Source organism: Amyelois transitella, chromosome Z (genome assembly GCF_032362555.1).
Source record: "Amyelois transitella isolate CPQ chromosome Z, ilAmyTran1.1, whole genome shotgun sequence".
Taxonomy (NCBI): Eukaryota; Metazoa; Arthropoda; class Insecta; order Lepidoptera; family Pyralidae; genus Amyelois; species Amyelois transitella.
Genome location: NC_083535.1, coordinates 8,856,175 through 9,000,353, shown reverse-complemented (window position 1 = coordinate 9,000,353; position 144,179 = coordinate 8,856,175). Strand labels below are relative to the sequence as shown.

The 144,179-nt window shown below is 34.4% G+C and overlaps 5 protein-coding genes across 5 annotated transcripts; 4 read left to right on the top strand and 1 right to left on the bottom strand.

Moving 5' to 3' along the window:
* Window positions 1–25,409: 25,409 nt before the first annotated feature.
* LOC106133988 (glycerol kinase) lies at window positions 25,410–38,048 on the bottom strand. Its single transcript, XM_060953526.1, has 8 exons — window positions 37,606–38,048; window positions 37,108–37,281; window positions 35,954–36,101; window positions 35,397–35,548; window positions 34,599–34,847; window positions 30,563–30,732; window positions 29,791–29,926; window positions 25,410–29,013 (listed from the first exon to the last, which is right to left on the bottom strand). The coding sequence occupies exons 1-8, from the start codon at window positions 37,846–37,848 to the stop codon at window positions 28,741–28,743; spliced, it is 1,545 nt and encodes a 514-aa protein (XP_060809509.1). The 5' UTR covers window positions 37,849–38,048; the 3' UTR covers window positions 25,410–28,740.
* Window positions 38,049–43,278: 5,230 nt separating this feature from the next.
* On the top strand, window positions 43,279–65,864 carry LOC106133834 (probable cytochrome P450 305a1). The gene is made up of 8 exons (XM_013333673.2): window positions 43,279–43,427; window positions 46,709–46,963; window positions 47,777–47,995; window positions 53,125–53,306; window positions 53,886–53,982; window positions 54,293–54,470; window positions 62,239–62,498; window positions 65,415–65,864. The coding sequence occupies exons 1-8, from the start codon at window positions 43,340–43,342 to the stop codon at window positions 65,609–65,611; spliced, it is 1,476 nt and encodes a 491-aa protein (XP_013189127.2). The 5' UTR covers window positions 43,279–43,339; the 3' UTR covers window positions 65,612–65,864.
* Window positions 65,865–71,936: 6,072 nt separating this feature from the next.
* Window positions 71,937–95,405, top strand: LOC106133790 (sodium- and chloride-dependent glycine transporter 1). Its single transcript, XM_060953810.1, has 13 exons — window positions 71,937–71,942; window positions 72,687–72,801; window positions 73,338–73,510; window positions 75,014–75,198; window positions 77,555–77,669; window positions 79,260–79,391; window positions 85,930–86,136; window positions 86,583–86,702; window positions 89,979–90,098; window positions 92,855–93,061; window positions 93,203–93,346; window positions 94,116–94,244; window positions 95,213–95,405. The coding sequence occupies exons 1-13, from the start codon at window positions 71,937–71,939 to the stop codon at window positions 95,378–95,380; spliced, it is 1,821 nt and encodes a 606-aa protein (XP_060809793.1). The 3' UTR covers window positions 95,381–95,405.
* Window positions 95,406–98,967: 3,562 nt separating this feature from the next.
* LOC106134003 (gamma-aminobutyric acid receptor subunit beta-like) lies at window positions 98,968–136,827 on the top strand. Its single transcript, XM_013333935.2, has 10 exons — window positions 98,968–99,056; window positions 128,520–128,620; window positions 130,808–130,875; window positions 133,504–133,730; window positions 133,875–133,957; window positions 134,292–134,429; window positions 134,658–134,942; window positions 135,343–135,524; window positions 136,324–136,479; window positions 136,663–136,827. The coding sequence occupies exons 1-10, from the start codon at window positions 98,968–98,970 to the stop codon at window positions 136,825–136,827; spliced, it is 1,494 nt and encodes a 497-aa protein (XP_013189389.1).
* LOC132903959 (uncharacterized) lies at window positions 121,796–125,972 on the top strand. Its single transcript, XM_060953695.1, has 3 exons — window positions 121,796–121,809; window positions 122,762–122,988; window positions 125,128–125,972. Exons 1-3 carry the CDS (start codon window positions 121,796–121,798, stop codon window positions 125,970–125,972), a joined length of 1,086 nt encoding a protein of 361 aa, XP_060809678.1.
* Window positions 136,828–144,179: the final 7,352 nt, after the last annotated feature.

Here is a 144,179-nt window from a genome sequence, read left to right as displayed (position 1 = left end):
ACGACCCGTAAGCTAGTCAGCTAGGAATAACGTAGATCAGTTTAGCGGTTTCAAAGTTAGGTATAAGAGGATATATTGGGGAAGCTTACTAAAATTATTGGAAATCGTAGGAGAATATGCTACAATATTAAATGGCTTCAGCACTTTCAAGATGTTGGGATATATGTATTAATTTGTCGAAAAAAATCGACAAAATATATCCCTACATCTTGAAATTCTGAAGTACGTGATCACTATCCAAATTCTAAGCGGAAATCTCTGCCTACCTCATAATATGCCTATAAAGCACATACATTTTTAAAACGTAATTCCATACAGAATTATATAAAACAATTATTACCTGACCTTATTAGAATTACAAACAATCTCTGTAACATTTGCAACCTAACAGTCGTCTCTCACGAAAACCACACAGTAAACGTTGTACCTACTTATGCTTAATTACGATCAAAATTCCGGCAGTCTTGCCGCTCGCTTATAACTACACCGCATTAATATAATTCCCCGGCCTAAACAATAAGACCTTTATTAAAATGCGTATTAAAACATATCTCGAAATGAAACAACGGTCATTCACACCGGGACCAACAAAATGCGGTGTGCGACCGTGACCATTCTTATTTCAATTTAGAAATTACAATAGTCGCGACTTCCGAGCGGTTCCTTAAATACATTTTAATGTTTATTAAACTTTCGCGTAGTTAGGAAACCTATTCACCGGTATATACTAGAGACATTAAAAAATGTCGCCGTAAGTAGGTAGTTAAGAAGCTGTACCATTTATTTACAAGAGTGAATTCGTCGTAGAAAAACTAGCGTTCAAAATTATTAATGGTTTGTTTGAATGGCGCGTCACAGACTCATTGTTCGCCGCGGCTCCGGATGCGTTGGACCACGGTGACACTAATTATTCCCACTCTCGAATGATAGATTGCTCTGGACAAATCACTTCTACCGAGCAATAAAAAACCGTGTGATTAGTTTTTTAAGGCGATTGTCAAACGTGGGCCGAGTACCGTTTGTCTAAAAGGCAATATTTTTAAGTTTATTCTGATGTTATCTAAAAATTCTGTCGGATTTGGATAATACCATTCAAAATTGAGACTATGTACCCGTTAATACTCAGTGCTACCTATTTGCTGCGATAACAATCAGACAGATATTGGGGTTTTGTACGCCGTACCTCTGGCCTCTGTGATGAGTTAGGTAAACGCTAACTAAGTAGTATTTTTATTCTGCACTTAGCCAAGAAGATGGCTTCTGCTCGAAGCAATGCTCTTGAAGAGGTTTTTTAATACTATCTATGAAATAGTAGGCTGCTTACATCGTTTGTTTGCCACAGAATTTTAATAGTACCGTACTACATTTCTTATTTGTGTAACATTTTATTGATTTAGACTGTTGAAGATTTATTTTATCAGTCACCTTATGAAATGTTTGAAAGTAGGATCATATATGAAAATCTCATATTATTGATTACCCAATTAAAATTAATATTAGTTTTTTTTTCCAAATACTTTAAATATGTGTAAAATTTCCAATACAAAAGAAAAAGTAATTATAACTTGAAATAACTATAGTAAAATCAACATTTATTATGACATGCACAAAACACTTTACTAAATCGCCATTAATAATTCCTAACTCTATATCTAAATAACATAAATTTAAAACGAATGAAAATAAAAAAGCAAATTACATAAATAAATTAAATTTGAATAAAAGAACTAAAAAATAAAATTTACTGCCAAATAAAAAACTTGCAACACTTGCAATAGATACAGAAGTTGAATATAGATTTCAACACAAACACAATGTTAACAATATTGTACTTAGTACAAATCATAGAGTGATATGTGTTGTACTGGAGTACTCAACCGAAGAAACCCAACCTAAACGGAAGGATTTTCTTACTTACTTTAATACTAGCTGCGTTACTAAGCTAGCAAAATGGTAGCAGGTGGTCCCTAATAACAGCTTGCTAACTACTTACTAATTAAGCTGCATGGTACTTGTTCTTACATTGTTTAGATTCTAAATAAAAGCCTGCATTATTTAAATTTACCATATTGCATGTGCGGCGGCCGTGGTTTTCGGTGGCGTATTATTATATGGAAATAAAGTTAAACTTAATGGCAGAAGTATTAACCACGAAAAAGCTCAAAGTTTGTATTCTATATAAAAACTTTTGTAAAACTATATTTTATAAAATTAAGTTCATAGAAAAAATAAATTATACTACTTTTATTTTTTTATACATTTTACAAAACGTAACACTACTTTAATAAAATTTACTTTGCTGACTGTAACAGCTGCACATGTTACTATTTCTGTAAAAACAAAAGTCAATTCGTTTGACATTTTTTTCAGTTGCTTTGAGAGTTCACGACTAATTACATGTGAATGATTGTAAGGAGGTACAGATTTTCTTAAGAAGATACAAAATCTCGCATCAAAGTAAGATAGAACTTACAAGATATTTGATTCATTATTTTTGCCCTGAACATCAATAATACAACTCTTACCACGATTAAAGGAAAATAAGAGAGCAGTCATTTATATCTAACAGCGGTTAAGGAAACGGCACTTAGCCATTGTCTCCGGCCCAGCATTCGAATATAAGTAGATCCTATGAACGATACCTTAAAGTTGACCTATCAACCTCAAACAAAGTGAGTAGATAATATAACAAATCGCTCGGAGCGATACAACGATACAACCGCGGGCGATAGTGCAGCCGCGGCCCGTGGAACATTATCTGTTGTGAGTTATGACCGCTGCCCTACCGTAAGCATAATGACATTTTAGTATTACAACATTTTATCTACACGAGAAAAGTCTCCAGATAAGTTAAACGCCAACTGGTATATTGTTTCAGGCCTGACAGTCGATGTCATTTGTTAACGTCATTGCATATCTTTTCACCGCGCCGCGGCGTCTGACGTAACCTAAAAATATACCAGTATCTTCTGTACCGATTTAAATAACTGATTTATCAAGTTCCCAATCTAAGATCTGTGTATTCATTTGATATGGCTACCGGCGTTGTCCATCTTAAGTCTAAGCATTACTTACCATTTTTACCACAAACCCCTGATGGCGCATTAATAATAGTTTTTGATCGATGTGATGTAACTCCCACGCGGTTTAAGCGAAATACACGTATTTATGAGTAGAAGAAAGATATATTATATTATTATCATCATTTTATACCAAGATAGATATGGAGATAATTTGTTAAATATTATTTGCAGCCAGCTCATTTGCTAGCCTTGTCAGTTTGACTTATTCATACAAGTATACTTTAGAGAAGTCTCAAAATTTTTGTATCAAAAATTACAACTATTAAGTAACATTATTGTATTTAGTGAGGGCGACATAGGTACAAAGAGTTTTACTATTTCACAGATTTAAGTGGTAGCACAATATGATTTTGGCTAATGGATAGAAGGAAAAAAAACAATTTATAAACTATATCCTAATCATATAAGTAGATACATATATCTTTAATAAATAAATTAAACATACACGAAATGTCCTGATTATAGGAAAAAAGCAATAACAATTTCAATTAAGCAATGAAAAGATTAGTAACTCCTAAAAGGAACACCAGGGTTGACATTAAAAAATAAATTCCTGGTGAACCTTTTTAGGTGGATAAAGGGGCCTCTTGTTCATGCTTAACCCCTTTACCTCCAATTTCGTGGGCGGATTTATAAAAAAATTGATCGTAGAAGAAATGATAGATACGAACATTTAATACTCTGAGTTAAAGTTCATGGTTAAATTAATAGTCCTATGCCCATTTAAATATTACACCCGACACTGTAAACAGACACCCAGTTTCTCATCAGATTGCCATTCTATAAATGCCTGAGACATAATTATAATTATATCACTCAATTCACTGTTTAGTACTCAATAAATAATGAAATAAATGCAATTACAATCCTCAATTTTTTTATAATTTATTTATTATGATTTAAATGAATTAATTAGAAATTTGAAATCGACAGCCCTTTTTAACCCTCGCCCCGTCCGTCCCCACCCGTGGTCTGCTAACTACAGGGCTCTCGTTTTCAAACATGTGAATGTGAAATTAAATAAAGTTTTCGCCCTTAGTCGAGATTAGAGCCACGAGATTATCTAAGCCAGTTTAACATTGTAATGGAGGGCGGGTCATTGTTTTAATTATAGATAGTGCGTTAGTCACGGGGTTTCGTTTTCAATTATGTTTGTTTCAAATTGGCGGTTATACGGAATTCATGGGAAGGATAAGTACTAGGTATGGCATTACATTATTACCATGATTTTCACTTAAAGTAAAATGTATGTTATTTAGTGTCATCGTTTGTTAATTTAGGTGTGAAATGCACCAATGACTTCGGAAATAGCTTACTTTAAAAAAAGATAATGCAAAATTTGTTACTGTATAATTTTTATTTAGTTTATTATATTTTATAATTGACACTTTAAGGCACTTTATATTAAACAGTATGCGGAATGAATAACTAATTAAGATTTTTAGTTTCATGTTATTTATTTTAAAAAGGATTAATATAAATAGCATTTATTAACTTCAGTATGAATAATGTTTCGTATGCAAGGAAAATAAATGAACGAAAGATCAGTAGTAAAATAGTCAATAGTCTTTTTTAAATAATTATAAATGTACAAAGAGATCGATTCAATGCGATATCAAACTAATAAACCAAGATCAGGGGAAACGAATCGAATAAACCGCTTCCCATTTTATTTTATTTGTACAAAAGTTTGGACGAAATCGAACTCATTGACTGCCCTCTGCCAAGGCGTGGCGTAAGTTTAGAAAGATTTTTTATTTCTGTGGACGCCTTAGGGTTGAGTCGCATTATATTTATCATCCTAAAACCTTCTTTTATTGTTTGCTTACATTTTTTATTTGTATACTTAAGTATCACAAAAGAAAATTCATGAAAATTGTCACATCCATTAATGAATTTTTTTCTCAAATCGTAGGTTAAAAATTTTGAAAACTTGTGCCCCCTGTCTCCGTGTTTCTAAATGTCGTGCGTCGATTCTCTTTAAAATTACTACTTTGTTCAATAGAATGTCCTGTTTGAATGTGTGTTTGAATCACCTCACTTTCTCTATCATGATCTAATTCCACGTAAAAAGCCAGGTGGCGGTTCTGATAAGAAATCTTGTAACTAAAAACTTATAGTGCCAAGGTATTGATCACATACTCATTTAGTAAATAGATTTCATTTTTTTAAAGCATTATTACACAAAATCATGCCTCTTTACGGAGGGGCAGCCAAAGACATATTGCATCTAGCGGCGACCCCTGTACTATATACTTCGCTTCATCTCCATTCACCAAGTCGCTGGTTTGTTGCCCTGTCGCCAAGAAAACTTTTATTTTAATAAAATTTTGTTTAATCTTCCTGGCAACCCTGACGTCTCAGCCTGGTCGTGTTCAAGTAGGTAGCTATCGTAAGCCGCGTTGAGATCCGCCGATAATTGAGGAAACGTTACGACTTTTGAATCTTAACACCGATTTAAAACTGCGACGGATAAATTAAAAGAATCTTTAGGACGATTGTTTTTCTTTGGCCAGATCTGAGATAGCCGTGTCCTGAGCGCACTTTATGTTCGCAATCTGCGAGTAGGTGGCGCTATGTTCTCTCTTAAAGACATTTAATTAAAAAGAAAAGTGTTAAAACTGTTTAAACGCGTGCTGCGTATGGAAGTTAATGCTTGGTTTGACACGATCTTTTTTTAACCTGATTATCGGACTAATGGATTGTTTGTTTATTTTTTTAAAACATATCGATGCAAACGTATCAAATTGAATATTATTTATTTATATTTTTTTGTCTTAAAAGTATTTACTTAAACTTCATTCTTATGTAAATGTACAGTTTTGGAATAAAAGATTATATCTTAATCATCACTTCGGTATTTATCAATTAATTTCATTTCAAAAGAAAATAATTAGGACCTTTCTCAGAGGTGCAGACATTTATTACCTACACATTTCTTCTTACCAGGTTCTTGCGTTCTTCCTTTGCTTCAATCTTTACATGTATATATACACATTGTCAATGTCAAATAAGTTTAATTGTACACGATGGTATTCCGTCTGATCTCCAGACGATGATAAATCACACGAAAACAAACACTCTGTCCCCACACAAAACGTGACGGTGACCATCATCCCTGTTATTTAGTAAATCGTTACAGCTATTTTGGGGCTGATTTTTAATCTATTATATGTTGTTTATTACTTATTACAAGTAATGTTAAATCCCAAATATCAATTCTTGTGTATGTTTATCATGTAAGTACTAGTTTTGCAATGATGTATTCTGGATATCCAAACAGTCCGTTCCGTCCGTAGTATACGTTTTGTACATTCAGGAAGAAAGTACGGACGATACTTAATGCAAAAAAGAAAAAAATTTGAAAGAAAAACACACTTGACCATATATAATTTGGCCAAAACTAAAAAAATTCACTTCAGACACTTTTTTGTCGGACAATTTTTTATACGACTCGTCAGCAACTGAATCAGCCGACACAAACAGACTAAGTAAGTACTTAAAAAATATCGCATTGAAAATTCCTGTATCATTACTCCTACATTATATCAATCATGTCTTTATTCCTTGCGGGGTAGACTTTTCTTACTGGAATGCCACTTTCAGCTGTATGAGATTCAAATAGTTACACATTGCTAGCTGATCACTTCAAAGAAAAAGCCTATATTTCTTTCCCTTTATTTAATTTTACAATCTAAACAGTAAGAGAAGCAGCCGGCACGGCATATGCTTTTTCTTCGCTATCAGACCAGCCTGGAAGTTCATCTCAAAACCTCACCGAATTCAGCATATATAGATATATTATATATTATATAGTCACGTCTATATCCCTTGCGGGGTAGATAGAGCCAACAAACAGTCTTGAAAAGACGTAGGTCACCTTGAGCTGTTTGGCTTAATGATAAAATTTCCTATCCCAAATTTATAAGCCCTTAGTCGCCTTTTATGAATTCCACGGGAAAGAGATGGGGTGGTCTTATTCTTTTTGTTTTAGTGCTGGGAACCACACGGCACAACATTATATACATGTTGGCTGGATATATATATATCAATAGTATTTGTTTGTGAATCACTGCTTTGTATCTACTACCCGACGCAAACAGACAAGCCCAGGCCAGTAACTGTAGCCTTGTTTGCTTACGTGTCATATATTGGCTTCGTCGGATTTACACTCACGCATTGCACAGGGTATTGCGTTACGCTAAGCTATTAGAGCACCCCCATATTGGATATAAAGAGATTTGGTAATCAAACCCTCGTAAAAACGACTTTATTACATTTAACACGGATGCTTAGATGGCTTACAAATGTTAGGCCATAATTCGGTTTGGAAATTCGCACTGGGGATTAGTGCTTGCACTTGCATAAAATATCATAGCAACGTTTATAATACCACCGCTACGGTGTAATGTATTTTGCGGTAAAGTATAAGAAAACTGAACGGATTCAGGATCCATGGTAAAAAGTAAAAGTAAAAAAAAATTCTTAAAACACTATTATATAAAGGAAAACAAGAATATGTACAAGTTTATAAGTATACAAGGAGAGTGTGGAGGGAAAGGTCGGAGTGGGAAGACCTAGACGAACGATTCTGATCAAATTAAGGACGTCCTGGTAAAGGGTCAGGTCAAAAGTACCCGAAACCCCCGAGCTTGCATGAAGAGAGTTATGAATGTGGATGAAGCGAAGGAAGTATGCAGAGATCGTGGCAAATGGAAAGAGGTAGTCTCTGCCTACCCCTCCGGGAAGGAGGCCTGATTTTTATGTATGTATTATAAGTAGATAGGTAGGATGATGTTCCCGAAAGGATACCCCCTCAGCCTAATGCTGGCTGGTCCAGAGTGGTGAGGATGTTACCGGGACTGTAGCCAGGAAGAAGAAAGAATAGGTACACTCTGTCTTTTTTTACATGAATTTTGTAATAATTATGTTACACGGATAACCTGATGAATTACACGGTTTGAACCAGCCGCTAAGTTAGTTTGAAACTTGTGTTATGGGATACAAACTCAGCGATACTTTATTGTTATAGTAATTATTAGAACAATAATATATTTAATAAAATTAACCCTTGAATGAAACCAAGAGAGCCCAAGCTCTAAACCAACCAGAAAAAACGTATCGAGTACCATCTTTAACTGTCCGGGTGTTAAATAATTCTAGATTACTATTCCAACACCTTAAATTATTTTAAAATTGTAACTTCTCTATTGTTTATTTATTATTGTATATTCTGAGCGGAAAAAGAAGCAGTTTGCGCACAATACACTATTCTCTTGTAAAGTTAAAGTACCTTAATTGTCTAGGTAAGTAGGTACATCATTTATTTTAATTCTCAAGACTATAACTTAGCGGCTTAGTAAGGGCATTAGTACATATTGTAGAATTTTTGACTTCAGCAAAAATTCGCTTACAGTAAAAATAAGTAGACAATCATGGAAATTCTGCAAAAGATAGAAATATATTTTAACAATTTTTTTCTGTATATCTATTAAATCTAATACTGTGTTCAGAATGAAAAATCGGAATATCATACGGGAGCTAAATACTGGTTATACTTATATGTTCAGCAAGTAAATTTTATATCGCGATCGTAGGTACACTCTGTTCCTAATAGGCTTACACTCAGACTTTCAAGATTTTATATGAGTTTTACCGTACTACGTACGAAATCGTGAGAGCGCCTCTAATGTCGACAAGTTTCTGGGACACCAAAGAGGAGGGCCGATGTCATCTGCCTCCTACACAATTAAAATCTGAAATAATGCCACTAAAGCGGCCAAGCAGGGTTTTATTTTAAAAAGTGCTATTACCGTTATGTTTAATTCAGTTTGGACGAGTGTAACTGACAGTAAACTCGATTCTTTCTTCAAGAGGTGATAACGAAAAAAAAGTAGTAGATAGTACATACATACATACATATCGTCACGTCTATATCCCTTGCGGGGTAGACAGAGCCAACAGTCTTGAAGACTGAATGGCCACGTAGATAGTCTTTGCCTATTACTTGACAATTGCAAGTTGGTGCCAAATTTTTAAGCCAATACGTTTTACTCTGCTATACAGATGGTAACAAAAAACACCATGACTTTTAAAGAAGCCAGGGAGAACCCTTATTCCTGTTCATACGACCCGCCTTGGGCGCGGGCCTCATCTCGCGACTGACTCTATCTTCATGTAACTAATAGTCAGAATAGGTTTTGAAACATAAAATATTGTTGCCTAAAGTAAAGGAACAGACAAAGTAAGGGAAAAGTTTTGATGCATGTGTGAAGTCCATTAAGAGAGTAAGATGAGGATGGGAAATAAAATACTAAAACATATATTATCATAGAAAAAAAATTCTCAAAGTATGTAGTTAAAGGACACTGTCAAATTAATTTTATTAATGGAAAGCTTCTCTCTTTTTGTTATACTAGCTAGCAACTACGCTATTATACTCGGCCAGTGTGGACTTTGTCCTAAATTTAGTTTTGGGGATGATTATGTCGCCAGCAGACTAGGGACATTACGTTCACAATTTTTGTGAATTATTATCCGTATTATACCCTCCGCTTTATAATGCACATTCCGATTTTTGTCTTCTTAATTTAAGCGTAATCAGGCCTTTAGGTTAATGTTTGAGTTTGTGTTCAAATACAATTGTTTATATGATTTTCTCAATTTTTTTCAAAAATTAGTATCAGGCTAGTAACCTATTACTACATGAATCTTAATTCGAGTATTTAATTATTGATTTTAGTTGTACTATTTAGTTAGTTGCATTAAACTATGATTCTAGTTTTAATATCATCAGTCTCAGCATACGATGACGGCTAAAACCCTGCCGGAATGTATTAGTAACGCTAATTTTTGATTGCTTCACACATTTCTTCTTTCAAATAATTTGGACTATTTTGGACTAGATAGGTTTTTTACACTATTTTTTTATATTAGGGACAACGATAAAAGTACCTTTTTATCTCTTACTGAGTTAATATTCTAATAAAACAAATTTCACCCAAAAATCCAATGTTCACTTGACCATATCTAGTTCAGAGTATCAGTATCAGATCAGACAGAGCGGCATCAAAGTGCCGCGCGCGTTTAGTGTGAAATATCTTGATACTTGTAAAGAAAAACAAAATCAACTATCAAGACGCATGTTCTACAGATAGAATACCAAACGTCCGCCGAGGTATAAGAGAGACGGTGTTTTTGAAGTATTGACTGGATGTAAAGGTATTAGGTGTCAATAAAATGTTCTATACGGAAATCTTGGCACATCACATTTGTGACTTCTATTCAAACAAAACTTTAATCGATTATCTATACTTTGCGCTAGGTATACTGAGAAAAGAAAAGAGAAAAGAAAATTATCATTTTTTTATTTAGTAACATGATATTACATTTTTTTAGGGGAAAAGTAATGAGTAATAGTTGGAATAATACCTATATCTTACAGCCTTTGTTACATACCAAATAAATTGATTCTGTATAACCTAGTTTATTTTATTGAAAGTGAAATTGAGAGTTTAATTAAGACGATAATAGCGATATAATACGTCCGTGTCTGTACGTAAAAGTTAAATATTACTTACACAAACACTTGATAATAAACAAAAGAAACTATACGAAAGAAATGAAAATAAAAACACAAAAGTCAAAATTCAGTCACTGAAAAGAGAACATTAACTTAGTTAAAATGAAAACGCTCAGTAATTGCTCCATGTATGATTGATATAGAATGCACGAATATGCACAAATGTCCGTTTTCCTGAGCTTAATATGCTGTCTGTGTCACACCAATTATACTGATATGACGGGTTCCGCACATTTAATTTTTACATTTAATTTTATTCTGAATGGATTTTATCTTTAGCTTGTCATACTTGGTAGTGTTAGACTAAATGATTTTTTTAAATACATTAGAGTACGAATGATTGAGTGGGTAATAATAAGACTATATTTTGCTGTTATAAATTAAATTCTTGAAGGTAGGTATGCAAGTAACTTTTTCACTTACTCTTCTCTTAGGCTCCCCGCTGTCACCTCTTAACGCATGTGCAAGAAGAATCGAGTAGCGTTTGTTTTATATCTTTTGTACCTACGAGTATAGGTGTATTTTCTCATAATATTTTATTTTTAGAAAATAAAGAAATTTGATGAAATGAGGTGAAGATTATATCAAATAATTCAATTCATCATGGTTCTTGCCTCCGCACGGAACCCTCCAACCGACGATTTCGGTGGCGTGGTGTCTCTGGTAATAGTTGCTCATTATTGCTCCGACAATGGGGGCGGCGCAGTTAGGCATTAGAAAGCGCACTAATGACGTCCCGACACCACCATTTTTACCGAATAACTCATTGCCAACTCCTCGTCCATTCAATTTACCTCTTTAGAACCGATTTTTATAATGAGTTCGATGGTTCGTGTGCAATTTTAATGCCTTTGTGTCGTTCGTCGATCTGTGGTTGTGAATGAGCAAGAGATAAAATAAAATGAGTTATATATTTTCAATTATACTGGCAAGTAAGGTAATATTAGGGTAACGTTTAGTAGGTATGTATGTGTGCGGGTAGTGAGGACTACTTGTGATTCAGCTGTTTCGAACGCAGTTAATAATTTTTCTTCTTTAACTTTTGTAAGTACTTAAATACTTAAGACTTACATTGTAACCATATTCAAGTAATAAATTATTATGATTACGTTATTAATTTTTCTTCTTTGAATTCTCTACGGTACAACAGAACTGTGATATGATATGGCTAAAAATGTTGCTTCCACTTTTGTTTTCCCTCGTATTCTAAATCAATCCTGAAAATCCGCCTTGCCTTCTGAACTACGTTCTGGTATCATTACTTATCTGTTATATACTGTCAAGTGGTTTTTTAGGTACTAACTTAAAGGTGAATAATCTGGACCCTTTTGTGGAAAAAAGATGCATTATTTAAAAAAATTAAAGCCACGAGAAAAGTAACCATATAAAATAAGAGACAAATGACTAAATTTCCATAAGTATAAATGCTGGAAAAAACATTTGAAATACGCTATCATTGAGCCAACAGCTGAACGTTCCAAGCCTGTCAGGCTAGGCAGGCTGTTGGCTCTGTCTACTCCGCAAGGGATATAGACGCGACTATATGGATGTATGTATGTATGACATGCGCTGTAAGTAAGTTACCTTTGTAATTACACCTGTCCTTTTTTATTCATGCTCTATAATATTCTTGTGTTCAGTTGATGAAAATTAAATTAATAATAAACAAAATCAATATATTTCATCAATTCACCCTAGTTTTCGGCCCATAACTCGGATTCACAGCAAAGCATTACTTTTCATAAAGCCCACTCGAGTAAGGCAGCGCCATCTACAATTTCATACTGGAACTGAACTTGCCAGTGGGACGTGTTAAATGCAACGACCGACAAACCGGGTTTCGTCAATATTTACAGTCCCATAATTTCGACCGCCGTGCACACAATAGATTTATAAGATAAACATAAAGTAAAATGTGTGTAAATACGATTGACAACATTTTAATATATGGCCGACTGTTTGTCTACACTATACCATGCCTACATGCATTAATACTGTAGCGTAAAATCATGGTTTTTGTATACAAAGATTAAATATGGATAAAAGGACAAAGAGAGGAACATTATTGTTTTTTTTTACCCGTTGACTTAGTAAGCCTGTGGGATTTTGGCACCGCGGCTTGCCATGCTCCGTTAAGTATTTTTAATGGGTGGGAATTTAAATAAAAGCTTCTTCATGAGCCATGTAATATACCTATATCATCTTTATTTAGTTTACAGTTATAAAGAACATAAAATATCAGAACAATTGGCTTAGTTACTAACCTGTCATTTTATTGAATGAAAAGGTAACGGTAAGATTATTATCTACTTTCTTCCTTTCTAAAATACCTAAAAGACATTTTTGGCTGATGTTTACACACAACAAAACAAAAAATGCTTAGATAGCTTTAATAATTTCGAGTGTATATCAAACCTAAAGTACCTACTAATATAATACTTTTCTCATTTCATTCTATCAGAAAACTTAATATTAACTTGAAAATATTAGCCGTCGTTCTATTGAACTGGCAGCAGTAATTACACCACAGATTTTTGCATTCCATTCATGCTGTCACATAACAAAATCATATTATAGAAATATTCAAGAGGTTTAACCATTTCATTGTCGGGGTACACCTGAGTAAACCTTCGTGTATGAGCCGTCAAAGAGGATTTTAACAGTTGGTATTTACAGATCACCCTATTGACAAACATTTGAAGCCAGGTAATTTTCTATGGGACATTAATGCGAGTAAACCCGCCGGATGTAGTTGTTTTAAGAGTTTGTGTTTGACAAAAATGATTTAGTATGATCCGTTTGGTACTAAGAATAGTTCCGAAAATTATAACATTATAAAAAGTTTCACTGATTGATTGATAATAATTTAAGGTTTCATAAAAGGGTGGAAATTATCTTGCTCGGGATATTATTCCTCCAGGATTTAAATAGAAATTTGGAATAGTCATTTGTGTATAGTTACTTAGTATAATTTTGTCATTTTATCATATTTTTGTTATTTCAATTTGTTCGTCGACAAACAGCATGAATAAAAATAATTTATAAAAATTATAATGTAATCAAGCAATATGTCAACTTCATTTAAATCTAGCATAGTAAGTGATCTAGGATTAGATCACTTAATTAGAAACATTTGCTGTACAACTTTTACAATGCAAATATTCCTCTTAATTAGAGTTCCATGGCGCGTCATTGTCATAATACTAGTTACCTCTTCATTATGCTAGTTTCAATCAGAATTTAAAATTCAGAGCCGGGGCAAAGACTTTAGTCGCAAAATGAATAATCCAATTTTTTGTCAGTCGCACTCGACAAAGGGTTGAAATTTGCAATATCGTAACGCCTCGGCGCAGATACAAGATCTCTTCTCACATTTTTTCCTAAAGTAGAGATTAATAACTAATGTTGTCCAAGCTTTTGTTGAGAATCATTTCTGTCAACCTTAGTTTGTGTTCTTACATTCAGCTTATAAGGTACCATCAAGGATTCAGGACATAAAAGCATTTCATTATGTGAAAATGGCATCTGTATGGTATATTTGAAAGAGTAATAGAATTTTATATAATTCATAGTGTGCTTTCGGTCATGTGGAAATTGTGACCACTACGTTCTGCTAATAAGTTCCATCCAAATCTGTTTAGTACATTTCACGTAAATAAATAACATACATACGCATTTGTAACATTAGTGTGATGTAAGTACCTACATACATATGTATTGTATCAATCACTCAAAATCAATTGTAAATATTTACTTAAAAAAAAACAACATAAAAGTGAAATTCACGACCGCAACCGTATAACAGTATTAGGACTATTAATCGTTTGATTAATGTTCATACAACAAAAGATGTGACGATAACTCATGTCTGTATGTTTGTACACAGACGTAGTCACTGCATAGCTACGAAAGGGGTAATATTTAACTCAAAATCAATGCCGTACTCCATTGTATGCACACCGCGTCTCGAAGGGGGTGTTTATGTCTTCTGCTTATACTAATATCACCACCCCACAGTTTGCTTTCACATTGGGGCAGTAAAGAAATAAGTCACTTATCGGATATTAAGTATTAAGAATACTTATACGCTTCAATTTTGAAAATCATATATTTTCATGCTTTCAGTTTCAGGGCAAGATTTTTTTAATTTGCGAACAAAGTGATTTTATCTGGACAGAGTAACGTGTTAAAATGATAAAATAATATTAAGATTACCCTTATGACACTTATGCATTTAATTTATTACAAATTTATTATGTTATTCAACCTGCACATTCAGGCAATCAGTCAACTTAATTATCAGGTCTCCTCAATATTTTTTCTCGCTATAATAGTATTCATTAAAAAAACTACCTACATAACTCAGAAAATAATTGGTAATCGAATTGAATTACATATATAATGTATTTTGCAGTACGGTGCGGCGCGGTGAGATTGGAGTTTAACTCACTCGTATTTATTACTACACAAGCTTTTTTCCGTACTCGGCCGATTCACTCGACCAATGTGAGACAGATCCAAGGGTGGTTTCTTCAAAGTTTGTGTGTTAATACAAACACTTGGAGTAGATTCGTACAACGTGATACCAATGTAGGTACTGAAACGGTATTATTACATAACTTGAACCGGGTAGGGTGAAACCCTTTCATTGGTTCATTATTAAACAGCTTATTGAATTCGGTGTAATTGGTGCCGATGTGAATTTTTCCAGTAATATGAATTGTATGTCGTCTTGTTTAGTTGAGATTTAAATGTTAGATGTTTTACAATGGCTTTGATATTTAAATACTCGTTTTCATTGGATGTGTAATATAAATGTGGAAGAAGTGACTGAAAAGAATTATTATTTCGGATATTGAAATTTTTGGTCTCCTTTATCACAAAGCTATAAACAAAAACAGTTTAAATTATCTTTGTTGTAAATATTTTTAAACTTACGGAGGAACAAAAATTTTTTTTACCAAAATGTTAAAAAAAATGTAAAGGACATCATAATTATTTTCCTTTTTTTTTTGTTTTTATACTGAAAGTCGACGGAACCTCTCTATTCCCCGATAGATACCTTTAAAACTTGTGCACTCTCAAGGCAAAAGTGAACAGGCATTACTTGAGTTAGAGCAAGATGTAGCCGTAGGTATCTGAGACTTAAACTCACCTGGGAATGATACCACAAGATAGATTGAGGACCAGGTTCTGAAATTGAAAATATGATTTGTTAACAACAGTCTCAAAGCAATTTTCAATCATATTTCGTTATTTTTCTCTCCACCGTAGAATATACCCCCCTCTAAAACATTTATATCTTTCTAGTACTGGATGGATATGTCATATTTTGTATACCAGTACTCCTCTAAGTTTTAATCCCAGTTATATCCTCCACCTGGTGAGGAACTTGGGTACCTATTGACAATACTCCTGGTTTAGGTAAGTTAGGGTTTTTGCTTACCAACTTATCCCATGTACATAAACTTATTCTGCATATCCATCTAATAATATTCATTTCCAGGTATTGATACAAAATAGAGTTAATTCAGATCTAACGCATGACCCTAGTCCATTTTACTCATAGTAAGCTTAGAGGCAACTTGACTTTAATTTTCAAATTGGAGAATCATTAAAAACTAGTAGGTAGTTTGATTACCCTAAAATTAAGTTAAAATACAGCAGATCATTAGGAAACTTTTGTTTTAATAGACAATATCGTTTGACGCCTGCTCTCAAACTGTAAAACTTGGCCCCAACGGATACGAGGGTTCGTCTACAAACAAAAATCTTTCGTTCCATGTAAATATGGAGTGGAACAAACTACGTGCCGAATTTCGTGAGAGTCTGCCTGTTACATGTGTCAGGGGGAGGGGGTAGTTGGGCGGACACATGTCGTGTGGGTCCTCCTCTTTCTTATTAAAAGGGTTGCCAATCTTGGTCCGAAGTGCCTGAGATAAAAGAAAATTGTGGTAAGAAAATAGTTCGTTGTATCTATGTTTGAAGGCCGGTTCGATTCGCTTTTGTTTCTCTGTTGTTTGAATTGTATTCCGTTCTTAGTTTGTAATCAAATTTTGTTATTGTTATAATACAAATATTAATAGGGTAACTAACACCTTGTGTAATACGTTCAGGTTTCTTCACGTAATCAAGCAAAGTTAAGAAGAGTTAAGAATAATAAGATAATCTATAAGGTAGGTACCTACAATCTCAGTAGGTACCTACCTCTTATATTCAGAAAACGTATATGAATGTATATTTCTTCTTCTTTTTTACGTTAGACTCTTATGCTAAAAATAGGACTGTTATTCCTCAAATGGCCTTAACATTGTTTAAAATAGACACTGATTATATGCAACATGCTATGTCTAAATTACTTTATCAGTAAGCAGGTATTGGCTACGCGCTTAGTCTATTGGATTTGGTTGAATTTAGTCAGAATATCCATTACTGCCCGTATGCCATTAGATAGGTACATAACGTTGGAAAACTATATTAGCCATGCATAACGGGTTTTGGTTAATGAGTGTTGAAAGCACAACATATTGCACTCTGGTCATCGATGGTTGAACCCCTGTGTAAGCTACTGTTGAACTAATTTTTATGAAATATGCCATGGAAACCTTGGAAACGGTGGTTGAGTGAAGTTGGGAGAAGGTTAATGTGTCAGACTTAAATAATATCTATATCTAGATATAGACTCCTTTTTACAATATAAGGTAGGTTAGGTAGCTATAATAATAATTTAATAATAGAGAGCAAGAAAGCTATTGCTTATTTAAATGTGTTCGCAGGGTTTATATAAAAGTAAGTAAGTAAGTTGTTTTTTCCCGCAAGTTTGCTCACGTAGGTACGAATAACCTAGTTATTTTCATCATCATTTTGTATTTCAAACTTTTGTCTGATTTTTTTTGTTTCCTAGCCTATGCAGTATACCTACTACTCCTAACAACGAGAAATATTCAGGAAGTTTCTTTAATTAGTCTATTCTTTCATAAATTAACAAATACTTAAAAAATATTACAAGTACCTATTCTATACTTAAAAAATACACACATACATACTTAAATTCACGCCTCTTTCCCGGCGCCTTCTTTAAATGCCACACATATAATCACTCCATCCCTTACGGGATAAACAGAGCCGACAGTCTTGAAGACAGATAGCGGCCTATTTGACATAAAGATATTCGACATTCAGATTGCCTAAAAAAAATATTATTTTATGATATTCGAGTAAAGAAGCAACCCAGCCCTGGCAACACCGAGCAATCTCCCTCACTCACTCGGTATGCACATTATGCATGAGGAGGCATGTAGGGCGATCATCTTTATATTACTGCCACTTCAGCGGCGACACTAAGCACCCTATATCGTATTCGTTGATAGGTTTGTCTGTTTCAACTCGATAGTTACTTTTTATTAACAATTTGGTACAAGATTTTGTTATAATCTGCACCTTTGCAGTTCTCTTTGTGATATTGAAATATTGAAAAACTGTGGATTTTCTTCAAATATACAAGGATCAAGTACAACTTTGAAAAAAAATTAAGTAGGTATGAATAAATATATTGAAAATAATTATATATTTTCGTGAGCCTGGCTATTCATACGTACAAGATCTGTTTTAAATAAATTATAACTAATATTAAAACTTAAATAAACTATTAATAAATTATGTCTAAAGTATCTAAAATAGGTTAATCTAACCTTACCAAGATAACAAAGGAACTATAAACATACTATAAATACAAACTCTACGACCTATTCCTTCATAGTTACAAGAAAAATGTAGTAAAAAATTAATTCAAACTCAACGTACAAGCCTGGAAATTATTAGCTTAGAACTGGTTGAAATATGAACCGTTAAACGCTGTCTCGTGTTGAGAACCTTTTTTTTTTAGTCTAACATGGATCCCAAATGTTTAAATAAGAAATATTAGAGGTATATTCTAATGAAACATATTTGTTGTGCAATGTGCCTACATGAGCAGTAGTATTCACAATTTTCTTCAATGATTATCTATGATAATCAATGAAGAAAATTGTGAATTAAGCAAGTTAAAGTCATTCAAAACTGTTTGTCGCATAATAATTATCATTACGAAACTTACTTATTAGTTTTATAATTAAGCGGAAATAAAAAAGCCTTTAATGAAAGAAGTATACTTTTATATAACATTATACATGCCTGCATTCATACGTAAATACTAACGTGACTACGCTTATATCCCTTGCGGGGTAGACAGAGCCAACAGTCTTGAGAAAAGACTAAAAGGTCACGATTCTTAATGATGGAATTAAGATTCAAAAAAGTAGTGACAGTTTGAAAAAGTTGAATCCCTAGTTTATAATCCTATCTCTTAGTTGCCTTTTATGACTAAGGGATTGACTTGGGAAAGAGATGGAGAAATCCTATTCTTTTTTATATTGATGCCACACAGCAAACTTATTCAAACCGCGACTACTTTGAGCATTGGGTTGGATCTACTTTATGTTTCAAAAATGTTTAAAATTGCATAAACGTTTATTTTCTACATTCTTAGTAAGAGCAAGCAGACGGTCGTTATATCTTTCACTATTATCTATTCTTAGGTCATAGAGAAGAGGGCCTTAGGTAGAGCGCACACCGCCACAAAAATGCGACAAAATTGTAATGTAATAAGAAATGTACATACATACATAGAATCACGCCTCTTTCCCGGAGGGGTAGGCAGAGACTATCTCTTTCCACTTGCCACGATCTCTGCATACTTCCTTCGCTTCATCCACATTCATAACTCTTTTCATGCAAGCTCGGCGGTTTCGGGTACTTTTGACCTGACCCTTTACCAGGACGTCCTTAATTTGATCAAGATACGTTCGTCTAGGTCTTCCACACTCTCCTTGTATATCTGCTTAGTCAACCTGTTTTCATTCATCCTCTCCACATGACCGAACCATCTCAACATACCCTTTTCTATTCCTGTAACTACATCTTCTTTCACTTCACAACATTCCCTAAGAAATGTAATTCCCTATAAGAAATGTAATTGTTAGCAATGACGCATTCTGAAGGCAAAATCCTGGGTGCAACTGGGAACATGCTGAGATAAGTAAGAGAAAGAGAGCTGTATAATACTGCTATATATAATACAGCTCTCTTTCAGTAATTTTATTTTCTTACACAAATCTCTGACACGAATCGGTCTAACAAAGCAACTGAATAAAAAAGAATCGATGCTTTCACAGAGAGAGAAAACATCGTGAGGAGGAGAATTAATGGGATCCGCTGCTTGTAAAAACCTAACTAACCCACTCCAGGATCTTGGGACCGACTTCTGAAGATATCAAGAAGACAGAACATTTGAATGAAAAATAATCTGTAGGTATTCTTTTTATGATGCGCCAGGAAAATGATTTACAGACGAGACTACAGCCGAATCCATGGACTTAAAGCGCGTTCTACAAACTCTATATATATGCTTTACCCGAGCTCCTGTCGAATAAATAATAAAGAGTTTTTCTGCCAATTAAAATATCACACACGCAAAGTCGTGGTATTAATTCTGTATCCGTGGGAAGGAACTACGGTCACGCGTATAAACAACATACATACATTATTGAATTACATATTTTCCTATATGTATCTATGTATATCAGCTGTACTACAATCTTATAACAATCAAAGAAATTCGGAATAATTTTATTAATCCACTGTACCAATAAGCTTACGTACCCTGCGTTTTATCTAAATACCAATATTTTTCTTTTTCCCATGGGAATTTCCAGAAAAAAGTACTCTTCACTTGACTTCAGCTAAAAAACTGCATTCTTATAAATTACTAAGGTATAGTGGTTAAGCGTGAAGGCGTAACAGACAGACAAGATATAAATATAATAGAAGCAAACTTATTACAGATTTTGTATTACTAAGTCACTGACTGACACACCTGACCGTTGGCTACCTAAAAAAATCGAAGCCCGTGTCTTCAATGAAAAGCTGTGGGGAAGACACACTCTGAGACTTCAAACTGTTTTACACATACAATAACGTTTCGATCCCATTAGGGGTAGACAGAGCCAACAGTCTCAAAAAAACCTCAAGTCCTTATTGACTTTTACAAATGTTCACCAACATGGAGGCTGGCACTAGACGAATGTGCCTATGCGTTTAGTCACCTTTTACACCATCAATAGGAAAGGAGTAGTCCTATTCTACCAACATTAGGTAAGTATATTTTTTCCTTAGCTAATAGAAAAAACACAAGTCACAGAATACGTACCTACCTATTACTTTATTTTTTAATTCTGTTCTTATCGTATAGATCGGCTCGCAATTAATTAAACATTTACATGCACATTAATGTAATATGCGAAAGTATGTCTGTTTTTGCATTTTTCTCACGTCAACCGCGGTGATTCATGATGACCGGAAATAAGCTTGAGGCTTTGGACAAGGTGATTGGCCCAAATGTTTCCGGTATCGGCGTTTACAAATTACGAAAACTAAATAAAATACCTACATAGTTTTATTCGAATATTTTTAAAAGGGACGTTTTTATATATGTATTACGAGTATGTTGCTTGTTTAATTTCCAAGGTATTGGTTATATAAAGAAGCACTTAATAAAAACTAAAAGCCAATCAATCTTTCCAAGACTGTTGGATCTGTCTACCCCGCAAGGGGTACAGACGGGGCTATATGTATGTATGTTTTTATTTATTTATGTACACAAAATTATATACAGGAGCGTTTATTACAATAATTCTAGTACAAAGTTTTTATTGACAAATCAATTTTATTAAGTACTTCTATACCTAGTTCTTACAAACTTATTCAATAAAACTGCTTCCTGTGATGCACATTTAAGGTGCAAAAACTAAATCTTAAACAGAAGTACATATCTACATATTACATCCCACCAAAACGAAGTATTTCAAAGTTTATTTACTCGTAAGTTTATATACGTGTGATTATAAAAGTTATATATCTATACATATATAATTTAATTATATAAATGAGTAAGTCCGTCTTGAAGTTTACTATTACCAATTTGTGGCCCATTGAGCTCAAATTGGGCGCGCCCATAGATTGGACTCCCCTTTTTCCTTTTTCATTTTTACGAGTTCTGCTTTGCCGCCAACCTACTAATGATCTGAGTCTCCCCTAACCTTATACTTATTAACAAGTGCCCTAAACAGAGTTAATTTACAATTTTGAGGCTTACATAAGTAAAATTCTAGTCAAGATGATCCATTGCGCCTTTTGAATTTAAGTCCCAATTTACATAACATACCAAGTTTGGTCCAGGCGGAAAATTGTCTTTCTGAGTTTGTCTTGGGCCCAATTCTGAGTCGCAGCGAAAAAAATGTGTTTTAAGCACTTAACAAAACACTCAAGAGCTCAAAAGACTAACTACATTTTATACCTTATCATTTTTAAATGCACTTACATACAAATTAATAACGAATTTAAAACACCTCTCTCAAATACCTACATCTCTCATCAAACTTCAGTTCCTATTTGTGTTTACATTTCACAGCATAGATTGAACACAAACGCATCGATGGAAATGAACCCGATTTTCCGTAATCCGCTATCATTAATTACGGAAAATAGGGTTAACCTTGGCTTTTTCAATTTATCTCAAACCGATGCATAGTCGATTCCTGGCGTAATGTCGTTAAATTTTGAAGTAAGCGTGCAGAGTGCAAACGATTGTCATACAACGCGCGTGACGAATGGCCCGACTATGTCGCTGACACATTATCAAGGGGAACTTTTAATATTTTGTATAGTCTGTTTCTAATTGCTTTTACAACACTTTTACTTCTTTTAAAAGCCTATGTGCAGCTCACTTTTTAATTTCGAAAGGGTGAATCTAAAGGGTGATGGAGCGCAAAATGTATGCAGCGGCACATTTCGTCCCCCCATCCGGCCCTCTCTTGCGAATTCTCAACTTTTTCGCAACTTGTCACTGAGATGTTTTCTTATTAATGTCAGAAGCATATGGCGACTTCGAAATGAAAAGCCTTAATTTTAAACCTTTTCGTAATTTCCAACAAGCCGAGTAATTTGAACCGTAAGAGGCGTGGTTGGCGTGGTCAACAAATCGGTAGGTAAATACAGAATCTATGCTTATATAATTTAATTAAATTAATTAATGCGAAAGAATGTTTGTTTGTTACCTCCTCAAAGGGTAAAAGCTAGTTTAATATCTATACATATTTATTCATAATAACAAAAATAAATTATGAATATGTGTTATTTCTTGACTTCAGACCCTTAAAATAATAGCCAAATAGGGTTGGTTATTTCTAATATCCAGCACGCAATACTCCAACATTTCGGCGTTAGTTTCCACAACGCAGACCTAATCATGTATCCTCGGGCAAACAATTTGAACAAGCAATCAGCAGCTCCAGGGGCTAATGGAAAATGATAATGCTGCGATCGCGCACTCTCCGCTGTGTACATACGCCTTTAATGTCGCATGATTAAACATGAAGTGAGGTCTTTATCAAGTTTTGGCAGCGTTTGCTCGTCGTATATGTTTGCAGACCGCGCATGCTGCCTCGAGATAGACCTGTCAATATGTCATAGCTACTACCCTGAGTGATCGCTCGGCAAATGTTTTTAGGTCGCAGTAAAAATTACTTGATTACACATTGGATGTTGTCGCTTTTAGGGTTACGTACTTAATTGGAACCGCCGACGTCCGTTCTTTCGTTTGACAAAGGTAGAGCGTGCTGTCATAGTTAATAATTTGATTTTTTTCTTTTTTTTTTCATGTTCTAAAATCAGAAACAAATTTAAATAGGTTTGGAAGAAGAACAGAGATCCAATTAACCAAGCATTTATGCGGAGCATACAATTCGACAATATTAAGTATGCCTTTTTGTCAAAGAAGTTAATATCTTATGATGTTTACTGAACATCGTGGTCGCAATAAGGTGAGCAAGAAAAATAATTTTCTATTCAAGCGATACACCGCTTAGTGGAGTTATAACTCCACTATAAATTAAACAGTAACAAGTCCATGTCATAATCATGTGAACAGCAAACACCATCAAATCTGTCATGATAATTGTCTGGGGTTGTCCATTACTAACAAGTTACCCTAGACACATGTAGTGAAGTTAAGTGCAGAGCCGTGTCGCAGAGCACGGCCGCCACTCTGACGGATGGCGGGGACGCCGCATCTTGCGATGTGGACGAATGCGCAAGAGTCATAATCCGGTGTTAGAGTAGATGTGGCATTTCGCTCTACCTATCGTGTAAAAAGATATCTGAGGGATGGGCAGGAGAGGGTTAAGCTGTTTTCTTTGTCTTTACTTTATTTTTTCTGTTATTTTATGGTTTGCTTATTTTGATTTCACTCTTTTATATCCTTAGCTTTTATCGTGTCAATAGTGCACTTCACAGATCTGTATGTCGTACAGACGATGTACCCAACCTCTTGTCTTGTCAAGAGTACCTTAATGAGGCAAACGATTGCGTGATTGACGTGGGTTCTTTTGGTCAATACGAATTTATAAAATTTGTCATTTACTTTTCGGATAAAGAAGAAGAGATCTGACGAGGAGATCTTCTCAGGGCACTCGTTATTATTATAGTCGACTCCTAATCCCCTGCCTAGGGTGGACATAACCGAAACAAACACAACATCTCGGTATCTAGGTCAACTAGGTCATTAGGTCAACTACCCCACCCCCACCCTTGGTAAAATAAAATCTTCTACTACCTACTACTCGTGCAGTCATGCCATCGCCGAATGCTATTTAGGTAGATCTAATAAAATATCTCCCTTGCCGCATCCAAACTTTCTTAACTTCTTCACAATATCCGTAATATCCTGGCCGCTTTCGGTCCCAAAGTGGCACAACGTGACACGACCTGATGTGCCGGTGCATAACAGGAGACCACTCCTGGGTATTCTGGACCTTATTAAGTTGTTGTTAAAATAGGACAGTCCGAAATGCCAGACTCTGAAAATGACTCTTGAGATCGGAGTTAACGGACAGGTAGGGAAGAGCTAAAATTATCAAATGCTGAATTTAAAAAAAAAATATATTTTATTACTAATATTCTATAATAATATTATTGCTTTTTTAAGAAGATAACCTTAAACGTCTATATGTGATGTCTATTACATTTTTATTCGCTTCGTAAGGTTAAATAAGAAATGTAGTAAATATCATAAAAACCAAAAAAATAAATAAAAATTTATTATTCCTATTTCTGCGTATGGGATAGATATCCCATATATTCCACATATCCACATATTTTCTGCATTAAAGAACTGTCAGCTAAGTAAGAAGAGTAGACAAACTTTATATTTTATTATTATAAGTAATGTATTCTGAGCAAACCTGCTTCTGATGCTTCCTTGTGCTTGTGTGGGTTATTGGACTTTTGATAATAATCCACACAAGTATCAAACCTGTATGTAATGTAATTTACGATTGTAGGTATCTTGTGTTAAATTTAAGATCTATTACAATGGGACTGACATGTCTTTAAGACAAAAGTCCTTTATTTAAATAAAGACTTAAAAAAAATATATAAGTAAACAGAAGGTACTCGTATGAAATTGAATGACTTGCCGATCTTTGGACTGTTGTCATTAGTGACCCCGGATTCCGCCCCAAGAAGAATGCAATTGGGACTAAATCATCGCTAATCAAAAATTATGAGGTATGGGGATGCAATAAAAATTGAACAAAGTATCTCGAGGTAAATATGTATATGAAGTGTATAAACGCAAATAAAACTCAATATAAATCAACATTGTTTATTCAACAGCGAAATTTACATTAAATACAGCATCAGATTACAACAAATACAAATATTTCTAGAGTCCAACGAGAACAAAATTGGAATTTATTTTAATTTTGTAAGTTTAATGGAAAAACTGGTTCCGTGGCCTTGCCTGAATTTTTTTTGGAATATTCTAACCTAACTTTTACGGGCACAAACAAAATTGGATTTTATAATGCATGGTTCAGAAATTATAATAACATATTAAAATTGCGAATCTACTATCGTTGTTACAGCTAAGAAAAATGTTCAGCTATATTAGGTGTTAATTTATATTTAATAACTTTAGCGGGGTTAATTACAATTGTAATTTATTATATTAATTAAAATTAAACTGGATATTGTTTAATATGTACTAACATCTAATGATTGAACAAAGTTACAATAACTTCGCCATTACAAACATTTTGGACTTAACAATCGGGTGGCATGAACTTTGGCTGCATTTGTTTATAATTCTGCAGCAATATAGCAAATTTTTCTAATCAGGATCAAATTACCATACACAATAATTAATTTTATTATTTGGTTTACATGTTCTGCGAAATAGATTAACGTCGGCGGTCTGAGTTAACTAAAATGTCCGCACTCGTTTGCTTTGTCGAATCGAATTAAAATAAAAATTAAGAGAAGATTATGTGGATTTGTAAAGACTGTGTAAGTTTATTGATCATTTATAGAATCTGCATTTAATGTCGGTGAAAACAGGTATTAATATAAAATCTAAGTACAGTACAGTACAGGTAAAATACAGAGACTTACTTTGTTGTAAAAAATGAACGCACAAAAGTGTTAAATCTTGACGTTTTAACTATTACACTTTATTTATCCACTATTGGTATTCCAATAAAACTTTTAAAATAATCTTTGCCATTCGTCCTTATTATAATAAAATAAATTCATGTTAAAAATGTTTTGTCAATTATAAATATAATAATATATTAGAACTTTTTGTCACTATATAGTTTCGTAAAATTCACTTCATAATCGGCTTGAAGTAAATTCGCCATAAAATAATAAAAAAAATATACAACAAGCTCTGAAAGTAAATCACATAAAAAGCGCTATGATATTTTAATATTATTTACATATTTTTCTTTCTTACAAATTTCAAATTTTCTTTTTTCTTAGTACTTACCTACACAAATACATTTACCCGATAAATTCTTTTAAAAAACTATACCTTATTAGGTAACAACCATTATGTGAACAGCATTTCGGTGTCATTTATCATTAAGTCAATACAATCGATTTTGTTCAACATCTTTTTTTTATTTTGAAAGTATGTATCATAACTCTTTATTGCACACTAAAATAATACATTAGTATGGAATATATTAAGAAGTATAATGGGAGGTACTATCGGTTATGGCTACAACCAATGGATGGGGAGGAAATAGAAACAGTTGTTAAGTTACATTTTTTTTTTTGTAATTTTTGACAGTGATGTTTAAAATGAAAATACAATGAGAGAGCAACCTGTCACAATTTCAATTCTCTCATTGTGCCAAACAGCTGAACGTAGGCCTTCGGTTTTTTGAAGACTGTTGGCGCGACGAGACGTGATTATATGCTATGTTTATGTTGTAACATAAACATAGCATAATAGCGTAAGATTTGAAAACCAATGTTAACTCATTGTAATGAGTTAACATTGGTTTTCAAATCTTACACAAACCAAGTACATGGAAGTAAAGAAATGAAATTCTTAACCTTTATAGAGTTTCTACGTATTATATTTCTATCATTATAGTAAATTTACGTATAAGTGATTGACAGACCAGGGGCAGCCGTAACGATTGAGCGTAGAAATGTTCACTATAGTAGCACGGAGGATTTAATTCTAGAACTTAATTCCCACGAGGAGCACACTCGTACGGGAATCTTATTTACTTACAATAGTTCTTTGAATTTATTTTGTCCAGTTAATACTATTTTTTTTATTGTTTTTGCACATTAACTTGTCGTTTCGGCTGTAACATTTAGGCACCTTGTGAAGCCACCATAATTTTGTACAACCACATTTTATACTACAAAATATATATATAGTGCCAACGAGTAAGGCCATGTATTGAAGTAAATTAAATTTGAAGAAAATTTCAGATTAAATGTTACTTTAACTTTACACTACATTTGTTCCTCAAACTCTTCGTCAATCTTAATAAAAATATTCGTAATATAGGTATACCTGTACTTAACCTACGTCAAATGGGTTGTGTTTTTCAATAATTTTATGATGATAAGATTTTCAATAATATAATCTTGGTATGTTTATCAATAAATTAAGTTCTTTTTAACTCTTTATTAAATAATATGCCTCAATTTATGTTAAACACATTAAGATATCTTATAAATATTAGTGTGAGTTGCAGCATATTACTGTTAATTTTTGGTTACCTAAATATAATTTTTGTTGTTAATTATAACAATTCTACGGTGCAATTCACACTTTAGTGGTACGTCGCTAATCTTTTGGCAAATTCTTTACAAAATAAGATAAAATTTGCTTTAAGGCAATTTTGTAGTAGAATAGTCATAATTATTATTATACAATAATATAATTGTTTACATTAAAATTACATAATATTATGTCTTTCATATGTAGTGTTATTAGTTTGTCATTTAAATTTAACTCTTAAATAAACTCACAGGTTAATGTTGGTTAATATAACTATCCTTAGTTTATTACAGGTACATCTTAAAGGTATTTTTAAGATATTAAGGTCAAAAACGTAAAAGGATTTTATGACTCTTATTGTAAAAAATAATTTTTAGGTGCCTTTTATTTATTAACTAAAAGTTAAAAAATTTAATTCAGTTATAAATTAAAATCGTAATATGAATAACAAACGGTATTTTTTTTTTGAAACTTCTGAACGAAAGGAAAATAAATCGGTTTTCTAAAACGATTATCAATTTGTCTTTATATGTTTTTTTTCTATTAAAAACGGACTATTAATTTCTCAATACTTGACATGTCTTTTCAGTTACAACTACACTTAATTAATAAAATATATATCTCTCTTTGTAAAAATAGCGCACTTTGAACTTGAACCGTTACCATAGAAATTAGAGTAATGTAAGACAATAGAAATGGCATCTTGTACTTGAAACTACAGGAATTACGTGTCATTGCACTGATTCACACGCAAGTTGCTGCGCAGTTGTAGAGCTGTAAACTAAATGTCAAAATTGAGATGCAACATGAAATCGTAATGTCTCAGCAATGGCAACGACCTAATTCACTATTTAACAATTCTACAGTCTTATATTATTCCGAAATCTATGACCTTAATTTTGGTCCCACCCCAAAGACCTGTCGACGGCCATTTTCCATTGTTTGTATCTCATATCGCGTTCGTCCTCTGTAATTCTAGGCACATACGTGGTCCCCGAAGCCATTTGTATGGGTGTCACTTGGGCCTCGTCGTCTAAGCCGCGGTAGGCCGCCATGGCTGCCCCCAAGGCGGTACTTTCAGCGAAACCTGCTCGTATAACGTTGATACCGATTAGATCTGCTTGCATTTGCATCACTAGGCCGTTTGATGTCATACCACCGTCGACCTGAAAGTATTAATTTATTTTTTAACGTACACGCCAAATTCCATGCCTGTTCCCCAGAGGTGTAAGCAGAGACTACATGTATCTATTTGCCTTGATCCATGCATACTTCTTGACTAATTAAATGTTGTTTGATTTTATTGCATTTATTTATTGGTTCCCGGCACCAATACAAAACAGAATAGGACCACTCCATCTCTTTCCCATGGATGTCCTAAAAGGCGACTAAGGGATAGGCTTACAAACTTGAGATTCTTTTTTAGGCTATGGGCTAGCAACCTATCACTATTTGAATGTCAATTCTATCACTAAGCCAAATAGCTGAACATGGCCTATCAGTCTTTTCAAGACTGTTGGTTCTGTCTACCCCACAAGGGATATAGACGTGACCATATGTATGTATGATATTGATGATTGATGATTTTATAATAATTCTAATGTAATAATTGGCAAATTCATAGAAAATATACACACTGAGCGGCAAATGTTAAGTACACTTTGAATTGAGCGACAAAGCAATCTACTATCCAACGCACCTCACAATTACCATTTTTATTTTTATCATGGGTGCAGGTTTGGTGCAGGTTTTTAGCATGGGTTAAGTCTGGAATTTTCTCTCCATATCTGTTTACCAATACAAACTACTAAAAGATTTTCGAGGCAAGAGTGAATAGGCATTACTCAGTCATTGCATTTCCCACTTTTGACATCATCTTGCGTACCATCAGGCAATCAAATTCCCAATTAAAAACGAGGCTAATAATACAATGACTTCAATACCTTCAGCAGCTGCAGTGGAATGCCACAGTCCTCGTTCATGGCGTCCAGGATGTCCCTCACTTGGTAGCAGACTGCCTCCAGGGCCGCCTTCACTATGTGGTTTGAGTTTGTGTCCTCGGTCATGCCGCATATCACCCTGTTTATAAAAATAAGTATCGTCAGCTTCTTTAGAATAGTGGTGAGAAATTTATACATCCTATAATAACATTGTAACTGACCGATGCTTTGAAAGGTTTTGGTAAACAAATACTCGTGGTGCTCATGATGAATGACCCACAGAAGCCAATAATGTGATTTTATAATTTCTGTCTGTATGTTTGTATTCGTATCATATGTATGATACGATGTATGTATGTATGTACATAAAATCAAGCCTCTTTCCCAGAGAGGAATCGGAAGCAATAGTGTTTGAATCACGCGAAACTATTGCTACGATTTGGATGCACTTTTCATGATGCATTTGGCTTGATCGAACGTTACAGCTGCAATGTTATTTTTGTTTTTGTTAAGATTATCAGTGAACCATTAGACTCACAGATTTTGTTTCACGTCGAACAAAGTCACGGATAACAGCTAGTAAATAACTAAATGAACATTAAACGGATTTGGAAGGAGTGAAGAAAGGGTGAGCTGTTAGATAACACAAATATGAGAGTCTCTTGCTCTGGCTCGTTTAACCGAAAGGTTGGTACAACCATTAGTTGATGGTAGGAAAGTTAATTTCCTAGCATTTGTTCTATGTACTTAGTACGCAACACTCAAATGAACTAACCCTCTAGCGTCCTGCCTCCAATAAGGTGCGTATAGACCACTGAAAGCCGGTACGAAAACTACGCTGCCGTCCTCCGTGGCTGTTTCAGCTAACGCCTGGGACTCTTTGGCGTCTTCTATCAGACCAAGGTTGTCCCGAAGCCACCCTAGAGCCGCGCCAGCTATGGCCACCTGAAAATTACAAGAAAAAACAGCTGTTTTTAAAAGTGCTATACTATCTAAGTGTTAGGCTAATATTTAAAAGAGTACACTTGACTAAAATATTAAGGCACAGCCCAAACCGCTGGGTCTAGAGACGTGAAATTTGGCGTGTGGGTTCCCAATGTCGTCTGGGGTGCATTACAGAAGAAACATACATGTCTAAGAAGAAGAAGATAATGCTGCAGTGCAGTTTGTTACCGCTTCTTCTGCACTGTCGCCTTGGAAGCGGCAGTAAACTTAGTTTTTAAGTAATTTATTTGACGTCAACCAATGTTGTTAAACCATACGTTTTGACAATTATTAAGCGATACTACTCTGTCAAGAAAGTAGCAGGAAAAGATCAATAATACACAAACTGTTTGTTATTCATCCAAATTTATTTTATCACCTTCAAAATATGCTCCTTTAGAAACGATACACTTACGCCAATGAATAATCCAATCATCAAAACATTTTTTAAACGCTGTTTCCGGAATTGAGGTCAGTTCTCGCCGCGAATTCTCTTTTATGTCTTCTACCGATTGAAAACGGGTGCCACGAAGTGGTAATTTGAGTTTAGGAAAAAGAAAAAGTCGGCTGGAGCCATATCTGGTGAATATGGTGGTTGCTCGATGGTATTTGTTGAGTGTTTGGTTAAAAATTCGTTCACAATGATGGCCTTGTGCGAAGGTGCATTATCATGGTGCAAAATCCAAGAATTTTCTTTCCACAAATCTGGCCTTTTTCGTCGGATTTGCTCTCTTAAACGCCGCATAACACTCAAATAATATTCCTTATTTACCGTTTGACCTTCCGGCAAGAATTCCGAGTGCACAACACCGCGATAGTCAAAGAAAACAGTCAACATGACTTTGACTTTTGAACGACTTTGGCGTGGTTTTTTCGGTTTCGGTTCAGTTGGAAGGCGCCACTCCGAAGCTTGTTGACTAGTTTGCATGTCAAACTCGTAAACCCACGTCTCGTTACCAGTAACAATGCGTTTCATGAATGTTGGGTCGGAATTGACTCGTTCTAGCATGTCCTCAGCGACTCTCATGCGATTGAGTTTTTGAAAAAAATTCAGGTCTTTTGGGACTAGCCGAGCGGCAACATGTTTCATACCCAAATTATTAGTTAAAATGGTACGGATCGACTCGTGAGATACAGAAAGTTCGGTGGCTATCTCTCTCAAAGTTGAATGAGGATTTTCAGTCACTATTTCCTTCACTTTTGCGATGTTAACTTCAGTTGCAGACGTTGATGGCCTACCAGAGCGAGGCAAATCTTCCATCACATCTCGACCGCTTTTGAACGCTTTGTACCACTTATAAGCACGAGTTTTTGATAAAGTCGATTCACCGTAAGCCTTCTGTAACATTTTCAGTGACTCCGAACACGATATTCCATTGGCAATGCAAAATTTAAGACAAACTCTTTGTTCGATGTTTTTATCCATTATGAAATTAGCAATACACACTAGATATGATATAACTAAAAATAGCACTGTATTTAATGTAAACAACAGATGCAACTCAAACTCCGCGCCAAAATGGAAAACAGTTGTGCCAATCTAACAACAACAAAAAAAACAAAAATTTGAATTTGGAACCATAAATAAATAATCCATTCCCGATACTTTTCTGACTGAATGTATATAGTATCCAACCACCAAATAATAGTATCCATCCACACCAAATTTTTACGACATATTTATCCTATAATAATTAATAAAAATTTTGAATTTCAATTTGAATTTGAATCTATATCTCTTCCGAGGTAGGCAGAGTCAACAGTTTTGAAAAGATTGAAAGGCCACGTTCAGATTCAAATAGTCACAGGTTGCTAGCTCATCGCGTTCAAGAGGAATCCCAAGTTTATAAGCCTATCGTTTAGTGGCTCTTTATTACTGCTATGCGAAAGATATACGTATATGTGAATGAAAATGATAAGCATTAGATTAAATATAGGCAGGAAGGAAAATCATCGGGATTTTTCATTCTACGTGGGCGGAGTTGGAGGTCTGTTATAGTCGAACACTATTTCGCAACTTGGTAATATTCCTTTAGGCGATGGGCTGGCAACCTGTCTCTATGTGAATTATTACATGCTTAAAACATTGTCGAAAATAGCTTATTAAAAAAAATATATTTCGAACGAGTAATTCTGACATGGAAAAATGACTATAGTTATAGTTTATTTTTTTCTGACATCATTTTCATGTGACATCATCGTGGCATGCTTATGTAACCAAGGAAATAAAAAATCTGAGATAGTTTCCACGAGTGTTTTTACTCAGAAACTTTACAACACACCAAATTTTTACGACATATTTATCTAATTAATGGAATCATAACTAAATTGTACATTCATATCGCACGTTGTTACGCCATAAATGTATTATCAAGACTGTGCAAAGACTGAGTAGATTAAAGAAAATTAATCTTATCTAAGTGGCACAGTTATGGTCGTTAAATAAAGATAATAATAAAATTAAACTTTTCAACAATTATTCCTTACAACAGGACAATGTAAATGAGTCTTACTTTGTTTTGTGTTCAACAAGTTATATTTCAATACTTCTGTCTTTCCAACCACTGCTCTGGTACTAAAGAAATATAAAACATAGTGTGCGCCAGCTGATTCTCTTTCCATGCAGATTGCCAAAGTCAATCAAGGGAAAGGCTAATAAACTTAGGATTCCTCTTTTAGGCGATATACTAACATCCTGTTACTATTTGAATCTAAGTTCCATGTAATGATGGAACTTAGATTCAAATAGCCATAAAGCTGAGCGACGCCTTTCAGTCTTTTCGAGACTGTAGGCTCTGGCTAACCCTGAGGTAACCCGTAAGGGATGAAAACGTGACTATATGTACATTACATACATATATACCTACCTACATAGGTATGTTGTGTTGTAACACATGAACTTTAATTATCCATAAGTTTTGTCCCGTATATTCCCTTCCCTCATTATTTTAATACAAAAAAGAATTAAATCATCGACAAAGACACGAAAAGATAATGAATAACAATTCTAGGTACCTATAAACGACCAGTGCAATCAATCAACTTTGATGGCTTCAGACGCCTTTCAAAGTGTTTCTATACCGGGTTCCTAAATTGTCAAATGTTCAATGAATTGAGTTAATTTGATAGAGATGGCTTCTAAGTAAATGATATTTTGTTCTCATGTTTAAGTTTAGCACGATAATTCTGATAATATTCAAATAAGATTGAGCTAAGAGTTTTTTCACAAATATGAGTACCTACCTACATGTGAATTGGTTTGGAACCTCAGGTAAATCATTATTATGAAAATTGTTATTTATACAATTATATTTACAGTCAACGGTACAAAAACTGGATTTCCCGTATGGTTAAGGGTATAACCAAAAGGTCTTGTTTGCCTGCAGTTGACTGTACATAGAGTGGAAATGGAAGATTTCGAACTAAGACATTTCCTTTTCTAATTAATACCAAAATAAAAATTCGCAAGCAGAGTTGAAAACAGTTACAAATAACAGGTAACAGGTTCAGACACAAAACTATTTAATTCGTTCGCAAGAAACCAATCATTACGTAACTTGATTGGTTTTAGAGACAAATACTAATAGGTACCTTGATGCAATGTTATGTCTGTATTTTGGATTTTTTTTCTTCTATTTTAATCTTTTAATGTAACGTAGGTATTTCTGCGTCCGTAATTTATGAGTGTCCGTAAAGTCTACATGGGCACCCCCGGAAGATCTGCGCAGGTTATTTACAGTCTTTCTGAAACTCCATTTTATTATTGTACTTATATTTTATATAGTATCAAATAAATACTTTTTATTTAAAATAAAAATAAAACTTACTGAGCCTTCCAAAGCATAACTTGGTGGACTATTGGCGCCCAGCTGATATGCCACTGTAGTTAGCAGGCCCCGTCTTGAGTTCACGCGAATATCGCCCGTATTGTATAGCACAAAGCAACCAGTTCCGTATGTCGCTTTAGCTTGACCCTTTTGAAGGCACATTTGACCGACCAAAGCCGCTTGCTGGTCCCCGAGGCAGCCAGATATAGGAACAGATTTGAGAGGTCCATCGGCTATGTGGCCATAGATCTGAAAGTATATTATTTATTTTATTACATAAAATAAAATACAAACAAAAGACACATTTTATAATGACAATTCAAATATTTTTTACTGTTAATGCAGTCTTATTTTATTTATTAATCATTTATTTATAACACAGAAATTGCATTTTGTTTATTTATAGCAAATAAACTAAAATGGATTGATGATCATGAAAGTAGGACCAGACACAGATAAAAACTTTCGGGACAATGAAGAGAAGAGATTAGAGAGAAGAGAATAACAAAAATGTAATGGAACTAACAAATACATACAATGACGCCTGTTGCCCATTGGGGTAGGCAGAGACATCTTCACTTGCTACAATCCTTTCAGATCTCCCCGCTTCCTCCACACCTCCTTTACATGCATATTAGAAGCTAACGGGTACTCCTAACATCTCTGTTTATTAAGACATTGGAAAAAGTTTGAATCATCTCTTTCTTACAGAATAATTGAATAAAAAATTGTTCAAGTTGATGAACAATTTTTTACTTGTCAAATTTAACAACTGGTTTATGCTTTTCTACAAATTACCTCAGAACTGGATTTGATTTTTGGCAACACTGATTTAGGAACTTCAAAGAATCTTAGCAGCAATGGGTCCCAACTTAGATTTTCTATATTCATCAACATAGTGCGGGAAGCATTGGTGACATCTGTGACATGGACGCCACCTTTTGGACCTCCTGAAACAAAATATGCAACAAACTTCAATGTATACTGCTCTATTTGGTTTCTTCAATCTTTGCTGAATTGCTTTTAAGACTCTTCGAGATTGTCTTCCCTAAAGAGATAAAGACGTGATATACATACATAAAATCACGCGTCTTAAATAGATATATGTATGGTAAATTTGAAATAACAACAAAATCTCAAAAAGGATGCTTGTTTAAAGATGTATAATAGATAAAAGGGTTATAAACTTGGAATCCCTCTTTTAAGTGATCGGCTAGCAACCTGTCACTATTTGAATCTCAAATCTATTATTAACCTAAACAGCTGAATGTGGCCTTTTCAGGACTCTTTAATCTGTCTATGCTGCAAAGGATATAAACGTGGATCATATGTATGTATGATTAACAGAAACATACCTGTTAGATTCCAAATGATCCATGTGTCCACAGTTCCGAAGCAGCATGTGCCGTTCCTCATTGCGACCTTCACAGCCTCTATGTTGTCGCAGAGCCACCTCAACTTGACTGCGCTGAAGTATGGAGACAGGGGGAGACCGCACAAGGGCTGAGAAAAATATTTTCCTTATTCCTTACAATACAGGTAACAACTAAAAACTTGTTTTTTTTTACAAGGCTTTAATAATCTGGTGTCTATACAAGGTTCAAAAGAAACTTAAAATGGAAGAGCTATCTCACAAAGTGCGAGTACTTTTCGACATCACAGCTCTACTGAACAAAGAAATTTTATTCATAATTGATGAATGACTTTGCCTTTTGTGATAATCAATAAAATTCAATAAAATAAAATTACATGAACAAAACCATCTTCTTAGCAAGTTACCATCTTAGAAATATCTGTCCTAGTCAGATCTCATGATATGAAAATAACGGCATAGGAAACTCTTATATTAAGACTTTCCTACATGTAGTACATTATCATTCTCTTTATTGAGAGAGGAAGTGACAAGGTCAAAGTGTCAATGACTTCTCATTGTATTGATTAAGTTTAACTATAAACATGAACAAAGATATAACATCAAAAACTAATAGAGGAAGGGAAATAACTTTCCATGATATATTTTTCATGCAATCAGTAATTAGTAAGTAAAAGTTTGAATGACAAATAGGACTGATAGAATTATAACACTGAAAAAAAAAAAACTATAATAATATGTTTAGAGTAAAAATTTTACACACAGTTAAGACAAATGACCAAATAATTAATAAACAAACAAAATTTTATTCATAGAAGTGTCTCAAGTGCATATTTTGTTGAATAATCTTCATAAAACGGATAAAACAAATGCTATGAAAACCAATCTATGTAATAAAATCAGCATAACAATGGGCACATACTTAGTTTGTATTGAGTAGTACCAGTACTTAGAACTGTGCAGAGCTAGAGTAATGATTCATTTATATTAAAATCTTTTTATTAGATCTATTAGTACATTTGTAGATAATCAAACAAATGTTATGACACATTTAAATGGATTGAGATGCTGAAGTTCATAGTTAGTTGGTCAATCTCCTTTGATATGAAGAATAGTGCATATTGCCTTATTATTTACCTTTAGGTAATTCTTGTTTTTGGTCTTGTTTGGCACTGTATCGAGTAGTTTGTCTACTGTTGAGGAAGTCCGCATGTCAAGCCATACTATGGCATTGTATAGAGGCTTACCAGTCTCCCGGTCCCACACAATAGTTGTTTCCCTTTGGTTTGTCACTCCCACAGCTACAATGTCCTGGCATAAAAAAAATAAAATGATCAGTCATTTTCCCCATAAAAGTAGGCAGAACGTACCTACCTACATTATTCAACTAATTTTTTTCTATCTAGCTTAGAGGCCACACAATGTAATAAATAGGTAAATAATTATCATCATCCTTCTTATGTTAGCCTTAGTAGATTTTTCACATCTCTAGAGAGTAGGCTGAGATGTGCCTAAGTTTACAATCCTGGTTAGGGTAAGTCAGGTATTTACACATGTAAAATAAAGACAAAAAACTATCATGAAAATGTGTTTTATCTAATAATAAAATCAATTTAAAAAAATAAATGAACAAACCTTGACACTGCCTCCTAAATCTATCAACTTTTCGACAGCTTTTTGTATACAGGTCGTAACAACTTCTAAAATCGCATACGGATCTTGTTCCACCCATCCTTCCTGTGGAAACCGCTGTTCCAGCTCTTTCTGATGATAAGCTATAACCTCGGCAGAGTTAGCCTTGAAAATTATAAATCGCGCACTGGAAGTCCCTTCATCTATAGCCCCAACAAGAGGCCCAAATTTCCCAAATTCTGACATTGCAAATAATTACTAAACTATCAAGTTTTAACAGCACGTACGCATTTATGGTTTATCTAAGTGCACTTTGACCCGCAAGAGATTATAACAAGCCACTTGATGTACAAAGGGACATACAATACTTTAGATTCTAAATTACATATCAATGTTCTTTTCCTCTACAATAATTTAAAAGATAATTTTCTACGTAACTACTTATTTTCCGGCAGTGACATTGACACTACTGACAATGACAATGATAATACCACGACGCAATTATCTACCTATTAATCTGGAAGCCAAACTTTCGAAAATCCATATAGCTAGTTTTTCGATACTATCATTATTTATTGTTAGGGCAACACTACTGTTGCCCTGTCGATACTACTATCGATACTATAATCGATAAAGAAAGCACTGTCTATCAGTGCTTTCTTTATTGATCTTCAATACTATAATAATGGGTGTCAATTTGGCGTCGATAATATTTACGGTAAATGCTTCGATAGTCCTATCCTTTTTTTCCTCACTTTAACTCATAATTATATCGATGGCCTATCGATAGACTATTGATAGTGGACTATCTTATAGATGGCACTTTGCTTATTTTTATAATAATAATTTATAGAAGAACTTTTAGTTGACAAGTAGTAAATGCAAGTATTATCGCTATAGATTATACAAGCTATTGCCCGCGACTTCGTCCGCGTAAATTTGAAGTTAAATCTACAATAATGTGAAATAAAAATAATATCTTGTTTTTGTTGAAGCTCGAACTTGGACCGCCAGTTTCACAGTCTCACGCGCTAACCACTGAACCATCGAGGCCGCTCCAGTAGTGTAAAAATTAACGTAGACTAACAAACCAAAAATCTTTTTACGTGAAAATTACGCATGTTACCTATGTGCGGCAAAACCAGAATATTATTATCAAACTGATTTTTACTTATATTTTTATGTAATAGGTTTAATGCTGTCGTACATACATACACATACATATGGTCACGTCTATATCCCTTGCGGGGTAGACAGAGCCAACAGTCTTGAAAAGACTGAATGGCCACGTTCAGCTATTTGGCTTAACGATAGAATTGAGATTCAACTAGTGACAGGTTGCTAGCCCATCGCCTAAAAAAGAATCCCAAGTTTGTAAGCCTATCCCTTAGTCGCCTTTTACGACATCCATGGGAAAGAGATGGAGTGGTCCTATTCTTTTTTGTATTGGTGCCGGGAGCCACATGCTGTCGTACAACGATAAATGACTTTCAATTTTATATTTCGTAACTTATTTGCAGGCAAACTCATGCCTTGAGTTCTTTTAACTGACAATAACTTTTTTTTAGTGAACTGATTGTGATGGATGAAACAAACTTTAAATGTTCTTCTGAGTTAAAACAAAGCAATCGGTGAAAGTTTTAACTTAATCGGTTCAGTACTTTCGGAGATAATCGTGATCATACATACAGACAGACAGCCAAACAAAGAATTTAAAAAAAATATTCTTTCTAAGTGTCCCTCTATCAATTTCAGTCAAAAATACTAAATGAACAGAAAAAATATTTTTACGGTTTTATTATACCTATGTATATAAATAACCGACAGGCGGTTAAGTACTGTACTAAAAATTACGAAAGCAGCAAATAAAGTCATTAATTTCTAGATGCATTTTTAATAACTTCATAGTTTGACATGTTATCTGAAGATGGCGGTAAATGATAGTGACATCTATGGGTTTTTTACCGTACTAAAAGTATTGATGAAAGTACCTAGTAAAATTCTATTATTCTTTGTAAGTATGAAGTGGTTGGTAAATATGTAATAGATGGCACCTCTATGATTTTAAATACGTTTAATTTGACATCCTATCCAAAGATGGCGGTATAAGCAAATGCTTGAGTTTCGAAACTTAAGCTTCTCTTCGACAAAAGTTCATCTGCAAGATAAGCCGCCGATATTATGTTTATTAGTAGTCCTATCTGTCTATCACCTAAATGTCGAGGTGCAATTTAATATAATGTATATATACGATTGAATTTTTTAGTTTGATAGGTATAAGTTTAGTTATACTTAAGACATATATATTATAACTTAAGTAAAACTTAAGTAAAATATAAGTTATAATAGTAATATAACATGGTATTCAAAAACAATGCAAAGACAAAACGATTTTCTGTAGTTTGATAATGGTGAAGATGGCGGTAAATTTATATAAGTGTTTTATATCTTAGTTATTTTTTACCTGTACCTAAGCTTTTATTAGTAGGTATTTAGGCTGTTCACGAACTTAAGTGTACCTATGACGTATAAGTACATAATATATTATTTTTATTGTATTCTTACGGTGAGGAAACACAGCGAAGAACTGCACATTCAGGATATTTTTTTATTGTTTCATTTATTTTAGCAATAGGTTTATTTTAGATTTATCACTTGTGCTTTAAGTTTTCTTTAGCCTTTTAGTTTGTTTGCTATTTGATGCAACTCAAACCAGTTGCCTAATGTTGTGTTTAAGGTATTATTGTGTGCAATTCACTTAGTAAGAATTATGAGTCCCATTTAAATAGGATCAATATTATTAAAGAAAATACAAACAAGTCAACATTATTAGAAAACTTACAATCTCCATTTCTGTAGTCAGTTAAAAATATGTCCACAAATTTAATTGCATCCTAGTTTGTTCCCAGTACTTACTTGTTTTGCATTTCATAGTTAAATATGGAAGGTTATTTTACGTAAAAGCCTAGCGCGGGTTTTATCCCGACACGGAGGACATCAATAACATAAGCTAATTGGGATCAGGCTCATTGTAATAAAGGGTGTTCCATTAATTATCGTTACTAGCCTGTAATTTAGTTAATGAATTGGATTCTGATATTGCGAACTAATCTGAACGCACGTGAAACTAGAACGTTAGATTGAAATTACTAAAGTCTTCTTCCAACTGACGTTGATCCTGGTTACATCAGACTCTGAGGAGGAGCGGTAACCTCGGCAAACCACGGGAAACCATACTCATATTGGATCACGGTAAAAGCTTCATGAATGTGCCTATTTCCTTAGTCGCCTTTTACGACATCCATTGGAAATAGATGAAGTGTTCCTATTCTTGCTGGGAACCACACAGCACCCAAAACTAACTGAAGTAAATTTATGCGTTACAATTGAATGCGGATAAAGTGAAAGAAGTATTGTAGAGTAAGTGATCGTGACAAGAGGAAAGATGTACCTAATCTCGGCCTATAGGTACGTCTGGGAAAGAGGCGTGAATTTTTGTATATATAAATGGAGATATATTATCAGAAAAAATTTTTTTAACGGTTTGGCCATGTTGAGAAATTGATGAATGAATTTACGTTGCTAAGCAGAGTTTGGTCTTTACAATGAATTAATCATATAAATAATGTGGATGAAGCAAAAAAATCAATCTATCGTGACAGGAAGTCTGCTAGCAATCCTCAAATCCTCCGGGAAAAGGCTAGTTATTAATAACACAAATTGTTTACTAAGATAATTTACCTACTCTCCCGCATATCGAAACACCTATGACCAACTTGGATCTTGATCACACATTCAGTTCGCCGAGTGTGCAATCATGTTTTAATTTGAACTTAAATCAAAATTTCAGTACACTCTGTACATAAATCTTTTAAAATTGGCAATCCATTAAATATATATATATATATATATTTCTTTTTTCAATATTAAATCTCATAAATATATAAATCTCCCGTGAACAATGTATTCTCCCGTCCACATTATATTCTAAGTATAATTTAATATTGTGAAGTTGACGTTGTTAAAGAAAATGCTGCAGTGCAGTTTGTTACCGCTTCTTCTGCACTGACGCCTTGGAAGCGGCAGTAAACTTAGTTTTTAAGTAATATATTTGACGTCAACCAAGTTGTTAAACCATACGACAATTATTAAGCGATATAATAATATCCTATAATAATGAATAAAAAAAATTTGAATTTGAATTTGAAAATTTGAATTTGAAAATTTGAATTTGTTTACTTACCATGTTTTCCCTCACCGTAAGAGCATCAGTTAGCTCTCAAAATAATACGAAAATTATTCCTGTTTCCCTTGTACATTAAAATCCATTGATGGACCTTTTTGCACTTTTATTTAATCCATTTTAATCTCGCGGTCATGCTAGAGCAAGTGTAATATTTACATAGTTCTGTAAAATTTTAATAAAAATGCGCTAGGGTACGGAATTTGAATAATTGTTATTCAGATTTCTGTGGCCTTGAAGTAGCAGATGGGTGAGTTGGTTATATAATTCATTCGAAAAAATAATGTTCTGTCCTTGAGAACTAGGTACTGAATCAAAATTATGAATAATTTTATAGCGGGTCTTTGTATTTAGTAGTTACGTGATATGATTAAAAATTGTACTCGTAGAGTTCATATGGTGTTGATATATGTATTCTGATGAACTTCAACTAATATTATAAACGCGAAAGAAGTTTCTTTATTAGTTTGTGGTCTTTGTGAATTTTCTGTTGAAATTTCTGTGGCGTCTCTAGTTCCATATGATAGTAGCTACTTAGTTCCGGCTTGACGTAGGTAAGTAATTATGTAAGTATTCATACACACATCAAAGATACCAGTAACAATACCAGATAGCGTCGTGGGGTAGGCCACAATACAGATGTTGTATTCAATAAAATCAGAGATGCTCTATGCGATGAACTTGCTTTTCTAAAAAAGGACTAGTAGAAAACCAGAATAGAATAGAATCTTTATTTGCTTTTGATAAAGGTTTACAAACGGTGTATCATAAAACACCGTTTGTAAACCTTTATTTCCTCCTGATCACTTAAGTCAAATAAATAAAAACTCTAAATAAAATTATATTGATAAGTCAATTAACCTGTAAATAGTAATTTTGTATCATTCAATATTTTCTCAATCCTCGCGTAGATTTAGGTTACAACGTCACCGCTCTGGAAAAGAGATGTGTCTGGGGTGCGCTTTTTGACCATGATCTAGAATTTGACGAATCAGGTTTACACATGAAGCGACTCTCATCCGACAATTGCAGCCTTACCTATATTGGATAATGGTATAAAAGAGTGTTTCTCTTCTAAACTACCAGGAACCACAAGGCACACATCACTGATTCGAAATAGTTCTATGTTTGGTTTTCTTAAACACATTCCGGCTGTTTTTTTAAGAACTCATATGTTTTTCTCTTCCTAGTACAAGTAAGTTTTGTACGAATCGTTCGTCAACATTAATATGTTTTAAATTAAGAAAATCTGTTAAAGAAATTGTGACCATCGCCTAGTAAATCGTATTAACCTTCAGCTCTCCAGTCCGATATTTTGGAATTCCCACATGAGCAACGCCGCTGGCAGAAGCTAGATAACATGAATGAGGAGAGCCGCGAGATTTAAGGATTGACATTAGGGATGTCACTTCAAGTCATCACTCATTCAGTCTCGATCTGTGGCCGTCACCGCTGGCACGTAAACGCAAGCCAGCCTGCGCGTGCGCCCAAAATATGTTCACATCAATCATCATCGTTTTAGTATTATTAGTAACGGGTTATGTATTAAGAAGTATTATTAAACCGAAAAATTACCCGCCAGGTACGTTTTAACATTTTTCACATAATATTTCATTCATAATCTCGGTATGTGAAAATACTGAAATTTGTACCAAATTTCTAATTGGTTCAAAGTTCACGTGTTCTTATATGATCTTTATGTATCTGAAGTTATGTTACAAAGTTGTAAATACTAATTTTATTTAAGCACGTGCATTACCAACTATAAACTAAAAAGAGTTATTGTCATCTAAAGATAGACCGTGTCACGCCGTCGGTCTTCTTGTAGTGATCGAGTTAACAATCGATTCATTCATTGTGAAATCTTGTTGCTGTGACGATTTTTTTTTATTTATTATAAATGTTATTATCGGCTGAAATCGAAGTAGGCCCACGTGATAAGGAAAAGTTTAAGTTTATGTAATACTTGACTCCTAATGTGAGTAGGTATTTATTTTGTAAGTAAAAACATATTTGCATCCATAATTTAGCAGGGCTTGAAAAAATGAAAATCTGAATAAATCAATTGTTTCAGTTTCAGAATCGATATTTTTCGATAGAATTATAACCTTACATTACGTCATTGAAATATTACATGATATTGCGAAAATGTTCGCAATGCGGGTTGTTTGTTAACACTTAATTTATTTACGTGGAAATTTAACATTTCCAAGGTAAATTATTGGTATATGACATTAAATTAATGTAAAGTCAATATTTAATAATGAAATTGCACTTTCTGATTTTGATGCTGCAGTTTGAATTTTATTTTGCCGTTCATATTAATTTTTATTTTTTTACGTCTAGAATATTTTTACCAGTACCATGTGGTCTCCGACACTTTATGTTTTTCCATGGATGTCGTAAAGGATTAAGGGCATTAGCACTTTCATCTAGGCAGCGCACCCCGGGCTCCTTTTCTTAGATTGAGTGAATTCAGTTAAGGGGAAGAAGATTATTAACAGCGAGGTAAAAAAGGATGTTGTAAATTAGAAGTCTGCAGTCCCCGTAAATTGGATCAGTATCTTAACAAGATGCGGCGTTTGGTTCATCGAAAGCTCTATCTGTCAAGATCGCAGATTTTTCAGTAAAATCACCTTTAAATGGATCGGAATATGCTGAGTTAGTATTTTCAGCGCCGATTTGTCGGTGCGCCAATTATTGTTAATGATTTATCAATGGTCGTCGAATTTCAAAGAATATTATGTTTCTAAAAAATAATTGGGCCGATTTGTATGACCTTCAGTACAGAGACTAAATTTCCAGAAGTAACAAAAACATTTTCCGTCGTCGTGGCCGTCGAGTCTTTTCGAGACGATTGACTCTTTCTATCCCGTAAGGACTAAATACGTGATCTCTTCTTCATCGACACACTCTTGACAGAGTGGCAGTGGAAGGTTACATGTACACATGTATTATACTATGAAATGGTTAAAACTTCTTTAAATGCTTTGAAACTATATTTTAAGTAAAGTAAATAAATACGAACAAACCACAAAGATTGATCTATCCCAGGAGTAAGTTCGGAACTTGTGTTACGGGATACTAACTCAACGATACTATATTTAGATACGAATAAGTATTTGAAATTATTATGTTACTGAGTCATAAAACTATTTTTATAGCTGTGCACAGGATAGATTAGATATACGGAACAATGCGGCTAATCTTATCTCAGGGAAGTTGTGATTTGGGGTGATGAACTATTGTTATAGGAATGATGGAAGAGTAATATTTAAAACACACACAAATCACGTATTAATTCCTTACGGGGTAGACAAATCACATAGTCAAAAGACACTGGAAGACTTCCTTCGGCTTTAGGTAGGTATGGCTTAATGGTGGAATTGAGTTTCGGATAAAATGACAGGTTGTTATAATGCTTGCATAAAAATGAATCATATTTTATGAGAATTTCCCTTGTCAACTGTTACATTCTTCTCGATAGTGAGCAGCTGGAACACACTATATTATTTCTCCGCTGCAACGCCATATTTTATTTTAAATTCCATTTACAGCCATAATGATTATTACATCAATTTAAATAATCACGTAGGTATTCGGTGTGTATGAATTTTTAAATTGGCGATGCGAATGGGCGTTTTATTTAATTATATTGATGGAAATCAATCCTTTGGAAATATTTTAATAATATGAAATGGAGTTCAATTTCTGACATATATTTCAATGTAATGTTAAGTAATCTTCCTTATCCCGTTTTGGTTACATCCTCAGTTCTCTGGAAAGGTGCTCGGAGTGCGTCTTTTGACCATAATCCTGGATTGAGTAAGTCTGGGTTTACACGAAGAGACTCCCGTCCGATCTCCGCAACATTTGCAGGGGAACTTAACCCTAAAGTTAGTCTAAGCTTTTTGATTTCCTACATGATATTTTGAGTGTAGCGAATGAAAATAAGGTCTCTAATAAAAATAAAATAACAAGAGAACTCTATCACGCTTCTGATTTAAACATGGTTTTACTTACATTTGTTTCTCTACTATAGTAGTATTGTGATATTTATCGAATTTATAGTAGAAAGATACAATATTATATGCCACTGAGCCTTTTCAATAGTTTAGAGAAGGTTTGTAAATATGTTTTCTACGCACTAAACTGCTTTTCTCACGTTATTGTACTTATGAAACCATTTCGGTTTTAAAATATTTTTTATTGGTTGCTACGCGCTAGAATGAATGAGCTCTAACAAGCTCTAATTATATTCAATCGACGTATTGTTCGAGACTGGAGTATTGTCTTGCGAAGATTATTTCTTAGAATATTTGTTTCAATCGCTTCAATTTCAATGCGTTTAAAAAATAACATGCACAACAAACACTCATTTGCAATACTTTATACGAGTATAATATAAGCATTTATACTTACGTACAGTGGGCAACATGGAAAGGTATACCATCTCTCGTTTTCGCTCTCGCTTCATCTTGCTTTATAATTATGTAGCCCACACTATACATAAAATTATAAAATTATTAGATATCCCTCGTTTTTAAATGAAAGGAAATAACAATTGTATTCAAATAACTTGACAAAAAACGAAGGGGTAAAGGTTTAAAAACATTAGTTTACTATTCAGCCGTGATCGAAATTATGCAGATGCGACTAATTTATTTAGCACGCGAACGTTCAGCCGCTTCCAAACTCTCGTTTTGCCGCGCGGTTGCGGTCCGTACTAAATGCCTAGATTGCTTTAATCTCATCCGCCAACACGCCGCCGATCGCGAGTTTGGGAGCGGCCTAATTTTGTTATGCTTTTCCACTTCACGAAGCGAAACACTCAAGTTCAACAATCAATGATTCTCGTTACAGGCCCGAGGTGGTACCCCTTCTTTGGAAGCAGCTATGTTGTGCAACAAATGTCAAGGAAATATGGCACGCAATGGAAAGGTCTGTCGAAACTGGCGAGAGATTATTCCACACAAGTTCTGGGACTGAAACTAGGGAGGGAACTGTTAGTTGTCGTGTTCGGTGAAAAGAATTTGCACCAAGTTTTTACCCAGAAGGAGTTTGAAGGCAGGCCAGATAGTTTTTTTCTGAGATTACGTTGTCTTGGAAAACGGTTGGGTGAGTAATAAATATCTTATAAATCTCGAATGGAAATAAATATAAGTCTTTGTTGCATGTGGTATTAATGGAGAATCATATTCAAAGGTTCACCTCGGGCTCCTCTCCAGAGAGGTGAGGACATAAGAGGAAGAAAAAGAGAAATCAAATTAATTTTGGCACTACTCGTGTCATAATTTCAAATATATCAGGACATTTAATTTACCTCTCTTTATTCTGAAACCGCGGTCAATAGTGGACACTGTGATATCCCCAAGGAGCTAGAACAAAAGCCACTAAGGCAATTATAGAACATACAGCTATTAAAAGCACTGAGTAAAATAGAGACAGTTTGATAAAGTAGTAAGTATCCTGTGGGATTCCACCCCCTCACACGCCCACGACTGTACAACCGAAGCAGGAATATCGAACATTCCTTATTACTGACACTAATTTAATTAACAGAATGTCTGCAAGTTTCCTTTCGAAAATAGTGTACCTACTATAAACCATACGATCTATTTATTTCAGTCATTTAATGACAAAGTCGTCAAATAAAAGTAGTACGTATAAATAGCTTCTATAATAATCTAAGTACATAATGTGTAATAGAAAATAATTTAAATCGGAGTACATTAAGTATTCAATAAATACTTATATGAAAAAAATTTGACCCCAGTCGGCAGAGATAGCTGCTTACATTCTTGAAACACGTACTCCAAAAATAATACTCCGTAGTCACGTCAAATGTTTTTTTTTACTTTCTCAGAAAGTATCGCATTACGTAACCATTTGCAAGAAACAAAAATCCAATGGCCATTGTTTCCTTTCCAGGTATTACGTTTACCGACGGCCCTCTATGGAAGGAGCACAGACAATTCACACTGAAGCATTTGAAAAATGTTGGATTTGGAAGAACTCTGATGGAGAAGGAGATTCAGAAGGAAATGCTAACCGTCCTCGAGTATATAGATAGAAAGAAACGCAAGTCTGTCAACGTGAAAGAGGTTTTGCCGTTGGCAGTTATGAATGTTCTATGGAGATACGTTGCTGGTAAAAAAAAAATATTTTTATCTCGAGTTTTCAAAGATATCGTACATAACAATAGTGAACATTTAAAACCTAGAAGACTTCATATTTCATTATTTTTGTAGGTAGTTTTTATTATATCAAATAAATAAAATAGTTTAAACAACGTTTAATATTATATTAATCGAAGTTAGGTTAAATGAAACAAATTATTTAATATTAAAAAAATTAAAGAGGCCTTCTCAAAAGTTCTATCTTTTTATGCATAAATTCGAGAATAATTCAACTTACAAATCTTAAACAACGATAATTAATAATATCTTCATGACTATGTGTATGATAATACAAAAACTTGTATAAATAGAAACACATTTCATTTTTCATCGCAAACCGAACCCGGGACCTTGTCACCCAGAGTGAAGTTCGCTCTCAATGCGCCGTAAATATAAATAGTGACAAGAGCGCGGGAAGATAAAGTTTTGATGCTAACGAAATAGAAAACAACATTTCCGAAGTAACATTATAATTTTGACGTGAATGTTCTGTGCCAGCTAACGTTTAAGCTGCATTAGTGTCGAACTTGTTAAACTCAGTTTCTCGCTGGAAGGTCGCACGTTCGAGTGCATACATAGTATTACTGTTTAAGACTCTTAAATGTGCTCTCAGACGAGCGACAGTGCATCGAAGATAAAAATGGGAATAAATATTAGTTTTATATTACTTTCCGTTTCAATGGCATCATAATATCTTTGCTTCAATGGCAGAAATTAATACCTATCTTGATATGAAACATACACGCCAAATTTAAAATATCTGGACCCAGAGTTTAGGCCGTGCGTTGATTTTACAGTCGGTCAGTGTCTTCTTAATACACATTTAAATTATTCCAATTTCCTTGGCATCTTTTTAATCTACTTAGGTATTATTTATTCGATAATAATGTTGTCTGTAACAATATTAATTCATTTTGTTTACTTAAGTTCGCTCCATTATTATTTCACTAAATATCTCTAAAAGAAATAGTGTATGTCCTCTGTGCTGCACATGGAATAGCGCTTGCCTGTGGCACGCAAGGCAGGGTTCGAATCCCGACCAGGGGATTTTGGAAAATGACCTTTTATGAATTACCTGGGTCTTGCATGTTAATCAACTAGTATTTTTTATCATATCCAGCATTTTTGATAAGTATCCCATAACACAAGTCTCAAATTTTTTTTTAGTTAAAGATGGAATGCATAACCATTAAGGTTGGTATAATGCCAAAATGTAGTAGAAGTTGTGCAATTTATTCCGTATATATTTATTAACTTTACGGTATAATATCATAATCCTATGGACTTATTATGTAACGTCTTTAACTACCTCACTATGACATACCATAACGGCGACAAATCGCAGTGTTTAGCGATTATCTCTGATCGACATAAATTCTGAGTCGCCGATAATCGCAGGAGCGCAGTCGCTTGTCTGTAACGCCCCTAAAGCGCATCTATGAAATTCCCTGTTAAGTTCACTAAATGATATGGATCGTATCGACCCAAGGTTAGTCGAAAATTAATAGTACCTATAGAGCACCGTCATAATTGAACCAAAACGGCGATTATCGGCGTTGGGGGTTTATCCAACAAGGCAAGTGGTATAATCTTCTCTCTTTCAATCTTTTTGAACCCGGCGCCTTGTCCGAAGGAGGAACAAATACGACTAGCCTATATTGGTTAATGGCTACACATTGACTTGCCTGAATCGTATCATTTCGAGAAAAAGGTCATAAGGTAAGCTTGTGTAGGTTTCCTTCTGAATCTGAATAACTCAAAAAAGATTCATTGGTCATGGCCGGGTTAGGATTTGAACTTGTGCCTACCATCACGCTTTTGTACATTTTTGCTTTGTGCCATGTGGTTACCGGCACAAATATACTACTCTGTCAAGAAAGTATCGGGAATGGATTATTTATTTATGGTTCCAAATTCAAATTTTTGTTTTTTTTGTTGTTGTTAGATTGGCACAACTGTTTTCCATTTTGGCGCGGAGTTTGAGTTGCATCTGTTGTTTACATTAAATACAGTGCTATTTTTAGTTATATCATATCTAGTGTGTATTGCTAATTTCATAATGGATAAAAACATCGAACAAAGAGTTTGTCTTAAATTTTGCATTGCCAATGGAATATCGTGTTCGGAGTCACTGAAAATGTTACAGAAGGCTTACGGTGAATCGACTTTATCAAAAACTCGTGCTTATGAGTGGTACAAAGCGTTCAAAAGCGGTCGAGATGTGATGGAAGATTTGCCTCGCTCTGGTAGGCCATCAACGTCTGCAACTGAAGTTAACATCGCAAAAGTGAAGGAAATAGTGACTGAAAATCCTCATTCAACTTTGAGAGAGATAGCCACCGAACTTTCTGTATCTCACGAGTCGATCCGTACCATTTTAACTAATAATTTGGGTATGAAACATGTTGCCGCTCGGCTAGTCCCAAAAGACGTGAATTTTTTTCAAAAACTCAATCGCATGAGAGTCGCTGAGGACATGCTAGAACGAGTCAATTCCGACCCAACATTCATGAAACGCATTGATACTGGTGACGAGACGTGGGTTTACGAGTTTGACATGCAAACTAGTCAACAAGCTTCGGAGTGGCGCCTTCCAACTGAACCGAAACCGAAAAAACCACGCCAAAGTCGTTCAAAAGTCAAAGTCATGTTGACTGTTTTCTTTGACTATCGCGGTGTTGTGCACTCGGAATTCTTGCCGGAAGGTCAAACGGTAAATAAGGAATATTATTTGAGTGTTATGCGGCGTTTAAGAGAGCAAATCCGACGAAAAAGGCCAGATTTGTGGAAAGAAAATTCTTGGATTTTGCACCATGATAATGCACCTTCGCACAAGGCCATCATTGTGAACGAATTTTTAACCAAACACTCAACAAATACCATCGAGCAACCACCATATTCACCAGATATGGCTCCAGCCGACTTTTTTCTTTTTCCTAAACTCAAATTACCACTTCGTGACACCCGTTTTCAATCGGTAGAAGACATAAAAGAGAATTCGCGGCGAGAACTGACCTCAATTCCGGAAACAGCGTTTAAAAAATGTTTTGATGATTGGATTATTCGTTGGCGTAAGTGTATCGTTTCTAAAGGAGCATATTTTGAAGGTGATAAAATAAATTTGGATGAATAACAAACAGTTTGTGTATTATTGATCTTTTCCTGCTACTTTCTTGACAGAGTAGTAAAAAGAATAGGATCACTCCATCTCTTTCCCATGGATGTCGTAAAAGGCGACTAAGGGATAGGCTTATTGGGATTCTCCATTTAGACGATGGGCTAGCAACCTATAACTATTTGAATCTTAATTCTATCATTAAGCCAAACAGAACGTGGCGTTTCAGTTTTTCAAGGCTGTTGGCTCTGTCTACCCCGCAAGCGTATTGCCATGCTTTAAAATCAGGCCCCTTCTCACTGACGCACTGTTGAAAATAAGTGAATACCTAGACATATATTATGAACAAGATATAACATAACCGCATAACAATAGTGTATCAACAATCAACATTGCCGGCTCAGTAATTTGCGGTTAACCAGTACTGACTGCCCGTTAGTATATTAGTGGAGCATGAGAGAAAATTAATATGTGGCGAATATAAAATTTAGAGAACTAAAACTTTATTCCTAATAAAACATTTATAGACAAGTAGAGATAAAACTACATCTATTTTCCGGAGGGGTAGACAGAGACTACATTTTTATTCTTACTACGATTTCTTACGTACTTCTTTCCACATCATGCAAGCTCGGTTTAGTTTTAATATTTTAATTGAATATAACTCCTAACAATTTTTCCTTTAGTGTCTTCAAAGCAAGGACAGCCTTCTAGGCATTTTTAATAAGGAGTTTTTCGCTTATTTGCATAATATGGTACATTTTATTTTGGTGAAAACTTTAATAATCAAAGTAATAGATACTTTGTTTATTAAAAATTTCATCAAAATTAGGAAATAATATTTAATGAAATTTTAACAGATTACTTTCATACTTCGTTATGGCTAGGTGCATGATATCCTACGGAACACGGCCAGTTATCGCTATATACATATATCGTTAATAACTATAGAATAATTTCTAATACGTTACGTGACGTCATCTTAAAACTCATTTCACCTTAGAGTTCTCGGTAGTCTTCTCTTTATATTAAAAATTATTTGTTTGTTTGAATCGAGTAAAGCTAACTAGAGTTTCTCGTACTAATTAAATAGAATCTTTTACTTTGATATTCAGCTGTTTGAACTTGAAGTATATTTTTGTGAAGTAATTAAGTAAGAACTTTATTAAAAGCGAAATGAATTTTAAATGAAATATAAGACTAAAGGAAGTATAAAATCAAATAATGCGAATTTTCTGTTCTTTTAATGTCTTGTTTTTTTTTTTTTGACCTTACGAGAAATTTCTGGTAACGGTAAAGGTTGTTCTAATAATAATTTACCAAACTTGATCTCGTTCTTTAATCCTATAATTAATGATTTAAACCACTATCAAAACATACTAGAATCAGAGCTCTAACAATTGAAAAACAAATTCCCGCTAAAAGAAAAAAACACAAACCATACTTAATTTTTGTGGTATTTTGACGTTTGGCATTTAGGCGACTTAAATGTTATAAATTACAAAAGAAAGTAAGCTTCAAACTTTTTGCGTAAAGAATAAGTTGATACATAACAGAACTTTTGAAGAATTCACGTGAACGGAAGTCTTAGAAATGATTTAAATTATATGACCAATTTTCCAGACTTTAATCTTTTGCCGTGTGGTTTCCGGCATTTTAGAATAGGACCACTCCATCGCTACCCTATCTATGGATGTCGTATGATGCGACAAAGGGAATAGGAGCACATTCATTTAGTGCAAGATCCCATTCTGAGTTGGTAGTAAAAAGAAAACATAGTGTGTCCCAGCTGCTCTTCAAATTGTAAATGTCAATCAAGGGACAAGGGAAAGGCTAATCAACTTGGGAGTCTTATTTTAGGTAATGGGGTAACAACCTGTCATGCCATACAAAATTTGGCCTTAAAGTATTTATAAGACTATTGGCCCTGTCTGCCGTATAAGGGATAAAGACGTGATTGTATGTGTGTATGTTGTTCTTTTCAGGTGAAAAAATAAAGGAAGATAGATTAAAAAGCCTGCTGGAAATTTTGAATATGAGGTCCAGAGCTTTCTCAATGGCCGGCGGATGGCTCAACCAGATGCCTTGGTGCAGATATTTTATGCCTCGAATGAGTGGATATGCACTTATAGCGAAAATGAATAAAGAAATTTCAGATATTATTGAGGTATATATGGTAACAGTAATTCTTTCTCTCTTTTTTCAGGTTTGCCCAATCATTGAGTCACAGAATTGTAATGAAGAAAATTTATTTGTTTCGGCCCTTGAACTTATTGCCGTTCGATTCTATCGAGACTTTCTGTCTTTATATCAAACGATGGGTTTAAGAACTCAACTCTTTGATCTTATGATATGATTTATGATCATATTGACTAGTTACTTATACAAGTCAATTTGCCAAAAAAATTGCAATCTGCAAAATCAATATTTTCAAAAAGTCCAATAGATTATCTTAACTAGCTTCTGGGCTCGGCTTCACTCATATATTGTCGTGCAATCACACGAGAACAGATTGTCGTTCTGGAACCAATAGATTATCTGTGGTTCTTATAAAATTATTCATTTCTAGAATAAGAACGGAATAATTTTGATCGACATAACAGCCGGTTTTAGTTCCATTTCCACTTATAACTCCGCAAATAAATTTTATAAACACACCAAAAATTGAACATTCAAACACTCACACCCTCTATGTTATTTTTCTTTGAGCATTCAATCCAATATTGGCTCCATTTTTTATGTCCAGGAAGCTATAAAGAAACACAAATGTAACGCAGTGGAAGGAACCGATTTCATTTACTCATTCTTGAGGGAGATCGATGAAAACAAGGAAACGTATACAGGTTTGTATGAACAACTCTGTTAGAGATTGGATCAGATGGATTTTTTGCAAAATATTTGGATTTGATACGAGTTCGTGGATTATTCAGAATTAACATCATTGGTATGTCATCAAGGCAGTCAAGTTTAAACCGTCATTGGAAAATAATAACTCGAAAAACATGTTTTTGTACCTATAAATTTTACTACTAGTTTTGTTAATTTACGTTAATTTATGAAATACTTTTAACCATTGTTTCTTAACTTTATTTTTATATTACTAAAGGAAATGATGGATATGTTATTTTAAACTTTAATTTATGTTTTTTTTAGAGGAACAATTGAAGACAATATGTCTTGACCTATTGATAGCTGGGTCACAGACTACCAGCAATGTGGTGGAATTTGCCATCCTGGCAGCTCTCAGGAATCAGGGAGTTCAACAGAAAATGTATGAAGAGATCAAGAACACATTAGGGGACGATGTGCCGAGCTGGGGCGATAGTTACAGGTACTTACAGAAAATCTTATGGATTTAGTATTATCTTTAAGATATAAAATCAAATCAAATCTTATCAAGTCTGTTGGCTATGCTTATCTTATAAAGGATTATAATATCTATGGTTGTTATATGCAATTAAGCTTTTCTTAAATGCTATTTAGTACCAAATTTTGTTGTAATTAGTGCAGCTTTTTGGGAGTTTTTTTGAGATGGTAATATTTTGCTGAAGTATGCGAAAATCATACAAGTGAAATTAAATTTTGGCCTTTTAGTTAACTTTGCAATTAAACTGGCATTAACATTGAAAAATATAACTTAATGAGCTTTCAAGATAATCGCAACCTTGCAAACAGATGTAGGTACGGGTCAAATATGTAAACTCCTTTTTAGAAGTCAATTAATTATGAGAGACCCACTTTTTTTGCTTCATTATTCAGACGTAGGCGTGCCCTTTACACTTAATTTAATTATTACTAGCTTTCCCCCGCGACTCCGTCCGCGCGGATGTCGCATAGATGGTTTATTTCTCCATTTTATTTTCAGTCCGGTCAATTTAGACCAAAAAATAGGAATGAAGCTACATTAATTCCCATCAAGCTGAAAATGAGTATAATTGTTCAAAACACAATCAAAAGCATTATTTCAAAATTCCCCATGATTCCGGTTTAAGGAAAAAAATTACCCAAGGTCAAAGGTAGCAAAATGGGATTTTCACGATTGTCTTCAAAACGGTAAGTTTTATAGGAAAATTACCTCAGACATAGATTGTAGATCATAAAGATATCTATAAAAAGGAATCAATATTTTTTTTCAATAAAGCTACCGTTTCTGAGACATTACGATGCAAAAAGTTGCAAGCGTCATAATATGCATAAGCACGTCTCGTATATACTCTATGTAGCAGTAATATAAGTAAAAATATTGTTCTGTCGGTAATTTTAACTTGAATTCAAAATATAAAATATACATAAGTATAATGAAACCCAGTCCCTTCATTTATACTGTAGTGAAACCTTGAGACAACATCTGTCTCTCTGTTTAATTGTGTACGTGGCTAGGGTCGTATAGCTGCTTTGTCTCAGAATGCTCAACACATGAAATACCGTTAGTCTTTAAAATAGTTGTCCTTGCGGGGATACCGTTGTCGGCTATGGACACTAGGGTGTCCCGAAAAAAATTTTTTTTTATTTCTTTAATACAAGACATCTTAAAAGCTGCGTAATTAATCGTAGATTACTACAAAAATATAAAAAAATATATAATACGATATCTTTAGGGTTCTACCGATCGTCAAAGTTTTCAGAAATTGGCATTTTTATGGCAATCTTGCATTCTTGGTAATGAGCGTAAAAATTAATAAATATATAAGTTTTGATGTTTTGTTGTTTGTAATACACACACTACATTGATTTACAAGCCAAAACGTGTTACCAGCGGCTTCGAATTTGTCAAGTTTCAACCTGCAGATGCATTCAATTTTCAACTTGTTTCGAGCATTTTCATGACTCAACTAGCTAGTGTTTCCTACAAGACTAAGCGTTTTTTATTGCTTTTGAAGTGGTAATAAGTTATTGCTATAGTCCTATTTTAATAATGAGTTCGAGGCATAGTGATACTAGTTGTGATTTATTGGGACCATACCAAGAAATGTATGACCAACAGCTACCAACTATAAATATATGGATATATTGTATTTGTCAGATATGACTTAAAAGTCAAGATCAATGGAAAAGATTCATCCAATTCAAATATATTTTCGATTATATTCGAAAAAATGATTAGCATCTGGGCTAAAGCTTCAATTCCATCAGTAACTAAGGAGCGAATCACTCAATTGCTGAAGTCATATTACGAGAAGTACCTCAATTTAAAAAGATACCCCAAAAGCAAGCAAAATTACAGTTTGGAAAACAAAGTAAAGTTATTTTTAAAATTATCTGAGAAGCTTTTTGACGTTGCTGCTTGTAAATGCAGTTCATTTGTATCTTGTTCGTGTCCAAAAATATGAAAGTTTCCATTAATGAGCGAGCTTTTTTGTTGGACCAAAGAAATGACAGAAAAATGGCTATAAGTGGTTTGATAGAAAGGAAAAAGCTAGAATAATGAAACGACAGCAGAGACAAGTCGACGAGTCTACAAAGGCGGCTATAAAGTCTTCTTTCATTCGAGAATGTGATTCTATAGCTACAAATTCAGACAAAGATTTGATGCTTCCATTTCCTTCAGAAACGTTAATATAGGTATTCACCGCCGACGAACGTTTATTCGACAGAGACACCATCTCCCTCAAAAGCAAACCGGAATACATTGCAATTACCAACAGTTGCTTAGATCTGTGATAGATAAGGTTTGTCTACGCGATCTGCTGCTGCTGTAGTTTCTGCAGTTTTAGCTGACGTCAGCTTGGTTTCTGCCGAAGATAAAGAATACTCTGGTTGTCGATAAAAACAATATTCACAGAACTGTATCTAAATCTCGTACAGAAGTTTAAAAAAATGTTAAGGGTATTGATATAAGACTAGTTACAGAGGCCTCTCAAAGTGTAATGGACGATTCTTCTAGAAATGGATTTATACGAAACAGGTTACAATCTCGAGCAGAAATGCCAAATTTTACATACAAGAATAAATTTAATTTTTAACTTTCTGTTTTAATTTACAGCTTCAATTTTGTTTCAGTTGTTTTCTTGTACCTTAAATCACTGATTTTAATGAAAAAAATAACTTTGTAACTTGATTTTTATTTCATTTCAGGTGTATAAGATCATATGGTACCTAAAATATAAAATTTTGTAAACTTTCAAGTGTGGTAGAACCCTAAAGACGACACGCAATTCAACTATTTTTACTATATTTGTATAGTCTATACAATTACGCAAATTTTGACACCTCTTGCATTAGAGTAGCTTAAAAAAAATTTTTTTTCATACATCGACGGGACACCCTAATGGACACCACGGCCTCTCATGCCCTAGGAGTGCCGGCCATTTAGGGCGCCATGCCGCCCTAAATGATATAATCCTCCATGCTCTTGCCACCATCCATGTTCCAGCCGTTCTAGAACCAAACGGTCTGGCTCGGGATGATGCCAAGAGACCGGATGGTATGACTTTGGTACCCTGGAGATTGGGGCGGCCTTTGGTGTGGGATGCTACTTGTGTCGACACACTTGCGCCGTCTCATCTTCAGGTTACTAAATCTAAGGCCGTTCTGCTTCAAATGAGGCAAAAAACCTCAAAAGGCGCAAATATGTAGTTATCGGGATCAAAGTTTACATCAGATGGCAAGTGTGATAGTGATATTGAAAGGAGAGTGAACGCGGGGAACATGGTGGATGGAGCTTTGCATGCCTTTATGAGCAGTCAGAAACTATCCAAAAAGGCTCGACTGGCTGTGCACAGGGGCGTGTTGGTCCCGACATTAATGTATGGGAGTGAAAGTTGGGTATGGCAAAAGAAGCACGAAAGCAGAATAAATGCAGTGGAAATGAGAGCGTTAAAGAGTATGTTGGGTGTGAAATTGAGTGACCGGATAAGGAACAGTGTGATAAGGGAATGTTGTGATGTGAAAGAAGATGTAGTTACAGGAACAGAAAAGGGTATGTTGAGATGGTTCGGTCATGTGGAGAGGATGAATGAAAACAGGTTTACTAAGCAGATATACATGGAGAGTGTGGAGGGAAAGGTCGGGGTGGGAAGACCTAGACGAACATATCTTGATCAAATTAAGGACGTCCTGGTAAAGGGTCAGGTCAAAAGTACTCGAAACCGCCGAGCTTGCATGAAGAGAGTTATGAATGTAGATGAAGCAAAGGAAGTATGCAGGGATCGTCGCAAGTGGAAAGAGGTAGTCTCTGCCTACCCCTCCGGGAAAGAGGCGTGAGTTTATGTATGTATGTATGTATGTAGTTATCAGTAATATCTATACTTTTGAACCTTTTGGGGTAGAAACTCTGGGACCGGGGGGCCTATCTGCCCATCAGCTTTTCCGACAATTGTCGAAAAAGCTAAATGAGGTATCTCTTGACCGGAGGGCTGGAAATTATCTGGCTTAGAGAATCAGCATTGCCATTCGAATTGGCAATGCTGCCAGCCTTCTGGGCACATTCCCGCATGTTGATGCTATGCAAGGACTGTACAATTTATAAATTAAATTTTAGTTTGTAGTCATCTTTTTTCTTTCTTTTTATAAGTAGTTTTAGTTTTAATTTGATTATTGCATTGAATTTGATAATTGTAATCTCTATTATTGTCCTAAGATGATTTTCTTCACTTAGGGTAATTCTATTTTTTTTTAAATAATAAATGCGAAAGTTAATCTTGAGTGCGCTGCGTAGTGAAAACACGTGTTTATTCTAACCTATTTCAGACTTTTTCAAGTTTAATAATAAAAATGTTAAAAAAAATGCGCTAATAGTACACTACCTCAGAGGTGGCAAGGAAACGGATGCATATTATGACGCTTGCAACTTTTTGCATCGTTATATCACAGAAACGGTAGCTTTGTTAAAAAAAAATATTGATACCTTTTTTATAGATAACTTTATGATCTACAATTTATGTCTGAGGTAATTTTCCGATTTGAAAAACTTACCGTTTTAAAGAAAATTGCGATACACCCATTTTTTTACCTTTGACCGTGAGTAAATTTTTTTCCTTAAACCGGAATCATGGGGAATTTTGAAATAATGCTTTTGATTGTGTTTTAAATAATTATACTCATTTTCAGCTTGATGGGAATTAATGTAGCTATGTAGTATTTTTTTCATAGTAATTAGTAGCGGCCCGCTTGTGCAGCAAACGGTTCAAGCCAAAGCCGACTTTAGGCGCTACAGGTTACGGCGCTAAATCCACTGCGGGTAACGCAACGTGTGTTCGCGGTTCTATGGATAAACTGAAAAATTAAGATTTTTTTTCCTTCGTATTTTTTCGGGATAAAAAGTGTCCTATTTTACGCCCAGGATAATAAGGTATAATTGTACCAAGTTTCATCAAAATCCAACCGTTACTTTTCACGTGATGCCTGAACATACAGACAGACAGACAAAAATTTTTTTAATCACATTTTTGTGTTTGGTATCGATCCAGTAACACCCCCTGCTATTTATTTTTTCAATATTTTCAATGTACAGAATTGACCTTTCTACAGATTTATTATATGTATAGATAGATATCTCATCAAAGATAACGTAATTAATTAAGGGTAGGATTTGTTAGTGTTACTCGTTTTATGAATATCTCTTTATTCAGCTCCTACCTTGGATGTTAGTGCAAAATAATCCAGTTTTGAATTAATAAATGAAAGAAAATATAGTGCCCGACAATGAAATGGATGGTCAGATGTTTCGGTTATATGTAATTATTGAGAAGGCTTCTTATATAAGTCTTTGGCTACCCCTTCGGGAAAGAGGCGTGATTGTATGTCTGAATGTACTACTATTAATATACAAATTAAGATCGATTTCTAGTTTGGAATACACCTGGCATATGTCGAAATATGTCACAGTTAATAAAGCATTTTGATTGTTTAAGTTATTCAGCGATAACTTTGATGAGGTACTACGTGGTGGATTTCACTAAACTTTTACTATTAATATAAGTTAGAAAGTTACTTTAGCTATTTTTACGATGGATTTTTCTTTCATTTTTTAAAGGTAATGTGTAAATTTTTTCATTTGAATTGATCGATAGATCCCTAGAGTCTCACTAAAGTAAAGCCATATTAGAGCTAAAACAAGAAATAAACATTTCCATGAAAATCAAACCTATTCACGTTAATGAAATTATTGATTGATTGGAAATTAAAGGCAATTTGACGTCTCTATGAAAGCGGAATTGAGAGAATTGATTCGCCTCTAGGGGGCTACGCCTCTGTTTCAAATTAACAATAGGAACTAGAAACTTTGAATATTATGACAAACAATTCAAAACTGTATTCAGTGTTACCACAAAGCACTGAAATTTGGGGTCAGACGGCGAGAGCTGCTAATAGGTAAATTATGTTTGGAAGTTACTTTTTATACCTCAATTTTGTCTTCGTTTGCTACCTATTTCTTAGAATGGCTGGTCTCCGATAGAATTCTCAGTTCAGTCCAGTTGTTGCCGTTGCCAGGGCTTCACTGTAAATATAATGTAAAGGTTTTAGCGATTGGTTGCCTTCTACGTTACGTCTAATTTTCTCTCTCACATGCACATATTGAAACACTGAGACTATGAATACACGGCTTTTTAGTAAAAATTAAGACAATGCGTACAAATTGAAAAAAGTAGCCGTAAATTCAGTAATTTATATGACTTTGTAATACACATTTAAAAAGTAAACATCATGTTGTACAATGTACACACATGCGCTGTTTACTTTTTGATTTGTGTATTGTGAGGATACGTAAATTAATGTATTCGCATTGTGATGAATATTGCCCCAAACTAAAACACAAAATAAAACGACTACAGAGAAAGCCTTGCCGCCATGCACATAATAAAAGTTTAGAGTATTTCTTGATACACGTTCTTGACCTAATTATACAATGGTGTAATGGTATGTTCGAATGCTTCCATCGTGTTCTAGTACCTAGATAGATAAACTCTTTATTGCACTATAAAAGTATGACATGCAAAGCAGCACAAAAGAGACAGAGATGGTAAAAAGGCGGACTTATCGCTAATGCAATTGCTTCGTAGCGAAAAAGAAACAGCGATTAAAAGCTGCTCTTTTCGCTCAGTTTAAAAAATACAAAACTAAAATACATTTTTTGTATGTATGTATGTTTGTAACGCGATAACATTCGGACCGTTGGTCTGATTTTGATAAAATTTCAAAGGTTCAATAGAATTTTTAAATTTGTTGGGTAACAAAGACGTCTATACGGTTTTCAAGGTATTCACAACTTTGTAATAAATAGTTTTGTACGTGGCAAACGGCTACTATTTTAAATATTGGTGCCCTAATTTATTTAGCGTAATTTTAAGGTCGATCGTGTTTTCAAATTATCTCCATTTTTTTTTCGAAACGGTTTAATAAATAGTGCAATACATAATGAACAAAAATGTGTACCTTAATATGCCGCATACCTATCCATATTCTCAATATTTTATAATAAAACTAACCGCAGGCATGATGCATACAAACATCGATATTCTAGATTAATGACATATTTACCCTTTATTAATTTGTCTAATGAAAAATGGATGTTTTCTTTTTTCACATTTCAATTAAACTGCAACATAATTTACTAGATACTTAACCGTAAGATAATTAAAAAAAGTGTTTGAATATAATATCGATAAAAATATTTTTACTAAAAAATTGAAATACATTTTTCATATTGGAGATTGCCTGTACTGATTGCTGATTGATTGGATGGTGTTTATTTCATACCGAAAAAAAATATTTGCATGCGGAAAAGCCATTTCTATATTTCAATTTTCACAGAAACAGCTTTTGCATTCAATTTGTAAAGTAATTTTCGCATGTTTTTCCACTACACATCCATTTCGTTTAGCGCGAGTAATTAATCAAAATAAATAACTAAAAGCTCTATTTCAATATTTTCATATTTGTAAACTGCATATCGACACAGATATTTTATTATTTATGTTAGATAAATTCAAATAAACTTTTTCAAAATAACTAATATAGTTTCTCTGTTACAATGCTTTCAATAGATTATGGTTAAGATTATAAAACATAAAACGTATTGAACACGCAACTTACTTAAGAAGGTGTATTGATTTGATCAACCTGTATTTTCTATCTAAATTTAACCATTTCTTTTCCAGGCTCACGTACACCTCAGCATTTTTATTAGAAGTCCAGAGGTTCTTCACGATCGTCCCTCTGGCGGGTCCTCGACGGGTCCTCGAAGACACCCAAATAGATGGTTATTTAATACCAAAGAACACGACCGTTCTTATTTCTGTCGCCGATCTACACTTCGATGCGGGAATATGGGACAAACCACATGAATTTAAGCCCGAAAGATTTATAGATGAAACGGGCGCATTGAAAAATTCAGAGCACATGTACCATTTCGGCTTAGGTTAGTGACTGAGTTTTATGTTATGCCTTCTTCTTTAGTAATAGCTTACTGGGTCACTGGTTTATTTATGTATGTAACTGGTGAATGTAAAAGTAAATGATTTTGTTTTGGATATATTGCTACAATTTGCTGAGGTTTTCGGCAGGTACTTTAGAACAGATACAGATATTAACGAATTCAATGGCCTCTATGGCGCAGCGGTAGTACGTTTGTCTGTGACACCGGAGGTCCCGGGTTCGAATTCCGGCCAGGGCATGATGAGAAAAGAACTTTTTCTGATTGGCCTGGGGATGTTTATCTATATAAGTATTTATTATAATATATAGTGTTGTTGAGTTAGTATCTCGTAAGACAAGTCTCAAACTTACTTCAAGGCTAACTTAATCATTGTAATTTGTCCCATGTATATTTATTTATTTATTAATACATTAGAAAACCGTTTTATTATGTCTCAGAAAATTGCATCACAAGTGACGATACTTCTAACGAACTCTTCATTAAAAAATATTGGTTCTATCAGTGAAAATAATGACCAGAGTTATAATCTAAATCTAGCCAAAAGATAAAAAAGAGTTACTTCAATGTCATCAAATTGTCAGGTGGATGCTTTTTGAATCACCAAAACGATTAGTTAAAACGGATTACGCTCCGGGGGTTTCGTAGTAACCTTTGTAAATCTTTAAAAGGTGTCCAAGAATCGCATTTCTGCATGCTCAAGAATACCGGAGCGCTTTAAATTCCGTCTGGCATTATCCGAATTTTTCTGTCTGTTATAAATTTGTCTGCAATATTGTTTGCAAATTCCCGGAATTTTCTCTTCGCTAATACAATTTTTGTTAGCCACCAACAGGTGCATATAAACTATTGTGGTTTGCATTAAATTTATTTGATTAGGCGTGTAATTATGTGCATTGTTGAACAATGTTCAAATTATGCAGTCTAATTTCAATTCCACGTAGTGAGTTTCACCCTGTGTGCTTTGTTAGTCGCGGGTTTGAGCTCAAACGCTCGTCATGTTTTCTGGGAACTAATTAATGTTGCACTCACCCGTGTCATATTAGCGTGTTTCATTTGTATTAGATATATACCGGAATTTGCAACGAAATGTTGCTCATTTTCACTATTTTACCAAGTTCGAGTTTAGCTATATTTGACATGTTTGTTAATAATATTTGGCAAAGTGTTTACGTTCGGCCGCCTTGACTCCAACCAGTATTGGGAATTTTGTGATGACAGTTCGTCTAGCAACTTGTCACTGTTTGAATCTTAATTCTATCATTAAGCCAAACAGCTGAATGTGGCCTTTCAGTCTTTCTTTTATTCTATTCGGAAATACATTGCCAACTTATGATCTATCAAATAAAATAAGTAAGATCATTCACATAGCTAGAAATGTAACACTATATTAGTTGAGAATTTAAATCTGAATTTTTTAACGCGAACAGAGCACAAAAACATTTGATGAGAATGTGCACGGCCATGAGACTGGAATTGATTTTGGATCAAGTTTTAATCCTCCTTTTTTATCCAGCCATTTTATACAGACAGCGGAACGTGCATGATAGTTCAAAAATGAACGAGTTTTTATCTTTCCATTTCAAATTTCATTTGAGTCCTGGATTATGAACTATCTATAGTTATGTCATACATACGAGTATATATCAGATAGATTAATTTTCTATGCAGCTCAGTGTTGTAGGTTATTTCTAATGAACATTCATAACGATATAGATGACCTATTTAGTAAGAATAAAAAAATATTGGTCATAAGATGAAGACAGATTGAATCGTTTTTATAAGTAAGCTGTTTCCCGCAGCTCCGCCCGCGTGTAGTGTAGGTCGCTTTTCACATAATCTATGGAAATTATAATTATCCTCTTCCCGTGCTTATTTTATAAAGCCATTATATTGCAAGGATATCAAACTGAAAATAATTACCTATAATAAACGTACTATCACATCTTTGTCTCTAAAGAGTTAACGCAACCTATACAGTATACAGGGTCATTGAGAACTAAACGAGTCCAATTTTACCATAAAATTCTAAGCGTTAATTATAGTTATCTTTCTACTTCTCGCGTTATTTTCTCATTGCTGAGATCTGCTTATTTGAGATCCATTGAAAATGGAGGTAGTGTTACAAATGATTATCAACAGTTCCATCATGGAACTGAACCGTCGTACTAATGTGAACGAAAAAATCTACCCATTTGGTTGGACTGCGGCCTACAGTTTTGACATCAATCTTGCCACCATTACCGTGTAATTCCCCATTTCATCTTCCACAGTTTCATACTTGATATCGTAAAAGGTAACAAGAGAATAAGCATTTTCATCTAGTGCAAGCTACCGTACAGGTTTGGAAGCAAATAAAAAAAGAACTTAGAGCGTATCAGGTGCTATTCTTCTCACGTCGATGGAAAAAGTAAATTTAGCGAAAAGGTGATAAACTTGCTTTTCCAAATTCTTCTTTTCCATCTCAATTCCATTACTAGCTATCCGGTAAATCGTGGCCTTTAAGTCTCAGTTCGATTGGTTCTGTCTACCTCGAATCGTTAGGAATGAATTCGTGATACCTATTTGTGTGATTAACGTCCAGTGAGAAGGTTGGTTAATTTACAAACATTTTATTTGGCGTATTGATAGTAACTAACTAGGTAAAATATCACCTAGTTTAGCCCATCTATTATAGTTAATTCAGTGTCCCTGTTATCAAAACGAATTATACTTTTGATATTTATTTATGCCAAGAGGCATTAAGTCCGTCTTTTGTACATTTTTTGTGCAATAAATTCTTGTCTTAATAGCTGTACAACAAAAAAGCTTATCAAACAAATTCGGTCTTGTTCTTCTTTTTTGCCGAATCGACACTAATTATGAATATTTACATGTATAAAATACCTATCATCGTTACAGGTCGGAGACGCTGTCCGGGAGACTCATTAGCGAAGTCCTTCATCTTCATTACATTCGTTGGGATTCTTCAGAAGTACAGAATCGATTGTAGCAATGGAATATTACCTTCAGACGAACCGAATGTCGGCCTTATAGCGGCAGCTAAACCTTTTACAGTAGACTTTGTGCCAAGAACTTCTTGTGATTCTAGTAATTAATATGAATAACAGCTTGCTTTCAAGTAGTAATAATTAATTACGTGCAAATATTGATCGCAATATAAGATGATGATTTTGTAGTGAGAAATTGTGCCAGCATTCAGTAATTTTAGATTGATAGTTTGATTAATCTAAGTCAGCAAGATACCAATTTAGGTATTTAAAGAGTTGCTTTATCACAATTATGGTAACTCGATTGTAGGATCGATATTGAATAAATAGAATCTCATGGCGGATGATTTTGTTTTATTCATTCCTATTAAATAAATGCATTTTTCCTTGATTTGGAATTTTTATTTCTAAATAGAAATATACTTAAGTACCAGGGTGATTAGATAAAAAAACAAAACGTAAGAGCTTAAGAATTGTAGTATGAACGTAATACTTATTTCTAAAGAAACTTCCAGTCTTAGAGTATCGACTTAGGAAAATAGACATTATGGCATATTCGTTCAATAAATGAATCATACTCATTAGATAAAGATAAAAGCTCTAAAACCTATGAAATTGATGTTAAAACTATAATGCTGCAGACTAATATTGTCAATGAATACTGTCAAAGACGATTTCTGACAAGTTATTTAAGATTGTACAAAATATTTCTAGTAGTAGCATGTTTTTAGTTATACCGTTTTACACTCATATTGTAAGGATTTGAAGAGAATTAACTAAATAGTGTAAAAATCCTAAGTTTTCGATTGCACCGGCCGCTATATTTTTAATTAAATCTTTTAGAGAGGTAAGTCTTAGTTCTTATTTGATTTTGTTTTACATCTAGGTACTTTTTTATAAATGCTTCGGTTTGGTTGTCGTTTGAGCTTTGGTGGTCAAAACGGTAAGATGTCCGGTTAAAATGGTTCGAATCCCACCTTGTTCATGTGCCAATGACTATTTTATGTACATTAATTTGAAGACTAACGACGACGCTCATATGGTGAGGGAAAACATCCAATACGGGTTTGGTTTACCTGCAAAGGTTGCGGAGGGGAGATGTGTGGCTGGATGGGTCAAATGCATACCTCGGGGCTCCTCTCCGAAATGATGAAGACGCAACTCGGACTAAAGCCAGGAGGAAGAAGTATTGCTTCGGTTTCTTTGTTATTTTCTACGATAGCTTCCTCACTTTGATATCATTTTCCATGCCACTTGATCTCATTCTTTTTTCCCTTTTGCAATCTTTTTTGTCCAAATATATAATTCCTGTTTTTTCTTTTTAAGTGTGGCCTACGAGTCTTGTAGTTTTTGACTTTGCCTAACCGTTAAAGGGTGAAGACGTGATATGTATGTTTGTGTTCCTCTGTTTTTAAGGACTGGCACTCTCTTAATATTGTACTCGTCTAATCTGATGTGTTTAATGTATGATTGGTTGGTACTGTTACGATTGTACAACAAAGTACATATTAAAGTTACATATATAAATGTTTTCAGTTTTTAAGCATAATAATTCAAGATGGCGCCGGGACACAAGGCGCAGATGGGGGCGGACTTGTCTTCGAGCATGTCTTTACTTTCGGAAAAAGGGGTGAGTGTTTCTCTACACCATTGTCTTAAATGTGTTATTAATTAAAGACGCCTAAGACCTATCAAAGTGAGTATACATGCAAAGAAATGTTGGAAGGCGGCCTCCGCATCCCATTGGGGCGTGAGAATCTGGGCTCTGGGCTCTGGGCTCTGGGCTCTGGGCTCTGGGCTCTGGGCTCTGGGCTCTGGGCTCTGGGCTCTGGGCTCTGGGCTCTGGGCTCTGGGCTCTGGGCTCTGGGCTCTGGGCTCTGGGCTCTGGGCTCCGGACCAACATGGAGTGTCGGAACGTGATACGTGAAGTTGAGAAAAAAGAACAGAATGAAAGGTGTTACACTAGCTTTTACCCTTTAAACCTTTCTTTTCATCATGCGTTGTGATAAATAGTTGTGACAACGCCAAATTCCAATGAAATTTGTACCGTTCAATTCTATCATTAAGCCAAACAGCTAAATAAAAATAAAAAATAAAAATCGTTTATTTTCAGACAACAAAAGTCCATAGATTTGTTAGTAAAACTTAACCTAAGTTAGTAAATCCGACAGAGACATGAAACATAAAATGAAAATTAAATAGAAACAATAAAAGTGCGAGAGCGATTACAAAGGCGTGTGCGTTTCCCTAATCAATCTCCTCACTAGGCAGACCCATATAGGAGACGTATACCTATCTGCCAACGTTGTCAGTATGCTATTCGGACTACTCCGCACCCTGCGGATCAGCGATGTGGTCTTCTTCCGTATAATTGCAGGAAAACCATCTACTTGATATTCAGCGAACATCGCCGATGCGCTACAGTAACGGGGCAGTCCCAACAACATCCGAAAAACATTGTTATATTGAACACGTAAGGCGTCCAGTGATTTTTTAGTATGACTAGTCCACAGACCTCCCGTGTACATATTCTGGCAGTAGGCTTTAAAGAGGGTGAGTTTGACCTCTTCTGTACAACGGGAAAATCTGCGAGCCAGCATATTTCCTCTGACTGCTAACGCCCTACGTTCTCTTTCAATGTCGGCATCGTCTTTAAGGTCTTCGGCAATTATATGTCCTAAGTATTTAAATTTAGATACGCGTTGAATGTTCATGCCGTTCAGGGTAATATTGTGATTGGTTTCAGGACATTTACCGGCGGCCCCAAAGACCATGTATTCCGACTTTTTTACATTATATATGAGCCCATGCTCCATGGCATATGACTCACACACGCACAACAATTGATTTAAACCGCCCAAAGTCGGGGCAAGCAGTACCATGTCATCAGCATAGTTTATATTGTTGATGCTAACTCCATCAATTCGACATCCAACACGCATACTACTCAGCCCGACAATGAGATCATTGACATATATGTTGAAGAGCGTAGGCGATGTCAGGCCACCTTGTCTTACCCCGCTCTCCAACCTATATGCCCCAGACAGACAGCCAGCCCATTTTACATAATTGGTTTGGTTAGTATACCAAACTTTTAACAAATTTATTACTTCATCCGGTACACCCCTGTCTTCCAACTTTCTCCACAACTTATCATATGACACTAGGTCAAAAGCCGTAGATAAATCCAGAAAACAGCCGTACACCGGAGTCCGTCGCTTTGTGTAATATTGGATAGTGTGCTTAAGACCTATAATCGCACTCTCGGTGGATAGTCCAGATCGAAACCCGAACTGTGCATCATGTAAGTTAGCAAATTGCTCTAGATAAGAGTTAAGCACACCATCCAACACCTTGGCAATTGTTGTTGCCAACGATATAGGGCGATAGTTTTTGCTATCCGAGACGTCTCCAGTTCTGTTCTTCACAATGGGCATCACGATGGTCTTCAACATTTCTGGTGGCAAATACGAATGACTAATACACATTGTGAACAACAGAGCCAGTACTCTGGGAAGGTGAACACCCGCATGTTTTAAATGCTCTACGCTAATCCCGTCATGTCCAGGAGACTTACCGCCAGTCATATTCTTTAAAGCTTTTCTAACCTGGCCGGCCGACACGCGCAAGCACTGTACCTCTTTCTTGGGGTTGGTCTCCTCGAAAGATTGAACCGAGGGACCCAAAGGTGAATTTACCTGAAAATGAGTTCTGAACATCTCAGCAATATGCGCCGGCTCATTTTTTCCTCCTACACTAGCCGGCAGACCAGGCTGAACATCAAGCTTCCTCGTTGCCTTCCAAAAGCGATCAAACTTTTTGGCAGATCTGTGTTTGGCGAGGATATTCATTTTAAGTTGATCCTGGTTTTGTTTACACCATTTTAATCGACTTTTAAATACTTTGCGAGACTCATGCATAAGCTCATAGATTTTACCGTTTTTAGGCCTATTATAAAGCAGCCACATTTGGTAGTTAAGCCTGGCCAGCTTGTGAGCCTCCTGAACATGCTTATTCCAGCCACATATATGCCTGCCATTGCTTTTCCTTTTAGACCGTCCCTTGTAAGTGTTTTTAGCAGCATTACTTAAGGCACAGATGATATCTTGGTACAAACGGTCGAGCACTAGCTTATGTTCACTGTTGCTACACATTCCGCGGCTACACTCAGTAAACTCGGAAGGAAAATCAATGTCACGCATACTATTATGGCACAGATCATGATACATAGCTGTTTGTGTTTCATCCCGGTCTCCCCATATAACTGTGCTTCGGTGTAGGTTAGGTAACAGTAACGTAGGCCTTACAATGTTTAGATCACATTTAATAATAAGCGGTAAATGATCTGACACAAACACGTCCTCCCTAACCTCAACCTCCACAACAGTCTGCCAAGCTGAGTTCGAGACCACACAGTGGTCCAACCACCTTCGACAGCCATGCGAATCGCTTACATATGTATAAGTATTACTGTCTATGCCTAGTTTCTCTGTATCAGCACAAACCCAGCTTTGGTCTTGGCAAAAACTACTTAGTTCATTGAAAAATAATTCGCTTGGATGCGCATTGAAATCACCCAATATGAATACACTCTCAGCATTTTCACTATCTACAATTGCACTGACCTCACCTAAAACATCCGTAAATAATGGTAGATTTGTTTGTGAATCTGTAGGCATGTATACAGAAAATACTATTATAGTTCGCTGTCCAATAGTGGCCCTGATAGCAACTATGCGTTCGCTTGAACATTTTAATATTTTTACGGTGTCGAAAATACCTTTCCTCCAAAGTATAGCAACCCCTCCGTAAGGTCTTCCGATGAGGGGACCGACAGACGTGTCTACAGCAGACTTTCCTGTATACTCAAAATCATCGGAAACGGTGCCCAGTAAAGGTATATCATGAGGTAGCAAACATGTTTCTTGCAGAGCCACTATATCCGAATTCTTACATAAATTCTGTATGTCCTCAAATGACCGCGACACAAAATAACAATTAAAAGTCAAAAAAATCAAGTTTTTATCAGTGTTTAAATCCATAAGATAGAATGAAATATTTAACTTTAACTATCAAACATATTTGGCTTTCGTATTGTACATAAAATGCACGAAACGCCTAAAAGTTATACCATTTGGCCAAAATTCGTCATTTAAAAATGTGTCAATTTTATATTTTGACACATATAATTTATAGGAGTTGTAAATTTTAGTCTTTCTCATGTTTATTTTCTTCAAGGAAACACTCTAAATGAGGCGTTTCAGTTTTTAGAGACTGTTGACTCCTTCTACCCCGCAAGATATGTGGACGTGACGTATGTATGTGTTCTGTATGAACGTTATTGTAATAAAATTTATTGACCTTTTTGTTAAATACTAGACATTTTCTCGGAACTTACCTGTGAAAATTCCTAGAAATAAACGTGTATTGCTATTTGAGTCGTCTATTATAAGGTCAAATATGCCTATGTTTAAATGCGATTTATCCATTAGGAGTTTATTTACAACTAAAAATAAAGATGTATGATATTTTTGCTGCACATACCTATGAAAGTGTCGGTGAATACTACTTTAGATGTTATACTACTAGATGCAACTGATTAAGGTTAAAATAATTTAAAACAATGCCTCTAAGTTAGCAGAAAAAAGAGAAACCAAATAAATACCCTTTTAGTGAAGATAGTTGTGGATATACACATAATTACCAAGCGGTAAATTATGTGGGTAAAACTCTTTCAACGACAAATCTGTTTTCAATTATATTAAGCAACGAATAATTTAATCAATGTTAATGAGTTTTCACCGTTGGTTATTGGGGGATTAGGGTTAGCATAATTATGTGTTTGTAATTGACCACAAATGAAAATGGAATTGGCGTAACTATTTTAAATATAAATAAAACAACGAAATATTCAATAAGAAAACGCTCACTCTTAGGATAAAAATTCACGCTTTCTTTCCCGGTGGGGTAGGCAGAGATTACCTACATCTTTCCACCGGTACAATTCGTGCATTCTTTTTTTTTCGCTCTATCATTATCTCTTAATGCAAGCTTGTCCGGTTAAGGGTACACTTGACTTGACGGAAGTTTTGCTAAGATGTCCTCGATTTTTTTTCATGATTCGTTCGACTAGGCTTTCTTTCCTTACAACATTCCTATTCACACAAATACGAAATAATATCACTATAATTATTTTCGCGGCCAAAATTGAATGAATATTTCGTAATACCTATGCGAAATTTGTGTAAATTTTATGCTGCATAAAATTTATTGTTAAGCCTTCCTCTCTGTGTTGTAGATTACGTCTGTCTAGCTTATATCCAGTGTCATCCTGCGTTAGTTCGTTAAGCCATTTCAACAGTGAATACCTTTGTATAGACTGACTTAAACCCTCGACTTACCTTCTACATTTCTATTGATATCAGTTCTCAATATGTCAGTGAGTAATCGGTTAACACGCAATTATTACAGAGACAGGTATAAGTTAATACCTGTCTCTGTCATAATTGCGTGTTCCCGGTTGCACCTCCATCGTAATACTTCGGGGCCTATGGTCCGATTTCTGACTCTCTTCACTTTGTCCGGTCTTCTTCATATGCTCGTATAGCATTTTGCGTGTCGTCTAGTCAGGGTTTAAAGTTTTAGGTTTCAAGTCAAGCCATTGAGGTATCAGCTCCAAAGTGCAATGGTTTGATACTTACCGCGGTAATTTGCCAATTAATCTATTCTGATTCACGTGATCTGTGAGGGAAAATATCGCGGGGAAATCTACACATTAAGTAAAGTGAATGTGTAACCATGATGATCAAATAAGTATGAATGACGTACCCCTGCAAGGTAGCGGAGGTCAGACTGACTTGCTTCCTGTAAAAACCTGACTTACCCACTACTGAACACTATGCGACCAACCACGAAAATAATTGAGAAAATAAAATCTCCTGTTTCATACATTTTGGTTGCTTGTGCGTGCATCATTTGTATGAAGCAGCTGATAATTTTTTCGCATTGTTCGCATAGTAATAAATGTACGGTTTGTTTATTTATTTATTAAAAACTTTATTGCACAAAAATGTACAAATGCCGATTGGCATTGTTGTACTGATTCACCCGATAAATTGTTTCTAGTTAATTAAAAATAACCCTGTATTAAATAATCCATCTGTCTTCTTTACTTAAATTTCAGGAGTCGGGTCACGATCATTTCAAATGGGATAGCATTAAAACTTTTGTATATTTTGCGTTTGCGTTTTCATCGTCGACTTTTACTTTCGACATGTTTTCAAAGATAGTGGATAATAGTGAGTTTAATATAATTTATTAGTAATTTAGTTGATAAGATTTCGTTAGATTATTTAGTGTCTATTTAAACTAAGTGTGTTATGTTGTACTTACAATCTTTCTTTTCTGGAATGAGCTACGGAGCCAACAGCTAAGACTACAATTATGCGTATCTTCAGCTAGGAGAGAGTGAGAAAGAACAAGAGAGTATGAGAACAAAACAAGAGAGTATGAGAGACAGCTAAAAGAGTTTATCTTTCCATAATGGTCTGGTAGTGAAAAAACCATAATGCGTTCCATCTGCAAGTCACAGGCTTATAAATTTCTTATTCTGCAAGCGATGGGCTAACAACCTGTCACTTTGTGATCACATACGGCCCCGCGCATCTCTCCAGAGAAGTTAGGATTGCAAGCGGGACCAAGAACAGAAGTATCTATAGTCTAGAAACGGTACTATTACCATTTCTAGACCAAATTACACTTCAGTTTCTCTTATAATTTATTGCAATACGAAATTTACTAAAGAGTTTAATATTTGTTTAACATTTCCTTTCAGTAAGATTATTTGATTTCATATTGATACAGATCACAATCGGAATGTCGTATATGTTTATGGATTGCTTTATAAGGCAGTACACGAGGAAACTCGACTTTACCCAGTCGCTTAACCCGTTATTGAAAGGGATTACATATGGGGCTATAATCCAATCTGCAATGTGGGCATTGTTGGTAAGTATTATCTTTTTTTTTGGCACAAAAGCTTTCTTTTGATTTTTTATAAAAGTTGGAGCTTGAAGAGATAACAATAATGTGATTTCCGAAAATTGTTCCATTGGAAAGGTAATATTTACAAGTTTGTGAGTGCCTAGAAGAAACACTTTAAAAATCGAATACCTTAATTAGCTTACAATGCAAAGTTGTTTTAGTCTGATATACGGAATCGGAACGGCCACATTTTGCGTTTGGCCACGTTTGGCCCGACATACACTTGACAAGTTTTCATTCATAATAGGTTGGCGTGGTTCACTAGAATAGAAGATTATGGCATTAAATATTAAGCTACAATAGAGATGACTAGGGATGCATTTATTGCGACTGCGCTCATGATCTTTTTTTTTTTTTTTTTTTGTGAACCAGTCAGTTAATATCATCGACTCTGATCTGACTCTCGCGAGTCACTGTCAGTTGCAGAATTATATGAAAGTGATTTTATCCTTTACTCCATCGCCTTTTATAACAGCTGCGGGAAAGAGATGGAGTGGTTCTATTATTAGTTGTCCCCGCTACGTGAACTGTATATGGCATGTAAATACGTTTAGTAAATTGGCAGTCATTAAGGACTCATTTTTAACTCGAAGTCAAACTAATGATTCTAACGACTGTAATCATCTACACGATACAGTGGACTGAAGTTACGTGAATAGACTTTTCGAAGCGGTTTTTAGGGTTCCCTAGTTAAATGGCAAAAACGGAACCCTTGTAGTATTTTAATTCGTTTTATTCAGAGCTGAGTATGCGGAATTTTTGGGTATATTTTCTAATGTAGCCTAAGACCACATATCAAACCTCCACACCAAATTTCAAGTCTCTAACTAGATCCAGCGGTTTGGGATGTGCGTTGTTTAACAGTCTGAACACGTACTAACAAGGATGAATTTGGGAGATAGTTGTATGTTGTATAACTGTATTGAAAGATTAAAAAATAAAATAACCTACATAGTGTTGCATCTCTAACCTTTTAAACAATGCAATACAGTGTAAAATTGTAATAAGTAATATTTAGAAATTAGTATGAAGATATATCATAGTTTTGTCTTTCTTGATCTATGATCCCTTTATTAGGCGATAGGCTAGCAACCTGTCACAATCTAAATTTCTATTCTATCATTAAGCCATCCTGCTGACAGTGGGTTTCAATCATTTCTAGACTTATAGCTCTATCTATTTCGTAAGGGATAAATGCGTTGTGGCGACATCTCTACGCCACAAGTACCAACAAAACCATAAATACAACAGCCAATCACTCGACGAAATCGACGAAATAAGAGCAAAGAGTCTCAATCGCGCAATCAAAGATTTCATGGATTAGAGCATACTACAACCTCCGACACATGGTCGAGTCGGTTCTTCAGGCATAACACCTAGCCTGGCGGAAGATCTCTTCGAAGCGGTCGAGCCCGAACTATCACTCCCGCTACACGTTTATATAATGCTTATAATATATTTTTACAGCATGCGCGTGACTTGGCTGATTCATTTGAGTACTTAGCAATGATTTTGTTAGCACGACCCTTTAATGCCTGCAAAGCGGGAACTCATAAAGCTAATGAATGCTTGGATTACATATATATCACTTTAGCTTGCAATATTGGTAAAAAAACACCAATGAACTCTACATCCGTACATATTTATTACACGTAAGTATTAATATTAACAATATATTTTTACTATTCTAAATGTTGTGCTGTTTGGTTGCCCACACCTTTGTTAAGGCCATTTCTTTTCCATGGATATCGTTATCGACTGGCTGTGCACAGGGGCGTGTTGGTCCCTACATTAATGTATGGGAGTGAAAGTTGGGTATGGCAAAAGAAGCACGAAAGCAGAATAAATGCAGTGGAAATGAGAGCGTTAAGGAGTATGTTGGGTGTGAAATTGAGTGACCGGATAAGGAACAGCGTGATAAGGGAATGTTGTGATGTGAAAGAAGATGTAGTTACAGGAATAGAAAAGGGTATGTTGAGATGGTTCGGTCATGTGGAGAGGATGAATGAAAACAGGTTGACTAAGCAGATATACAAGGAGAGTGTGGAGGGAAAGGTCGGGGTGGGAAGACCTAGACGAACATATCTTGATCAAATTAAGGACGTCCTGGTGAAGGGTCAGGTCAAAAGTGCCCGAAACCGCCGAGCTTGCATGAAGAGAGTTATGAATGTGGATGAAGCAAAGGAAGTATGCAGGGATCGTGGCAAGTGGAAAGAGGTAGTCTCTGCCTACCCCTCCGGGAGAGAGGCGTGAGTTTATGTATGTATGTATGTATGTATGGATATCGTTAAAGGCGATTAAGGTCATAAGCAAATTAATCTAGTGCAGCAATTGCCATGATTAATTTCTGCAAAAGTTGCGAAACTCAGACGGCAATCGCTTTGTGTAAAAACCTGACCCAACATAGGATCATGGTCAAAACGCGCACAACAGGTTCCTCATTAGAGAGGTGAGGATGTAACCGAGATAAACGCCAGGAGACGAATTTATTATAACTAATCTAGCTTGACCCATGGTAAAGTATCCATTTGCTGGAGTGCAGGCATCCTTATGGTGACTTTACTCAACGTTAAAGCAACGTAGTTTTACAACTATTGTAACTCTGGTTCATTTTTACCTATTCCTTTTTTAACAATACGTTAATTAGGTACGCAGAATTAGTATTATTAATCTAAAGGCGCAAGAACTAGTTACGGCAATTAGATAGAGGAGCCTTTAATCTAGTGACAATCGAATATTGGTGGCAGGTTCCACTAGGCAATTACTTGAGCCAATTTCTCAATACGCTTTCACTGACAATCGATTGTAACATGATCTGATATGCGTGGTTAGCACTAATTGTGTTGAGATAATGCTGTAATGACGTCTTGATATGCATCAATGTGGAGATGAATAACGATCTTAGTAGCCTTGTCATTATACTCATGATTGGTGATTGACGTTGTTGATTCTATGATGGTTATTAGGTACATGATGGTTGATTTAGACGCAGTACTTGTGAAACTTTTGATAGAAAATCCTGTACCTTTACGCTGTTGTACTGTTCCTCTGAAACTCACGTCGCGGGTTTGATTCCCGGTCTGGATCTAATGATTTATTTAATTGATGGACTGGCCCAGCCTATATGTGTAGTGAGGAATCAAAATTTCTTTAGGAAATCACCAAGTTTAACAATTTTACGGGCTGACTCAATTCTGTTCAGATTAAAACGAAACATCTTACTCTCATGGGTGTGCCTTTTATGCCACTGACATAACGCAAGAGTTTTTAATATAAATAAAGATGATTAATTGATTATTTCCTTCCACAAAATTAAAAATCGTTAATTAAATGTAGTTTCTTGTGTTTTTAACACATAATGGTCAGCCATGAGCGTAGCACTTTGCCTGTGCATTAACCCTGTAATGCGTCCCGCTCCGCATACAAGGTTCGTAATTGTTTTACCTCTAGCAACTGGGAACTTGCGTGAACCAACACCAACTTTAATGCAATTTGCGTGGAACTGATGTCATTATGTTCCCAGTCAGCTTCATTTAGATACTGCGGGGTAATAGTCGGGCGACCTGTGTTGCATTGTTGCTTCACGCTGTTACAGTTTATATTGTTTGTCCGAGGGAAGGCTGAGTAACTTGATAGCCTTCTACCTTTAGTGAGCGACGAAGTGAATGATTTAAAATAAATTAACTATCTAGAACTAGTTCTGAAAAAAAAAATACACCATACAGTCACCTTGAACGACTAACATGTACTATTTAGTTAAGTTGAATCAAAATTAATACATGATAGAGAGCTAATGAAATTAATGTCACCAAGGAATTTTCATGCCATACTTCGGTCATGTAGTACGTGTATGATTGTTAAATAAACACTAACGTGTTAAATTAAAGAAAAGCAAATATGTAGATACTATTTATGCGATGAATTTTTTTTGTAATATTTTAATAATCATAGGTTCAACCTCACCTGTTCTTTTTGTATTTCACATCTCATTACAGAAATATTTTTCAGGAAAAGCTTTACACATAATATGCAGAGAGGATCTACGACCAAAGTTTTCGCTCTGGCTGTAGTTTGGATATCAAATTTTTTCTTCACTACTGTATCGGATGAAACGCTTTTATTGGTATGTCCTTATTTGGGTACGTATTTGGATTCGGAAAATGCATCTACAGTAAATAAATATATAAAGGGCATCATTAAAAATATGTTTAAAAAAACTAATCAATCGAAAATTTGAAGACGTGTTTATTCTGCTGCTCTTTGCCTAACTCTTACCATCGGCTCTTCTCTATTCTTTGGTTGTAAAAAGACTGTTCCGTGACCGTTCAGCTGCATCGCTTGTAATGGTGATTCAAAAAGTCACAGGTTGCTAGCTTATCGCCTATAAAATGAATCCCAAATTTAGAAGCTTTTCTATCTTTTATTGAAAAAATAAGGAAGCGGCAGTGAAAGATACCGGTAATAGGACTCCGTCTGTTCGGTTCCGGCTTTCGAGGTTGGAAGGCATGCCCGTGTCAATCACGCCTAAACCTGATTGCTATTAGGGCTTGGCGAGTCACCTGCTTACCGCTCCTACTCTTAAGGATATTGATTGGAAACGAGCATCAGAGATATATTAGACGAGGTTTTTCTTACTTAAGATGAAGTCTGGATTTTGACGCTCCGCTTTAGCGAAATGAATAAAGGGCAAACCCGGGTACAGTGGCTGATTGCTAATAGTTGGACACAAAATAGAGAAGAATGAATCCTTATTCTCATAGAAGCAATTAAGATGAAGGCGTGAGAACAGCGCACCCGACGTGTTATTCGGCTTGTGCAACCGGAAGTTTGGTAGAGCTGTGGGTTGGTGGAGGAATAGTAATGGCTAAGGTCAAGTAAGAAATTATAAATTCTAAGCTAGGATAGAAGAGGCATGACTATGTCGTTACCAAAAAGTAGAGCCTCTCTAGAATACGAGGTGAATAATACAGAAAGAACTAAAGGGTTACAAAGAGTTATTTTGTGGGGAAACAAGAAAGAAAGAAAGGGTGCGCTGTTAGAGAAACGTTAGAGCGGCGGACTCCTATTTGGTAGACCTATTGGAGTTGGTGGTATATCCTCAGAAATTAAACATGGTTATGGTAGAGAAAGGGAATTAATACTTTGGAATTTATATGTACCACTCGTTTCTGTCGACTGCATCTTAATAGTCTCGCTTTACTTTATTGTATCAAACGATATTTTTACTAAACATGCCTTATTATTTTTACAATTCAAATACGTACCTCATTTTATGATTATATTACAAGAGGCAGTTTAAGAAGTAACACATGTCAAGATTTGTAACTTAGTTTAGTGCTGCCATTTTTTGTATTTAAAGAAGTTTTAGTGACTGTGGATGACTGGCAAAAGTCGATGGAGAAATCGCGGAAAGCGCTAAGTCTTGAAGCATAGCACTGGAGAATTAAACCAGGAACACACAATGATAAGAGCATGAAAGGAAGTTTAACGGTCAAATCATTTATCTATGATTGAAAAATATCAGCTGAAAATGGAGCTGGAAATTATTAAAATTAATTATTATTAAAAGAGTGAATTTAGAGAAGATGAAAAGTGAAAAAGTTTAACCAAATGAGAATCCAAAATTTTCTGTAGGAGTAAAATCTGACTTAGGACGAAACCATATAATTAATTAATATCAAAGACAAAAAGTGACAGATTATTTTTATTTCAGATATCAAAAATATCATTTTTGTGGAGAACTTGGTCAACATGTTTCCTCGCCGTAGTTGTGTCTTTCTCTGCGCAAAATATGACCACAATAGTCCTAGGTGAAATCATGAATTTGAATTCGCCTTCTTCTTATGTAAGTACTTACGAGTATCAACTGATACTATCATACTCTTTTTCTTATTATGTGTGGCAAGAGTAGCTATTTATGTAGGTACAAGTACAGAATACAACAACTAAGTAATAAAGATTTATTACTTAAAATGTATAAATCAATTTCTTTTTTTATAACATACAAAATCACAATTCGATCAAAATTCCCTTAGAGGTAGGTAGGTAGGCAAAAACTACACTTGTCATGAACCCTGCATATTTCTTTCGGTTCTAATTCTCTTCATGACAGCTCGTCGGGTTTCGTAAATTTTTTTTTCTTAATTTAGTGCCCACAGCTCTGTCTATCGCGGGTAGCGACACACTTTATTTTGATGATAAATGACCTTAATCAAGTGTTAAGATATAGCTTAATAACATCACAGATATTTTATTGAATCCAAAAATCGATATTTCTATTATAATGATGAGATAAAGGGAGCCATTTATTTTAATGAGAAGATACATAACGATTGGAAATAGTGATAATATTACCGTGCCGTGTGGTTCCTGGCGTAAGAGAATAGGACCATTGGATATTTTTTCCGTGGATGGCGTAAAAGGTGACCAAAGGAATAGACAAAATAATCTATTGCAACTTCCATACTGGTCTGGTAGCGAAAAAAACTTAATCAAGGTAAATTCTAAACTCGCGTTATTTCTCTAAACTTTGAGTTAGCAATCTGTTTGCTAATCTTAATAACATTACTTTGACGTCCGGGAAAGCGTGGCATTTTAGTCATTTCTAGAGTTGGCTCCGTCTTCCCTGTAATGATAGTTCAGCATCGTGTGACAGCCGTTAACCCTGTATCATAAGGCCGATCGGCTATACTGTAGCAACAAAAATCCACATTAGTTCAAGGTAGGAGCGTTATAATTAATAGACAAGTTGTGATGAACATTGACTTGTAAGCATGTTCTTCACAACTAGATGTGGTAAGATATCTTATTTATAATATGCATAAGTTTGTAGGTTACGTAAGAATGTTGTTACTCTTTGACGCAAAATCTGGAGAGGAATTGTAACATAACACTAATGTCTCTTAAATATATATATTTCATTAGCTTTGACGCATAAATAATAACTGGTAATAGGTGAATATAAAAGAGAGAGAGAGAGCAGGTTCAATAATAATAATATACGACAAAGTAAGGTGAATCAGAAAGGATATGAAAGCAGAATGAAACAGTTTAGAAATGCGAGCGAGTAGGAGTATGTTTGATATAAGTTGAGTGACTTAACTTATTAACTGAGTGACAATTTGTGGAACAGCATGATCAGATAATGCTGTGATATGAAAGAAGCCAAGAATGACGAGCTTGCTTGAAGAGAAGAAGAGAGTGATGAATGTGGATGAACCGAAAGTATGGCAAGGGGAAAGGTTTAGTCTCTTCCTACCCCACTGGGAGAGAGGCTTGTTTATTTGTGTTTAAATCTACGTTAAAGCTGATATATCATTTAGTTACATAATTCATAGCACAGTTTGGTCCACCTCCGGTCCGTTAAATAAATATTTAAGTTCTCAACCGTTTTACCTGTAAATCACTAGTTTTTATCACCTGACCTTTCCGTGCGAAGTATATTAAGTGGGGATAGCATTTTATGTATGTATGTTGAGTCTTAACAAGTTAGGGGACAGTTTTAAGTATATGGGAGTTGTTTACCTTGTATTTACTGGAGCCATATATCTCAATGTATACATCGAAGAATGGACTCAGTACGTAGGTTTTATTCTTGCGGAAAGAATTTTCGAACTGAAATCCCCTCGTTGTTTAATGAGAAAACCTTAGTCCTGGGGTAAGTACGTAAGTCTGAAATCAAAAATGTACTAATAGTGCGTCTGTATGGTGTCGAAAGAGTCTTGCTGGAATAGTTTTTAATATTTTGTGTTTAATTACAACGGTACAGACCACTGGTACAGTGACTTAAAATGATTTATACGTGTACTAGAATCTCGGACACCAGGATGTGCACTGTCGATTAGTCGGCGACAAGCATAGAAAAAAGAAATGAGCGCCCCAAAATTTGTTGTTTACATATTTTCAGTAAACTGTTCAAATATATATACGGTGAACGAATACATGTGCTAGAGGTGGTAAATATTCCGAGAAACGGTCGGATCTTGTTTCGACGTAGGAAGTCAGGAACACGATCTATTGCGGTTGATTTTAGGTGCGTCTAGTTCGGCTTCTAGGTAATCCGAGGCGGGGCTAGAGAAACCGAGTCGTGATTCGACCACTTGATACGGCCCCTCGATAGGCAAAGGCGTGCCTATCTTGGGCAAGCCGTAGTTGAAACTTTGAAGGTTCGCTGTTACCAATCTCAGTGAAGAGTGGTTTACAGTTACATGTTTTAGAGTAGCTTAAATTACAGCTTGAGTTGTTGAGAGTAGTATGTTTATTAAATATTTAGCTCGTGCAATTTTAATGATGTTTGTAAAAGAAGATAAACTATAAAAAGTGGAAACAAAGAAAAAGTCAATACTTGAATGAAATTACTGAATAATGTCATATTTTTAAAATAGCTGTTTGTTAATCCTAGACTACAAAAAGGAAATTCTGACAAAAAAAAAGCCCCAAAAATAAAAGTTATTATTTCACCAGTACACCAGTATAGTTTACGAATGTGCAAGCTTTTCAGAAATGGATAGTATTTTCTGATAATCAGCATTCTCGTTGCATACAACAACCATTCCTCCACTGAATGGTAACTGACTGACAGACAACGCCAGCCAATCAACTGAGCGTAGAGATCTGAAATTTTGAATGTACGTTTGTTTTTTGAACAGGAAATTCGAATGGGAAAAAGATTTTGAAAAACTATGTAGTTTGACTGTATAATAATTGTGTTAAATTACCAATTTTAGGATTCATTTATTACTTTCTTACTGATGCATTACGAAAGCCGTGTGGTTTCCGGCACTTCCACTTTAGTATAGGACTACTCCTTCTCTATCCCATGTATGTTGTAATTCAACGAAGGAAAGAAGCATTAACTTCTAGTCCAACTATTTATTTAGGCTATGGGCTAGGAACTTGCCAATATCTGATTCTCAATTCCATTATTAAGCAGAAGGTGGTTTTCGTATCTTTTCGATACTGTTGGCTCTTTCAACCTCATGAGTAGGACGTGACATTATATCATGTATAACGGGCACGATGTTTTAGACTTTGAGGATGAAAAAGATATTCAGCTTGGCTGGCTATAACAGTTAGAGGTTGCATTTAATCTCTTTAGAAATATATTATTTCAATTTAGCCGTTTCCATTATTTATGCATGGTAGAAGTGAGGTGTACCTAAGCAATAACTGTTGGTTGAAATAAAACAATAAGGCCAACATTTGCATGAAAATGCACCAAAACAGACAATGCGCTTTGCACGTCACATCGTCATTGTGTTTCATTATTACAACTGAATATCACTATAATGCTTTTGTTATTGTATTGCAGTGAAATATCACAGCCACAATTGATTTATATTGGTATCAGTAACTGTTAGAGCAGTTATTTTTTAAAGAGTTTGTTTAAATACTCTCGAATTTTGTAACTTTTATTTTCCATAGCGTTTAGGTATTGTATGGCCTTAATGCCGTCAACCCGCTTTAAGAATTTGGAAAGTAAAATGTAGGAAAACATTATCTATGCACTATAATATTTTGTGTGAAATAAAACTATAGTACCCGATATTTAACATTTGAGGAGTAAAAATCATTAATTAAATACATACATACATATAATCACGTCTATATCCCCTGCGGGGCAGACAGAGCCAACAGTATTGAAATGACTGATAGGCCACATTCAGCTGTTTGGCTTAATGATGGAATTTAAATTCAAATAGTGATAGATTGCTAGCCCATCGCCTAAAAGAAGAATCCCAAGTTTACAAGCCCATCCCCTAGTCGCTTTTTACGACATCCATGGGAACGAGATGGAGTGGTCCTATTCTTTTTTTTTATTGATGCCGGGAACCACACGGCATTTGGTGCGGGGAACCACACGGCATCATTAATTAAAATAAATGAAATATAAACTAGTTTTAGTATCCATCTACTGAGTATAGATCATCATACACACATCGCGTAAATTTACTTGTACTTAGTACTCAATCAATACGGACCTTGTCATTAATTAATATGATTATCCGGCTAATGGTTACAAGATTACGTTACAAATAGAATCACACCTACCGATATGCGAACACGTGCATAACGTACTATTAACTACCTCATGTTCTGGGCTTCGCTCCCGTGGGAATTTTTAAAGTCCTATCTCAGCCGATCGACTAATAACTGATTTCAAACATTACAAGAGGTTTTTGCGTAGCGTATTCAATTATGTCTGTCACCTTTGCCTTTTACAGTTTCGTTACAAATGTCAAACTAAAATATTGTATTTCAAATATAGAAATCCAATATGGGCGCTTACAAGTCATCGTCTATAGGTAAAGACCTTATTTAGCTGGAGACATCCGACTATATCTGTTCGAATGTAGGTGTAATAGTTATTTCGGATGTAAGTTTAAAATGTTCGACAGCGAGCGGATGACCACGAACATGGAGGTCAATGTAGATTGCAGAAATAGATTGATAAATATCAATAGGAACCTTGAACTGTGAAATTTCCAATAATTGGGAGCTTCGATATCTGTTGAAATACACCGCTGCTTGATTAAGCAAATACAGTGGACAAATATAGTTTGTTGTTTCGTTTTAAAACAAACAAATTTGTACAAACGGATGCAGGTAGGGTTTCATTTTGTGGTTGTTGTGTTAAGTAAATTGTTATTCATAATGAGAGGATTCTTTTACTAAGCAGGTAAACTCAAGATTATTCTCATTCTTTTTGTCTGGTTGTACCATCCAATAGAGGACCCCGTGTCCGCCTTTGACAATAGTCATGGCAATTACGCGGAAGGATTTCTCTTTGATTTGCCTAGGGGCAATTACGCTTGTTTTTCCTAACAGTAAATCTAACAAAAATATTAATCATTACTAATTAGTAATTAAAATCATAAATATGTTTGACACTTCATATTACACTCACTGGCATTAAAAATAGTAACTTGGTCATATCAAATTAATTACTGTCAATCAAATTTCTATGTCTCTAATTAAAGTCTGTATTTATAAACTTCTATGCCGTCCAAACTAGCGAGCCGATTTTATATTCTGAAACTTTTACTCTAAAACAGGAAACAGTGTTAAAAGTTTTAATTTATTGCTTGCAGTCTGCAGCCGAAACACAAATTTAATTTCGTACTGTCAAATTGCTCACCAAAATTTTAATTGTCTGCAACAGTTTTCATAATTTGTCCAAATTGATAAATGGCAGACAGATCGTGTTGGTTTTCTGAAACAAAAATTCCAATAGATGACCAATTACTGATCATCATCAGATCTTTATTTTACTCTTTTACTCGAATGAAAGCAAGTTGACTAAGCAGATATATAAGGAGAGTGTGGAGGGAAAGGTCGGAGTGGGAAGGCCTAGACGAACGTATCTTGATCAAATTAAGGACGTCCTGGTAAAGGGTCAGGTCAAGAGTACCCGAAACCGCCGAGCTTGCATGATGAGAGTTATGAATGTGGATGAAGCGAAGGAAGTGTGCAAAGATCGTGGCAAGTGGAAAGAGGTAGTCTCTGCCTACCCCTCCGGGAAAGAGGCGTGATTTTATGTATGTATGTATGTTCGGAGTAAGGAGCTCTTTACACTTTCTCTTATCTTTGCAAGTTTCAACTTACACTTTCAGCCGTAAATATTCTAACATTTGCGTTCGATTTCTAAACTTTTCATCTCCACTTCGATTTAATTTTTCATAAGTTTTAAGTTTATTGACTCGCAAATCAGCACCTCTACCATCAATATTCGAAGAGCGGGTTCATTTTTGGAACTTTTCTCTCCATTATGGTTTTTGGTATCACTCAGTTAAAATCTATTGACTCGAAATCAATACCCATGTTTTCGTTGTCTAGAATGCTTAGGTCTGATTGATGGAATATAGTCTTTGTGGAGTAGCGGTGTCATTTTCTATCAAACAAAAGTTCAGATTCCCCCGATCAAGTCATGAGTAAATTATGTATACGGGCTTAGTTAATCTGTTCATTTCGGGTTTTTTTGGCTTATTAACTGTACCTCAACTCAAAGAGCCTGCAAGAATCATACATACATACATATAATCATATCTATATCCCTTGCGGGGTAGACAGAGCCAACAGTCTTGAAAAGACTGCTAAGCTACGTTCAGCTCTTTGGCTTAATGATAGAATTGAGATTCAAATAGTGATAGGTTGCTAGACCATCACCTTAAAATCACAAGTTTGTAAATCAATCCCTTAGTCGCTTTTACGACAACCATGGAAATGAAACGAAGAGATCCTATTCCTTTTTTATTGGTGTCGGGAGCCACACGGTACAAAATAGAATCGGCATCGGAAAGAATAATCATAGCAAAATAGATATAATATCTGCCTAATCTTTAGAAAAGGGTCCTTATTCTAATACTACTTATTTATTGTTACAGGGGCATTCAATTGATCTCGTGACTCACATCTATGGAATAGGTAACATTGGCGTGTATGACTTTCAGATGATATCTCCATACACTATGGTCGATAATGCTGTGATTATATTCACCGTAATTTTCACCCTGATGGGTATTCTCAGATCATATATCATGAGAATCCTTTACAAGCTGATGTTGAAATGCATTACGGTGGATTTGAAGCAGGTAGGCAGTTTGAATTTTTGATATCTTATATCAGTTGCTACTATGAATAGTCACATTCTGACTTCAGTCAAAGGCAAACCCAGGGATTCACACTAGAGTGGTCACAACTGGAACAAAATCCTTTGCTCTAAGCAACCAGCTTTTGTCCGCGACTCCGCCCGCGTGTAAAGTACCCTATCTCATTCTCCGTACTCCACACTGTATGTACGTATGCAGACTTTCATGGATCTCATATCCAGTGGTTTAACTGTAAAGGCGTAACAAACAAACGAACTAAATTTCACATTCACAACATTAGTAAGGATATTGATAGAAGAGCTGAAATATTGAATTTCCTTACAAATCATCTGATTATATTTATATGAAATAGCCAGAAAAAGATTTGTTTTAATTATGGTGAAAGAAGAGACACCAGTTACGTACTAAAGATTTACTTCTTCACACAGATATCTTATCACTATCTGTTATTCGGCATCCTACCCTTGGCTGCGGATTTCCTGAACGCTCACAGACTATACCTCTTTGTAATATATGGAAACATTATGATAGCTACAATAGCATATTTGGTAAGTTTGATATAGTTACATATACTTAATAATACTCGATGCTCCGCGTGCGCAAACGTTTATTTAATTAAAAAATCAAACGAATTACAATACCTATATTCCCGTGGGAATAAACAAGATCTTGTATTAGTACACCCTATACGTATTACACTAAAAATTTCCTAGGCTCGGCTAGGTCCCCGAGCCCGATGGCATTGTGGGGGAGGTAACCGGGAGCATGCAGAGAGAGAGTTTTAATTCTCAGACATAAATATAATGTATAATAATACAGATTTAAAACAATTTCTAAAAGTTGATGTTTGATTATTTTCATCTTCCGATTTGCATCTGGAACCGACATTTGTAATAATTCTGACCTTAGGTTTCAAAGATGTAAATAATTAAAACGACTCGTGAACCTGCATAGATTGCAGCGGTTATTAAGCTTTCAAGTTCACCTTTGATGTTAAAGCAAGTTATCACGGGAACAGTCTTCCTTTGCTGGAGGCTATTAAAATTTCAAATGACATGCCACGGTCAAGGTTGTATAGTTAATAAGTATCTTTGACTTTGATAGAATATTTTAAGAGTGGGGAATTTTCAAACAACGAAGTTTCGCCTTCTACGTACAGCGGCTTGCAGAGAAAGTTGACCTTCTTAACAGTTTTAGTTTGTATGAAAAAGGTTGTTTTCTGCAGACTGTACAAAGAACACATTGGAATTATATGAGTCTAGCTTTAATACGCAGCTTCGCCCGCGCGAATTTAGCGCCCTTACACGGGCGGATATATAAGCATATCCCTTAATCGCCTTTTACGACATCTATAGTATAATATACTATGGATGTATTATAAATTATATTCTCAGAATATAATTTTTTATAATATATATATTTATATATTATATTTACACATGTATGTATTTTATCGAGTACTTTAATTATAAAACAACACAAACCGGTTAATTGTTCTGTCGAGCCGTATATCTCGAACTCCCCTGAGCGTGGGAGTACGAGTAAGCTCGTGTCATTTCATTCCAAGTTTTATGTAACCTGGTAAAGGCAAGCAGATTTAATTAGAAGAAAAGGATAATATATTTTGTACAAGCGTGTTGGAGATGCCATCAATCAATATAAATATCACTCTTCAGTTACAGAGTGACTGACTGACAGACAAACAGAAACTTATGGGTGTAGCCAACTGAAAGGCATGTAGATTCTCTGGGAAATGTAGAGCATTTTCTCGAAATTTTGGCGGGAATGGGAGTTAAAAGAATTTCAAGATTTAAGCTGGCGGGTCGGAGGTTATACTCTAGAACACACCACTCAAGATACTTCTTCCACTTCATTCCACATGCATATGCAAGTTCATCCCTATATTAAATTTTTTGCTAAATAATACGATAACGATATATAAAAGACAGCTTTTCGTACTTTTTTATTCTTAAATTTTGTTTCATATCTCGTATCTCGTTCTTATCTTGTATTGTAATTCTTTTAGTTTGTTTCTTGTATTTAAGTGGCCAACACTTGTCACATAGCCTAGCTGAATTTCAAGGAAAAGTAGCCATTACTTTGGGTATTTAAAACAACTACATATATATAACACACCTATAGTAAAAATTTTATTATCATGAAAATACACAATACGAATACACGTTAGTTACATGGATTTGTTGAACATTTCGGTAATAACTGAGTGCCTGCAGTTGCCTTGAAAGCGGATAATCTGGTCTACCAATATGGGGATGTGGAGCGATTCTCGGAATAATTAGTTACGGGTGTTGGTGAGCGGCTTACCGTTCCATCACTACGCACTCTTAGTATGCCAAGATCATCTATACTAATATTATAAAGCTGAAGAGTTTGTTTGTTTGAATGCGCTAATCTCAGGAGCTAGTGGTTCGAATTGTAAAAAAAATTGTGTTTTTTTTTCTGTTGAATAGACCATTTATCGAGGAGGCTTTAGGTTTTATAACATCACGCTGCAACTTTAGGAGCTAAGAAATAATGGAAAATGTGAAAATAACGGGGAAAATTATTCATCCTTGAGGGCGCTTCAATGCTGGCCAAAATTACTATTCCACGCGGACGAAGTCGCGGGAACAGCTAATATTTGATATGCGTAGTGCATGTGATATTAAGGGGACGGTAATAGTTTTATTTGTCTACAATATTGCCAGAGATCACGCTTTTGAAATCTTACCGCGTCCATGTAAGTATACCAATGATTTTTTTCTGAGACAATTGATTGCTAATAATGCTCTTACGGCGAGGGAAAACATCGCTAGGAAACATGCACATTAGATGTGTGAGGACAAGGACGAGGTTGCATGGGTATGGTTCTGCAGATCGCGGAAGTTAGACGTGACTCGAATAAAAACCCGATTTACCTAATCCGGTATCGTGGTCAAAAGTCAAAGCTCCTGTCTAGAGAAATAAGATTGTTGTTGGTATTAACACCAGTATGATGAACTTGTTTTTGATCCGTCCAAGTAAATCAAAAGATATCATATAATCGGAAATTTCGAAATATCCTTACTCGATGACCCTTCAAACTCTACCACTTCCAGAATTAAATGTCATTCTGCTGACTACTAACGCCTACCAGCTATGGCTTGTCATCAAGTCTGTAATGCAAGAGTTTTATATCAATTGATAGATTTCTTCAAAATTGGTCATAGCTCCTGTTAATATTATTTGTATTCCAAATTTCCAAACAAATTTACCAGTCACATTGAAGCGTTGGTTGTTCTATTGGTTTGCGGTTTTATCACATGATTAACAATGTAGCGCTCTTAATTAACTTCGTTACATTCCGTGCGATGCGTTTTAGTTAAAGATATTTAATTTTAATACCAAAACAATTAGGGCTTTCGGTGATCAAGTGTTAAACGATGCCAAGGTTTGAATCCCATCGCGGTTATAACCAATTGACCCTTTTCTGAGTTATATATATTAGGTTGTATGCTAATCGATGCTCATATCGCAAGGAAACCTGTACATGATGGGTAACTAAGTTTCAAGGCGTGTTAGGTTTTACTTCCTGTAACAACCTGACTAACCTACTACAGTATCATGACTAGAAGCGGGCCCCGGGTTCCTATTAAAAGAGTAATTGCAACGGGGACTAACGCCTGGGTGATTATTATAAAAATAATTAATATTTTGCGTTTGATTAAAAAAAAATATGAATGAGAGTGTTTACTGTATATTTATCTTATAACTAATTAAATTTGTTTCATAAAAAAAGGACTCAATAATGAAGTAAGTTTGTTAACACTACTATTTTTTTACAGTCAACGACAACATTGGCAATATCAAAACTACTACATCGAGAATTTAGAAGATTGAAGAACATTTACATAGTTGGAATATTATGCTTTGTGGGATTCGCGACTTCTGTACCTTTGGTTTTGGTAAGTTCCATTTCTATATTTGACAACGACTCAGTGTTCTCTCTATTTATTCGCCTGAGTCTCTTATCTTTGTTACCTATTCATTAATGGTTTAAAGTTATCTGTCTCAAACTTTCTTTGGAGCTAGCTCAAACTGGTAGGTTTTCCCGTAGGTATATTGAAACTATGTAGTTGTTGCCCACAATGTCGCCTCGAAATCGATTGTTTGGAAATATGAGTATCTTCCAAGTACAGACATAGGTCAGTTACAAATTGGCTAGTCCGCGGCAGTCCAGGCAGCATTTCACAAATCAAAGGGCGTGTTAAACATTTACGTATAATTTGTATTTTAATCCAGCAGATTATTATGTATTCCTTTTTGTTAACTCGTTAACGTATTTATAGTTATCGAGAATTAAAATGAGACGCTATGATTAATCTTTTATTTTATAGTTAGTTAGAGGTCATACATTATCTTATATATAGAATTCTTGACCGATTCTAATGAAATTTTATGAGCATATTGAGTAGGTCTGAGAATCGGCCAACATCTCGCCAATCATCTATTTTTCATACCCCTTAGTGATAAGTGTTGTCCACCCTTAACATTTTTTTAACTAGAAATTACTTAAAATTATTTATATGGCAAAACAACGTTTGCGGGGACAGCTAGTAACCTATAATATTGTATATGACTAGTTGTTATACGACGTTAGTTTCTTTAATAAATATCTATTGCAACATTCATGTGTCCTTAAGGGTTTATTTACCCAGGTAAATGTACAATTATAAAATTGATTGTCGTTCGTATTTTAGAATTTAGACTAACCCATTGATGTTGTTAGAAGTACCTAATTTAAATATTACACCTTTAATTGCCTCTTATTAAAATTTTGTGTTTTCTCTTGCTGGTGCTGATTAAAATTCACGAACTTTCTTGTAATGAAGATTGTGGCAAGTGGAAAGATGTAGTCTCTGCTTCTAGAAAAGAGGCGTGATTTTATGTATGAATGTAAACATTTTGTATCATTCGTCGGAAAAACTAATCTAAGTTGTACCTATTCCCAACTTGCAAAATACTGAATCTGAAATTTCCGCCCGTTTCTGTGATACCTATTGCAATATTGATATCGGGTCAATCTACACGGGCGGCGGTTTAATGGTCAATCCCGACCGTGTCATGCAGTGAGCTCGGGGGTTTATTCACACGTATGTAGGTATACATTTACATTGTAATATAAATTGATGGTGACAGGAATGTTGACGTGCATACATTTAAGAATAAGACCACTTTATTTGGTGGCAACTTGGATATTCTCGTTTTAGTTGCCTCTTATTAAAATTTAATCTTTAAAAATATTAACTTCATTTGCAAAAAATAATTTCTCTTCGTCATCCTCTTGGCGTAAAGACACCGGATCTTTACGCCCTTACGATTTCATGTCCTTGGAGAATATAAAAAAAATCTTCTAATCCTTAGTATCAGAAAATGTTTATCAGTTTAAAAATTTGCTGTATTACACATAAAAAATGACCTTTATTTTATTATTACCCCTTGCAAAGTGTTGTTGGCTTTGTTAAAGAAAAAAACGTAGATTCTCATTTTAGTCGGGCAGCATAGATAGTAGAAACCACTAGACCTCGGGCTCATTTCCTCGTGTCGTTTGGCATAAAACATTCAGGCGTACGACAAAAAATTCATCAACCCAGCCTTCGAGTGGAGATCGAATATTCTACACGCCTGGCTTTGACAGAGTTACTTGATACCTTTGTTCACATATTCATACATTTTGTTTGTCTTCCTGGACCTATCTAGTTTCAATTATGACCTCTATGAGTCATAAAAATATAACTGTGCTCTCTTTATAAGATAAAAAAGGCACCATAAATGTATTTATCCCGTATACTATTAGGCAATAATATTTAATTTATACTTATTTCTTTTAACAATGGATTGTTAAAAGAAATATAAATTATGTGAATAATTATAATATATATTAAGTGAATTGTAAAAAAAATTACAATATTTGTATTGACACTCCTAATGATTTATATTTTCGGCTTGGTTTTGCTTCCATCGGCACCTTCCTTAAGGAAGACCTCATTTGCCTATTATTTCAGGCGATTCATATCTATGACGCCTCTAAAACTTGGATAATTTTAACCTTAAAGTTCCCGCGAAAATGTATGGTTTCATATACATTGGAAATTGAAATACGATATGTAGGTACCTTTATTTATAATTTTCAATCCAAAACAATGTTATTAAGTATTCATTTAAAAGCGACAGTTATAAATTTCGTAACATTTTTCTGTACGCTGAGTTACATCGTGGAAAGTTAATTGACCGCCGGGCGCATATAAAACTTTATACGAATGCTCGTTGTCCGGTAAAACAGAGTGTAACCTTGAACTTACAAACGAGTTACAGTCATTTGTTTAGGTAAATTATTTTCTGGATAAAAGTCTATCAAAATGCATAAAAGAGTACTCTGACTGACTTTTTGTGTGATATATCAACACAGATAAAACCGCTGCGCTGTGTCTGGGTAGAAAGACAAATCGAGAGTAGTTAAGATTTACCAGAATTCCCATGGACAGGGAAATTTACGGGATTTTTTCGTTTGACGCGCGTTTATATATAACGGGCAGATTCGAATCTAGTTAGGTAGGGAAAATTCGAATTTTTAGTCGAAGAGAGATTGGCTGGAAGAAATGTGAACTCCTTTTTTTCCAAATGGTAAGTGTTGGTAAATAATAACTTATTCATTTTTCAGGCAGACGCTGCAATGTATAACACTAAAGTTCAGGGTTTAGCTTATGGTGTGCATATGACAGTTCTTTACGTTGGAGGGTTTAAAGTGGCCCTGGTAATGTGGATATACGGAGTGAAAAGATTCTCAAAAGACATACACTTTTGGCTTGACTTCAAACCGACAAAATTTTGGATTGTGTGTTGGTCGATAATGCCCATTATTTTAATCGTAAGTTTAATATTTGGGATGTATGTTTTCCTTAATTGGTTAAAATTTTTATTGATAACAATATTTGAGATAATTTACTGCCGTGTTGATATATTTTTTCATATTTTTTAGATTTTAATATAATATATTATTTCCTTTTAGGGGTTTCTGATGCATCGTATACTTAAATTGACTGGCATGACCGATTTTCCGGAAATGTTAACAGCGGCACTTTGGTTTGGCATCTCAATAATATTAATAGATATATTTCAATTAAGAACAATAACCAAATATATGGTGGCAAATGTAAGTCATATTAAATATATTAAGCGCAACTGACGCAGTTTTCTGAAAAACTGTTTCTTACATGTGTATTAAAATTGTAATTAAGCAGGCAGTCATCCAATATCTCTAGATTTAAACCACATCTAGCTTTTAGTGTTAAGAAAATCGGGAGTACTCTATGATGTAATATGTAAATCGAATCGATTCATAAAATATAACAACGATTGAAAAAGGAATTATCAAAATAAGTTCATCAAAATTTAAATCTCACTTCATTTATAAAGTCCACCTATTTTCCCGTCTGCATGTATGCGCTAATCTCTGAAAGTTGTGGACGGATTTCGTTCCGGTTTGAAATGTTGGAAAGAGGGTATTCTGAGAAAGGTTTGTATCTACAATTTTTACCCGTATGAAGCCGGTATGGGTCGCTAGTATATATATTTACATACCTCCTTTGGTCGAGCAGTTCAATTTAACATTTTCTTGATACATTCATATCGCGCCTCTTTTCTACATACATACATACATATTGTCACGTCTATATCCTTTGCGGGGTAGACAGAGCCAACAGTCTTGAAAAGACTGAATGGCCACGTTCAGCTATTTGGCTTAATGAAAGAATTGAGATTCAAATAGTGACAGGTTGCTAGCCTATCACCTAAAAAACAGTCCCAAGTTTGTAAGCCTATCCCTTAGTCGCCTTTCCTGCTTGCCCGTATATTCCTTTTACTTTACCCAAATTCGATTTCTTCATATCAAACTTATACTATGCACGCTTAATATTTTTTAGCATTTTGTCAATGCCTTCAGAAGTTCACGGAATTATGGACCGCCCGAGCAAGAGGACAGGGAGAGAAGAAGGAACTTTAACGAAACATTACGATTAAGAAAATGCAAACACAGCTGCAGAGTATTTGATGTCAGTATCTTAACTTTATGAACTTAAATCGATAGTAAGAAATTTTCATTATTTTTAAGACGCCCGCGGCCAAAAAGCTGTTAAATCATGTTCATGTGCCAATTTTAGTGATATTCGATTTTTATATCTTATACGAAAATGCTCATCAGGCTTAACTTTTGCTGAGGCGTTTAGTTGAACTATAAAGGAGCTTCATCAGGTTTACCAGGTTTTTAAAATCATTTATGGCCTATAAGATGCCAATATTTAATAGCTATACAACAAAAAAAAGTTTCAATCAAATCGGTTCAAAAGTTTCAAAATTAGCATGTGCTTACAAAGAGACACACAGAAATACAGATATTATTTTTAATTCATGCTCTGTTACTATTTTTTACCGCTAGACATTATTATTATTTTTAATACTTAAAATACAAATGTTAGGCACAACTGGCGGACTTAATGCTAAAAGCATTATCTACCAGTCAACCATTGAGTCTGACAGAGAACTATATATTCTATGTACAGATACATTTTTTACTGTTTTATAATATTGATAAGATTATGTATGTCCCAGCTCCAACTACAATAAAATCTGTCTTTTATTTCCACTGCCGTAGGAATTTCAGAATATCGTGTCTTAATGCTCCTCAACACTTCATTACATAGTCGATATGCCTGTACGTAGTCATCAATAACGCAAGAGTTTTGTGTATCGTCGTCTACGTCCTGGCATTAGTTCCGGTTGGAATGATCATGAATGGGTGATCCTGGACTGGTTAGTCAGTTATCTAGTCAGGTTTTTACACGAGGCCACCCCCATCTGGCCTCCGCAATCTTTTCAGGGGGATTGTCCAGATTGAGTCATGGTAAAAGCTGCATTAACCTAGTCCCTTAATCGCCGTTCGACATCTACAAAAAAGAGATGTCGTATTCAAAAGAGAAGCACACACGCGTGAGTTTTACAGATTGTTTGATTGATGTTTCAGGACACCTATGATTGCAATCACATGCCATTAATGTCCAGGGCTAGTCTGGAAACATCCGATGTGTCCTTGGGCTCCTCCAGGGACGAACTTATGAATATCTACGAAGCTTCCAGATCAAAGAAAGAATTCAGAACATCCACAGGTGCCGTCGACGTTGTCCATTCATAGCAGTGTTGCCCTTTTAATGTTTTTACATTTTTAAGATGCAGTTTTAAAATGTATTTGAATTGTAAATATAATTCTTACATTATTTTATTTTTCTCTTGTCTTGTAGAGAAGAAAAAACCTAATGTACTAATACTATGTATGCTTGTACCGCGCAATCAGGGAAATCAAGCGTGATATATTTTCTGGCATTATTTTGTTACTAAATCGATGCTTTCTGGCCATTCTACACAACTTAAGTTACGTGATTTTTTATTTTAAAATCGATCTCGTTCTTTCCATATCCCACAAAATTATTTCTCTGTATAAGTATGATGGTTGCTATTCTACGATAATCTAACTTGCAAGGATCGTGAATCCGTTAAAAGCACTGCAGTAAGCTTCTCCATCTACTGCGGTCTCTGCGTGATGGAGAGCTTGGAACATCGGCATTTGGAGTTCCTCGGCCATCTGGTCGGACCACAGTTTAGGACTCCTTCTCCGCGGTCTTTTACCATCAACCTTACAATGTATTAATTTCTTAAGGAATTGAGACGTTTTTAATTTGATTCACATGTATTAATTTGTATGAGATGAACAAAACGGCTCACGAAATTTACGCATACGGTTTTAGGCATTCCTCTGTCTATTTCCGATTGGATTGAATTTCGAGGAATCCTTTGTTATTGCTCCCGTTTTTCAAGGAATCCATTCGTCAGTAGTTTTATGAATCTTTTGTATTTCAGTTAATTTTCCATTCATTTTGTGGGGGCAAGTAGATTCCTGAAAAAGGTAATTAGTTATTAATTTTAAGGTAATATTGTTTGCTATATTTTACTATTTCATGAGTTACGTACATTTGTTTGAGTGCTAACCGATGCTCTTCGGTGAAACCTGACCATTCAGACATCTGAATAGGTAACCATGATTCTAAATGGGGTAGGTTCGCAGACGAGAGTATCAGAAAAGGCATAATAAAAAACAAACAAACGAACGAACGAACATACAAACATACAAACAAACTTTATAGAAAAATCCCTTACAAATTCCAATTTGAAAAGAAGAAAACACCTGAAGAAATTTAATTTTAAATTTAACAACCTTCATATTATTATTTAAGTTTTTGCACACAATCTTTAAACTAGTGACAGAATGTTGAACTTAATCCTTATACATTGTCTACCAGTTCGCCTTTGGGACTTTCGCGTTATCCGCCTTAGTTAATAGGTAATTTTTCTGAAGTATAAAATCAGTGAAATCACAGACTTATAACTCCTGATGGTGGAATCTAACTAAGTAGTTTTAAAGTTACCACTTCTTTAAGTTACACCGTTGCACATGCGCAGAAGTCTTATTTTGGTATGGCGCGAAAATATTGTAGCCTATCAGAGTGCGCCATTTGAACCCGCGAAATGAACTTTCCGATATTGTTCTTCTATTCTGAGCGAGTTTTTTGTTGGACTTTAAGTTTAATGTCCTTTTAATAAGGTCGTTATTTTAATTGGAATAGAATAGAATAGAATAGAATAGAGTTTGGTTTGGTGGTTATGATGTGGATGACGGATAAACAAACACTCAATCACTTTTGTAATATTTGTATGGATACGGACACTTTGCGTACAAAGTCACAGAAAAACGCTAGTGACAATATCTTTTAATGTAGGTATCGTCCTGTACTGTTTTTAAACTTAATTTATATTTACCGTCGACTTAAATACCAATCCGATACTCAGTAATAATAAAAATGTTTTGTAAAACAGTAATCCTAATTTTCGTAGAAATAGACAATTGTCGCCGGCAGCAAGGATAAATCGATCAATTTACACTAGTATTTACCACTGGCATTTCTAGGAAAGGCGTAAGTTACAAACTTACATATAGAGAATTTTAATTATTAAACTAAGTGACGTTTTATTATTTATTACTTTTAATTCCATCTAAAAGTCAAAGTATTTTAAATGTTTTAGAAAGTAAGTAATTTTAATGTTACCATTTAATTGTCTGTTTAGGTACTTTATTTTTAGTAAGAAAAAAATATTAATTACCGATACCGACCGAAAATGTTATTACTGTACAGATTTATAAAAAAAATATAAATGTACTAAAATAAAATATTTTCACTTTATAAAATAGGAAATTGTTAATAATTTTTAGATTTTTACCAAAATCCGTTCTTAGAAGATAAAAGTCAATTATAAAGAATACAAGTCGGAATTATAAGATTACATTACTTATTTGCTTAATTTTCTTTTAATTTATACTCGTAGTTTTACTACGGGTCCGTAGCAAGACTGTAAAATGTAACACTTACCTCGTTCTATAGTTTCGCTAACATTTAAAATAAAGTTATTCAAAATGTTGGGAGTGAATATTTGCATAAAATGATTTGAAAGCGCGAGGCGGCGACGGCGAGGCCGGCCGCTCCAATGGATTCTCCCGGCATTATACCTACAATCAAACACAATACCTTGCTAAATTACCTGCATTTTGTGCAAGTCTTAACCCAGACGGGGAAATTTCTGAGATAAGCGAAATAAACATGAATTAACTGAATTATTGTGTTTTTTAATTATATTTATATTTAAAAATGTCAGGATATAATACCGTATTTTATTAATTAGTTAAATTCTGTCGACTGCACTGTAAACAAATGCTTTTAGGTACTTACGGTATTGTGTCATCAAATGAATCTGGCAAATCCAAAATTACCAAACCCAAATTGTAGGTATCAGATAAAAACAATTACAGACATTAAGACAACCAAAATTATTAACGCTGACAAATATTTACAAATTAATATAAATTTGTATTATCAGAGGTCTGGAAGAAGTCCTTCATTGTAATTAACTAACCTTCCCAAGCCTGAAACATATTCAAAGCCAGATCCAAGATTCTTCTTAAAAAGAGGCAATTGAAATACATTTGCCAAAGTAATTTCTAAATAATGATTATTTATCAGCATACACATATATGTTGTCATAAATTAAATTATCATCAGAATAAATAAAACATCTAAAACAATACAAGTATCCATGTAAAAGATTACAACGCTCTACACTTTTAAATCAAACCATAATGTGTGTAAACCGTCCACAATCGCAGAGAGAAACTTCAATTAAAATTTGATCGTATTCACAGTTCAGTCAGACTGAGTGACCCGAATGAATTACTCCTCGCTGCGCATTGCAATCGAATACTCCGAAGTCCTGCGCTGTAAAATATGCATTTATTATTTTTCCCGCGCTTTTGTACCATTCCGCTTGGGTCCGTCCGTTCCGAGTTCCCTTTATGCAGCATTCATTCGATTCTGCAGTTTGAAGGTGAAACTCGAGTTTCTGGACGTAAATAAAACATGAGCGGTGGCGAAAGTCGTCTCGTCCTGGCGGCGAGATAGAGCGTTTAGTGCTTGTCGCTCAATAAATGTAGGGTGTGTATCTGAGCATCGTCAATGCCAGCGGCGCAAGGAGGCGGCCGGGTTTGGGTCGATAGGCGTTGGGCGCAGGCGCGGACCTTTGCTGCCATAAGGGATTCAAACTTACGCCAGTCTGCCGGCAGCCTGAACCGCGGCCGCCGGCACTAGCCGCCCCCCGGGCGCAGCGGACGCGCGAGCCATGCATACGTGCCGTCCCCGCGGCGTGCATAGCATCGCTCTAGTGCTGAGTCTCGCCATTGCATGGTTACCGCACGCCGACCACGCCGCGTAAGTATCATCGTCATCATCATCATCATCATCACCGTCATCATCATCATCACCATCATCATCATCATCATCACCAACATTTTTTATTTTTAACAGAGAAGCCGCAGATTTCCGCACAGGTGGGAAGCCGTAGTTGTGCGTTTAAGTCTTTAAATCCTGCAGTTCACATTGGTATGACGCGTTGGATTTGTTTATAACAAGTTGTTGATGGTAATCACTTATTATGAGAGTCATAGGATTATGTAGGATGGTTTTGGCAGTCAGAAGATCGACTAGGAATATATAATTAAAATTTAAATAATTTTACAAAAGTAAAATTTACATTCGTTCGTAAGTATGACATACAAATATTTATATTACATAAACAAAACACAATAGAGCAAAGAAAAAGTAAACGCATTGTTTAGAACAGGATATAAACAAACATACATAACAAAAAATAACATACTTCGGCGTCGACGCTATAATTTTTCTACATCTTCACACTTGAATAAATTCTCAATACACCATACTAAGATATTCTTCACTCGTCAACTGTTTAAAAGAGGGAATGTTTACTCCTACTTATTAGTCAACATATAGTTAACCTATTCCAAAGCCATGTTTTGGATATACAAAACAGAAATCTACTTAAGATAAATCAACGATATTTCATAATAAATGTATAAGTACTAAGTTAAAAAATATGAAACGATGGAGAATGAGACGATTCGCAATAAATACCAAAACAAAATACTCAAGCCAAAGAAAATTCCTGCTGAATGAAGGAAGTTCTTCACTTAAAATCATAATATAAATATATATTAACCGTTTATTAATAAAACTGAAGAGCAAGGAATTAATTTAAAACTCTTATTTACAAAATCCCAATATCAAGAAAAACAACAACAATCACTGAAAACAAAACTGAATGTCAACTCAATCGGTCTGAAGCTGGTATATATAAAAATTAACTACTTATTAATAGAACTCAAAAGCATGCTGTTATTTTAAATACGAAAACAACAGCAATTACAGAAAACCAAAACAACTGAACGCCGGCTGAAACTCTTTTGGTATTTAGCAAAAACATGCCATGGTATTAAATAAAATATTTAAACAAAACATTCAATTCTTAAATATAATGAAAAAAGTCTGATAGTATTAATAATAGATATATATATATAGAATAAAGTAATTTATTAATTTTGTTATTATAATCCTGTAACAGATTGCTCAAATGACTATACACCAATGTTAACCACTTGTTAATAAAATGGAAGAGCATTTTTTTTAATCCTTTATTATATCAATAAAAAAAAACAAAAACAATCACTGAAAACAGAAACAACTGAAAATCGGCGGGAACTCAATTGGTCTGAGATTTAACATGCCACGGTAGATAGGAACAACAACAACATAGGAATCCTAAGGGAAGACTCCTGTGAGTCCCTCAGGAGAGATTTTATTAATATAAGCTAGGATCAAATACCTGTACGATAACTTTAATGCATCTAATTACTACAATACGTAGTTGGAAAAGTCAATCAAGGAAGGCTAATAAACTTGGGATTCTTTTAGGCGATGGGCTAGCAATCTGTCACTATTTGAATCTCAATACATCGTACGTACATCATATTATGGCCTTTTCGCGACTGTCTACTCTTAAAGGGATAAAGACTTGACCATACTATGTAATTTACTTTGGATGAATCTAAGATATTTCAAACTTATAAGTACTACATACATACATATAATCACGTCTATATCCCTTGCGGGGTAGATAGAGACAACAGTCTTGAAAAGACTGTTAGGCCACGTTCAGCTATTTTGCTTTAAGATAGAATTGAGATTGAAATAGTGACAGGTTGCTAGCCCATTGCCTTAAAGCAGAATCCCAAGTATATAAGCATTCCCCTTAATCGCCTTTAACGACATCCATGGGAGAGAGATGGAGTGGTCCTATTCTTTTTCTATTAGTGCCGGGAACCATACGGCACAAGTACTAAGTGCAATAATATTAAACCAGTCTAAAAGCTGACGGAGAATCTGTTGATTCGGGGTAAATTCCTAAACAAAATATTTAAGTCATAAAACTTTATAATAATCTAAACCTAAACCAAAGAAAATCCATGCTTGTTATCGATGAAAGAATTGATCCGTACCATTATTATGATTTTCAACCAAACTATACACTTAAATCATTTAAGTATTTATATGGTCATGGTATCATACTACAAAGCATGGTTATTTTTTAAAACCCTCATTTTAAAATAGCGATCACGCCAACAGTCTTGGTAAAACGAAGGGCACCTTCAGCTGAGAACGAGAACTCACCTACTCCTAATTACCACGATTCAATAAACTAAAATTGCTGAATTACGCATTCCAAAAACTGTTAATATTAAAAGCCAAGAAAATCAAATTATATTGAAATGTTTACTTTCAAATATTCAATCTGAAAGCCTTAATTGAGTAGACAAGCGGCTTAATGATCATGCTTCAAGGGAGGAAAATTTAAAAGGTCCTAATGTCTAATTTATTCCAAGTGTCGACTTTCTGAATAAAATAACCTCATCTTTCATGTATATGGCCGTTAATTACTCATCTTCAGATCGATGTTTATTCCTCATTAATATTTACGAGCCCTCCGTTCTAAAGTTGGCTAATTAAATTGATGCAAAATAGATTTGACAAGCGAGACATAGCTACCTTGTTAAGATTTAGTTAAAGGCAAGGAATATTTTGAGCATAAATTACAGACGACAACCTGACCCGTGTTGGTCTCTTATAAGAAAATCCTTCTCTTTTGAAATTAAAACCATTAACCTATTTATTACAATAATAGAATTCTTAAGATTTACGTACATAATTACCGTCTAACCGTTTAGGAGTTGTACATTCCATCATAAGCTCAGATACAGAGGTTTAAATTGCCGTAGAAGTTACACCAATAATATGTTACTTATAACATAAAAAACAACCGCCTCATTAAATTATGACTACCAGAGGCAATGTCGAATACTTTCCTAGATAAGAATTGTATCAAAACCAATTTCTATACCTACCTAGGTGAAAAGATCTCTCGATTTCTCCAAGTTTCCGTCATTATTGACTTAATTTCACGCATAACTCACTTCATCGGAAGAATATCCTTTTAAACAAAATAACAATCATCAAAATCGGTTTAAAATTGGCGGAGTAATCGCGTATCTAACATAAACCATAAACATGCTGAAGAATTAAGGAACTCCATAAAGTCTGTCGTACTGAATATTTATCAATCCAATCCAGGATCCATGATCAAAGGCATACTCAGGTCTCCTCTCCAGAGAGGTGAGGATGCAACCTGCCAGGAGGAAGGAAAGGTCACTCTGCAATGTGAAAAAGATGACCTTCCTAAATTTAGCTAAATTCACATCATTGGATCTTGACCCTATGGCTACTTTTTCTCTCTAATCTTTACGTGTCGACGGTTACACTCTTTACGGTTAGGGTCCTTGGGTCTTTCCGACGGTACTCTCCACTTTTCCCGCTCTTCGGCATCCATTCTTGCCGTATAGGACCTGTTGATATAATAGGTACTCTAAAACAAACACCGGCACATCCGCATTAATCGCGTTATAATAAAACTTAATTTAATTATCATGATCATTACAAAATATATAATAACCAAGTAATCGCGTAACTATAACAAACATACATCTATCCATCTCAGTTTGGTCCTAAGGTTCGACTGGCTGGTAATGTCTTGTGGCATCAAGTCCACCTGTTGTACTTTTTACGTGCATAGGGTTCAAATAAATAAATAAAATACAGTCAAATGAAAACAACAACATTCTATGTAGTCAATTAAAAACAATTGCAATCCGTAGCCAACAAATAAAATTTACAAGTATTCCAATAATTATTACTTCACTCAAAGGTAATATCAGTTCAAGTACAAGAAAAATAATATGATAAAAGTGCTTGAAAGCTCCACGGTTCACAACGAGGTCAAGTTTATAATAAAATAAAGTTATTACAATTGAAGTAGAAGTGAATTGGATTTGTGTTTTCTAGTAAACGGAAATTGCAAACTTTTTATACGGATTTATTGGTTCCATTCATTTCTCACTAACTTTTGTTTGGATTTTATACAAACTTCTCAGGATTCCATCCACTGGGTAGTATTGGAATTTCTCAGATATATGAGATATCTTCATTATTTTATAAGTCTATCACTTTTTTTATTGTAATAAGTACTTAGTATATACAGAAGACCTAGCAGTTGTTTTCGACACATAAGTAAAAGTATCAGAGCAGGCCGGAGTTTAGTATAAGACTAATTATTTCATGTCCTGAAAGGGTCAGATATTTTACAACTTAGCAACATTTCAACATAAACATGAAATTTTTTAACCACAGCACGCATTATACTTTAGTGAGCTCTGTCAAGAAAAGACAGGCTACATGTTATACATACATACATAAATACATACACAAAAAATCACGCCTCTTTCCCGGAGGGGTAGGCAGAGACCACCTCTTTCCACTTGCCACGATCTCTGCATATTTCCTTCGCTTCATCCACATTCATAACTCTCTTCATGCAAGCTCGGCGGTTTCGGGCACTTTTGACCTGACCCTTTACCAGAACGTCCTTAATTTGATCAAGATACATTCATCTAGGTCTTCCCACTCCGACCTTTCTCGACTCCGACTTTTCTTTCTTTCGACATGTTATACAATATTTAGATATTATATTTGTACGAATAATAATCATTTATCATCATTTTTCGTTGTATCAGAACTCAACAAATACCCACGGTGGCCAATACGGATAGTGTAGTATTTTATAAAAACTTAACACAATTTTTTGTGAATGCATTCCTCAAAAACGAGCTGAACAATATCCGATTTTTCTGTAAAACAATATTCGTTCATTCATTCTGTATAGAGAGCGATTTCGGTTTGTTTGCCTAATTGGCGGGAAAAATGGAGGTATTTTCATATACTGGCTGGATGTCAGGACAGACAATGCTTTTCAAAAAAATATAAAGTTTACTGGTTACCATTTTCAACGATAAAAGCAGATAAAGGATTTTCCATACAATATGCCAAGAATACGTTGCTCATGCTGTTGGGATTCTCATTTGCGTTACAAATTTTACTAAACATTCTATTCAAAATACTGAACAAGATTCTTCAAGAAACGTATGCTGTAAAAATGAAACATTAGAGGCGATTCCACTAGCTAATCAGTTTTAGTCAGAGAAATATTTTTCTTATCATCCTCTTGGCTTTTGTTTAGTTTGCACCCTTTTTGGGATAAGCCCAGACTATAGTTGAAGCTAATCCATCCTAGATCATGTTTGCTGTAATAGATGAAAGTGCTTATTCCTCTTTGTCACCACTGTCGACATTAATCGAAAAGAGATGGAATGGAATAGTTCTATTCTAAAGCTACATTTAACATTTCCCGTTTAAATACGTTCCTAGAGAAAGTTCTGAAAATCATGGATGCATCTAATGTGTAGCATCGCTTACGCAAATGTCAGAACATTGTTTATTTATTCACACAGGTGTCACAGCGTACAAAGTTCAACTCTCGTTTGATGTATGTTCACACAACCGTAACTATAACTAATTAGTTTGTTTTAGTTTCCTCACAAAGTTAGTGTAGCGTTTCGCAGCAAAACCTTACAAAATTTTAAAGCTTATTACGTCACTAATGAGTCCCCGAATTGACAAATGGAATAAAAATTAGAGCGATTTAAAATATCAATATAAGATATTTCTCTTCGTATACGGCGTCTCTATTTCAGTTGGTGTAAATATTTATACCTAATTTTGAATATTTAGGATATTTAGAAATCACAGAAGTATTAAAGGCAAAAGTCTTCTTTATGATGATGGCCAGATAAGTTTAGAAAGCGACTCAAATCAGAAAATACGTCGTGCATGCTGACTAAGCTCCAGTTACGATCTCGAGACTTTCGCATTCCAAACCGTATAAGTATACACATTATTTCAACAAAATTTTATTGATTCTTGCCCCGTCTCCCTTTCGCCACCATCTCTAATACTAAGATATGTGTAATGTATTCCTCTAGGCGAGGTAGTTGAATCAACAACAATGGAATTGCTAAATTGGGTGTCGAAATAAAATAATTGGATTCTTTGTTTTCGGAGAAAATATCTGTTCGTCGTTTTTCCTTTTTGTCTTATATCTTTTGTTAAGAAGGTTACGTGGAGCAATCTGAATTGGTTTTCTTTGATTTATTGTTAAAAATAACATATACTTCAATTAAAATGTTACTTGTTTCCTTTAAAAATCTATCATGCCATTAATATAATATTGTCAGTTTTCGGTGCAAAATGTAGATTTTACATTGATATTTGCCAAAGTTTTAACCTCTTACTACCAATTTTGTTAATCTTTTATATACCAATTCATAAACAGTAAGAACAGTATTTAGAAAGTGAAAATATGGTTGTAAATATTCTCGCTAAAAGCCTTATATTAAATGAGGCTTAATGTAAATTGACTTCTCCAGTTAAAATAAAGAAACAGATAATGATATTAGATTGAAATCTTCATAAGTTAAATATTGTAATGACTGAGGAAACAGATATTTTATAAATCAAATATACGATTAAGTTAAACAGCTTAGGGGATAGAGCTATTACGGTATTAAATTCTTTATAGGAAAACAAACTGACTTCAATCAAATCGCTTAACGATTCTTCTTAGTCTTCGTTTATTATTTTCCTTTTGTTGAATCTTCAAAAGTAAACCATTGAAATGAAATTGTAATGAATATGACCGTGAACACTGATAAAATAAATAGTAATAAAAAGTGTTCAAATTGGCAATCAAAATAAATCTGCAATACGAGAATCGCGTACACAGCTGCAGTGCTGACCTTCCGTAGCCAATTCCGACGATTTTTAAATAAAATGTATTTTCACCGGAACAGATGAAATCTGATTGAACAATTTTCACCTTTAATTTGGTGTGGAATTCAGCAAAGTCTGAAGGATATTATCAAAATATTTTACGTTTTCATTGACAATTGACCTCACGGCATCTTTGTTTTCCTAATTGATACAGTCTAAACAAAGGCGACACTTGAAACCCGTGTGAAAAGACCCCAAAGACATTGTTTAAAAATTTCCCATGCTGATAGCCGTGCCGTACCGACCGCTTTGACTTTTTAAATTTGCGACCATTGTGTTTTGTTAAGGGTTGACGAGTTTTGCAAACATCCTTTATATATATGAGTTTGTGGATTTATTGCCCTTTTCGAATGGAATTTATTTTTCTTCGATGCTGTGCTTTGTGAGTTTTAATTAGTTGTTTTATCATTGCGAGTGTAAATTTTGACGCTTGTTTTTGTTGTGTGTATTCTTTGTTTCTGATTTGAACACATGTTCATTTTAATTAGGTTTTTGGGGATGTACGGTACTTACGTTGTAGGAATCGCTTTAAACGCTTAGGCTGGGGATGACACCCCGACCCAAACATGATAGTGTTAATTTTATGATGATTGGACCATGATATTTTTATTAAATAATTCTAAGTAATATTTACGAGCTCATTTATTAATGTACATTAACAATTAGGAAAGGTGCAACGATAACAAGGTACAGTTTTGTTGGTAGCGTTCATTGCTAATCGATAAAATATTATAGGGCTGAAGAAATTGGAAAATATATTTTGCGATTTCTATAGCTTTACCATACTATGCAGGTAGACATTTACAGTCAAAGCGTGAAGCTAATGAATCGTGACATTGTTATACTAGCCCCAGCGGTCAGCTTTAATCTTGTAGGTCACTGATCTAGCGTATCTAACCCTAATGTCACGTGGTGGGCGTATGCAACCATGCATTACCCCCATAAGGGTCAAATTAAAACGAGGCACGATGTTATATGCACTTTTGAAGAAAGCGATACAAAAATAAAACTTGTTCTATAAACACGGGAACACTGGTAAAATATAAATAACACCTAAAGGGCAACTCTTGTGGACTGGTTGATTTACTCGCCTAGCAAAATAGCATTTTATACTTTATGTGAATAATATTATCACATATCACGTATCCCTTGCGGGGTAGACAGAGCCAACAAGCTTGAAAGGCCAGGATCAGCTGTATATATTAGTGGATGGAATTGAGTTTCAAATAGTGGTTTCTAGCCCATCGCCTAAAAGAAGAATCCCAAGTTTATCACCTTTCCCCTTGTTGACGTTTATAATCTGCGCGGGAAGAAAAGCAGCTAGCATACATTGTTTTAACATAAATATATTAAAAAAAAAAACTTATATCTTATTTCTATAAAACGAATAAGAGTTTAAACCTCTTTTTGTACTGTATGTGTTACTGGCCAGTAATAAAAGGATGTTTAATTTTTATCAAGGAATATTTGTAATATAATTCATATAAATATAATTAGTTATACGCCAAAGTTCAATGAGTGCATATAATAAGACCAATATAATTCAGTATTTCTCTTTGTCCTAACCAAATATTGTTAAAGTTACATTCAGTAGTCAAGTAGAGTTTTCTTTTTTCTCGATTTATTTCCATGTACCAAACCAATAAAACAGTACATCAACAAACATTCTATATAAAAGTTAAAGCGGCTAACTATATAAGTGGTTAACTTCATCGGTAAAAAATATGTAACAGCTTTTACAGAATAACATTCTAAAATAGATACCAGCGTCGCCCTTTTCACAAACTATACGTTAGTTTGTTCGCAAACTCTAATGCTATCTCATTCATATTGGTGCAGAGGTAGGCAGACGATAACTGGGCTTTTGCCAAATGTGGCACCGGCTGAAGTTGTATATCTGTTGGCCTCGATAAATTGCTCTCATTTGGACGATCGGCTTGTTTAAAAAAATAGGACATGTACGTGTTTTGTAGTAATTAGAGCTTAAAATACCATTGCTCTTTTATATTTTATTAGCGGGAACAAAAACGAACGCTACTGATGATTCTGATGTTATGGGCATTCACAAAGAATGTTCGCGTATTCCCGTGGGAGCGAAGATGGGACAAAAGATAGTTAATGAAGTAAGAAAGTAGACTGGGATATCGATAAATAAACACACCAAATTCATAACATTTTATTTGTCACTCAAATGATTTCTATTAAGAATAAAAACATATTACTTAAAAATCAAGCACTCATATAGAGTGGTTCTACGTAAAAATATTAAGGTCACAGCATAAGATATTTTATGTTAAAAATTCACAAAGTTCGCCTGTATGCTTATCGAGTGGGTGCGGGATTAATCGATCCAGCGCACTTTGATGTTACAGCTTCTAATCTAAGCCGCCTAAAGGATTTACATGAAGGGCGTAAAGTTTCACTTTAAAGTGAATAGTTGAAAAGAAAAACCTTTTTGATATTTCTTCTGGATATTTGGTGTCCTCATAATTACTTTACTCCCATCCATCCATATAATCTCGTCTATATCCCTTGCGGAGTAGACAGATTCAGCAGTCTTGAAAGACTGACAAATCACGTTCAGCTATTTGGCCTAATGATAGAATTGAGATTCAAATGGTGACAGGTTACAAGTTCATCGCCCATAATAAAAATCCCAAGTTTATATATTTCGCTTTTTCCGCCATCCATGGGAAAGAGATGGAGTGGACCTTATGGGAAGGTTCCCTTTTAGGAAGTTATTCTCTCATATTTATTAATTTATTTTTCGTCTTAGTCGCCTCCTGGTGGAGTATGAGCAAAAACCAAGCGTGCAAATGTTTACGGCTTTTCTCATTGCATAAAAGTGTACAAATATTCCATACACACGTCTCTAACTTTTTTAAGTTAAATCTGTCCAGATATATCGCTCAAGAAAAAAAAAAAAAAATTGTTTTTATTGACTCATTTCAGCAACATATTATGTACATATATCGTTCATATAAAAGGTGTTAATACATTTTCTAATCTGGTCCAACGCTCAGCCATCCACCATCAAACTAAGAATAAACCTGAAAGACAATCGCAACCCCCGAGCAAGCCAGCCTCGATAAATTTTGGAAGCCTAGTGACCAGTTTAACGCGTTGTTTCGTTCCTCCCGCTATCGCGCTTGCGTATGCGTACTACCAGGTGGAACCTTTCTCCTTTAGCCACAGCCTTCAGCGAACGATCGCAAACGAAATCGCGTTTAGTCATCGCTCGGTTGGATCGTTATTGACAGTTGTAGGAGGGCCGAGTAATGCGTTCAATCTGCGGCCAAGAGGGAAGAGTATTAAGAGAACAATTTTCGATACAACGCGTTTGATTTCGACCGGAGCGAACTACGCAATAAATCACGAGCTGCTACGATTTTAACAGATGAAGGTGAAAGTAACATTTTGTTTGGTGGAAAATGTAACAAACATCAGAAGATACTTATATAAATGAGCATACAATGGCGCTTTTTAACCGTAGGGATAGGCAGAGACTATAATAGCAGATATATACTTTTAGTAAATTTATTTTTATATCTCGGTCGTACGGCAGATGACGCTCAGAGAGCATACTTAGTTAAGTGCTGAGAAACTTAATCTTCTGTGGTTTTGGTTAGTATGATCAGGGCGTCATCTTATTTATAAAATTCTCGTGTCACAATGTTCGTTCCCGTACTTCTCCGAAACAGCTTGACCGATTCTAATGAAATTTTGTGAGCATATTGAGTAGGTCTGAGAATCGGCCAACATCTATTTTTTATACCCCTTATAGGTTTAAAGATCTTTATTGACTCATAAAGAATTAAATACACTTACAATGAGCCTTAAACTAATACAAATCATAGTAAATAAGTTACTTTGATTACTTATTGACTATGGTTGTCCACCCTTTACATTTTTTTTAACTAGAAATTACTTATAATATATTTATATGGCAAAACAACATTTTCCGGAACACCTAGTGTTGCTCTACTTTTAATCATATGAAACTTCTACCAGTAGTATACTCTCTCTCTCATTAATTCAATCCAATTATAATATCGGGTTCATCATCATATTGGTTTCAGACCGTGCAGATTTGTCAATAATAGGTTTAATCTCCAAGCGAACATCAATAATTCACATGCATGTCTCCACAGAACATCTCACGTGCCGGGGGTAAGACAATAGATGGATTGATGAGATACGGTATATTCACAGACCCTGATTGTATTACAACAGTATCGATGACGGCTAGAACGTCGGCGGTCAAACAGCGTGCCCGATAAAATGCGTGACGCGAATTCAGGAGTCATGTTTAAATAATCATTATTTTCTGAATCATGTAATAAGTTTGATAACTCAAATTTTGTGAATTTGGTGAATCTTGGTGTGTTTTATTCAATGTCCTTGTTTACTTTGTCAAATTAACGTAGGTATGTTCTTTTTTATTAAACTTGAGTTACATATGTACATAAAATCACGCTTTTTTCCCGGAGGTAGTAGGAAACCACATATTTTCACTTTCATAAACAATTTTTAAAGGACGTTATTTCAGTAAGCACATGTTTTGGGCGGGAAAAAAATGTCATAATTTTTTGCTAGACGCCATGATCAGCTGATTGACCTCCGCCATGTTTTTAGAGTTTACAGTTTTACCACTTAAATTAGGTACACCGATGTACCTGGACAGAAGTCAAATTTCTGTATGGTGCTAAATATTTGAGCGGTTGAGCTCAGAGCCAGAGCATGCCATTTGAACCCGCGAATTAAACTACGTTCGCTATTACGAGCGAAATAGCCAACGTTTCTGGATTTTAAGTTTAAAGTACTCGTAATAAGGTTGTTTTTGAGTTTTTAAATTGGTAAGGGTAGGTTGCGCTATTTCTGCGCCGTCATTATGTGCATGATCCGAGCAAAACACAAGAAAATGTACGCTGGTTGGGATGTTTCTATTTGCACCTGTTAGATTTCATATTTTGATTTTGAAGGCGGTACTTCTTTAGCGGTGTTGAGCACTTTTTGTGTTAAAAAAAATTAAGTTCCATCGGGCACACGTGACCTGATCTAAAATTCGTAAGACGGAGGGTGAGTTTTAAACCAAAGCGGGCGAGTCGGAAGCCCGCGTTGCTCTAGGGGGGTGAGTAGACAGCCGGCGCGGCGCGGCGTACGGGAGGAAATATCGCCCTCTCTTTCTACCGCGCGGCGAATGTTTGTGTACGATAGCAATGACTGAATATTGTATTTCAACACATTTATATGTAATAGTACTTTTATAATGATAATTAAAGCAATTCTTGCAAAATTATTTCCGTAGGTACTGTAACAAAATATAAAACGAGTTTAATTTTAAGAGTTTCCCTCCCGGAGTGCAACTCGTTGATATTTTTCCTAGTGATATCTCTTTGAAAATTGAGTTTTATTATCGATTAAGATAGAAATGTATGTGCAATTTGGCTGGGGGCCCGGACTACGAATCGGCGCATTCCCTTCCTTCCTGTCACGAGAGATAAATCGTGTTACGTAGTAGGGAGAAATTAACGTACAGCGTGGGATGGCATCCAGACTAGCTCGGATCCGGTGCTCGCTGACAAAAGGAAATAGATATTGTACGAGATAAGTTCTTTTTATCTTTTCATAACAATATCGTCAATACACGATGATTTATGTTATTATTTCATGTTGCACATAAAACGTTATTCGCCAAACGCCGAACCTCGCGAACACTTCAAATTCTTACAAAATTATGAATAAAAACATACCTTTTACATTTTATTAAAATCAGACCAGCAGACGGCAGTATCGTAGCCGCGAGAACGCTTAAACAGCTAGCGCTGTCCCGTTCACGTCTTAACAAAAAGCGAAACAGCGATAGTTTTTCGCGCATGGCATTTTATAGGGGCAGCGGTTCGAAAGTTATCTGGTTACATACATACAAAAATCCGGCCAAGTGAGTCAGACATACGCACGAAGGGTTCGGTAACATCATCAAATTTGTTACTTAAATATATTTTTTAAGTAACAAATTTGATGCTGATTATTAACAATTTCTGGGGTTTTTAAAACAACGCCATTTAGCGCAAATCCGTCTGTATGTTCGTAGACAGAAAGACGGACAGAATTAATGTTAGTAATGAATTCATTCAATGAGATCAAAATAACATTCATATCCATATCGCATGCTACTCGTATAAGTACTCTAGTTCCATATGAGGTGATACCTATTAAAAAAAGGTCGCTGAATATCTGTCACTTCTTATATGCTTTATTTGGCTAACGTCCATTAAGGATCTAACTTTTTCAGTATCTTGAATAAGGGAGTTGCGTAAAATGTAATTTCATAAGAATTGCTCAATTAGGTACCTAGTTTTAATATACTACAAACACTAAACAACTGAGTTACGAAAAACATAAATAATCTCTCTTTAACAATAAAGTCTGAAAATAACATAATATACATAAAAAGAAAAGAAGAATCCGACACGACGACAAAGTTTATTTTTCCTCATGACCCGACCGGGAGTATTCCCCAGTTCAAATAGATAGTTCCCCGAATGCACAAGTTCGCAGTATTTGGCGCGGCAGCCCGCAACTTGGCGACTAAAAGCAAACGATGCTCAACTGATTTCAGTTTCTCTCGGAATATTGCAGCCGAAATATTTACGTGTAAGCCTTTGTGAATATCCATTGTTCGATTTGAATTGTGGCATTTTGGCCAGAGCCCCTTTCCATGAGAGAGTGGAACCTTTGAAGGATTACGATTTGGCTGATTGCTTTAAAGCCATTTTTCTCTTATAATTTATAAAATTAGGCAAATTAATTATATATGTATGGCAGACCATCCACCAACAAGAACAAATTTAACAAGAATTATTATTTTAACTCCTATTGTTAAAACGTTAAAATTAAAATATTAATCTGGCATCATGGCATCTTTAGCGATACAAGTTTTACACATATTTTAACTTGATAAAATTTGTATGAACAATAGTTAAAACATTCATTTTCTGTACCAATGAGAACACACAAAAGACATTTCTTAATTCAACTTTATCCAATTTGATGAAGAGTTGATTGGGAAAATGATTTCTAAAATCATCTCTTACGTCTTACACTGGAAAGGGTTTGAAATGGTGCTAATCTATAGCTTCAAGAGCCAAAGGCACGCGTAGTCTTTCAACTTTGCGAGTTCTCAGTTGCACACTCCATAGCTTTCGTTCGTAGAGATCCATTTTTCCAAATTTCGTGCTCTACCTTATCCCGACTTTGTATTCTCAGTTTCAAATCCATTGGGTCGCATATCATCTTTGACGCGACATCAATGTACGATCACTTCGGAGCCAGCGTGGCCAGACACTTGTTTCCATAATAAAACAACTACATACGGATTATAAACACATTCCACAAGTTAAATCGATCAATGTTGAAGCGAGCGCTCTCCCAAACAGCAACGTATTTACATAAATATTGACTTAGGCTGACGAGGACTCGAAAACTTAATTTCGTGCAGATTTTATGGTATATAGTTCATACACAGTGCCATCGCAAGTTGATTGTTTACCAAAATCGATTTTCCAGCTAACTCGACAACAATGCTCAGTTATTCCGTGTGTTCGTTTGTGTGATAAACTTATTGAATTATTCCCAACGGCAAAGCTATGAATAAGTCACGAAACAATGCAAACGTAAAACACAAATATAAATGATGAAAGTTTTAATTGGCAACGACTCGCGATGTTGTTATTTGAGTCATTGATGGAGCGAACGTCATCTGAACTGAACCAATTTTGTTATCATTGAAGTTATCATGCGTTACTTGTATTGTAAAGTAAAAGAATAAGCATAAGCAGAAAAGTATATTATCTTCTTTTCCTTTCCCTTTTAGAATCAGTATGAATATGTCTTTCAGGGACGTCATGGCATGAATCCTAAATAAGAGAAAAATAAAATTGAAAGCGTCGAGATCTGTTTTAGAATGATCTTGAATTTAAAAAAAATAATGTGAAATTCGTTTGTAACGAACCTTCATTTCAGTTGCACTCGTGAAGCAAAATCATATTTTTATTCGAATTCAGAGCTATTTGAGTGTCGGTAGCTATCGGAAATATTCAGATATCCGATTTAATCCATTCCACAACTTGTAAAGGAATTAATGGCTTTTATTAGTTTCACTTTTAAGAGTAACTATTTATTAATTTTAATAATGGATGTAAACAAGTTTAAGAACTTACGTTTAGTTCATGTCTTCGATACTAATCACCTTATTACTTTGCTAGATACGAGTATTATAATGCATGATGAAATACCATCAAACATAAAATCTCACTCACACCCCACACCGCTTTCCCAAGTGGATAGGCAGAGACATCTTTCCACTTGCCACAGTTCCCATAAAGGTACTTTATTCGCTACAACCAGCTTCATAACTCTCTTCATGCAATCTCATCGGCTAAGGGTACTCTTGACTTGGCTTTTCGCCAGTATACTTCAACACCACAGTAATTATTATTATTAAATATTAAAGACAAAATAAACACAACATTTTACCAACACAGGTACAACTTCCATATGAATTTCTGGCCTTTGTGGTGTCGCGGTAGTGTTCTTCGTGGAATCATATTGTCCAAAAACTTTAAACTAGTAGAAAACTAAGACAAGGAAAAATAGGACAAATAAGAAAGACTAGCGCGTAGGCGCTATTTGGTAAAATGACTTTAAGAGCGACAACTTGTATTTATTGAAAGTATGGAACCCTAAAAACAGGTTATTAAGCGTTGTAGTATGTACATTATTTTTTAGTAATATGGTTACCATTTTATAGGCAACAACAGCTGAAATTTATCACCAGGGATTAACTCTTAAATTTAAAAATAAACAGTTACGCATCGAACTCGAAAGTACTTGTGAACCTAACTAGTATGATAAATGATATATGATAGAGTATCATACCAAGTAACTTAGTACGCAAATGTTTAACGCATCGCCAATTCATCGAGGCTACCATCAAACATGACTCGTTCAGACAAAAATTTGGTTGCACAGTTGCGCTCTCCGCTCCATGATCCAATTTTACATTACAAGGGAATAGGGACATTCATTTAGGTAGTGTTGCAATTACTATGATCCAATATAGGTTTCAAAAATTGCGGTTGCTCCGCAGTTTTTGGAACTCATTGGTTTTTATACGAGAAGCGACATTCTCGTATAAAAACCTGATTTGTCAGATCCAACTGTCCAAAGTCAACTTCTCTCCAGAGAAGTGATGATGTTACCAGGATTATCAGCAGGAGGAAGAAGTCGCAAAATTTCGGTCATGTAACAATATACCTCGAACCATAACATATCATGTTGAAAGTTCGAAATGAAATAATTGTTACACGATTCCGTGTATGAAAATTTCAAATTAACTTTTTGAAGAGCTTTAATTAAATACTGGCATGTTTTTGTTCGTTAATTATTTACCTCATCGAGTTTATTTGTATTGCCGTTGTATTTTGCTCCCACTTTATATGAGCGTTACACGTGCAAGGTATTCATATAATGAACAACCAAAATTCAGCTGGTATTATTGTGGATTGTGATATCATATTCGCTGTAATTTGGCATTAAATTCCCAATGGTGATCAAGTATTATCACAACAGAGTTTTATTTAAATTATAATTTTCTATATTAAATTTAAATTTGAAAATACAATATTGGAATTTTGTTAAAATCAAAATAATGAGTGAGAAAAAAGATAGGAAAAACATAAGTTTATGTCTGCATAATCTAAGGTTGCAAAGGATTCGAATCGCGGTCTAAGTCGTACGAGAATTGTTTGGCGAAGATATGAAGAATGCATTTTTAACTAGATATTTATTTAGTTTCCCTTCACGACACCTGTTGCATATATCTGTTGATTTGTCTACCACGTATCTATAATATGGTATCACTTATCTTCTGTGTTTATGAAAACATCCATTCGATCGTTTGTCCGCCACTGAATGTTTTTCTCTCCCTCCCAAATCGTGACTCCCTCTGTGTACGACCTCCAGTCTTATCTTCAGAGAGGCGAAGAGAACCGGGACTAAAGCCAGAAGGAAGAAGAGCTAACTTAAATCGGTTATACCATCCACTTTAGAAAACGCTGCATAAATTCATGCTAGTACATTGTAGTGTAGAGATTAGCCGCGTCAGTACGTCAGACATTTGTGAGATTAAAGAGCGCATGTAATCAAGGGAGTGCACTGTTACACGCCAGCTCACAAAACTGTATATTTTTCGTACGTTTTGGGCCACGGATGACTTTTCTTGAAAAGAAAATGCTGTATGTCTCATGACCTTTGCGTGTTCCTTGTTGCTTCCTGAAGTATTAATTAGTTCTTTTGTTTTTGAGTTGGGGGATATAGGCTTCATTTGAGTTTACGTGCACCACCTCAGGCCACATCTTGCTTACCACAAGGCTGATTGAAATCAAACATACTCATATTATCATATAAAAAATTCTCAGATGCGAGTGAATAATCTATAAATTATGATGATAAGACAGTAAAAATTGTGTGACGACATTATTTTTCCAAATAACTGATATCGACTGAGAGCGGTTAAAGATTTTGGAATTTTTTGTATGTCTGTCTGGAATGTAATAACTTCGTAACTACTCGACGAATTTGAACCCGATTTATACAAGTGAATAACATATAATTGGGAGCGTTGTCAAAATTTTATTTCAAAATGGGGGGAAAAAATATGTTCAATTGAAAATTAACTTCAAGCACTGCTTCAAAACTTTCATACATTAAATTCGAATAACAGAGTTGAATGCGTTTTATATAAACATATTAAATTTTGATAAAGTATTTACACTTTTCTTTAATCGAAATCTATAAAGACAAAAACGTAATGCAATCTTAAATGAATTTTTATAAAATAGCGCTGACAAACTTGACAACTAGCTAATATTATATTTTTTTTTATTTTTTCGCATAAGGAAAAGCACATTGAAATTTGCTTACAGCAAATATTTCTATTAATTTATACGTACTACTGTACTTTTTATAGGTTATGTTAAAAATGGCCAAAATTATATAATTTCGATGGTTATTTAAATTAAATTAAATTTTTTACGGTCTAAAGTATTGTAACCTTTAAGATTATTATATCGCTTCTAAATGAGTTACTTAGGTATATGAAAGTCACATCTAAAACATACTAAAGTTAAATTCACGACATTTTCCTAGGCGAATAAAACAATAAAATTTAATAATACATGAGATTAGGTCCTTGAATTTTTGAAACCTCCAGCTAATATGGATATACTCATTACAGTTACAGTCGGCCACATTCAGGAGATACCAGGAAACTAATTAATTAGGCTTTACTGAAATTAAGTACGCAATGCCGTATACATTATTTATTTCCCTATGTAACACAGCAAGTAATGTTCTTAATTTATTGGTGTAGAGGATTAAGAGCAACCAATTTATAATGCCAATAAGCGATGGATATATTTCCAATTATGTTATGACATCTAATGTAATTACCTTACATGAAAAGGAACAGAGAGAGATGACGAATTTGACGAATTACTGTAGGTATAACTTGCAAAAAATATATATTTCATACGTACATATAAGACTTTTCAGGCAACATTTTATTCAAATCGGGGACATTCAAGTAAAAGGTCAGGTCTAGAGTACCTTTGAACGACGCTTGCATGAAAATATTGATAAATGTATAAAAAACCGTAGCACTAGCATGATTTCGAAGAATCACGCAGCCTCTACCTACGCCGGCCGCCCTGAAAGAGGCGTGATCATAACACAATGTTTTGATTCGTTAACATTTACAATTATTATATTATCGGCTACCAATAGGTGGTATTCGTCAGACCGCAATGGACCGCTAATTTATACCTAATTAACGTAAGCCTATAGATATTTGGTTCGCACGAATTATGGTTGTTAAAAAAATGTAGTCTGCCTGCGCCTTTAGGAAGTAGGCAAGATCACATGCAAGTAATTAGCTCTTGCCCGCGACTTCGTCTGCCGTAAATTTTAACTTATATGTTATTCTGATGTCTTAGCTGTACAATCTTTAAAGATGGTTGGCTCTGTCTACTGCGCAAGAGATATAGATGTATGTATTTGTATGTGTGTAAGCTATACAACAGAAAAGTTTAATGAAACCCCGTTCAGGAACCCTGTCAAATTTTCTTATTTATAGCAGTAGTAGCCTATTTCGGTTTGTTAACTTAAACTACAATTAGTGTACTATCGACTGCCAATACTAAATCTAGTTACTTTGTATTTACGTTTATGTACATACATGTATAGGTATAGAATGATCACTTTAGCGGTTATAGCTCAGGGTTAACGTAAGCCTATAGAGGGTTCGCAAGCGGGTACGCTAATCAAACTACTCGTGTTACACTGCATAACGTCAGGTTTACCTAATCAATGCAACGGTGTTTACTGTAGCCACTTTGTAGTAGAAGATTATTTTTTAGTTTCAGTTTCACTGTGCTTAACGCACTCCACATTTACGACAAATACTTGTGGAGATAACAACGTATTGAGTAGTGAAATCTACTTATTAGAAGATTCTGCTCGCTGGTCTCAGATTATTATATCTTCATATAAATCCATATCAATCGTAACGAGACGTTCAAATCAAGAGTATATCAAAGCGACGAGTTTCTTAAACAAAACTGTTAGCTTCGACTTCATCTTGGCTTATAAAATACGACACATATCTCGTGCCAGTGAGATTACAAAAAATGTTAAGTTTGATATTTTTTGAAGTTCTTGATCCTGTGAATTATTAATATTGCTGTACGTAATACGTAAACATAGAATACTTAAATTCTTATAAAATCTAGGTAGTATGTATGTTGATTTGTTGAGGCAGTTAACTATTTTACAATCAATTGTTTCCAAGAATCACTCACACCAGCACTAGTACTGAGAACTGACACACATACAGAGGACCGCGTCCTTATTCAACACAAATCGATTAAAAACTAGAAATAAAATAAAAGAATTTAATTTTTTTTTCGTCACTTATCCAAAGTATCGCAAGTAGGAAAAAAATGTTTTACTAACGAATAAACTCGAGAAATGATATTTCGCACAGACATAGAAAAGGACAAACCTTCAGGAGTTTTCTTTTCTATAACATTTTCCCGAGAGCAAAGCCGCGCGCTTTGTTATTCTACAATTAAATATAATACTGATCAAGAAAGAAATCTATCAAAGAAAACCTTTTATTACAGTATTTATAATTCTGTATCAATTGTAAGATACATTTCCTATTAAAACAGTTAAAATGGTGCAGACACCTCTCTATAAATTCTGTTTCAATCAAATTGCTATCTTATGAACTCCAAACGGCAAGTACTTAAATAAAAATCAATAAATCGTAATTTGCTTAACAGTTGTGCAAATTACAATACATATGCAGGTACGTGTTGACAGCATTTGGTGGTCTAGCCGTCTTGGAATTAAAAAATCACCCGATACAGTTTCTTTTCATAGTGTATTAGTATTCTATTACTAATGTTGTTTTTATACTTATAATATTATGTTTGGGCTTGTAGCTACGATGCCACAGACAGACACGTTACAAACATAGACAACAACCCAAAGTACCGATATTTTTAAATATAAAATAAATGTGTTATTAATGAGACTGAGAAAGTACAGGGGTTAATCATGATACGAAAAGAGGTTAATAATGTCGCAAGAGGTCCTCGATATAGGCGCCCTCAGCGCTCCACTGAATCAACCCTCATCTGGCCTCAAAGGGCCACTCATTTGACATTCTTCAACTTCTCCTGTTATGTGAACTGAAATCAAGAAAATAATAGGTCTGACGAGATTTATCTCGTATAATGAACTGATATTTTCATATTTATTTATTTCAAAAATGCAAACGATATTATTTCTTCAATATTGATTCAAATTATATTTATTTCTCTTAATGTTTACACCGTCTACACAATTATGCAATTATTAATTTTGATATTAATATGATACTTCATCCCCAATCCCGACTAATATTATAAATGCGAAAGTTCATTTGTTTGTTTTCTTTTCACGCGTTATTTACTAAACCAATCTTTTCATCCCGGTAAAAACTTTAGTTCCCTTAGAGTTTGCGAACAAACGTGTATTATTTTGTGGGTAAATTCGTGAGGGAGAAGCCTGAGCCAATTGAGAATTTGAAAATTTTCACTGTCTTGTATTTAATAATAGAACTATAACTGCCACAGAATTATGCATAACACCTTCAGTGGTGTGATCGTTACCATTATTCGTTCTCTCTATAAGTATCGCAATAAAGCGTTAATTTTCAATTAAAAACAAAAACACGTTATCGAAAATTAAAGTGCGTATAAAACTCAATTGTAAACACGCTTTACAAGTTCACGAGTATATTGACCTTGTTCTTGTAAATATTTTCCTGTTCATTGTGCACCTGACACTGAAATTAATAAAGTGCACTTGTATTTCTTGGAAAATAATGTTAATATTCCCTGGTATTCTACGAACACCGAGAGCTTTCGCGTTCCGTCCCATTCATGGAAAAAGCTTTGATCATGACATTGAATTAAGGAAAATAAACATTGAAAATGAGACGAAAATGTTTTGCTATTTATCATGACCTAGAAATAGTAATATTGAAATATGAGAGCTATTTAGAACTTAAACAATTAATTATAACACTTCCGTTTATGTTTTTTTTTAATATCAAACCTAGTTCTTTTCACACGGTTACGGTCGCGTTTTGTTTGTACATACATACATACATATGGTCACGTCTATATCCCTTGCGTGGTAGACAGAGCCAACAGTCTTGAAAAGACTGAATGGCCACGTTCAGCTATTTGGCTTAATGATAGAATTGAGATTCAAATAGTGACAGGTTGCTAGCCCATCGCCTAAAAGAGGAATCCTAAGTTTATAAGCCTATCCCTTAGTCGCCTTTTACGACATCCATGGGAAAGAGATGGAGTGGTCCTATTCTTTTTTGTAATGGTGCCGGGAACCACAAGGCACGGTTTTGTTTGTAGTTGATATTTTTTTTTTAACATTTTAGGTGTTTTAATAAACTAAGTCATTCTTTCTTTTTTAATTAAAGTTGACAGTGAAGAGTGTGTATGCAGATACGATGATAGAAGTGCAGCAGTGATTACAATTAAATTAATAGTATAGAATTCATTCATTGTCTGGGACTGTAAAGGTTACCCCGGTATGTAAAGTAACTTCATACCAAATTTCAAGTAAATCGGTCCAGTGGATTTTGCGTGATGCGTGTTCAGACTGACCGAAAAGAAAATTATAAACTGCAGATTCATCATCTGTTTCGAAAAATAAGTATTCACAAAGAATTAAAAAAATTGTTAAATTTTTTTGCTTACTAAGTATTTATATAGATCGTTTAATATAATAGGCTTTGTATAGGGATTTCGAGTAAATATAAGCTTCCTACGGTAAATCTACTACAGTTAACTCTTTTTCAGTCAACACAAGGTGGTGCCTACGCCTATTTATATTTCGTAGAAATATTGCAGAAACTAAAGTATTTAATATGTTGTATTAATATTTTTAATAACAAACACCAATAGCGAGACGAAATCACAGAATAAAATATCAAACGTTCATTATTATTGTCATATCAATGGCAGAAATGAATTGTTTATAAATAAATGAAAGAAGGATGTACATTCTCCATGTGTCATAAACATAAGCAATTAAGTTTACCAACACTGTTATGTTTACGAACAACTCCAAATATATAAGTAAAGCAAATTTGGTAAGTTATTTAGTCATAATATGATGCAGCCATGGGACGGCGAACGTAAGTGCCCATCGCTTTAGTCAATCAAATCTTATTTGACCTTAATACCTACATTCATTCGCAAAGTCCATTTCATTAGATTAAGACATAGTTGGTCTTCGCTAGTAAAGAAGTACTGTATTCTAGATACTTTCTTTATAAACTTACGACTCTCTATTTGGCTTCGTCTTAATTTAAGATTAATTACTCAGGTGTTGAGAAAAGCATATCATTTCATTACCTGTTGTATACGATCTTCTTTAATACCATTTTCTCTTATTACTTAAGACACGGTGCAGATTTTTCTCCTACAATCAAGATGCTTCTTTATGCTTCTTTATGATTGCCTCTATTTTTTTTTCAAACAAGTAATGCTTTGATATTACTTACGTTAACCTTCATTCTTTTGTTCTTTAAAGCACATACAATCTACTTTCTCTTGTAACTCTTTCTCCGATAAAGTCAGTATAACCTGATCTTGAGAATAAAACAGATACTTGTCGAGTAACTCATTCATCCAAAATCTACTATCCACACTTTACAAAATCTGTCACACAGCTATTCGTACATAAGTTGAACAGCTAAGGTGGCGCAACTCATCCCGGACTGATACTTTTCACAATATCAAACCCCACAGTATATACACGCCCTGTTAGTTTTCTATGGATTTGCTGGAATCTTTATGGCTTTCAATACTCCAGATAAATATGGTCTTTTACATCATGAAAGTTTTCACCAATTAAAAAATACCGAGGCATAACTGTTACGGCGCAGGGACAAACTTTCAACGCCGCAGGCTTGGATAGATAAATGAAAAGACAGTCAGTAGTGTATTTAGTATCCGTATTGCTCCCTTGCAAAGCTCGGGCAGCTAATTGGAAATATACGTTTTTTTTAAAATAATTATAACGGCAGAAACATTTTCTACTAAGTTAATTAAATTTATTAACGTACAATTAATATTTATTTGCAGGGTTGGTTATTTAATGGCTTATCTTCTTTATCATTGCACCACGTCTGCCTTTTGGGATTTCGGTACAACCACACCTGATCCAGTGCGTGGTGATTTAACTCCAAGGCAAAGCTTCTTTAGGTGGCAGAAGGTGGACCGGCCCTGGCACTGTTGGGGACTGCCTTGGAGTATTATATTACAAAGGAAAAGAAATACGCGATTGTATACAATTGCTGGCGTTTCTATAGGTCACTACTTTTTAACATGAGCATATTATAAGTTTTCTATCTCCACAAAATAGTCGGTAAACGAATCATGATGACAATCGCAATATAATGGCTATCAAGTTGCATGAACTACATATAATAAGTTTTTTTTCCATAACGTAAATACGTGTATGCTAAAACAGTCAACAAATAAATAAACAAAGAGGGAATGCGAAATGAAACCAATTAGAAAACTACTTTTTCAATTGGCTTTCATTGGGAAGTTGGGCTAAGTGCACCAGAGATATTTAATAGCTTCATTATATTTAGCAGCTTTTTTAAATGGGATACTTATGCAATAGTCGAAAAGAAAAGGTTCGTATTTTTATTCGCGACGAATAAACTGAAAACTTAGTGGATAGATTTTAATGGTCACAATCGTTAATCAACTGAAAAAATAAGGTTATCAAGCATAAAAGAGTTCACGGATTACATGGTCATTATTACTCGTACATCATAAATTTTATTAATCGTAGCCAACCCGACTTTAAAACTTTTCCATATGTTTTTATAGCACTTAAATAATGTTTTTTTTAAATAAAGAAGAATCCTCCGAGGGTACAAACAAAATATCAATAAGAATGTCAACACCATATTAAATAAGGCAGAGACTACATCTTTAAACTATTTCTGCTCTTCTTCTTCTCTCTGCATACTTCTTTCGCTTCATCCGCATTCATAACATATGTATGTGAAAACAAACTAGGCGGTGAAGAAAGAGGAGTAGAGTAAGAATTAGAAAATAATATTTGTTTGTCGGTTTGTTTGTACCTGCTTATTTCCGGGACTTAATACGTCACTTCCATTGGTCCATGAAGGTCCAGCTAAAATATATTAATATAAAAATGACGGCTGAACAAAAGTTATTCAGCCCGGTGAGGTATAAAAACCGAAAATCAGAAACATTTGTACACATAAAATGCGGGTTACAATTAATTTTCATTCATAATTGTTATCTTTAACCAACTACTTGTTTCAAACAAATTATTTTTATTACCTGTGTATTTATTTTTTAAGAAAGTCACGAGCGATCCGCTTTGGCTTCGCACGGCTAGCATTTAATAGTTATAAACCTTCCTCAGAAAACCCTCTTTCCAACATTTGAAACAGGACTAAGATCCGTTCACAACTTTTCGAGATATACAGACAGAGAATGAAGGGATTTAATAATATGTAGTGATATTTGACGTTAAAACAAATCTATTAAAATTATTACTTACAATATTTTACTTGCAACTTCGCTGGAATACAATGTTTTATATAAATACTAAATACTTTAGTTCCCTTAGAGTTTGCGAACAAACCTGTATTCTTTTGTGGGTAAATTCGGGTGGTGGTAAATTCGCGAGGGAGAAGCCTGAGCCAATTGAGAAGAATTTTGGCAGGAATGTAGATTGTAACTATGAATCGTCCGCTAAAAAAAGGATTTTTGGAAATTACCGTTGGAGAGAGATATATCGTTCTACACGGGCACTGTCTAGTATTTAATAATAGAACTATAACTGCCACAGAATTATGCTAAAACCTTAAGTGGTGTGATCATTACCATTATTCGCTTTCTCTATAAGTATCAAAGTGCGTATTAAACTCAATTGTAAACACGCTTTACAAGTTCACGAGTATATTGACCTTGTTCTTGTAAATATTTTCGTGTTCATTGTGCACCTGACACTGAAATTAATAAAGTGCACTTGTATTTCTTGGAAAATAATGTTAATATTCCCTGGTATTCTACGAACACCGAGAGCTTTCACGTTCCGTCCCATTCATGGAAAAAGCTTTGATCATGACATTGAATTAAGGAAAATAAACATTGAAAATGAGACGAAAATGTTTTGCTATTTATCATGACCTAGAAATAGTAATATTGAAATATGAGAGCTATTTAGAACTTAAAGAATTAATTATAACACTTCCGTTTATGTTTTTTTTTAATATCAAACCTAGTTCTTTTCACACGGTTACGGTCGCGTTTTGTTTGTAGTTTTATATAAATACTAAATACTTTTATCCAAATTATTATGCCCTTTCGGTACTCCTTTTATCTAGAGGCGCACTGTACAGCGCACATAGTACATTTGTAGTCTAGCGATAAAACATAACTTATGTTGTTTATTACAGATTTCATTCCATTGGGCACTGCAGTTATTCTTAACCGAAGAACTCTCATCACAGCAGCTAATTACTTAGATCCCTATTTAACTCGGCAAAGGGACGTTCGGGTTTGGTGCCTCGGTCGAGGAGGAGATCACATATTACCCTATCGCTATAGAGTATGGAGGGTACGAAGAATTTTCCCAAGATCAATAAACCCAGAACATTGTCATGGTATAAAATGCGAACATGTTCCAAGACATGATATAGCCATTGTGCATACCATGGATCCTATATATCTCTACAACCAAATATATGAAAGATATATGTACGCATTCAGAGCTTATATTTGCCGTAAATATCAAAAATTAAAATCATACGTTTGGTTCACTGGTTCTGGCTACGAGTACGACTTACACATAAAAGAGAACTACAAAATATTCATCCACATGACCCCACTTTTCGACAAGCTAAAAGATTGCTCGATCTATCTCCCTAAATGGTGGGGGAAATTTATCTGTGTTGCAAACGATGTTGATTTTAGTGGCATATCCAATGGAGGTGGATTCTTCTCAACTGATTATCACTATTCCTCTACTTCTGGCTTTGAATGGGATAACCTTCTGTTTGGAATTGCTTGTTTTGAGATTCGCTACAATGATGACAGAATTTGGGTTTTTACCGATTTAAGATACTATATTGATTATGTTAAGATTTACGCTAATATAACTCGTGCAGCATATTATGAATATGCATATCCAGAATGGAGCGCATATGATCAAGGCTGGCAGTCAATTTATTCAGGACACTTTGGCGTCAGGTACATCCCCAATTGGGATTTACGCACAGATCATTGGCCTCTTGGAAAATAAAAAAGATCTTATATATTAATCCTTTCTTCTAAAGTTCATGATTTTTGATCTATTCTAAAACAAATTTGGAAATTTTGTCACCATGTGAGAAGGTGTTGAATGTTTAAAACCAAGAATGGTCACACACACAATAAGACTAGATTATTAGATTAGACTCAAGATTCAAGTAACAAAGATGCAAAATGTTTATTTTATTTAACGCCTATTAAATTTTTTCTATATTTGTCTTTGTTTTCCTGTCTGATGAATTGACAAAAGTCATTATAGTTATCCAAGATGGACTCCAAACGTAGACGGATTCCTTATTATCTTCTAACTAATATGATGTTCAATCGTTAAAAAAGAAACGTATAGATTTAGTTCTTCTAAAACCACAGTAATACAACACAGAAAGTCGATTTAGGGGGTGGATTCATGAACATTGAAGTGAGAGGTTTTAATCACACGGGAATCAAAATCACTATTTGAATAATTTTCTAATGAAGTACGAGTATCTAGTAAATCTAGTAGTAAGAGTAACTCGACAGGTCCATAATTTTTTTTTATAAATTAGATCATTTTTAGATTTTTGCAGCTGGAAATTGCGTCTATTTCAATTGTCCGCGGTCTATATAGACATCATACCAATGGAATGAAGAGAAAGATACATTATAAATATATAGTGTTGTGTGTATACTTTAAGATAATTTAAAGCCATACATCCCGAAATTAAATATACATAAATGTTCATAATAGCAGCCATGTGTGAAGCCCCTTAAGCCATCCAGCGGAACGTGACCCTCAAGTATTTTCGAGATTATTTGTTGTCCCCCACCTTAGGTTATGTGTAGTTATTTATCAGAACAGCATTTTAATTACTATTTATTTAGATTCCCTATGAGTAAAGTTCCCTAGCAAGGGTAGCAGAACATTAACAGAAGTCAATTCATGTAAAAACCTGACTTATCCGATCAGAAATAAGAGAGGAGGGGGTGTAATGCGAGGCGGAAGTAGAACAATTTGGTCTTATACATTCTGTCAAAATGTTATTGACAATGTGAAATCAATCTATACTACTTATTCTGATTTGCCGACATATGAGCGATAAGCGATAGCGTTAAGGGTGTAAAGGCCTGTGCAAAAGATATTCATTAATGTATATTTATTTTTTGTAATAATAAGACATAAGAATTTTCAGTATGGAATTGACAAGTATGGCGATGTCCTCAGGCCATCTCCCTTCACGTCAAAACCACTAAATCTATCGTCATGAAATATTGCATACATAATTATAGTCTCGTGTAAGGAGAACTACATAAGATACTTTTCAAGCGGGCGATGCCGCGGGTGAAAGCTAGAATATAATAGACTGCCTTTAACACAGATTTCTCCCATGGAATATTTGAAATCCTCTTAGTGGAAATCTGTTACTGTTAGGTAATCCACTTACCTGCCAAACTCTCGATTTCTAGACTTAGGTAGTAGTTATTGGCTTTGCATTAACAAGTAATTCACTGAACTTGAACTGCGCAAAGTATACATCACTGACATTGAAGTTTCCATTGCACAGTAATATCTTTATTATTTCTATATTTTACATAAATTCGGTCAGTATATATCGTACCGCCCAATGTTGTGTTTTGGTTGACTGCATGAGTATACCATAAGTCTTTTAGACCACCTGTTAAGTCAAGTTACTCTGAATGGAACTCTTTTACTTGGTAATAAAGGCGAATTTGCAGTGGGTAGGTTGGTATGTTTTTGATTGTTTCTGCCAACAGTCTTGAAAATACTGAAAAGTCACTTTTGTCTGTATTCAAGTAGTGAATATTTATTATTCAAAAAGAAACAGTACTCTCTATTTTTGTTGTAAAAAAGCGAGCTTGTAAGTCAACGAGAACAAAATATAACAAAAATTAATTGCGCACATGGAAATCAAAATTGAGTTGGATATTATAAAAGTTTCCCCGTCTCGGCGTCGTTGTTATGAAAAAAGAAAAGTTGGGAGTATAATTGCTTTCTGTTGATTTACAGTTTCTATTATAGCGGTCAGTGAGGAAGTTTTTATCCAACTTTGTGTTTGAAACAAAACCAATATGATACCTTCTTGACCCAACTAATATCTAAACATAGAAAACGGCTGTATTATTTTTTGTACATTCTTTAACTGTTACTTATTTCATAAAAATCTTCATTATATAAAAATATATTGCTGTTCTATGTAGCACGGCCGATTTAGTTGTGGTTGGTTTTAAAATGTATGAGAAAGGTTTGAACGAGTGTTAGAAGTTCACCGGGTAATCTAGTCCACAATAATCCAAATACCCCAATGGGAAACAGACGTCATGATACATATATTTTATTGATATTTTTGAATAGAAAAAAATCTTAAAAAATTATACCTAAATGCGAAAGTTTGTAAGTCCTTTCATCTAAATAGTAAATCAACTCTAACTAATTATAATGTAACTTTACAGTTGCGAGGTCACATTCATCAAGACTTACCTACCACTAGAGACTATAAAAGTCTTTTATTATCCCAAATTCTATGGGTAATTTTCTTTTCAGGGGAGCGGGCGGAGGAGGGATGTTTGGTGACGTCAATATTTCAGCCATTTTGGATTCACTAAGTGTAAGCTATGACAAGAGAGTGAGGCCAAATTATGGAGGTCAGTACATTTTTGTATTAATTTGTTTGCTTCGAGTTTAAAGGGACATTGCCTTATAAATATCTAAATATTTTTTCATATATCATGGTAGACAGAATCAATAAACACAAAACGACTCGACGGCCAAGTTCACCTAGATGGCTTTATGACGGAATAGGGATTCAGATAGGGATAGATTGCTATCTTATCGTTTAAAAAGAATCCTAAGTTTATTTAAGAAGTACCTAATATATACTTTTTATAATTCTTGTTATTCCGGTCTGAATTATTTAGTCAGATATTTAAAGGAATACAACGGGATAGTCATTATTACTTAAATACAGTGCCATTTTTCATAATCGTTTTTTTATCGATAATATGATTTTTTACACAATCTATGCAAAATATTAATATTTTTAAATATACTTACTTAAATTATTATCTTAATGAATTATTAAATATGGAACATGAATTATGTTATCCATCTTCTTCTTCTCGGTGTTAGTCCCAATTACTTTTTGACCATGATCCTGTTATTACAAAGTCAGGTTTTTACCCGAAGTGACTTCCATCGGACTTCCGCAAACTTCGCAGGGGAGTTCACACAATATTTCGCCTCATTGTAACTGCATCGATTAGTACTCAAACTAATATACAAAACATTTCATCGGTACATCATCGAGGTAGGACTTAAACCATGCGCGCGCAACCTGCATACATCTTATCGGTTTGAACACCGACGTTCCTAATAAGGAAATTATCAATGTACATGTACATACATGTAATTCTTTTAATGAATCATTACGTCAGCTAAACGGGGTAGAAAGAGCCAACAGTCTCGCTAAGACTGAAATGCCATGATCAGCTGTGTGGTTTAATATGGAATTGCGATTTAAATAGTGACAGGTTGCTAGCACATCGGTTATAAGAAAATTCCCATATTAATTAACCTATCCCTTACTCGCCTTTTACGATATTTATGGCTATGAGGGGGGGTGTCCTTTTTTAAAGTGCCGGGAACCACACGGCTCCAATTATCAATGTATCAGCAATAATCAGCATAATAAGATACGATTCACGACAATACCGCACTCATTAAAATGGAATTAATCCCATGTAACAGTTCAACATTTACCCGTGAACTTTATACGGTTCGTGATTACGGAGTATCTGTCATTTATTCATATTTTATATATTTTTCTCAACCGACTTCAAAAGAAAGAGGATCTCAGTTTGACTTTTTGTGATATCTGTTTGATAAGCGATTTTTAACTGATTTTAATGATTCCTAGTTTGTTTGAAAATATTCTTAAGTGGACCCATACTTATAAAATTATGATAAAAGAAACTTGGAGAAATATACATTTTATAATCCTACTTAATCATGATTTAAATTTAATCTATCAATCTATTCAGACATTGGGTCTGTCAGTTATCATCTTAAGTGTTATGTTAATAATAACAATATAATGCTATTTGTTGTCTATTGAATTGCTTTAAACAACTTTTATTAAAGTTTGTTTTGTATTGCCGTAATCTAAAAATGAAGTCCAATATAAATTGTTCTCCGATATAACTTAAAGAATAGACAATTATTCAATTTCATGTCAAGTTACAAAGTTATGTTGTCAAAACTTAGTAACAAGAAATAAAAGTTGTTGGACATGATCAAGGAGGACGTTCACGAGGAATGTTTTTATTGCTTTATGAATAAACTAAGGAAAATACAAGGAGAGTGTGAATGAAAATCGAGATAGTAATTGTCCTGGCGAAGGAAAGGTTAAAGTACCCGAATCTGATGAACTTGCATGAAGAGACTTGTGATTGTGGATGAAGCGAAAGACGTATGCAGTGTACGTGGCAAGTATGTAGTGTCTGTCTACCTCTTCGGGTAAGCGGCGTAGTTTTATCCATGAATAAATGATTCGGCTCCACCTGAGTAAAACGAAAAATTCCAATTACTACGGGAATTTCGAGAAATTCTCTATTTGTGCACGTCTAAATCACATAAGTCACCACATTTAAAGGTTTCTTTACTGCCAGTCAGCCACTCAGTAACCAAAGTGTTTTATATTATATAGATATATATATGTAGATAAGGTTCCTTTCTATGACATGACATCTACATAATTAAGCCACTTGCGTAAACCAGGCGAATGTAAATATCAAAGGGAAATGGCAGGTAATGTAACCGCTGTAACATTTCAGGACCGCCCGTGGATGTGGGAGTCACCATGTACGTGCTCTCCATCAGCTCCTTATCTGAAGTGAAAATGGTATATAATCATGAAAAACTGTAGCGTAGATGTCATTCAGTTTAAATGGCAGCAGTATAAGTTAGATTTCCTCGACCTAGCTGCTTGGTGTTTGAGATTTCCAGCGGCTAGGTCGAGGGCCGGGCATCATCAGCGTCCTCTGGTTTGGTTTTCACGGCGCCAGGCGCGCGCTCGACTCACGATTGGGCTTGATTGCAGGTCCGCCAGTGGAGGTGGGCGTCACCATGTATGTGCTCTCTATCAGCTCCGTCTCCGAAGTGCTCATGGTACTCGCCACTGTCAGCTCACGCTTGTCTCGGTCGCTCCGGCCCTGCCGCCGCGACCGAGCAGCCCCAGACACGAGGCTGCGAGCATGCCGGCATATGGAGCCGACCACCCAGACTATAACGCACCACCTATCTTTTCAAAATTCTCATCTTAATAACTATTCGCTTTAATGATTGGTGGTGCCGCACTCTGGGTGTGTCTTATCTGACCAAAGACATACTAAATTGTACTTTTCCATTAAGCATCCCTCTAAGCAAGACACTGTCGTAAATCTGCTCCATTGTTGTTTTTTTTTATGTTCAGCTTTTTATGTTTTTGAGTAGGTATTTGTTGTGACTGTGGGTTTCTTACTATTATCTCTCAAAATTGCATTAACAACTTCAATCTCGTTTTCAAATTTCTTACTTTAAGTAGTCTTGCTATGAATGTATTCAATGTTTGTACCGTTGTCCGGTGAGTTCCAATTGGACGTGGAAACTTCAAATTTTGCTTCAGTTGAATTGTTTCTTTGGTTGTTTTATAGGAGTTTATGCTTTTAAGTTAAATTTCACCATCAGAATAATCTGTTTTCTCAATGTCTTACTTTCATAATGGGGAAGGCTAACATTTAAATTCAAATATATGACATTAATCAATAAGGATCATGGCGGACCAGAAATTCATGTATTAAAACCCTTGATAAAGGTTCCAAAGAACGATTGCCTACTAAGACCAGGGTGTATGACCCCTAGTGGAAACCAAATCAAGGGGACTCCTAAAGTCACCACAGGACGTGACCATTGCCGGGTTGAATTGGTCTAATCTAGTATAAACATACTAAATTAGGTCACATTCTAGCTAAAGTTGAAAGTACACAAGAAATAACTGCTTGAACTTTTTTAAGTACAAAATGATCAATATACAAAAATGTGTACTTTTACCTTAAAGTTATTGTTAAGTAAAATATGAATTACCAGTACAATATTATTTTACTTGACATATTTGAGAAACTTAATTTAAATAACAACTGCAAATATTGTGCTATCATATGATTTTACAAACGTTATGCACACATGATCATTGCTCGGTAATAACTAAAAATTGTAAGCAAAATAGTTAAATTGTTTATTTTTTGGAATCGTTTCATAAAAGTTCTTATTTACTAAAGTAAGTTGTTTATTTATTTAAAAAAACTTTATACTACTTATCATTTTCCTAATCCAATATTGAAACACAACTGAAAATGTCCGTTTAATTTTGGTAAAGTTTCGGAGTAATAGGAATATGATGGCACTCGTCTTGCAGCTAAGTTTTATTACTTCTTTATAAGAATTCTCTCTGACCAATACTTTATTCATCTATAAATATTAACCACATTATATTTTTCAACCGAATTGAGAATGGTATACATTAATCAATGTTGATTGCGTGCTGTATTGGCTAGGGGAAATTCTGAAGACATTTTTTTACCTAAATTGAGTTATTATATCGAAAAATAAATGGTGCAATATCTCTTTAATTTACATTGAAAGTGAGAGTCAGTCAGTGGTTAATGCTTGGCCACATATTTGAGAACACTTGAAAGTAAAGTTAACAAGTTATTTATTTACCCAAAAAATACATTTATGAATAGAATTCCTCGAACTAAAATTTGTGTAAAATGTGATTTTTACTCAAAACGTTTTCTGATAGCAACAGATATAGTTCTATCACCACCGGTTTTTATTCAAAATAAAACGGCTGATTGTTCTGGAAATGGATTCGGCTTGATTTTGATTGACAGCTTAGTTTTGGTGGTTTATCGAAACAAACCATTATTTTCCAGAGTACGATTGCGATACTCCATCGATCAAATGAATTTCAACGCTCCATTCCGATTTGTTTTCGAGGTATAGGAGATATGTTTTGGTATGAATACGGCCACTAGTTTCTTTGTTTATACCCAAATAGATCGTACTAGTCTGTATATGACAGATTTTTAAAAAAGTTAAATATCAAAAATCCATAAAGACAATGATCTATTAAAAAAAGTGAAATGTGAAATAACTTTAGAAATCAGAGCTTTAACTGTCATGTGTTTTGAAATATGTATTATTCTTCGAATAAACGGTCTACTTTTTATAACCGGTATATAAACAGTAATTGTAAAAGAAATCGTGGCAAGTGGAAAGAGGTAGTCTCTGCCTACCCCTCCGGGAAAGAGGCGTGATTTTATGTATGTATGTATGTATGTAAAAGAAATTTTTCCCTTAAAGAAATTTTAAGTGAGTTTGAGTATCATGAAGAAAAATATTACAAACGCGAACAAAAATTTAGTATTAGCATTAAGATTTAAACTTTTACTATTTCTTAAGACAAAGTCTAATTTAAAATCTCTTTCAGGACTTCACACTGGATTTCTACTTCAGGCAGTTTTGGACGGACCCAAGGCTCGCGTATAAGAAGAGAACAGGTGTAGAGACACTCTCTGTCGGATCAGAATTTATTAGGAATATTTGGGTACCTGACACTTTTTTCGTAAATGAGAAGCAGTCCTATTTCCATATTGCTACGACAAGCAACGAATTCATTCGCATTCATCATTCTGGATCTATCACAAGGAGTATAAGGTAACTTCTTTGTACAATCTTTATTAACAATATTTTTGAGTATAAATAATTCAACTAAAGAACATATTTATCGTAAACTAATACTCATCATTTCTATTACAATAAACTATGTAGTCGTAAAATTAACATTTGTATATTTTGCAGACTGACTATCACTGCTTCTTGTCCTATGGATTTACAATATTTTCCTATGGATCGTCAATTATGCAACATCGAAATTGAAAGTTGTGAGTAAATTATCATTTTATATTTTTTTAGCTGTAATGTATGACCTACAACAATCTCATTTATTACTTTTTCCCTTGAGCATTGCCAGTGATAAAACTTGATTTACTAAAATTGCATTAAAGTGCAGACCTACGAAGCTTTTATACTTGTAGTTTTATAACAAATTAAATGCTTCAAAATTTTTGTAGAATGTCTGTCATGAGTCCGTTAATGGCATTACTTTCTATATGGTAGTTTTGCAGTGTATGTACGTTCATGCACACCAGCTCCCAGTGTTTAAAAACCCAGCAGACTGGGTGCTTATTTTATCGTTGCATTCTCTGCATGGTACAGTCGGCTACACGATGAGGGACATCCGGTACAAGTGGAACGAGGGGCCCAACTCTGTGGGTGTGTCCAGCGAGGTGTCCCTGCCGCAGTTCAAGGTCTTGGGCCATCGCCAGCGCGCTATGGAGATCTCCCTCACCACAGGTATTATGCATAAACAACAAAGACTACCTCCTTTCTTGTCTACGTTTATGGCGGGGCTCTAATGGACGGAAAGTTTATTCATTCCTTATCCAGATTAAAAATAACCTCTTTGCATGAATTTGCGGGCTTTTAATATTTTCGCAACCTTTAATAGCAATATTTTTTTGTTTCTTATCGTGATATTATAGCGGTTTGAACAGAAATTAAAATGTTTTCTTTTTTTCACAGGAAACTATTCCCGGCTGGCGTGCGAGATCCAATTCGTGCGCTCGATGGGCTACTACTTGATTCAGATATACATTCCATCTGGCTTGATTGTGATTATTTCTTGGGTGTCTTTTTGGTTGAACCGCAATGCGACGCCGGCCCGAGTGTCGTTGGGCGTCACCACCGTGTTGACCATGACCACGCTCATGTCATCAACCAATGCTGCGCTGCCTAAGATCTCATACGTGAAGTCTATCGATGTGTACCTGGGCACCTGCTTCGTGATGGTGTTCGCTAGTCTTCTAGGTAACAAACTGAAGACTATAATTGATAGATAACTTAATATGTGTATTTTAAAGATGATATTTTAAGGTATGATGAACTCTTTCTATTAATATTTAGAAAAATGATGTATTGAATTTTCATTGTTATACATTATATATTAACTTTTTATGAATTTTACTAACACTTAAATTGGCAAAATAGCTGTAAATTGATTTTAGGGTTAAATAAATAGTACATGTCATGAACTGGGCCCGGTTAAATGACATCGACTATTTTTTTTCTTGCCACGATTCTATCAAAATTGTAACATATGCTATACAACTTTTTTAAAGATTCTCGTTTTATTAATTTTTTGTACGCTTTGCGACTTTATCTGTACTTAGCGAAGTCTACTCGAATACACATGGAAATTTGATTGCAGAATACGCAACTGTTGGGTATATGGCAAAACGAATACAGATGAGGAAACAAAGGTTTACTGCAGTGCAAAAAATAGCAGCAGAGAAGAAGATACAGATAGATGGTCCGCCGGGGCCGTCAGAGCCACTGCCTCCACCGAGGACGAGTACTCTGAACAGGCCACTTCCACCGAGCAGATCATCGGTAAGTTCATTATTTTTAACCATACATAGGCTTCGGGGCCAAGCTTAGTCATCACATCTCGATAAAAATAGTTGAAATAAAACAAATACATATATCGGAATATTGCTTTTTTGTGGTCTATTCCATAAATTTTATAAATTAACTTTACGTTTGAAGTTCAAATTATATACTTTTGTATGAGATTAATTATTCGATTCGGTAGATATCGAGTCATTGAGTATATTTAATATTGAATAAAATTATGCAACTGCCTCATTAAATTTTAGCAAATAAAAAATAGTATTCTATGTTTCTTTATAAAAAAATATTGAACGTATCTGAAATGATAACTTATGTTCGAATATTAAAATTTACCAACCAATAACTGGCACCCACTTAACGATAGGTACTTCAATTTAAACGAAGAGTTATTCAATCAAGCTTAATATAAATTTAATTGCCCTCTTTGCTAACGAATTATTGCTTTTTTGTCTGAATTGATGTATTTACTCAGACAAAATATATTTTATATTTAATCACTTTCAGTTTGATGACTAAATTGTTAATAATTTTGAAATGTATTATACTAAACTTACATGAAATTCTTATCACGCATTCTTTGTAAAGTGAGTTTAAAACATTACGTTGTTTCATATGAAGACCTACAAAAATTATAAGATAATTTTGACAATACAGTGGTTTAAAGCATAGTTAATTATAACCTTAGTGCCTAAATGTAATTTATTTATTACGAGTATATATTAACTAAAAGGTGGTGATTACAGTGTTTTGTTTTTTACAGTTACATTTTGTGAAACAGGAGGTCCGGTATAAGGCACACGATCCCAAAGTGTATTCAAAAGGTGGAACATTGGAAAATACTATTAATGGATCTCGCGCACCACCACCCCCACCCCCTGCACCGCAACCTGACGAAGAAGCTGGACCTCCTCCTCATTTGATTCATGCATCAAAGGTATATTTCTAGATTTATTAATAAAAATATTCCTCATCTTGCGAATTTATGTATTGTAAGAGCTAGCAAAGCGAATTATGTGAAATTATGCAAAGCGAATGTTGCAACTGTGCGAATGACAAATTCATGTTTGTATGAATGCAGTCCTGTAATCGTCCAAGTCAAGTTAAACGATATTTACAGGGCATCAACAAACTCCTGGGCACGACACCTTCGGACATCGATAAATATTCGCGCATCGTGTTTCCCGTGTGCTTCGTCTGCTTTAACCTCATGTACTGGATCATTTATCTTCACGTGTCGGATGTCGTCGCTGATGACCTAGTCTTACTCGGCGAGGAAAACTAAGTCTGGATTTTTATCGATATCGATCTCAATTTCTTCATTTGCACTTCCCAACTCTTAAATTAGGGTGCTCATTATCAGCTCTACATACCTGAGTAAAGTGCTTTTTATCTTGACATACCTATATAATTACATAGCACTAATACTAAAATAGGAAGAATCACAATAAAAATATAGTATAGGTTATAAATAGTAAGTGGCACTTAAAATATTGAACTCTTAGAATATTCTCATATAAACAAATAATACAGTTCAAAAATATGTGTCGATCCTTACAGTAAATTTAAGGTATTCCTAAGAATTTTTTTAATGTTATTTGTACTCTAAAGTTGGGGTACATTTTGAGTTACCTCTTTATATTTCAAATTATATTTGATGTAAAAACATAATTAGAATTAAAAAATATAGCAAAATGTTTAATATAGACTTTTAGTTATTTTCATAGTATTTTCTCATTGGTAAATAATATTTGCGACAAGGAACACAGATTGATGTTGTAGATCAAAGCCAATTGTTTTGTTTTCCAGATAGAATAATCGCCTGCTTCGCGGGTAACGTTATAATTAGTGAAAATTTTATGGCAACTTAGAAATACACGAAGTTCCACTTATTACAATAAAATAGTCCAATAAGATTCAAATTTGTTAATATTTGAATCTTACGTATACAGGTCATATAATTAAGTGATCATGTTATTACTCCATTAAGGAAATCATGGTAGTCCTAAAATAGTGCCTCTTGCATTAACTGTCATTTTGGAGTTATCTGCTTAGTTTTCAATCGATATGAAGAGAATTAAAAAATAATAAATGAGAAGAGATCTTTGAGATTTAGATGAGATGAGTAAACTTAAGGAGAAATGTAAATATATACATTTATTTATACGACTAGGATATTCTAAATACGATTGTTCTAGTTTAAATATGTAATTCTGTTCAATTTAACAAAATATACACTGGTCAAACACTTCAGTATTCAATTTTCGTGCACAGAACACTTTTTCTATGTAGTTTAAATTTATATGTATCAATACTCGTAATATATACATATATATGAAATTGTATTGAATAAGCCATGATACCGGTCAAAGCCTTGTGCTTTGAAGAATTTGTTCACACAAATGTATAGAAAGATAAATATTCAGTTGAAAAATAGAAAGATATCGACATTGTTAAATAATTTAAAAGTAAGTTACGCAACTAGATGGTGACAAAATCTTTGATAAATATAGAGAAGTCAATAAATAAATTTATACTGGTAATAATACGATATATCTATATTAAGCGCAATAATTTAATCTATTGCAAGTAAAATTTACGTGATTCGATATAATGACAAATAGGTTTATTAATAGTGCTGTGACTATATTTATTTTTACCAGTAGCGTAAGACTGTGTAAAACTCGTGTCATTCAACTCCTTTTTTACAGTTCATTGATAAGTAAGGTGACCAATTTTTGCAGTGCTATTTTTACGAGGATTTCTATAATTCCTCATTATTCGTGATTATAACGTTTTAAATACTTTTTCCTTTATTTTTAAGAATAATTTTGCTCCTTAATAATACAAATAAATTACAGCGGTCAAAAGCATCTACATACACTTGATGTCAAAATTAAATATTATATTGTGACTGTATTATTATCATTTCTTTTTATACATGTACAAGCAGGAGAAACTTAATTAATTGTTTTTTATTGATTACCTTTATTTTAATTATGTATTTAAGGTATATCCGAAACTAGAATATGAATATTTTTACCCTATTATTTTATTGAAATTACTTTTTAGGGTTAGAGGAAAGGACGTAATTCTCCTCTTAGATACCGTAGCTATGTGAGATGACTGTTTGTGTCGCATAAGTATTTTGTGATTTTATAAGAGCCTTGAAATCAATACTTCCCGTTGATCTTAAATCACGAAATTTGGTAAGCAATAATGCCTTACGACATTATAAGTACAAGCATAAATCGTAAATAATTACTATAATTTCGAAAGAAAAATCGAGCCCGGTGTGAATATTGAAACGCAGTTGACTGGATTTTTAATTTGCTCAATTTAATTAACTTTAATAATTTATTTAAGTCCTTTTTTTTAATAAAAGAAGGATCAATTAATGTAACTGGCAGGGGGTGCAATGAATAGATAAACTAAAGTTAGAAAAAAGTTAACGAAAGTACGTTTAAAACACTTAGAATAACGATAATACCCGCAGAAGTTATTAAACTATGACGTAGATTTCAACGCTTACCTCCGAAATAACATACATCGCCCAATTTATTTTAAATGAAGTGAATTTGTTTTACATTTCCAATATATGTGTCCCTCACTATAAACGCATAAAACAAAGTTACCTACTCTCCATCGTTTTGTTTCTAAGCTTTCTTATTTTTAACGCAACGGACTTTGATACAGTTTTTAACTTATTATTTAGGCACTTTAGTTTGCAAGTACATAAGTACCTAAAATATTTTCTTAAATTAACATCGTTCAAACTCGGCCGTGTTATTTTTTTGTTATATAAGAAAGTATAGGTATATTAGTATCCCAATTAGTTTTTAACTTACCTTATTAACATTTACTTTTGGTTGTCGATGAAAGTAAATGTTTTATCGTAGAACCACGATTCATTGTCGCATTTCGAGTTAAATTCCCAACGTCAGTAGTTTTAGATAATGCCGCTCAGTCTACGAGTAGCCATCACAAAGTCGCGATGTGGAAATACGCCGCGCGAATGGCTTTACAATTCGATTGAGCTTTGCGGAATGTCGAGGGTTCGCATTGTGTAGTGCAAGGCCTACATAACTGTTAGTAACGGCTATCTATTTTATCTCCCATTAATATATACCTATGTTAGGTTTATAATTAAAACTCTGCCGTTCTCGACATTGGATAATTTATTGACACCAAATATCGCAGTTTTCATAATAAGCAGAATTATATTAAATTAGATAAAATATTTTTTTCTATTTGAATGTAATATTGCAAAAAAAAAAACAACTTTTTTTAACCAATAAAAGTTAAGTTTCTCCGATGTTATCAAAAATAACTTTGCTCTAAATCATTATTTTATCATTAAGCTCACAGAGCTACACCTTTATTACTGCCTAATTTTGTTTAATGTACAACACAGAACAATAAAACTATAAAAAATATATCAATAATTTACTATTACAAAAAACATGTTGAATTTGTACCCTAGAAGATTATAATTATTGTTATTCTAAGATTACATGTAACAACCAAAGTTGATAAGGTGGAAAATTATGGTTAAATGAGTGACACAGAGAAAGAAACACCTATGAATTAATTAATGTACATAGTGAAAAGGAATAAGTGTGTAAGATGAAAATTTGCATTATATTGCACCTAGGTAGTAAGGAAGTAGCGTAGCATAGCGTGAGAAGGAACGGGCAACACGAGTTTGTCTGCTTCAAACTTTTTAAATAATATCATAACCAATCTGTTTATAATCAAAGTTAAATAAGACCAAAATATTTATTCGAAAAAATTGAAAGACTCTTGTCTTACTTTCAAAGAATCGATTAAACTTGTAAGTGCTAAAATATTTTGAGGGAAGTAAACGCGTATTGCTCGTAAACTTTACACGTGAAACCAAATTCTAAATCACATTTAAATAAAGTCTAGTATATTGTGGGAGTAAAGTTTAGACGAATTAAGACACTATAGGAATTAGATAAAGTTTATTGACATTAATGATTTCAAGTTAAAAAGCGTATAATTTCAAAATAGATTTAAAAATAATTTTAATTTTAACACGCAATAATAAGATACATAATGTAAAAAATAAATGTTTTATCATTGATGGCATCGTGTAAAATAAAGGTGTACTTATAATGTCAATCGTCGTGTCTACCTATCAGATGCCTTCTAAATAATGTGAAGTTGAAAAATAAAACATTATTTTGCTATAAATTGTTGGGTCTGCAAAAAGCACATGGACGTAGTAGATTTAAGGTGAGATAAACAATGATACAAAACCAAATATAAATAAAATTGTTGTTAGATATTTTCATTGTTTTGTTGCGCATTCCAACGCGCATTCTATGAGTTAGTGCCAAATTGATGACTGTCAATATTATTATTAGGTAATAATTTTATTACATAACCTTCGAATTAAACTTTATGATAAGTATAGTTTTTAACAAGGGTTCTATGGAGATTGAAGATGTGATTTAATTCAGAGGTGTATGTATTAAAATTGATAGAATTTTGTCGCTCATGCTTCATAGTAGGTTAGAATTTAAATATAGTTATTATTTCATTTTGTGACTCACATATTTTATGCGTTACATGTTTCAGTTGTAGTATTTTATTAATGAAAATAATATATATTTGATGAACGTTACAGTGATGTTGCAATGATCTTGTAATTTTTCTATTTACAAAATTACAGAGTTTTTCCATATCAAAGTTGTTATGATTGTAACAAAACATGAAACCTATTTAAAAAGTGAAGGAGTACAAAATGTAATTATATTTGATATTAAAGTGAAAAAGAGAATTCTTAAAATATAATTAACTTGGAACCTAAGTAAGATTAATTTTATTATCGTAAAGCCAGTTTTATTTTGATTAATTCTGTATAAATTCTTAATTACTATACAAACGTATTGTGTGATGTCAACTTGACTTAACTTCTTATATGGTTGCACCTAATGAACATTTTTATTCACAACACATTTTCCGTGTTTATTTCTATTTAAACAATCTCTTTCAATCTTGACATCTGTAAACTTTGATGTTTTTCAGATATTACATAAAATACCACTCGCAATATTTATGTGACTTTATACATATATGATAAATGTCAAAATTTTAATAATAGGCCGATAAATTTATTTGTTTAATAATATAATAACTTTCTCACCAAGATATATGCAAATACGTTGACAAAATAATTTTTGAAGTTAATTTTATATTGTATAACGATACACCGTCCATGTTAAAAATATGGCGCCTGTTTCTCAGAAAACTAATTAACTAATGAAGTAATATATATACTCTTCCGTGACGAATGTTTATGAAGATGACTCGTGTATGTGTAAATGTTTCAGAATACTTAGTACAAAAAAAATTAAGAACTACGGTCAAAAAAGCGAGAAAGTTTTTGTCATAAAATTTTTATGATTTTACTTATTTACTATTGCCAACGACAAATTAAAAAATAATGTCAATACTATCGTTGCAATTTGTATGAAATGTTGATATGAATTTAGTTAAAATAAAGCTATTTGAATGTGCTTTTCACGGAAAGTAATAAATTACTTTATTAGAAAAATATCAAGTGCGAGTCTGTGGTATCTTTATTTCTTTTTTATCTAACATTTTTCCCTGTCTATAAATAAGCTGTGCACTACTAAACTATATTACTGTACTTTTATCTGAAGCTCTTTGAAATGTGCTGTTTGCAGAGCTTAGAGCTTTGCGTGTGCTAGAACGTACGCTGAGCCTTGTTTCGTTGCAATAATATCTTCAGCCTCGTATCCAGTAGTAACGCCGGCAACATATCATATTATCTCAGATAGTATTGCGATTGTCATAAGTGTAACTCGCTTAATGCGTTCAAAGCGAAACTTGGACCGCGAAGCTCGGCATATTGTCTTCTGAGTAGATGTCGATACGTTGTAAATGGACAAAAGTGTTTGAATGCTTACTATGTGAATATAATGACAAATGTAACTTCGTGCTACGACACATTTATAACTTTGTTACAGTTTTATTAGTGTCATATTTTTGGGAATTTTTTTAACGAGTACTTTCTTCCACAACACATCTTGATTATAACTTACATGAGCGATGTCGTGATAGCATCAACTGTTTTCTATCGGATATGAGGCTTTATTCCTTAAATAAATTAGCAATAAAATATATTCTAAAAATTACTTTTTCCTATAATTTTGAGACTGAAGGTGAATTGATGTTTCAATTTTATAATTTTTAGATGTATAGAATTTATACGATGTATGTTATGAAATATTAGTTTCATTATTGCGATGTTTATATAACTAATTAAGTTTAATGTATACTTTCCCAATCTTCCTCGAACTTTATGGTATTGATGTGTTAATAATGTTGCTCAAACTGAATAACTTTAAACAAGTAGTTACATTGTACGAAATTTAGTTCTGTGATCCAATAAATTATATGATCTGTACCGATTGTTGTTTTATTGGTTTAAATTAATTAATAAAAACGGGTGCATCTGGGCATAAGCAAAGCTGAACGACTTGATTCAATTATATTATTTCTGTCAATGTAAAGGTATATAATATATACATAAATTTCAATTGATGAACAGATTACAAATACGGAGTTGCAGATTCACTGCAAATTCTAATGGAGGGATACTGTAAGGCAATCAACTAACAATTAAAAAATGTCTCTCATCTTTGCGTGTTCTCAGTTGGACCCTCCGTGAGTATGCTCCGGGGCTAAAGGTCAGGTAACCTAAGAGTCACTTCACAGCATGTAATTATTTGCTCTCTGTAGAGAATACTGAGCTTTAAAGCAGTTGAAAATGGAACTGAAAACAGGAAAATGACTAATAAAATGTACATTCATTTACATATAGTCACGCTTTATCTGAAAAGCCACGTAAAGCTGTATTAGTGATGGAATTGAGATTAAAATAGTGACAGGTTGTAATTACATCGCCTACAAGAAGAATCTCAAGTTTATAAGCCTTTTAATGAATGTTACCTTTTACGGTACGTATGGAAAAAAATGGAGTGATATTATTCTAAATTGCTGGGAACCACACGGCACAGAATCATGTAATGGCCGTTTATCGACAGGGTTGTACCAACGGTTTTTAATTTGTTTTCTTTTTGAAATTAACGAAATTCTAAGTATGTAGTCAATTAAATTGCCTGACACATCCTATTTCTTGGAGCGGTAGGTTGCATATCTCTTCACAATCAAAGTTCAATGCAAATTAATTGTAGTTCATTCACTTATTTCCACATGCAACTTTCATCAGAACTTCCCCGATTATTCAGGTCTTACCAAAGACAGAATAGTCGGGCTACATATAGGTACTCGAGAAAAAATAGTCATTCGATAATAATGTTTAAAGTTTAAAAGTAATTTAACTGTATTGCGAGGTTCGATGGACTACCAATTTATTTGCAAATTCACAGTAATTAGCCAAATGCACGATTTATTGACGTGGTTATATCGCGTCGTACGCGACGGTTTACCAAGATTCGATCGAACGGGTTCGATCCCCAGATTCGTTGATTTTGAATAACGTGTTCTGGTAAGGTGCGTGCTATAATTAATAATATTATTCCCTTCATACAAGTACCTAAGTCACGTGCCTCCGTAAACTGC

Coding starts and splice junctions, on each gene's coding strand:
- LOC106133988 (XM_060953526.1), bottom strand. CDS start 37,848: ATGTCAGAATTTGGGAAATTTGGGCCTCTTGTTGGGGCTATAGATGAA. Junction 29,927..30,562: donor TGGAGGCAGGACGCTAGAGG/GTTAGTTCATTT, acceptor TTTTATAAACAG/GGTGATATGCGGCATGACCG. Junction 29,014..29,790: donor TTCCACTGCAGCTGCTGAAG/GTATTGAAGTCA, acceptor TAATACTTTCAG/GTCGACGGTGGTATGACATC.
- LOC106133790 (XM_060953810.1), top strand. Junction 72,802..73,337: donor TTCAAAGATAGTGGATAATA/GTGAGTTTAATA, acceptor ATTTCCTTTCAG/TAAGATTATTTGATTTCATA. Junction 86,137..86,582: donor TTACGGTGGATTTGAAGCAG/GTAGGCAGTTTG, acceptor TTCTTCACACAG/ATATCTTATCACTATCTGTT.
- LOC106134003 (XM_013333935.2), top strand. CDS start 98,968: ATGCATACGTGCCGTCCCCGCGGCGTGCATAGCATCGCTCTAGTGCTG. Junction 135,525..136,323: donor TTCCACCGAGCAGATCATCG/GTAAGTTCATTA, acceptor TTTGTGAAACAG/GAGGTCCGGTATAAGGCACA. Junction 136,480..136,662: donor ATTTGATTCATGCATCAAAG/GTATATTTCTAG, acceptor CGATATTTACAG/GGCATCAACAAACTCCTGGG.
- LOC132903959 (XM_060953695.1), top strand. Junction 122,989..125,127: donor AATTGCTGGCGTTTCTATAG/GTCACTACTTTT, acceptor TGTTTATTACAG/ATTTCATTCCATTGGGCACT.
- LOC106133834 (XM_013333673.2), top strand. CDS start 43,340: ATGTTCACATCAATCATCATCGTTTTAGTATTATTAGTAACGGGTTAT. Junction 47,996..53,124: donor TCTATGGAGATACGTTGCTG/GTAAAAAAAAAA, acceptor TGTTCTTTTCAG/GTGAAAAAATAAAGGAAGAT. Junction 53,983..54,292: donor AAACAAGGAAACGTATACAG/GTTTGTATGAAC, acceptor TGTTTTTTTTAG/AGGAACAATTGAAGACAATA.